Source organism: Patella vulgata, chromosome 2 (assembly GCF_932274485.2).
Source record: "Patella vulgata chromosome 2, xgPatVulg1.2, whole genome shotgun sequence".
Taxonomy (NCBI): domain Eukaryota; kingdom Metazoa; phylum Mollusca; class Gastropoda; family Patellidae; genus Patella; species Patella vulgata.
This window is the reverse complement of record NC_065880.2, coordinates 81,797,308-81,919,203: the sequence shown is the minus strand read 5'-3', so window position 1 is coordinate 81,919,203 and position 121,896 is coordinate 81,797,308. Positions and strand designations below refer to the sequence as shown.

Below are 121,896 nucleotides of genomic sequence, written 5' to 3'. Positions count from 1 at the left end.
TGAGTGGACTAGCTTCATTGAGAATGGACTTTTACAAATTATGCTAATTAAGAATAAATATTGTTTGATTTCTAACAAAACCCAGCAAATGGGATGGCTTCATGTTATCAGCTTGGGGTGGGACGGTCCTTACTTAAAATACAGCAACTTTACTAATTTGTGAAGCCATGTGACTTAATTAAACAATTCGTGGTGTAACCTCTATTGATTGGCTGAACGGCTGATTGACCCTATCAAAACTCCTCGTAACGAACACTCTGATTGGTTGAAATCGTCACGTGATTAACGGTCCCGCCAAATCTAAAAAGCGTGGCGAGGGGTATATGAAGCGTAATCCCTGAATAGTGGTCAGCTTTCAGATCGTGATCTAAACGTGACATTTCAATATTACAGTGCTTTTGGATATAATTTTGTGTATTTATTGTGTTTTCAACATGGCGTGTCTCTTGCCGAAGCCACAGCGCGGACGCCGATCAATCTTACGGAATACTTTTGATGAAGATTGTTTAGTAAAAACCTTGACCTACGAAGATTTGGATATGTTGAATGACACCGGCTTTCACGAGAGTTCTTCACCGTTTTCAGACGAAATTCACACTGATTATTTGGATTTTGACTGTTCTGTTAGATCGCCAGTGTTTTCTCCTAAACCTTGTCGTCGAATCACTAGATCTAGGAAATTATCACCGTTGGTTTTGAATACAAAGTTTGATCCCGAAACCGATGACGAACAAGTGCCCGTTCGAATGGACATCCCAGACATTCCACCAACACCGACATCAAATTCAAACTCACCGCCTCACAGACGTCTCAGAGCACTTCGTCTCTTTGACACCCCCCACACCCCGAAATCATTATTAGAAAAAGCCCAAAGACAGAAATTTAAAGACAGAAAAATCAGATCCGAGAAGAAAGCCAACCGAATTGAGAAAGTTGAAGCAAATGTCAATCCATTTACACCAGTAAACAACCGAGTAATTGGTCTTGTCGGTGGTAAAAGAAACCGAACCGATATGGTCAAGTAAGTATAGAAAAAAATATTTTTTAAAAATAGACATTGAAATATTACACCGTCTTAAATTTAGTAACGTAATAGAATTTATAATGACTCATATTTCCGTATTTGGAAAATTTCCTCCATTTTGTTTATTATTTGACGTCATATGACCTATTTTTACGTCATGTGTGTTTATAATATTTTTTGTCTTGTTGGGTTCATCGAAAATACCGACCACGCCCTATAATGTTTATAAAGTTCTATAATATACATGTACATTTATTATAAATATAATTCACATGGTCAGTTTCATTCGTGAATCGTAGTCGTGTGCAGATTTGAATTTTAAATAAATCTTTTTGGTACACTGCCAAGTATTTTGAAAATCTGAATTCGGGTCCAATTTTATAATCTTTGTCATATGTTGGTCAAATTTCGAATATCAAAAGTTAAATTTTAACAATTTTGCTAAGTTGGCAAAAACTGATTTGTTTTGAGATTTGGGTTCCGTTTAATTGAACTGGTTTGATCCAGTTTAGACCAGTGCAGTGGTCATTTGACCCAGATTCTGGATGTCAGAAAGTAAACAATAACAAAAATGGCTTCTCTCGTGTGAAACCTTTGTTGTGTTAATGAAATAAAGCTGTGAAGTCAGTGGTCATTGTTTCAGCCTTGATTGTTATTGTTGAAATGTCAAAATCCAAGCCACTGTTATTTTACAACACAATCAGCTGACACAATAGATTGAAGGGTTGATTTAATTAAATTAAAATCTGGGCAATACAGCAAAAATAACAAAGTTGACATTAAGGATTATTTCTGCTTAAGATTTTTAATTTTTGAGATTTAAAAATAATTTATTTGTTTTATTATTTTTAGGTCTGTTTTAGATGATTCTACAGATGAAGATGATGATTTACCATCATCCAAGGTAAATAATTCACACAGACCCAATAATAAATTGTCACCAATTAAAAATTGATTAATACATTTTTTTTTCTTAATTGACAAATAAAGGCAATTTATTCTATTCATTTTATATTTGTATTTTGACAAATGGATTTTTTTTAATTGGCAAATATTTAAGGATATATATAATTGCTTGATAAATGGGTGATGAATTTTAATTGTTTAAATATCTTTATAATTAAATTTTTTAATGTTTAAATAATGTTTTTATATTTTTTTTATAGAAAATCGCTCTACATGAGATTAACACATCTCGTTATAATGAAGAATTCTATGAAATGTGTAAATTGGGTGATGGTGAATATGGAAGTGTACATAAATGTGTTCATAGATTAGATGGGTGTATTTACGCCATTAAGAAATCTAAAACACCAGTTGCTGGAAGTGTTTATGAGTAAGTATTGTTTATTATAGTAATTCTCATGTAGGATAATATTCAAATATTGTATTATTAGTAATCCTTGTGTAGGACAATATTCAAATATTATGTTATTAGTAATCCTTGGTTTATATTAGTACTATTATTAGTAATCCTGGTGTGTAGGGTGGTATTCAAATATATTATTGTGTATTAGGGCAGATTTTTTTATAATAATATCATTATGTAATGAGACAATATTCAAATATGATTTGTGTATGTTAAACAGTATTCAAATAAGTTTACTGTTTCTCTGATCATGTAGAAGTTTGTAATTATTATTAATTAATTATTGTTATTTATTTTTAGACGTAATGCTATGAATGAAGTATATGCCCATGCTGTATTAGGTAAACATGCCCATGTTGTACGATATTTCTCCGCCTGGGCAGAAGATGATCATATGTACATACAGAATGAATATTGTAACGGTGAGTTGTCTTTATCACATCATGAAAGGGATGGGGGTTCGTAGTCCTGTCTTGTTATTTATCACATTGTGGAATGGGTAGTGGTTCGTAGAGAAAGGAATGAGTTTCATTAGAGACCAGAATGTGCTTCATAGTCGTATCTAACGTGAGATATGTCATTTATATGGTTTCATAAATCTTTATTTATTTTGTATTTTAATGAAATCAAATTAAACTTTGAACGTTATTTCTATAATAAATGTCGTTGTCCTGTTTCTTAATTGTGTTTTATGTATTCGATTTATAGGAGGTAGTTTAGCAGAAATTGTAGAAGATAATAAAAGAACTGGTGGTCAAATTATGGAATCGGAATTAAAACAGATTTTATATCAAGTAGCTTTAGGTGTTAAATATATTCATTCACAGAATCTAGTTCATTTAGATATTAAACCAGGTATGTACAGAGTTACTTCCCTTACCTTTTATTTATCTATCAATATGTCAAAGTTTGTTACATGTATAAAGTAAGCTTTCAAATAAAATGTTTTGAATTAATACTGAACATTTCCAAGTTTAGAGTGTTATTATTTGATATTTTTTATTCCCTTTCCTTAAAGTTATGATCGTTTCATATTAAATTATATTTAATATTTTACTTAAATGTATCACTTTGATTATACAATAATCCAGATATTTAATTTTGTCATTCAATATTTTTTCAGGAAATATATTTATTCATCGCAACCCACGTCTTCTTGCATCACCCGAATCTGGTGTTGAATCTTGTGAAGAGGAAGAAGAGTGTGAAGAAGCTGTTACATATAAAATCGGTGATTTAGGTCATGTGACATCATTAGCCAATCCTGTGGTAGAAGAAGGTGATTGTAGATATTTACCGAGAGAAATCCTAAATGAAAATTACGAACAGCTAACCAAGAGTGATATTTTCTCGCTGGCTCTCTCCATCTACGAAGCTGCTTCTTCCCAACATTTACCCAAAAATGGTGAAGACTGGCATTTAATACGTGATGGTTATCTCCCTTCTTTACCTGGTTATTCCAAGGAGTTTCATTCTTTATTAAAGGTAAGAATTAAGTTTATATCTTTTAAATTTTCAAATGTTTTATGAATATTCTAAAATTAAAAATTACGTTCATTTAATGATAAACAATAATAATGATATTTGATCGCATGGCTATTCAATTCACTGGGGAATGCTCTAGGCGCTAGAAAATATTCTCACTTTATAGTGTTAATGATAGTTACTAAATAATTTAAGTTTTCACTTTGGATTTAAAAACTGATACAGATTCACATTGATTTATATTTTATGGAAGTTTATTCCAATTACACAACTATAAAATTATAAATTACGGTCATTCAAATTTTTTAATTCAATTATTTTTTTTATCTTCAGAGTATGATTCACCCCGATCCTAAAGAACGACCATCAGCTCTAGCCGTCGTCCAGCACCCATATTTATGTCCACAGTTGAAGAAAACCAAAGCCCAACTACGTAAAGAATTAAATGAAGAAAGATTCAAAAACCAAATATTATCTAGGTAAGAATTGCATTTGATTATGAAATAAGAAAGGAAGACGTGCCAATGTTGTAAAATTTCCCTGGTAAATAAAATCTGTCTACATGTAAATATGTTCCAATACAACAATATCCAAAGATATTGAAGGCTTTATATCTCAATCTGGGGGGTTGGATGCACGCTGTATCATAAGGCCTGTCATTGAGTCAACTGGCATGGTTTCAAATCCCTGGTTATATGTGACAAGGGGTAGGGTCGTCTGTCCAACATCAGGAGTGTTCTCCCGGTCCTCCGGTTTCCTCCCACTGCTAAAGACCATATGTTAGTCCCGAAATGACCTAGTATAGTAGATTAGTAGTTGTGTCTTGCCAATTAGAAATTGGATAATTTTATGTTTCCATGGAAACATATTTGCCTGGTGTATGGATGACTATGTCTTTTCCTCGTTAAATTGTCATCATTTTGAACCTGTATTAAATATTTTCTTCTTTTCTCTTACAGACAATTGATAGAAGCTACACAGTTCCGAGTTGAAACCACACCCCTGGCACAATACCGTCCAACGGGACTAGTCCGACCATTCCAGTCAGAAACGACCACATCATCGACAGAGAACACATCCCGGTCACGACGATTAGTAGGAGGAAGGATGAAGCGTAGTCTGAGTTTATCTACGTTTTAGGTTGTGTGTGGTGTTGTTGTTGTTGGTGGTTTCGACACCCCCCTTAGGCTGTGACAGTGCAAAGACTTATTATTGTTATATATGTGACTCTTCTCGTAGTTGGTGCTTCTCGTTTTGTGATGTTATCAAGTAATAACGGATAGTTGTTAAGAGAGTTATAAATCAAAAATTGTGATCGCTATGTAACCATTTTCCAACTCCAGGATAATTACGAGCAAGAAAAGATTAATTCCCTTGCTGCAGTTATCAAAATTCGTTTGTGATATTAATTTTGTTTTTCTTTCATTATTTGTCTGAATGCCAGACGTATATTTGTGCTAAATAATGTTTTTGTATAATGTACATCAATGGATAGATTATTTCCATAATTCCTCTAATTAGATATTAATTAAATGAGTTATGGAAAAATTAATTAAATTTTGTATAATTAATCATGTACAAATTAACTTATAAAATTGCTTTTTTTTTTTGCTTTTCCAATTTTTTTTTCTTTTGTAAATAATTGTAGGATATATATCGATATATAACGTAGAATCATATATTCTTTTTTTTTTTTTGTCTACTCTCGCCAATGGTCATAATTTCTGACCAAAACACTGATGGTGCTATGGGCTTTGTAATAATTATGGTGCAAAATTTGCTAAACCGTTGTTAAAATATCATTATGTTAAAATTTTCTTTTGTCAAAATGTAAAACTCTTGTTATGTAAAAATGGATGTAAATTTTGTACATTTTGAAGAACAGACCTGAATAAAACAGAAAATAATAAAAATCACAAAATAAATTTGTTTTAGTTGGTTATATGTACTGGGTATTATATATAGGGTTTAAAGTATTTGCATGTGGGAGAAATGAAATGGGGGTTTAGCTAACATTAACCATCTACTGTTCTGCTCAAACTGACCAACCTCGTGGGTTTTCTCCGGGTCCTCCGGTTTCCTCCCACTGCTAAAGACCCCTACACACAAGCGAATTATTGAAATAAAATTAAACCATACGTTAGTCCCGAAATGACCTAGTATGTGGCAAGTGGACGTTAAACCCCATTTCTCTTCTGCTCCAACTGGACTAATGAAAACTGTCATACTCCATACTCCTGTACAGTGATGCAATGTTCTAGTCTTATATCGAATTCCAACTGCCAAGGGATCTTTTACATGCACGTCAATGCGTACACAGGACTTCAGTATTTTGTGCCATCGTAACGACTAAGGATGCCAGAGAAGTATGAAATAAAACAGGTTTTAACATCCTATTGTTCTGTTAAGGCTGTGTGAGAAAAGAGTGCAGTGTCGGCTTTCTATTTGTATTCAGGCACATTTAGTTTGATGCAGGGTTTGAATGCGGGGAGGGGAGTAGAGTGTGTCTATATTGGGGTAGAGTGTCTATATGGCCATTGGATACAACTTGCTATCATAAAGAGAGAAAAATGGAGTTTAACACAGTGGGTCATGGTGGGATTAAAATTCATTGCTCAATGGGAGAAAACCAGAAAGATTACCCTTCTCTTACACACCTCATTGGAGAACAGGCCTATTTAACCCCTCTCCTAATTGATGGGTATAAATGTGTCTTATTTGTATTCAGGGTTGGGATGGCCTAGTGGTCTAGACTGTCACACTTTGAGCTCTAACTGGTTGGCCACCTCTTTCTTGTGGTCGTGGTTTCCATCCATCCCTAGTGTGTGGGTATGTGGCTTGAAGATAGGGGTGCCTTCTCAATCTTGTGGGTTTACTCACCGGTCCTGTGCGTGTGATAAGTTTAATCAAAAAAAAGAAAGAAAAACAACATGTCTGCAATATCGGTGGTAGCGGACGTTAAACACTATAGAAGAATTCATGGTTAGATTTATATTTGGGCAATTGCCACAGGCAACAAGAACGAAGTCGATAAAATTGAGAGCTAAAATCAGAACCAAACTTAAATAAGGTTTATTCATTTTGGTTAACTTACCTGAAGTACCATGGGTCCCCCTGTCCCGAACTACACTCGATCCCCTCTGTCTGCAACTCCTTACCTAGGTTTTAATCCAGCCTTGCTTGTATATGAATACAAATTTCAGCTTCTTCTGAAGGTCATCACACCGTCACATACAACTAGATTATTTTGGGACTAACATGTACATTTATTTCAATAAATAGCTTGTATATGGGAATCTTTAACAGTAGAAGGACCCAGAGAAAACCCATGGGGTTAGGCTGGCAACTCTACTCCATGTCATACAAAAATATGTACAATCTAAATGCTAGCCTGTAGAGAGAGAAGTTGGGTTTAACATCCATACAAAATATACCATGTCATTTTGGGACAAACATATGGTTCAATTTTATTTCCATAATTTGCTTGAGCATAACAGTGGAAGGAAACCAATGAAAACCCATGATGTTAGATAGGCGACCATGACTTTGATTGGAATTAATCAATTTGTTTAATTTTAGGACCAAAAATATTTTAATATAAAAGTACCTTTATTGGAGTTTTAATAGTTTATTGTCAAAACTAGGTAAATAACATTGTTTTAAATGAATCAAATATGGTAATTAGTTACTGTAGGAAAAGAAAAACAACGAAAAAACCCACTGGACTAGTAGTCATCAAATTAACCTAGAAATTAATTAGATTTAGATATTACAGAATAAACATTAGTTTCTTTAATTAAATTATTTTAATTAATGACCCTTTAGACATAAAGAGATCAGACTATTTGAGTGAAAATTGGCAGCCATTGTAAGTAACCTATAGACAGTAGTTGTTAAAAGCTTCAAGTTTTTTAAATTGGTTTTTAAACTGATTTGATTTTTACATGGGTGTTTCAATAAATTATAAATTCTTTTGTTTCATATAAAAACTATTAATTTAGAATGAAAACCTGATAAGCTTGAAGTTATTTTTTATAAGATTAGTTTATTGAAAGAATTTTCAGTGAATAGAGATTAAGATTGTTGCTATTCCACTAAATTTAGGTTTTATTTTGTTAATTGTAAATTAGATGTTAGTTTATGGTGAATTAAGAATGTGAAACATTGAAAGGCTTCAAGTCATTGGTTTATTCTCAAATGATTTTTGTTTATTTTTAAAAGTGGTTTCTAAATCAAGATATTGTAAGTTTTTTTGAAGTTTTTTATTTGAAGTAAAGCTGTTTATTTACTCAATATTAAAGACAACCTATTAAGTGATGTGTTGTTTTTATTAAGGAAACATACAACAAAGACAGAAGAGTTTGAAGCCATTGTGTCTAGAGAAGCATATTTTAATACAGTTGAATTGTTGTCTCTCTATTAAATGAGTTTGAATTCTATGTATTTTTAGTGATACTAAACTAAGAGGTTTCAATGTTAAAATTTCATTTAATAAGCTTGACTGAGTCTTAAGTTGTGTTAGTCTTAATAATACAGTAAATAAATGTACATGTTGGAGAATATAATGCTATCATGTGTCTGTTTTTAAATGGGGGGGTTGGATGGCCGCTGTATGATAAGGTCTGTCATTGAGTCAACTGACGTGGTTTCGATTCCCCAGTTGTACGTGACAAGGAATAGGGTCGTCTGTCCAACCTCGTGGATTTTCTCCAGGTCCTCCCACTGCTAAAGACCCCTACGCGAAAGCGAATTATTGAAATAAAATTAAACCATGTGTTAGTCCCATAATGACCTAGTTTGTGTCAAGTGGATGTTAAACCCCATTTCTCTCTCTCTCTCTGTTTTTATATCTGTATCCATTGGGTGGCGAAGTGATCTAACGCGTGAAATTATCCTTTATAAGGTCTATCATTGAGTTTAGTGGCGTGGTTTCCAACCACAACTCGTAGGTGACAAGGTGTAGGGTAGCCTGTCAAACTTTGTGGGTCATCCGAGTCTCTCCCACTGCTAAAGACTCCTATACAAAAGCGAATTATTGAAATTGCGCTCTCTCTCAAATCGGTAGCAAAATTATATAAAATATGTCTGGATAGTAAAAGACTACCTTGTGTTCTAGTCTCTAGAGCCTGTGGACGGACAGGCATAAATATTCAATTAAATAAATGAGTGGAAGAAGAATTTTGCCCAGACTGTGTGGCTTTCCGCCTCTTCTTCAATTTACGACTTTTAAAGTGCTCATTTAAAGGATCTTGTTTTTTTGTCTCTTCCGAAAGACTAGGAACCACCAGACTGTGTGGCTTTCCGCCTCTTCTTCAATTTACGACTTTTAAAGTGCTCATTTAAAGGATCTTGTTTTTTTGTCTTTTCCGAAAGACTAGGAACCACCACCCCTGTCAAGTGACAACCCGCCTTGGGATTCAAATTCATGACATTTAAGTGAGGCCAGTGCTCGACTAACGTGGACCCCTAGTGTAGGAGAAGGCATCACTCTACTGCGGACCCCTAATATAGGAGAAGGCATCGCTCTATGTAAAATGGAGGAGAATTTTTCCAAGAATGGTGTGTCAATTAAAATGTCAGAGGGATACCAACATTTACTACCATCTACTAAAGTCTACCGTCCAAACCCCCAACCAACACAACTCTTGTAGCAAGTCTACCATCCAGACCCCCAACCAACACGGCTCTTGTAGCAAGTCAACCATCCAGACCCCAAACAGGTATTTATTTTAGCAAGTCTACCCCCCCCCCCCAACCAACACAAATCTTTTAGCAAGTCTACCCTACACCCCCCAACCAACACAAATCTTGTAGCAAGTCTACCCTACACCCCCCTAACCAACACAAATCTTGTAGTAAGTCTACCCTACACCCCCTAACCAACACAAATCTTGTAGCAAGTCTACCCTACACCCCCCTAACCAACACAAATCTTGTAGCAAGTCTACCCTACACCCCCCTAACCAACACAAATCTTGTAGCAAGTCTACCCTACAAACCCCCCAACACAGCTCTCATAGTATGTCTACCCTACACGGCTCATGTACCAAATCTACACGATTCCATACTGATTTTATCCTTATTTAAGAAACTTCAAGATTTGAACATAGAAAAACTGATTTATTGTCGATAACAAAAATGATGTAAAATTGAAAATGAATTAAAATATAAACAGTAAAGCATTGAATCAACTTTTCATTAAAAACAAATAAAATACAGAACTTTCACTGGTTGATAATAAACCAGAACAATCTTCATTAACAAGCCACTGACAGGCTTAAACTTATTTAATATCAACTGGTCCAACTGAATTGTGGTTTAGTATCCTACTTTTCTGCACTGACTGGGCTAATGAAGATGGGTGTGTCATGCAGTGTGCAATTTCGCCAAGACAGGGGCACTATGGTCTACTTCTTGATTAACAATCATAGCACTAATTGGTTTATGTATTTAATAACTGGTCCGAAATATAAAGAAATGTTTGTAGATTCCATCACATATAAACTTTCAATATTTCAAATATTAAACAGGCATTATGTAAGAGGTAAATTTTCCTATTGTAGGTCTTTCGTAAGGCCTCGGATGTTATATAAATTATTAATTAGTCATTTATTAAGACGATAAGACCGTAATCAACTTTTGATGCCACAGGATGGCTCCGATTTTAGGTAGATTAAAACGGTTCGGCCATTTAATGATTCAATTTAAAAATGGAGAAGTGAGACTAAGACTCAAATGACCAGTACAGTGGTTACGATCAATGCACACATCTTGTCAAAACTACAACCATTGATAACTTTGATCAAAATGAAGTAATTTGAATGAAAATTTCAATATATTCAATTTGTATTATTTATCTTTGAACTATTATAGCGGGAACGATCAGCTCTTTATCTAAATCTTACATAATGCCCCCTTAACTAGTGCAAAATTTGGAGAAATGTTTATAGCTTTTATCACATATATACACTTTCTATATTTCAAACAAATGGTCGAAATGGGATAAGACCACTGATAAGATGACTGGTCGAAATGGGATAAGACCACTTGTTGATATAGGATAATTTATAAAGTAAATATAGTGTTAAAATGTTTGAGAATGTTCTCCCCAGTAAATTTAATTGAATATCTGAAACAAATTTATGAGAATTTTTTAATCAGCATTTAAAATTAGAATGAAATGATGTAACTTATATCAAAATATTTTCATGAAGGTTTTTTTTAAAAAGAATTTAAAACTTGTTACAGAGTCAACTATTAAATTGCTATTGGTCAACCCATTAATAACAATAAACTACGATTTTTCTACGTCAAGGTCTAAATCTAACCGGATGAATGAATGTCCAGAAATTAATTGTTGAAACATGAAATTTTTAATTATTATTATATATTTTGACATAATGCTCCTATAAGTATATTTACTACATAATATGTACAGATGATCTATACTAAATTAATATGATATGTTATTATTATCGTCAGTTCCTTATAGAATACACCGAGTTACCTTCCCCTTCATCCCGTTTTGGGCGTCAGGGGTTGAATTTGAGGTGTATCTAATAAATGTTTTGGAAAATTTGTTAGTGACAAAGGTTTTTGGTACACAGTCAAATATATCAGGAAGGCAATTGATTTTGACCTCAGTAAAATATTTAAAACAACATCAGCACTATTCAAAACTAAAATGAATATAGTAGTATTCTACTTTCAATTTACAATTGTCTACTTTCCATTTCATAATATTCTACTAGTAACATGTTAAATTCAATCTAATATCATCAAAGTTTAAAATTGTAAAACAATGGTAACAATATTAAAATTTATATAACAATTAATTCGATTGGTTCAACAAAAAGTTATTGACTAATCACAGCACACTTTACAATAAGTTATTAGTATAATATATATATATATGTACAATAATTTCAACCACAATTTAAAATATTTTAAGTTTAGAATTAAATTCAACAACATTTTACAACAATATTTTATAATAATAAATGCTTTTGTACAAATTAGCGTTTTCATTCAATCTACAATAGCATATATAAATATATACTTATAACTTAAAATCAAAGTTTATTCTTATAGCAGCAAATAGCCTTTGGTTTATCTCTTCAACAAAGGCAGAGCAGATTCTCCTTTCATTATGTCAGATTTTATAATGATTATTTCCACAGCTGACTATATTATTGCTAAATCAGTATATATATCATAATCTGGCCTGTATCAGCTTTTATATTGCTTGTTAACTAAATGTGAGCTAGCGCCTAATACATATAGCCACCTGGAAATATGCATTAATATTAGCAAGCACCTCTATCATTGAGCCATCGTATATAACCCTCAGCAACTATATGCTTAAATATGAGCAAGCACTTTATTCACTGAGCCACCGTGGCTCACTGTAACTATGTATACTAGTCAATATAAGCTAGCACCTTAGTCACCATGGATCACTATAACTTTGTATACTAGTCAATATGAGCAAGCACCTCAGTCACTGAGTCACCATGGCTCTCTGTAACTTTGTATACTAGTCAATATGAGCAAGCACCTTACTCACTGAGTCACCATGGCTCACTGTAACTGGTGATTATTATTTTTTATTGTTCAATTAATGCCCCTGTTCTCCTGTCAAATCAATATTGCATAGATTAAGTTTTAAGTGAATTTGTTAACAATTGCTATAAAAATATTAATTAAACTACTAATGAGTGACCATGTAAAATGTCTGTTTACAGCAAGAGTACAGACTCTTCAAAAACCATTGATGTTGTCTATAGAAAAACTTGTATCATCTTTTTTATCTTCATTCAATTATCAAAGTTTTACTTCGATTTATTTTGGAAATAGTATATTTAATTATTTTTTTTCTGGATAAGATCGTAACAGGGTCTGATTTCCAACAAACTTTTTTATATTATAATAGTTTTGTCTTTATTTTCGTTTGAAGAAATATGTAATGTTATTTCCTGGATGAAATTATGATAAAAGGTTCTTTTCCATGTAGAGTTGCTGGAAATGGATATTTTCAAGGGTGATCTTGTCCGGACAGACTTATAAGCGTGATCTTGTCCGGACATATTCATAAGCGTGATCTTGTCCGGACAGATTCATATATGCGATCTTGTCCGGACAAATTCATGAGCGTGATCTGGCCCAGACAGATTTGTAAGTGTGATCTTGTCCAGACAGATTCATAAGTGTGATCTTTTCCGGACAGATTTATAACCATGATCTAGTCCAGATAGATTCATGAGCATGATCTTGTCCGGACAGATTTATGGGTGTGATCTTGTCTGGACAGATTTATAAGCGTGATCTTGTCCGGACAGATTTATAACGGAGGTACAGCATGATGTCGTACATCAGTGACTATTTCTACAGCAGACACATTGCTAGGCATCAGTGTAACAATGGCCGTCAGAACAGCGAAAGCAAAAATAAGTCCAGCTAGGGTATATCGTATCCTCTGTCCAAATTCTTTCTTGTTTGGGATAAACATCTTGATTTTAGTCATCAACGCTTGTCTCAGTTTATCGCTGTTTTTACTGAAAAATATAATAATAATGACACATTTCAATAGAGAGAGAAATGGAGTTTAACATCCACACAACACAAACTAAGTCGTTTTGGGACTAACATATGGTTCAATTTTACTTCAATAATTTGCTTGTGCGCAGGGGTCTTTAGCAGTGTGAGAAAACAGGACCCAGAGAAAACCCACGAGGTTGGACAGGCGACCCTACTCCTTGTCACTAACAACCGGACAGTTGACTCAATGACAGACCTTATGATACAACGGCTTTTGACCCTATGACGTGAGACATTTGATTAACCACTCAGCGTATATGTTCCTAGTGGGTTACCCACAGTTCCGTGCACAGCATGCCAAGAACTCGCCGTAACAGACTGTTTCATTGGCTAATTCCTCACATCATCCAGAACACCTGTTTAACACCCCTTCAGATCCTAGTGTAGTACAGACAATCAAACAGAATTTTGAACTGTAAAAAACGAAACAAAATAGGATCTGTGTTTTAATCAGATTGCAAATACTACTGATCAATCATAGAAAGTTAAATATGAACTTACATATCCTCTTCTTCATCTTGTTTCTCCTGTTCAACTTTATCCATGATTTTTTCAAGCGTTGATGACACACCATTTTGTTGTTCCCGTAATTTGCCCAAATCTTTACTGATTTTCATCTTAACACCATCTTCAAATCTGTAAAACAACAAACGATAACATGACCAAACATATAGCACAATAAGAAAGAGAGAGAGAGAGATAGAGAGAGAGAGAGATGGGTTTTAATCAACACAAATGTGGTCGTTTCGTGTTTCGGGACTAACATATGGTTCAATTTTATTTCAATAATTTGCATCCGCGTAGGGGTCTTTAGAAGTGGGAGGAACCCAGAGGACCCGGTGAAAACCCACAAGGTTGGACAGGCGATCCTACTCCTTGTCACATACAACCGGGGAATCAAAACCATGCCAGTTGACTTTTAGGATACAACGTATGTCAGGATAAAGGAATATTTCCTGTTTTAGTGTTACTGGGTACAGGACATAGTACGGGAAGGCATCAATTCTGCCCAGACCAATTTGTGTTACTACTTACAATGTACACAATGCACACGTTACTGACACGGTATGTTGTGACATCACACATGGACCTATACTACATGTCATCGTGTACAGAGTTAACAGAAGGCTTTTACATTACCTCCACGAAATAGATTGGTATGATAGTCATGTGATAATAAGAATAGCGTAAAGCTCTGGGGCGGTATTTATAAAAATTCTAAGAGTTGGAACCAACTCTTAACTGTCAAAAATTACTCCTAACTTTGTAGATTTTCCTAAGACCTATTTATAAAACATTTTACTTTAAGAATTACTCCTAACTATGACACATATTTAAGAGTCCTCCTGTAGCACTCCTAACTTGTTAAAAGTACTCTTATCTTGGTTAACATGGCTGTCCGTGTACGCCGCCTAAGAGAGTTTAAAACAAGAAGAGATTTCTTAGTGGAGTACAACAATGACGAGTTGATAAGGAGATATCGAATGGACATGGGTGGGATTCTTTTTGTGACAGATTTAGTTCGGCATCTACTTACGAGTCCTACTTAACGAAATTTCTCAATCAACGCTGAGATGAAGATCGCCATTACGCTTCGTTTCCTAGCTACTGGTAAAATGCAACTGTGTAGTGGTGACGATTTCGGCGTCAGTCAACCTACAGTGAGTAGAGTGATTGCATGACATCAACACTGAGCTATAAATAACTTCAGGGAATCCCCGGATTTCCCATGGTTACATGCTAAGAGTTTGGTTAGGACCCAAGTCTTACATTTAGTTAAAAGTAACTCTAAGACCCTTTATAAATATTTCTAAAGAGTAACTTTTAACTAAATGTTGTTTTAGGAAGTCTTAGAGTAAAAGGTATGAAAACTCTAAGAATTTTTATAAATACGTCCCCAGATTTAAAGCTTACCCTTTTTGATAGGCTTCTTCTTCTTGTGAACTTTTCTTAGCTGCGATTAAATTGGGTCGAAGTGATCTGGATTCTTCTTTCTCTTTTCTGTATAAAGTAAAACAAATGAAGTAAAACAAATGATGAAATACAGAGAGAGAGAGAGAGAGAGAGAGAGAGGGAGAGAGAGAGAGGTCCAGTTTTTAGCAGTGGGAGGAAACTGGGGGTCCCAGAACCCACCGAGTGAGTCACCAACATGCTAGTGACCCTGCTATATATCATGGATTGACATCCCTTTAATTTTATAATTTAACATCTCGGATTAACAACTCACTTTAACAGGAATGAAAATCATTTGGAGTTAAGAAAAAACAACCTCAAAAATGAGAAACTTACTTCATTTGAACAAAACCTGATTACATCTAGGTGGTTAAATATTTGCAGCATTAATTTACTGTATTTCTGTCAAACAGGTAAGATTTGGTGAATATATATTTACAACATATAACTTACTTTATCTCTGTCAAATTTTCTCGGGATGAGGAACGACTTGGTGATAGACTGGACTGACGTTCTAAGGAAGCTCTTCTAATAACTGTAGTTACAGCGTTCTTCATGGAAGTACTAGCTACTGCTGATTGAAAGCGTTGTTTAGGGTCCTGTAACAAATAAAACAATCAACATAGAATCTATACTACCCAGATCTCTCTTGTATAGAACCTCAAGTACAAGGCTGGCTTTAAGCGTACTCTTTTATTTCCAATTCCAATTCCAAGGTTTGATTTGCGTTCTCGCCAATGTGTACACTGAAACTTGATTTTTCGTCCCATCCCTTGCCAGGCCGTCCATCCTACACAACTGACCAGGGGGAACCACGGCGGAAAATCCTGATGAACTATCTCTGTCTACATGGAAATCGAACAGAGAACCTCCAGGCAAGTGAGCCAGCATCTTACTCATTGAGCCACAGCAACTCCTCTGTATAAAAGATACAAGGGTTCAATATAATAGTTTCTTCTCCCTTGATATTTCAATATGAACTGATGTTTTATTTCTGTAAAATATTAGGCCCATTTTTGAAAGTGTCTGGAATTAATTACACAAAAGAGAGAGAGTTGATTTTTAACTACATCTGACGTCTACTCAACACAAACCAGGTCATTTCGGGTAGAATTTTTTTTTTCCCAGTAATTTGTTTAAAGTTTGGGGTCTTTAGCAATGGAGGGAAACTGGAAGACCTGGAGTAAACCCATCAAGTTAGGCCAGTGACCCTACTCTTTGTCACGATGTACAAGTGTGGGATTGAAACCATGCTACTTGACTCAATAACAGACTTTAAGATCTATAGTGCACATGTTAGACCATGCCTAACCCCCAACTCTTTGTCACGACATACATAAGCAGAATTAAAACTGTGCTACTTTATGAACTAACAGACCTTAATATCTTAAATACACACGTTAGATCATCCCCCCCAAGGTTGGCAACCTGTCCCACCCCTTCCCAAGGTTCCCAAGGTAGGCAACCTGTCTCTCCCCCAAGGTAGACCACTACCCCCCCCCCCCTTTAAGATACACAAAATCGGTTGACAAAATGCCTCTGGTGTCATTATTGTAGTTGATGACGAACTGTAGTCGATGACGAGTGATGATACAGAATTTCTTCCATACCATCCTCGTCAGTAAATCGACATTAAGATCAATCAGATGTACTGTAAATAATATTATATATTGTGAGAGAAAACTGAAACTTGATATATAAAACAAACTAGAAAAGATTTATACATTCATTCACAACACAACTACACACAAGAAAATAAGCTGTAATATTTGTAATATGCAGTGATATAAGATGCATTCCTTTCACCATATTGTCTTTTTATTACTGTTATATATACCTACACACAACATCAAGTTTATAGGATAGGATTACATAATAAAAACTACCCAAACCGGAGGTTGAGTGGGGGTTTTGCGTACTGCTACGATAAAGGACAGAATACCATGGTACTTGCAGTCTTTTAGGTGGTACCATATCAAGCCGAGGCTTGTAGCCTAGTCTAAAACTAAGGGCAGTATATGTTTCTACGACAATCTAAAACTAAGGATAGTTTCATTCACCTGTACTGACTTTGCTGACAAGCACACTAGTAATTGTGAAATGAAATAAAATGGGCTTTAACGTCCTACTGCTCTGCCCGAACTGGGCTAATGAAGCAAGGCATGTCATACAGTTTGCTATGTGAGAAATAATGCCCGGACAGTGACGCTATTAAGGCATAGTCTTATATCAAACTCCGGGGATCACGCGGCTAAGTGGGTAAGACGCTGGCTCGCTAGCCTGGAGGTCGGGTGTTCGATCCTTGCATTGGCCGAGAAAGTTCATCCAGATTTTCCGGTGGGATTCCCCCTTGTCAGTGATGCAGGACGGAGGGCCTGACAAGGACAGCTGTCTAGTCGTTCGGATGAGACGAAAAACCGAGGTCCCGTGTATACATTGGAATGCACGTAAAAGATCCCTTGGCAGTTGGAATTCGATATAAGAGTAGGCGATAGTGCCGCTGCCCGGGCAAAATTTGCCTCATAGCACACTGTATGGCATATGCCCGTCTTCATTAGCCCAGTATAGGAGAAGAACAGTAGGATGTTAAACCCCATTTCATTTCATTTCATATATCAAACTCCAATTGCTAAGGAATCTTTTACATGTACGCCAATGTGTACACAGGACCTCAGATTTTCTTCCCATCCGAACAGGAAAATCTTGATGAACTTTATCGCACAACGCAGAGATTGAACACGGGACCTTCAGGTTAACGAACCAATGTGTTACTCACTGAGCCGCTGTGACTTCCTATACTAGTTGTTAGAAACAGATTGTGTTGAGCCCACTCAAGTTATATGTCTATTATAATAGTAACAAGAGAGAGAGAGAGAGAGAGAGAGAGAGAGAGAGAAATGGGGTTCAATGTCCACTCAACACAAACTAGGTTATTTTGGGACTAACATCACAGTACCACACATTTCCAACTCAACTTTCCATTTTTAAAAACGCGATCTCTTTTTTTGTTGAATAGAAACAAAATGCATCTTAATCAAAAATTGATTAATAAAAATAAAGATACTAAGAAGCTAGCTACTTGTAGTTTTACCGTTCCACAAAATCTATGTATAATTAGTTCCTATACAATATAAGCAGAGTTAATGCCCTTGTCAATTCTTACCTCTTCGTCATCGAAAGAGTTTGATGAAGTTAGTGAAGAACTGTCTTTAAATTGACCAATCTTCTTCTCGAAGATAGAATGATCCTATATAGGGTAACATAGCAAATTATATAACAAAAAAAAACATGCAGAGAGGCTAAATTAACATGCAATGCACATGCATTAATATGTAATTTAAATCAATCTGATCAAAATACAGATCTATATTTCGTTTCGTTTTTTTTTATACTTTCGATGGCCTACACTATATGAAGATCTTACCAGCTATACGGAAAGGTCGCATCAAGGGGTATATGAGCTGTTTCATTGGCTAATCCCTCACATCAACCAGAACGCTGCTTATATAACAATTCTTTCAGATCCTAGTGTAGTAAAGACAAGTAAAACGAAATTTTGAACTATAAAAAACGGAACGAAAAAGGATCTGTGTTTTAATCAGATTGAATTAAAAAAGTCCCAGTAGAAAATATCCGCTAAATAATAATAAAAAGTTATAAAGATAAAATTAAATAAAGCAGAAGAATCTGTGAAATTAAGATGTAAATAAAGTTTTAATTTTTATTTAAGAGGTAACAATAATAATATATTGATCTAGACGTTTGATCAATTTATTTACAATTAGAAAATATTGAAGTGAACAACTGATTATTCGTCCAACATAGACTTTCCAGCTAGGCTGTGTATTAAATAGTATTATTATAAATACAACACATTACAACACAAAAATATTACAACACAACATAGAAACACTGAACCAATTCCTTCCCTTACAACTAACCTAAACCAATTCCTTCCCACCCTTTGAACTAACAAAGGTCAATTATCTCACCATTACCATTCAACTAACCTAAACCAATTCCTTTCCACCCTTTCAACTAACACTGAGTGATTCTCCAAATAAATTGCCTCTAAAAATTGTGAATGGAGTTTTTTTTTAAAAAAAATAAAAAAATTCCAAAGCAGAAAAAATTGGAATTTTTTTTTAAAATGAAATGGGGTTTGACATCCTACTGTTCTGCTCTGACTGGGTTAATGAAGACGGGCATACAACATACAGTGTGCTACCATGGAAATCTTGTCAGGAAAGTGGCTCTACGGCTTATTCTTGTTTCAAATTTCATGTGCCAAGGAATCTTTAACAGGCATGCCAATATGTACACAGTACTTTCTTTTTCATCCCATTCAAACGACTATGCCTTGTCATTTGCCAGGCCCCCTGATCTACACAACTGAAAAGCGGGAACCACTCCAGAAATTCCTAATGAACTTTCTTGGCCAACACTGCGTGTTGGAACACTGGAACTTCAGGTTAGCGAGCCAATGTCTTACTCTCTAAGCCACCACCGTAGCATCCTCCCCCCACCCCCCCAAAAAAATACCAAAATATTTAATAAATGATCCCAAAAAAACAAAAATCAAAATTGGTTCTGCCTAAAGCTAAAATTGTAAACAATAACAAACTGTAAATAAAGCGAGTTTAATCTAAAAAATAAATCAATGAATTTCAGTTGTATTTAAAAATGCATTATGTAAAAGCTAAATCTGCCTAATACCTTTTTTATTAACAATGGTAGCAATGACAATCAAGACTACACTTTTCTTCAAACAGCCATAACTTCAATCAAAATAAAGTAATTTGACTGAAATTTTCAAGATATTTCCTTTTCATTATCTATTTTTAAACTATTATAGTGGGAACTGTCAGCTCGTTATTTAGATCTTTAACTTACATAATGCATCTTTAAGAGAGAAGGGACATTAAGACATCTACATATAGAAAACAAAACCATATAACAGAGACAAAGAGAGAGAGAGAAGTTAAAGATACAATTATCACATTTATACATCTAATTCCTTTACATTCGTTCTTACCAAAGAGGATGAATGAAGAAAAGGGGGACAACCTCGTCCCCCTAGAACACGGGGTAAAGCCACATCACTACGCCTTCTAAGCTAAAAATATAACAAATTAACCAATTCAATCATCAAAACAATCAAATATTACACTGTATTTCACAGCATATTATATCCGCACATCGTATTCCACAGTAAGATATCAGTACATCATATTCCACAGTAAAATATCAGTACATCGTATTCCACAGTAAAATATCAGCACATCATATTCTACAGTAAAATATCAGCACATCGTGTTTCACAGTAAAATATCAGCACATCGTATTCCACGGTAAAATATTAGCACATCGTATTCCACAGTAAAATATCAGCACATTGTATTTCACAGTAAAATATCAGTACATCGTATTCCACAGTAAAATATTAGCACATTGTATTCCACAGTAAAATATCAGTACACATCACAACAAGTTATTTATCTACTATCTTGTTCAATAAATTTACAGCATTCTACAAAACCCTGCAATAAAATGCTATGATTTTCAAGTAATAAAAACATCTAAGATTCAAACTTTGACTCAATCCCTTAAGAATTATAAAATTTGTATCTCTAAAACGAATAGCAGTACAACAAACGTTCAATTCTGTTCAATATTTACACGGATGTAATAAATGATATCCTGTACAGATGATACAAACAAGCCAGTGCCACCTGCTACTTGACGGGAAAAGAGGGGGAGATTAAAGGGTGTTGGATGGATAAGGGGGGAGGGAAAGAGGAAAAGGGATAAATGGAGAGATTTGAACGGATGGTGGAGGGGGGGGCAAGAGATGAACAAAAAAGAAGACAAGGTGTACAATGGACACAGAATAAAGAACATCTTCGTATTCTAAACACAGTATTGAATGTTTATTAAATATTCAAATTCACAAGAATAATATAATAATATGTTTATGATCAGCCATGGTATCTTTAAAATACAATCGACATATTCTATTAAAAGGCTGTAAAAGAAATGTTACATATATTGTCTTTAATTAAGGACATCTACAGCGGTATATATGAAAATTTGATAATATTGAAACAATTTTGATGATTTAATCCATTTTAATTTGATAATCAGTGTTCTTTAATCCTAATCTGATCTCACCTGCCTACAACTATCACTTACTGTATTAGCTAACCATTCAATTTTAATTAATTCTGTCAATGACACCACGTCAACAAGCTAAATAGTTCGCTACTAAATGTCAAAAACTTCAAGTGTAAGATGTTTTGTAAAAAGGTGTTGCTACCTGAACAACTTGTTAATTACTAAATCAAATTCTGTATCTTATTAAAGTGGACTTAATTAAACTCAGATCAAGTAATACTATAGATCTTTAAGGAGAATTAAAACTGTAACATTGTTGCTATTTGTGTGAGTATGAACAGTTTTAGTGTAGGTAAAGCTGTAAATGTCATAGTAACACCTCATTATTAATGATTTTATGATCAGCTAAACTTCATATTCTTAAACTTATTCACTTCAACTTACAAGAAGTAAATTAAACAGCAATAAATGTCATCTTTATTAACTTCTAAACTTAATCAAATCTTGGATAAAAAAAATGTCATAAAAATCAAAAGAAGATTAAAATTACTAATGACATTTTAATCAATCCATTCCCCCACTGGTTGTAAATGTATAGTAATGTAGATCTACATGTGTTGACAAATAAAGTCGACATAAACCGGCTACAAATGATTTAATCTATAAACCTAATTCTAGCTTCAGGTCAATTAACTGTCAGAAAATTAATTAATTAATTGAATTCAAAGTTTAAACTTTTAGAAATAATTTCGAATATAAAATTTGATGAATTTAAACTTTCAGAAATAACTTTGAATTCAAACTTTTAGAAATAACTTTGAATTCAAACTTTTAGAAATACATTTGAATTCAATATGTTTTAGAAATAATTTTGAATTCAATGTTTTAGAAATAATTTTAATTTCAAATTTTTTGAAGTAATTTTAAATTCAAATTTTTTGAAATAATGTTGAATCCGAATTTTTGGAAATAAATTTGGATTCAAAGTTTTGGAAATAATTTCGAATTCAAAGTCTTGGAAATAATTTTGAATTCAAAGTCTTGGAAATAATTTTGAATTCAAAGTTTTGGAAATAATTTTGAATTCAAAGTTTTGGAAATAATTAATTTTAAAACATAACTTCAACTAAAAATAAATTTCCTTGATATCTGAATTAATCCCAAACAAAATATTTAAACCTTCATTTTCTAAAATAGTAGAGACTCGTTAAGCTTAATTATATTAATTAATTCTAGTAGTAATTATATACAAACAGTGTAAATTGTAATTAGAAAACATGTATATTACTATAAAAACACCTCTTTCTCTAGAACAATGTTTGTTTCTCCTATTTCAGCAAATCTTTTTAATTTTCTATGCTAATGCCAACAGGTATTTTCCCCTTAAAGGACACCTCTTCCCAAATATTATCTTACTTTCTTCTCTCATTAAATAAATATTATCCAAACTCTTGAAAAACAATCAAAACTTTGACTTCAACAGATTCCCAAATAAATATTTTGACTCCTTTTTACATTCAAATAAACATGTTGTTGCCCTCGTCACAAATTAAAATAATATTTTTTGGTGATTTATATAGATTTGAACACTAATATTTTTATGTCTTTGTTTGATGAAGATAAACAAATTTTCTATGTAATTAAATATAAAAGACACTTTAAATTGATGTTGTTATTAGCTTTAAGGTTTAGAAACTTTTCTATTAACCTTTGTAAATCAAGAAAAAATATTGAAAGTTACTATTCATCTTATTTCTAACAAAAATTTGTTCCGATTTGATTTTCAAATTTTGTTTTAAAATTATGGATCAAATATCCATATAATTAAAATTTCCAATCATTATATCATATAATTATTTTATTTAATGAAAAAATTGTGTTTTAATAAATAATCTCTCTCAGGGCATGAATTTAAAGAAGTTCGGATTGTTTTCCAATCTCATAACCAAATGTTGCATCTTTACAAGCATTGAATAAAAAGTTTGAATTGGCTTGTATTTATTCAATACCAATATTTGATAAGATTGTAATATTGCTAATCTTACAATATTTATTGGTGTGTAAATTGTATACTTATTGTGTAATATTTATTGGTGTGTAAATTGTACGATAATCTTGTTTGGTAATTATTTAGTAATATTTAGTTTTTTAGTAATTTTAAAATATTGATAGGTTGATTTGAGGAAGTAAATTGTGTAACCATCATGTAATATTTATTGGTATGTTTGGTAATCATTTTGTAATATTTATTAATCTAAGTTTGGAACTGTTGATCAAGTTGGTAATATTTGACAGTTCAGGTGCCAGAATTTAACCATTTGTTGTTTTATCCCAGCTGAGACAATAAGTGTCATGCGATCAGAATGTGTATCATGTGACATGGATGTCCAGGTAGAACAAATCTAATTACTGGTGTCAATGACCTTTTGATAAAATACACATTTACTGTAAATCGTCTAAATTTCAAGCATTCGCTTTAAAAGAGAAAGGAGAAACTTGAAATGAAATGGGGTTTAACTTCCTACTGATCTGCACAGACTGGGCTAATGAAGACGGGCATATGCGATGCTACTAGAGAAATTTTGCCCAGACAGCCTGCATTTATTTTGAATTCGACCTGTCAATGAGAAAAAAACCCTAAATTATATGAAATAAATGACTGTAGAAATTATGAGTATCATAAACCCAAACTCTGACTAACTTAGAATAGGCCAATTTTTTGTTCTAATAGATAGAGAGAGAGAAATGGGGTTTAAAGTCCACTCGACACAAACTAGGTCATTTTGCGTAGGGGTCTTTAGCAGTGGGAGGAAACCTGAGGATCCGGAGAAAACCCACGAGGTTGGACAGGCGACCCTACTCCTTGTCACATACAACCGGGGATTCGAAACCACGCCAGTTGACTCAATGACAGGCTTTTATGATACAGCACGCACGTGCTAACCATTCGGCCATCCAATCCCCCTTTTGTTCTAATAAATTTTATTCAATAAATATTGACATAATAAATATATAATTCTGGGATTATTCACAAAAATATCAATATATTGTTATGTTTAATAGAGAGATGAGGTTTAACGTCCACACAACACAAACTAGCTCATTTTGGGACTAACATTTGGTTCAGTTTTATTTCAAAAATTTGTTGGTGTGTAGGGGCCTTTAGCAGTTGGAGGAAACCGGAGGACCTTGTCACATACAACCGGGGTGATAAACCGAAGTTAAAATGATTAACGAAACGATTATCTGTTAAAGTTGATAGAAGTGGAAAAATGTGTGAATCTAACAGGATTAAACTCGGTATCTTATCTAGGATGTATCAGGATTTACATCAATATAAATGAGTTAATATACAAAAGGCGATAGCTACTGTAATTTTTGTAACAAATGTTAATCTTTTCTATAATAGTATAATATAGCTACCTTATTTTCACTGTAATATTTGTATTATTGAAATGCTACCATAATCTTTCTTATCACATCTTTCTTATCACATGTAACAAACCCCCTGATATTTATCAATAAATTATTTTAACTGCAAAAAAACCCCCCCAAACCCCCTGATATTTTTCAATAAATTATTTTAACTGCTGCATGCAGTTATCACATGCAAAAAAAACTCTTAATATTTTTCAATAAATTATTGTAACTGCTGCATGCAGGAGTAGTTTCTAATAAATTTCAAATCTTTGTCAATTTGCTTTTTGAAGAGGCCAGTCAGCAGTCAGGTTGTTTTGAAAGGTTTACGGTAAATAAATTGAGGGGTTAAGAGTTACCTGTTATTACCTGTGTCAGGTAGTCAAGATTTTCAGGTGTCACACTCACAGGCCATATTGAAAACATCAACATTGAAATACAAACGCTAAAATTATTCGACAAGAGCTTGTCAATCTCAAGTGCCAACATCTCACTATCTGACAACTTAACAACACAGTAAATTTTGTTTTTTAATGTTGACATTTTGTAATAAAGGTTTCAATTTTACAATTTTCAAATAAATAATGATTTTGTTACATTTAAATTTTGTTAACACAAAAGATTGATTTTATTTTTTGATGTTCACATGGTTTCAATTTTACATTAAAAAAAAGCACAAGCTTCTTACATTACATTTAAATTTTGTTTGATTCTTTAGGAATGTCATTCATTTTCTACTATGAAAAGAATTTGACAACATAACAACATGTATGGATACGTTGATATTTTAACAAATAAAAGTTTCAATTTTTGATTAAAGTGTAAAATAATACCAATAAATACATTGTTAATTACAAATTTTGTTGATATTCTGTGGGGATCTATTTTTTTTTTTTTTTTTGTTAAATAAAATTATTTGGAAGATGTAATTGAACAGTAAACTGAGTGGGATTGACAAGAAGAAATTTACATTCTATGATGTACACATAAATTATATATGTAATAAATGTTTATGTTTGTTTTTTTGTAAAGCAACATCTGAACGTTTTTGTGAATGATGCATTATATAAATGTTTAATAAATAATAATTAGATAAATAAATCAAAATTGCAAATCATTCCATGATAATTAAATCAAAATTTCAAATTGTTCCATGATAAAAAAATCAAAATTTCAAATTGTTCCATGATAAAAAAAATCAAAATTTCAAATTGTTCCATGATTATTAAATCAAAACTTCAAATTGTTCCATGATAATTAAAATAAAATTATTCCATGATTCATCTTTTAAAATTTATAAAGAAGATGTAAGCATATTTATGGTGTTAATCAGGGCTTAGTGTAGGTATTATAGGTAATATTATGTCAAATATGAACGTGAAATAAACACAGGTAAAATAGACACGTTGGTCATCTTTATACAGGTAACATACATAAGATTTAAACCTTTTAAAACTCCCTTTAACAGTTGTACAATACAATACCCTTAAACTCCCTTTATACCTGAACAAACCTCTATTCAACTCCCAATCCTACTAAACAATACGAAACTCGACGGACCACCTAGACAAACAATCACACATCATCATCTTAATCTATGGGGCGGCCATCGTACACAATAGATGGAGAAAAACGCGCGAATTTAACAATAGCTGCACGGTAATTAAACTAGGCACGAGGTCGAACAAAGTTTACAGTTAAACTTTCACACGTTCAGGCTAATCCTTAATGGACATTTTACGCTGAAACAAATAAGAATTGACTCCTTGAAAAACCTGAGGACCTTTTCAACATCGTTTGGCATTTAGACTTGTGAAATGAAGGATAATGGATTAATTATTCTAAGTGAATGGTTTTTAACTGCTGATAAATATTTCATTTAAATTTTACACCTTTTAACAATTCATTTGATTCTTTTAGTAACAATTTAACGGCCTCGTGTTTGACATGTCGACGACAAGAGACTCGAACACAGTGGTTTAATGGGATTATTATGACCCTCCATCTTATAAACCCCTATACAATAAACTTTTTACACGTCTTAAGAAATTATCATTAAATTTTACACTTGATTTCAGAATCAAGCTGACGAATAGAGAACAGAGATATATATCTTTATACATTTTAAATCAATTTTGAAAAAAATGAAATAATAGGGCTTAAAAGTTACAATTTCATATTTTTAAGTAAAAGTATTAAAATAGAGCCCTTAAAAAGATGGTATCTATAAACAGTCCTACCTTGTTAAAGAATAATCCTATAATTCACTATTGCCAGTTGAGAAATTGGCAAAAATATCATTTTCAACTTCAAATTCAAACGTTTGAAGTTAGCTATTCCATGGTGGGGAATAGGAAAACAAGGGAGGTAATTGGGAGGTAATTGTGTTATTATTTCCAGTGTGAAGATTTTTAAGTGTGAGAAATATAACCTATGATTGTATAATAGTGAGTTGACAACCTATTGAGCAAAAGACATAGAAATAATTATGTTTTGACTTTCTTAGAAAATATGAAATTGTAACTTTAAGTTCTAGTTTTGTTCATCAACAGGGCTAATGAAGACGAGTATACATCATGCAGTGTACTATGAGGAAACTTTGCAGCGTCACTACGGTTTAATTTCATCTCGAATTCCAACTGTCAAGGGATCAAATAACCTTGGTTTATCATCCTATCCAAATGACTAGATACTCCATCCAACAACACTGACAAGCTGAATCCAAGCTTCAAAACCAGAGGAACTTTTTCAGCCAACACCAGGACTGAATCCAGAGTTTTGAAATCAAAACTTGAAAAGTATTATTCAGTTTAAAATGCAACTTGGATTCAGGGAGGATATTCAGAAAATATCAAAACCACAGAATGCAGAAATATATGCATTAATATAAGAACATTATATCCTTTCAACAGCAGCATTTGAATGGTAATAATTACACATAAAATTGACTTCTTTGTCAATTAAAATGTTTCAAATCTCTTCAATTTCAAAATTTTATATATGATTTATCAATCATTAATTACTGAAATTATCTTATAACAGTAAAATTGTTTTCTTTTATCTTATAAAAGTCTCAATCAGAAAATTTAATTAATTCAGATCATTGTATTTAGCAGTATTTACAGTTTTGAGCGAATTATTCATAATAATTGTTTAATGTTGTGGATTAAGATAAGAGTTATTTCCCCTGTCAGTAATGCATAGTGTGTATAAACATGTGTGTCATACAACAGTAATCTATTGACACCATTTCAACACTTATTGTTCAAACATTGATTATATCATTATAAACAAGGTGTGTGTGTGAGGTGAGGGGAAGTGGGGGGGGGGGGGACTATAAAGGCACAAATATCAACCTTCTATCATACTAAATGTTAAATATTGGAGAGAGAACAATGTCCACTCGACACAAATTAGGTCATTTCATTAGTAACATATGCCTCAATTTTATTTCAATAATTTGTAGGGGTCTTTAGTAGTGGGGGTAAACCAGAGGACCCGGAGAAAACGATGAACATACTCAAGCACTTGCAATATTTTGAAAAAACGCCTGTTGTTTATTTCTCGATAACGATGCCTAGTGTAAATAAATGTTATTTTGGTTGCCAACCAATTTAAGAATTAGAATTTTCAAAAGTTGTATTTGTAAATAAATGTTATTTTGGTTGCCAACTAATTTAAGAATTAATAGTTTTTAAAAGTTGTATTTGAGAAATAAGTGGGTTTGTTGATGGACCACAATATTATATGTTTTAACCGTCTTCATTAGCCCAGTAGAAGAAGAGGGGGTCACGGAGGCTAAGTGGAAGACGCTGGCTCATTAGCCTGGTGTTCGATCCCTGCATTAGATGAGAAAGTTCGTCCAGATTTTCCCGCGTGGTTCCCTCTTGTCAGTGATGCAGGACAGAGGGCCTGACAAGAACATTGGCGTGCACGTAAAAGATCACTTGACAGTTGGAATTTGATATAGGAGTAGGTCGTAGTGCTGCTGTCCAGGCAAAATTTCTCTCATAGCACACTGTATGGCGTATGCCCGTCTTCATTAGCCCCAATTCGGAGAAGAACAGTAGGATATTAAAGCTCATTTCAATTCCAGTAGGAGTAGAACCCCATTTCATTTGATTTCATATCCTATGTTTTAACTCGGGGGGTTGGATGGCTGAATGGTTAGCGTGCACGCTCTGTATCATATAGTCTGTCATTGAGGTGACTGGCGTGGTTTCGAATCCCCGGTTGTACGTGACAAGGAGTAGGGTCACCTGTCAAACCTCGTGGGTTTTTTCCGGGCCCTCCGGTTTCCTCCCACTGCTAAAGACCATTACGCGCAAGCGAATTATTGAAATAAAATTAAACCATGTTAGTCCCGAAATGACCTAGTTTGTGTCGAGTGGACGTTAAACCCCATTTCTCTCTATGTTTTAACTCCATTTAAAGACTTGATATGGTTTGTTTTTATAAATCAATAAATCAATACCAATACTGCATCTTTAAACAGAAGAATGTGTGAAAATTTATCTCAAGATATCATTAAATCTCTAAATAATCTTTAGTTATATCTTCTCTTAAATACCACTCTAAACTCTTTATAACAGACTCTTTATAAACTTCTTCATCAGATGTGTGAACGATGATGAAAATCTCATTTGATTCTCTTTTACAATTTATATCATTGGAACAAGCTCCTTAATCAGATGTGTGATCGATAATCAAAATCTCTATTAAATCTCTTTACGATTTATTTTCCATTTCATTTAAATCTTAACTCTAAAACTATTGGAACAGAATCTTTACAAACTTCTTCATTAGATGTGTGAACGATAATCAAAATCCCTATTAAATCTCTTTACGATTTATTTTCCCTTTTATTTAAATCTTAACTCTAAAACTATTGAAACAGAATCTTTACAAACTTCTTCATTAGATGTGTGAACATTAACACTTTATCATTTAACTTCCCATTAAATCTTCACATATTTCCTCTTTCTCAAATGATTATTTGCTGTTGTAAAAAGAATCAGGATTTTCTTCATCCTCTTCAAACTCAACAATAAAAAGATTATCTACACAAGATGGCCATTACGAGGATAATCTTAATCCAACTTGAATTAAACCTTTAAATCTCCACCTTCCATATCTTTGATCACATTCAAAATCAAGAAAAATCTGGTAAATTTCCCAGGTATTGGGCCAGGAATGAAAAATTTAATCTACTTGACAGATATACGAGATTAAGCTAATTCCCTATTCAAGATTTAACTTAGGTCCACCATCCCCTTTTACTGGTTTTAAATCCCCATTACAAAACTACAGTATTGTAGAAAGTTGAATCTCTAAAGAAAGATGAATAGAAGTCTTTAAAACATGCAACTCTATTCCCAGAGAGAGAGAGAGAGAGAGAGGGAGAGAGAGTTTAATATTCACTCAAGACAAACTATATAAAAGGATTGAAACAACCTCACTTGACACAATGACAGACCTTATGATCTAGAGTGGAGAGAGAGAGAGAGGGGGTGGTGGTGGAGAGAACAGGGCTAACCTATGGTTCAAATAGATGATGATGATCAGCAACTTATAGACAATATTTTATGTTAATTATGATATTTCCTACTCTTTGATTGATTACAGTGTTGAGCGTATATTTAATCCATGATTATAATTTTAAACAATGTTATACTTAAAAAAAACACAACGCAATTTATATGGAAAACAACTGGTTTATAAACATCATTTATACTTGTAAAGATAAGAGAATATTTGTCAAAACGTTGTGCTATATGTGTATAAACCAGTGATTGTTTTCCATATAAATTGTGTTGTGTTTTTTAATGTGCTCAATAGCTAAATGCCACTCAAGGATTATAATGTTATATTTTTTGTAAATAGTTTGATTACAACAAATAGAATCTTAATATTCTTTGAAAGTCGTTTAGTAATTGGAACATTATCAAATAAAACACTATTTATGGAATAATAATTACTATGGTTTATGACAATGCAAGTTTCATTTAAATCAGGCCTGGAAATAACGGTATTAGATGTACCTGACAAAATGTCAGGCACTAATGAAAGAGTACCTGACATTTTCAACTTAGTGCTGGACATGTATTAATAATATCAATAAAAAAGACAAATCAGTGCCGGACAAAATGACAGGCACCAGAGGGATTGTGTCTGACAAAGTCTGAATCAGTGTCTGACATTGTCTGTGACAGGTGCCTTATTTCCAGGCTTGTATTTTATTTATTTGTGTTGATACATATGCTTGATAACATCTTGTGAAATCTTGTTGAAAGTTGCAGTGTAATAAACCATAGTAATTGTTATATATAAATAGTGTTTTAACTGAGAATATAAATTCATAACATTATCAAATCAGAAGCTGTTAAACATTTCAAATATCCCTACACTTCTCAATCTCTTAGTATCCCTACTTATTCTTTTACTAAACGACTGATAGATTAAGCTTTAACTCTTCATGTTGAGATAAGCCAAGGATTAAGATTAGAAGGAGATTATCTCCCCTACCAGGTGTAAAGTGGTCAATATTAATGTTTACTAACTTGATATACCATGTTGGATGACTCAATCTACTTCAATAAAAAAAGTAACAAGAGCATCGCTAACGCAGCAATATACGTCCACATTCCTGTTTTGTTTGATATGGTCCAGTTTGCATTGAGGGTCTGTGAAATAAAACTGGGTTGTAGGACTGCTATCAGTTTAACGTTTCGTTCACATTAACAGAACACAATTTTTATTTTAAAACAATCGATGTCTTTATTCTAAAAGCATGACGTTTAGAATAGGTATCCCCATTTCAAAAGGATCGGTTAAGAATTGCGGCCTGTAGGCAAAACACAAGACACACAAACATTAGGCGTGACTCTGTCCCAAGGGGTTGAGCATGCACCAAAAATAATAATAGAGGCCAGCCTTAGGATTAAGGAATAAGTGTAAAAACGTAGCCTTAGGCTATAAGGAATAAGTCTAAAAAAAATTTCAAGATGATCGATTAAGAAATGCGGTCTGCAAGTGACACACAGACATAAAAAAAGAAAATGGGCGTAGCTCTGCCCCTGGGGGTTGGGTATTCACCACAACTAATAGGGATGTTCCTTAGGATAGAAGGAATATGTATGCTAAGTTTCAAGGTGATACGATAAGAAATGCGATCTGTAGATGACAAACAAATAAATAAATATAAGGGATGGGCGTGGCTCTACCCCTGGTGGTCGGGCATGCACCAAAAACAATAGGGATCATACTTAGGGTATAAGCAATTCATATGAAAAATTTTCAAGACGATTGATTAAGAATTGTGGCCTGTAGGTGACACACAGACATAAAAAGAAAAGAAAATGGGCGTGGCTCTGCCCCTGGGGGTAAAAAAACAATAGGGGTCATCGTTAGGGTATAAGCAATTCATATGAAAAAATTTCAAGACAATTGATTAAGAATTGTGGTCTGTAGGCGACACACACACATAGAAAAAGAAAATGGGCGTGGCTTTGCCCCTGGGGGGTGGGCATGCACCCAAAACGATAGGGATGTTCCTGAGGGTACAAAGAATAAGTATGCAAAGTTTCAAGATGATACGTTAAGAAATGCGGCCTGTAGACGACAAACAAACAAATACAAAAATGGGCGTGGCTCTGCCCCGGGGAGGCGAGCATGCACTAAAAACAATAGGGATCATCCTTAGGGTATAAGGAATAAATATGTAAAGTTGATACGTTAAGAAATGCGGTCTGTAGATGACAAACAAATAAATAAATATAAGGAATGGGCGTGGCTCTGCCCCTGGGGGTCGGGCATGCACCAAAAACAATAGGGATCTTCCTTGGGGTATAAGGAATAAGTATACCAAGTTTGAAGAAAATCCAGTAAGAATTGCGCCCTGTAGGCGACACAAAGACACACGAAAAGAAAATGGGAAATGGGCGTGGCTCTGCCCCTGGGGGTTGGGCATGTACCCCAAACGATAGGGATGTTCCTTAGGGTACAAAGAATGTGTATGCAAGATTATAAGTTAAGAAATGTGGCCTGTAGACGACAAACAAACAAATACTAGAAATGGGCGTGGCTCTGCCCCTGGGGGTCGGGCATGCACCAAAAACAATAGGGATCTTCCTTGGGGTATAAGGAATAAGTATACCAAGTTTGAAGAAAATCCAGTAAGAATTGCGCCCTGTAGGCGACACAAAGACACACGAAAAGAAAATGGGCGTGGCTCTGCCCCTGGGGGTTGGGCATGCACCCCAAACGATAGGGATGTTCCTTAGGGTACAAAGAATGTGTATGCAAAGTTTCAAGATTATTAGTTAAGAAATGTGGCCTGTAGACGACAAACAAACAAATACTAGAAATGGGCGTGGCTCTGCCCCGGGGGGTCGGGCATGCACCAAAAACAATAGGGATCTTCCTTGGGGTATAAGGAATAAGTATACCAAGTTTGAAGAAAATCCATGAAGAATTGCGCCCTGTAGGCGAACCACAGACACACACACACACACACACACATACATACATACACACACACACACACACACACACACAGGGGCGACGGCATAATACGTTCACATTATGAATGTGGACGTATAAAAAGGACCACCTACTGTGAAATACCTTAGAGATATGTGACAGCCATATTTGATGAAATATGTAAGTGTCTTTTACCCGACATTGAAAAAACTAAGTCAAGGTCCGTTTTAGATTAAATTAAAATGAAATGGGGGGGGTTAACGTCCCACTTTTCTGACACGACAAGGCTAGCAACGATGGGAATGTGCCATACAGCGTGCTATGAGGGAAATTTTGCCTGGAAAGCGTCGCTACGACCTAGTATTATATCAAATTCCAACTACCAAAGGGTTCTTTTATGTGTAAGAGACATTGTTTTTTTGTCCCATTCGAATGACTATTCATTGTCTTTTGCCAGAACCTCTATTCCACACCATTGACAAGGGGGAATCAAACTGGAAAATCCATATGTACTTTTGATCTAAGATGAAAACCTCAGATTTTCGTACCATCCAAACGACTAGACAGCTGTCCTTGTCAGGCCCTCCGTCCTGCATCACTGACAAGTGGGAACCACGCTAGAAAATCTGGATGAACTTTCTCGGCCAATGCAGGGAACCTCCAGGCTAGCGAGCCAGCGTCTTACCCACTAAGCCACTGTGACCCCCATTTTGCATAGAGGTTTTTTAGCAATTTGTGACCACCAGTGGACCCAGAGAAAACCCACAACGTCAGGCTGTTGTCACCTACAAACCAGGTATCTAAACCACACCACTCGACTCTATGACAGACCTTCTGATCTAAAGTGCAAACGCCCCTCCCCTCGCCTCTAACAACTGTCAAAGAGACAAAATTCGGTGTGTGATATATTAGTGACGTTGGGTCAAACATGTTCCAGATAATTTTTGAAAGTATAATTGAAATATGTGATCAACAACGATTTCCTGAAAAAAAAAAATAAATAAATAAATAAAAACGTCTTTCTAAGATAACTCGTTGTCCATTTAGTTTTGTGACTGTATCTGAAAACAAGGAATCACATCTGTAAAAGAATTCAAAATCTATAAATTCAGAATTCAAGACAATGAAAGCACTAGCAGGATAACCTTGAATAAAAGAACCTAAATCTAATAAAAGAAGATTACAAACCAGAGAAAATGAACTAAATTCCAAACACAACAAGCCAACAGTGAGGCTGATGTCCCCCGCTGAAATCCCGAAATAAATAGATGACATATATTAATTAATTGCATGTTTATCTTTTTCAAAAGTATCCAGCAATCAAACTGATTATTAAGTATACATTAAGTTTCATCACTCTCTATCAGATAGAATCAAAATAAACAAGGCATTGACCTAATAAACACATACACCAAGTTTGAACATTCTAGCTCAATTAAAAGTTATCGTGTCCCAAAGCATCAACCAATCAAATTGCTTATCTCTGCTTACCCTAAGCGGAAAATGCTCATCTTCGAACTCCATCAAGGCATTGACCTAATCAACACATACACCAAGTTTGAACATTCTAGCCCAATTAGGAAGAGAGTTATCGTGTCCCAAAGCATCAACCAATCAAATTGCTTATCTCTGCTTACCCTAAGCGGAAAATGCTCATCTTCGAACTCCATCAAGGCATTGACCTAATAAACACATACACCAAGTTTGAACATTCTAGCTCAATTAGGAAGAGAGTTATTGTGTCCCAAAAAGTGTGACGGACAGACAGACGGACAGACAGACAGACGGACGAACCCATTTTAATAGTCCCCTGCTTTCTTCGAAAGGCGGGGGACAAAAAATAAAAAGTATGAAATTGACACAAAATTTGTCCAAGACATTACTATTAATACATGTGTACATATCCGTGGATTTACTGTCAAGTTGAAATGTAAATTCTTTATTTTTGTTTAGATTTAAACTGATTCTGTATCTCAACTCTCTCAACAAACCATAATTTAATAAACATTACTCAATAAGGGAGTAAAACAGGGTTTAACATCCACTTGACACATACTGGGTAATTTTGGGACTAACATATGGTTCAATTTTATTTCATTAATACGCTTGAGCGCAGGAGTCTTTAGCTGTAGCTGTGGGAGGAAAGTAAAGGACCCAGAGAAAACCCATGAGGTTGGACTGGGAACCTTAATCCTTGTCAGCGGGGAATCGAAACCACTTGACTCAATGATGGACCTTGTGATCTACAGCCCACACAATAAAGGAGAGAGAGAGAGAGATAGAGAGAGAGAGATATGGGGTTTAACGTACTCTCGACACAAACTAGGTCATTTCGGGACTAACATATGGTTTAATTTTATTTCAATAATTCACTTGCGCGTAGGGGTCTTTAGCAGTGGGAGGAAAATGGAAGACCCGGAGAGAAAACTCACGAGATTGGAAGGTGACCCTACTCCTTATCACGTACAACCGGGGATTCGAAACCACACCAGTTGACTCAATGACAGGCCTTATGATACAGCACGCATGTGCTAACCATTCGGCCACCCAACCCCCCTTAACAAAGGAAGCCTAATAGTCTAAATATATAAAATAAAAAATCATTTATATGATATCACTAAAATTTATAATTTGGTTTATGACTGTTTACAACGTAAAACTTATATGAATACATGCAGGCTTATTTCATGAATACATGCTGGCTTATTTCACCTATCACAATTCTAACTATGACTACAATTTACCATGCTAGCTACCATATAAAAGGGCAGTCCTAGGTTTCAAAACACATGGTATATAAAGTTTATTTAAGTACCAAATGTGACAATAAATTGCATTTATACCTTTTCAGAAAATTTCAAATCAAAATATTGAGCTATTCAGAATTGATCGTGAGATTTGCTTAATGGCAAAAATGTGAACAACTTGGTTATTTAGAAACTTTCACAGCATGTAATTTGTGATCCTAATGCCAACCTTTCATGATAGGGGATGAAAAACAAAATATTACGTAAATAAAAATAAACATGAAAGGTTGGACCCATAAAAAAAAAAGTATCCATTTTCTCAGAATGAACTAGTAAATATGGCAACCAAAAATATATAATTGATCCTTTATCAATATCATAAAAAAACAAAGGTTTAATTTTAAAAAAATTCACAAAAAAACCCAGAAAAAAATATATAAAGCAAGTTTGGGTGGCAGGGTGTGACCAACACTTCACTACAACAATGTTATAAATAAGAGTTATCTACCTTGTCTGGTAATTTACTACTGGCTATAACGTGTAGTGTGGTTATTTTATTGTTGCGTTGCTAATACAATACAAAAATCGTGTGAGTATAATATAAACACAATCTGATTAAAACACAGATCTTATTTCGTTTCTTTTTTTTTACAGTTCAAAATTTCGTTTTCCTTGTCTTTGTGTTCTTGATAATGTGAGGGATTAGCCAATGAAACGGTCTGTTAAGGCGAGCTTTTGGAGTGAGGTGCACGGAACTGTGGGTAATCCACAAGTAACATCAATGCTGATTGGTTTATCAAATGTCTGACATCATAGGGTCAAAAGCTACTCCTAACCTGGGCTAATGAAGACGGTCATACGCCATACAGTATGCTATGAGGGAAATTTTGCCCGGGCAGCGGCGCTACGGCCTACTCTTATATCGAATTTCAACTGCCAAGGGATCTTTAACATGCACGCCAATGTGTACACGGGACCTTGGTTTTTCATCCCATCCGAACGACTAGACAGCTGACAAGGGGAACCCACGCCGGGAAATTGGGATGAACTTTTTCGGCCTTCGAAAGTATAAAAAAACGAAACGAAACGAAATATGGATCTATATTTTAATCAGGTTGATAGAAACATAAATATAAGTAATATCAAAATTTAAATGTGAGTAATTTGTATTGAAACCAGCGGCTGCCAGGCAGGGTACGCCCACATTTTGCAAGAGATGGATAGAGAACAAGCTAAAAACCTAAAACAAGTAATTTGTATTGAAAAAAAATGTGAGTATAGTATAACACAACAATTGCTGGTAATATCAAAATAATGTGAAAAATATTGAAATAAAATATGTGTAATGTCAAAACAATGTGATATATATCAAATTATGTGAGTGATCACAACAAAGTTTAAAGTTAAAGTATGAAATATTATGAAGAATATCCAAATATTATGAGTATGGATATGAAAAAATATCAAAATAATTTTTAAAAAAATCAAAATAATTAAAAAAAAAATCAAAATACTATGAGTACTTTAGAGCTGATCAATGAGCTCTAGTTGCTAATAATATTTATACAATTTTAATGCATAAAATTTTATGTTGAATACAGATTAATGGGTGGCGAGAGACCAGTTAATGTTATTCTAAGTTGGCTTGAAGAACTTCAACCCCAAAGTGAAATAAAAGCAACCCATTAGGTGAATATAGTAATTAGTGTTGGGAGTGCTCTATGCAAAAGGAAATATCTGTCAACAATGCTTTTCCTGGTCATTTATTCATTCATCCATTTCTCTTTCTTTCACAATGTATATTAAAAAATTTATAACTTACTCTCGGTCCTCCGTTGGCTACACACACGGACATTGACCTTCTCGTTTCTGTAATAAAAAATCCCCAAGAGATCATAATAATAAGCAATAACTTTCCCCATACAAAGAGAGAGAGATAGAGGGAGAGAGGGGGGGGGGGGGGCAGAAGGGGGGGGGGGCAGAAGAGAGAGTTTAATATCCATTAAAGACAAACTTTATAATAGGATTGAAACAACTTCACTTGACACAATGACAGACCTTATGATCTAGAGTTTAAGCATTAGATTACTGGGATATACTGGTATATAGTCAACCCATACATGAATCTTCTATATCTATAAATTACTACATAAATAGCTCTTCATATTCAACAAAAAGTATTTTAGCCTTGAAAATAATTTTAAAAAATAGTGTGTAATACATTTTTACTACAAAATCTATATCTGCAAATAAAAGAGTACAGTCTAAGACACAAAGAGGCTGACAAAACAGATACAACTAAACAGACACGATACATAGCGGTTGACAGACAAGATACATAGCGGCTGACAGACAAGATACATAACGGCTGACAGACAAGGATACAGCCAAGATCCATAGAGGCTGACAGACAAGATACAAAGACTATAGAGGCTGACAGATAAGATACATAGGGGCTGACAAACAAGATACATAGGGGCTGACAGACAAGATATCATTATTTAAAGACGGGTTATGTAAGATTATATCAACAGCTGACAGTTCTCACTATAATAAGTTAAAGAAAAGGGAATAGAGTGAAAATTTCAATCAAATTACTTTATTCTGAGCGAAGTTATGAATGTCAAAAGTTTAATTAAGAATTGGGTAGTCTTGATTTTCATTGCTACCATTGTTACGATAAAAAAAAAAATGTCTCGATTATCCATTTTTGAATTAAATTATCAAATGGTGATCGTATTTCAATCTCTACCATCTGATAATCTAGAGAGTTAAATTAATAGGGAGAGAGAGGGAAATGGGGTTTAACATGCACTCGACACAAACTAGGTCATTTCGGGACTAACATATGGTTCAATTTTATTTCAATAATTCGCTGGCGCATAGGGGTGTTTAGCAGTGGGAGGAAACCAGAGGACCCGGAGAAACCCACAAGGATGGACAGGCGACCCTACTCCTTGTCATGTACAACCGGGGAATCAAAACCACGCCAGCTGACTCAATGGCAGATCTTATGATACAGAGCGCACGTGCTAACCATTCGGCCATCCCCCCTCCCCCACCTATTGAAAGGATAAATATGCATAATAATACAAAACTCATTAAGTCTATAGAATGACCATATTACCACATACGTGTTACTCGTAAATACCCTGGATATATCAATAATTTCATGCTTATTAGATCTATTATTTTACACAGTAAGTTTTGAAAATGATCCTTTTACCAAATAACACAATTAAACAACCACATGTGAAATCTGGTAGAAACATTGCAGTGTATTAACACAATTAAACATACATTATGCAAGAGCTAAATCTGCCTATTGCAGGTCTTTTTCTAGGTCTGAAATGTTATCTAAACTATTAATTAAGACATTAATTAACTTATCCAGACTATAATCAACTCCCGATGCCATTGCTAGCCTCCAATATTTACTGGATTTGAATACATTTTGTGATGGATGATTTGACGTCAAAATGGATAATCAAGACTATTTTTTATTGTACCGACTTCAAAAATGATGAGCGAGACTAGGCCTAAAATTCAATTGCCAATATCTCAGTTCAGAGTAGAGCAATATGACTGAAATTTTCAGCATATTCTCTTTACGTTATCTATTTTTTAACTATTAAAGCGAGAACTGCCAGCTCTTTATCTAATCTCTCATAATGCCCCTTTAAATAACGACTTGTGAAATCTGGTCGACATGTTGCAGTTTAATAAACCATAGTAATAAGCATGCCAATTATTAAATGCCACTCAAAAAATAGATTCTTGTCAATTCAAAAATATCACCGTTATTAGGTCAACGATTAAATTCATTATCAGAATTCTCCAAATCATATATTGTCATTCATCTGTACCTTTTTAAAGGCAAAATCAAAAAAAAAAATTGAAACCTACCAGTGGGCGCATCGCCATAGAGAGAACCAAACGGACGATCTTGTAAAACTTTCCTACAAGCAAAATAAACATAAAGAGAAAAAAACTAAATACAACGACCAACTAATTCTAATAATATGATGAAATAAAATAAAATATCTGTGAAATAATTAGTGAAGTCGTGCATTATTGATTTTTAAAAAAAATATTAACGTTTCATAATTGTTTATAAACATATCTTACAATTAGAAACTTGATGCTAAAAGTCGAACTTTTGTAATGAACAGCAAATATAGCCAAACCTTTCACACTGCATGAAATAATATGGAGTTTAACATCCAACTTTTCTGCACAAGAATAGGATAAAATGCATATGGATCCAAAACAATTTAAAAACGATCATTCCTAATTAAAGTTATGGCCATCTGAAGTACAAATGAATATGATTTCATGCAGTCATGTTTAATTTCTTGTAATTGTTGTCGATGTCTCTAGTATAATGCCATTCTATCCAAGAACATCAAGACCAAGTTGGTATCAAACTTTGATTTTTTACGACAAATTACAAACCAAAGAAAATAAATTACTGTTAAGGCCTCAATTTTGTTAAAATTCAGTCATTGACCTATAATTCAATAAAATAGGACTTCAGCTAACACAAGTGCATGGCAGTGATTCCCAACCGGAGGTTTGTGAAAAGGGGACAGGGGGTGGGGGCTTGAAATAAAGATAACCCGGTAATATAAAGTATGGAATTACTAGTATTCTGATAACGAATTTCAGTATAACAGGAATGGTGAACATCTTGCGATGGATGAGTTGATACCACGTTTATCCAAGTGCACCAGGTTTTCATTAGGGTTTATCCGAACATTTAGTGGAAAGTGGTTTAAAGCGTAATACAGGAAAACTGACTGAACAGATTAGGAGTTGATGGGTGGGGGGAGGAGTTGATGGGGGTGGAGAGGAATTGAGTGTCTTTGGAGATTCATTAGATGTCCGCAAGTGGAAAGAGGTTGGGAGTCACTGCCCTGGAGAAATTATACGATATAATAAAGAGCAATCGATAGAAGAAGCATGATGAAAAATATACAGCCAATAAAATATGTAATAAAAGATTATTTTCCTGTACTCTTGTTCTAAACCAGTGATTCTCTACCAGTGTGCTGCAAGATCTTTCTAAGTGTGCAGCGAAATTTTGAACGGCACACTAAGAAAATGTGAAAAGCCATGTGATCCCATAATCCTGAAGCAATGGCCCGAGAAATCCCTCTCCGGCCATTGCTGGATTAGCTTCTGATACTTGCTCTTTTGAGGGAGTGTGTCTATTTCTCCCGTTCAATCAAATCTATCCAAAAGCACAGCAGCATGACTGCCCTTCGTTTAATCTGGGGTCTTTGGACAGTGATTTAAGGTATTAAAAACGGTGAAAGTATTGTTCGTCTCAAAACAGTATTGTTTGCATTATATCCGTGTTGATAGCCTCGTTTGTCACACAATTAGTTTTTCTGCAATATTCTGCTATGCACTGGTTAATTGGGCATAATAAAATCGTGATTCATGACGTAACGTTATGTAAACATATTTGGTCCAATTTGGAGCTCTGTTTAAAGCGTAATGATCTAGTTAAGCAGTTAACTATTGGTTGTTAATCTGACTATTGACCAGTCATAATTTGGAACAAGAATTTTCTTTCTTTACAGCAGTGAGTAGTGGGATTAGCTCTAATCAAACGAAACACTGCGGGGAGTATGCATGATTCATGTTTTTCTTTACTTAGTTTGAGTCAGTCATTCTATGTGTTTATGCATTTAACATAGTAGAAAGACACCCAATCACAGTGTTTAACATCAGAGGTCTATTTCTAGGTGTATTTCAAGTAGAAACACGTCTCCTGATATGATTTAGTTGTTTTGTGTCAATCTCAGTAGAAAGACACTTCATGACAGTATTTTGTGCCATGTGTAGTCATTTCAAGACTAACATATAGTTCAATTTCATTCCAATAATTCGCATGTACGAGGAAATCAGAGGACCCAGAGGAAAACCACAGGGATAGACAGGTGACCCTATTCCTTGTGACGGACAAGCTGGGAATTGAAACAACACCACTTGCCTCAACGACAGACTTTAAGGTGTTAAATAAAATAAGATGTAGGGAACAAAGTATTAATTAGTCAAATCATGATAAAACACCTATCGTCAGGTTAACGAGATTATCGACAATACAAACCTGGCTTCCTCCAACTCTGAATGATCTTTCTCGTAAAGACGTTTCTGATTATCTACATGGACAATCATCACCTCCATCGCACGACACATTCTACGTTCCTAAAATATAACCATATAACAATATTGTTAAAATCAGCCAATGAAAACAGTACACAGTTCTTCTATTGAACAAATCAAATTACTTATCACTCTGCTTAATCAACTCTCGATGCCATCTTATGTGTCCGATTTTCATCAGATTTGAATCTGATCTGCTGTTCAATGCCTGTTGATGATTAACCGCAAAAATGGATAATTGAGAATTTTTTAATTATTGTGACAGTGGTGACAATGACAATTGAGGCTACAGTGATTTTAAAATAACGTTTTCTCGGCTTAGAGTGATTCAATTTGACTGAAATTTTCAGCATATTCCCTTTACATTATCTTGTTTTTGACTATTATAGTGAGAACTGCCAGCTCTTTATCTAATCTTCCATAATGTATTTTTAATAGTTTGTATGCATGTTTAATAAATATCTATATAATAATTTATATAATATTTGACAAAGAAAGACCTGCAATAGCCGTATTCAACTCTTACATAATACATCTTTAGTTCATCTGTTAATTTATAACAGATAAAAAGAGTTATGTCCCCTTGATGTGATAATCTGACAAACCTGTTGTACAGCACCGAGAACTTCCGCTCTACTAGAAACTCGTGCAGCACACTGTTCTAAAACATCGATATGATTTCGGATTTTCGTTATAACTTCTCGAATCTGTGTATCGGAACATAACCGGTTTAACGTCTGAAATAAAACAAATTATCAATTAATAAGAATATTTCTGGGAAATTTATCAGTACAATATTTAGTTGAAGATTTTCACAATAGTAATACCGTTAATTGGTTTTTTTTTGCCACCCAAACTATACACACTGTCCTTGTCAGCCTTGCAGGAGACATGCTTGACAAGTGAGAATCATCTTTTTTCGGCACCATGCTTGGATTTGATCTCAGCACATTCCAATCCAAGAGGGCATTTACCTACCTCTCGACTACCATGACCCCTTAATTTGTGCTCAGGAATGATGAAAATAAATTGTATTACATCAATAATATACAAGAATTGTATACGAAAGGTCAAAGCCGAAAAGACAAAAGCTGTGTTTACAATTAGCTGTGATAAGCATACTGTTCCAGATCACAATTAATTTTCAAGAAATTTCATTGTTTACATTGCTATATTGTAACTAGGTGCAAAGCACTTCACAGAAAAGTTAATTTCAGTCACAGAGAAAATGGTCAAAAGGCCGAACTTCATGACCCAGAGAAAACCCACAAGGTTGGACAGGTCACCCACGAGGTTGGACAGGCGACCCTACTTCTAGTCACGTACAACTGGGGATTCAAAACCACACCAGCTGACTCAATGACAGACCTTATGATACAGCATGCACATGCTAACCATTCGGCCATCCAACCCCCCTTAAACTTAATGGTAACACGTGCAGAAATCTGTACACTATGGTGGTCCAGATACCACGGTTCTCCGTACTTCACAGTTATGATTGACCCAATTAGACTATACAAAATGAACAGTAACATTCACTGCACAGTTGCTGGCACCCTAAAAATTTGTAATATAAACAGGGTTAAAGGCTAATCTACTGAGGGTGGTATCGCGGATGCCCTTGGTTTATTGTAAATAATTTATACATACCTCAACAGCTTCTCTCAAACCATGTAATTCCTGATCTACATTCTGTTCACTGATATCTCGAGCTCGTTCTTGTATTTCTAACCGTTTATCTAATGTCAGTCGATCAGTACGAAACGCCAGAGATAAGGCATTGAATTTATTCTGAAAATATAATACAAAGTTTATTATTGTACGGAATTTATTGGGTTTGTTATCACAGGTGAGACAACAGCATAAATATATCATTTAAATCTTGAATAAAAAATGGAGGCGAGAGAAAAAAAAAGAGAAAGAGGGAGAGAGATAGAGTGAGGGAGACAGACAGATTGAGGGAGAAAGAGGAGAGATTGAGGAGGTAGAGATAGATTAAGAGATAGGGGGGAGAAATAGTGGGAGAGAGAGACAGAAGAGATATAGAGAGAGGGAGAGATTAAGGGAGAGATAAATTGAGAGGGAGAGATAGAGAGAGGGAGAAAGTGGGGGAGAGGAGAAATAGAGAGGGAAAGGAGAGAAATAGCGTGGGGAAATGGGGAGAGATATAGCAAAGGAGAGATAGAAAAAGAGAGAGAAATGGGGTTTAACGTCCACTCGACACAAACTAGGTCATTTCGGGACTAGAGAGAAAGCCTAATTTTAACTCAACACATATAGTCATTATTGCAAATACCCAGTACGTATTTTGTGCATTTTTTCTTATCCAATTAGATTGTTCCATTTTATTTTCTGCATGATTATAATGAGCCAGCTGAGATTTCCCCACTTTTTAACTGTGCTTCCAACATTCGAGTAAACACAGTCGTAGAGTAAAGCTGTTCTTGTGCTATCAGAAAGTTATCCAGGAAGTTTTATTGAGGATTTTCATACGGTGCTTATGACAGTTTTTATTATGACTAGTCTACAGAAAACGTACAATATCAACTACACCTTGTCACCTAACAAACCGGTTATCAAAGTCACACAATTTGACTAAATGATCGACAGTATGATCTGAAGTGTATGAATTCAACCACTCAGCCACCCAACCAATCTCCGTCAATAGATACAACTCATAATTAGAAACTAATGAACAGTTCTTGCCTTTATTCCATTCAACAGTTTTTGAACATTAAAATGACAAAAAATTATAAATTGAGTCTCCAGTACCATAAGTTAACCCCAGTTACCAAGTCTTACAGAGAGAGAGAGAGAGAGAGAGAGAGAGAAATGGGGTTTAACATCCACGCGACAAATCCAGGTCATTTTGGGACTGACATATGGTTCACTTTTTTATTTCAATAATTTCTTTGCGCGTAGGGGTCTTTAGCAGTGGGACACATACAACCGGAGAATCAAAACCACGCCAGACCAATAACAGACCTGATGATACAATGCGCACATGCTAAACATTCGGCCATCCAACCCCCATTTTATTTCATCAAATGGAATGAAGATCATTTTTGTATAATTCTGGGATAGTCAGCATTCAGTGCTGAAGGTTTAACACACTTGCTTGCTATGAATATATCAATGAAAAATAATCGATAAAGACAGCATACCATTCTGACATCATGTAAATAATAATAAGACAGGGGTTGGATAAATCACCTTAAGGCCATCTTTATCTCTGTATAAACAATTTAACCGTTAATCTCTGACCATTTGATTAATTAACTATACCTACTTGACAAATTACCCTGTCATTTAAAACAAATTACATGGACCCTGGCCACATTATTCCCACATTTGATGAAACTATATTACAGCTATTTCTGATTTATCACAGAAAGATTGATTCAAATATGAATAAATTAAGAGATAAATCTGATACCTTACGTTCTGTCGATATTTTGCTAAACCATATTGGGGAGCCACAGGGGCTAAGTGGGTAAGATGTGGGCTATCTAGCCTGGAGGTTGCATGTTCGACCACTGCATTGGGCGAGAAATTTCTTTGGGATTTTCCAACGTTGTTTATCCTTGTCAGTGGTGCAGAACGGAGGGCCTGACAAGGACAGCTGTCTAGTCATTCGGATGGGGCAAAAAAACGAAGTCCCGTGTACACATTGGTGTGCAAGTAATTGATCCCTTGGCAGTTGGAATTCGATATAAGAGTAGGCCATAGTGCCGCTGCCTGGGCAAAATTTCCCTCATAGCACAATGTATGGTGTATGCCCGTCTTCATTAGCCCAGTTTAGGAGTAGAACAGTAGGACGTTAAACCCCATTTCATTTCATTTATTAATTAACAATACTGAGTGAGACACTAATCTGGAGGTTTGATCCCTGTGTTGACAGAGAAAGTTAATCAGAGGATAAAAACCCATGTCTTATGACATGTATACCTATGGCAGTCAATTAAAGATCCCCCGCCCCTCCGACATTTGAAAATTTAAAATAGAATATGCTGGGGTAAATGAATGAAGACCCTTTTATCTCTACTATTATAACTATGTCTATTGAGGACAGAATATGCCTAGACAACAATTTTTTTATATTTCTTCTTTCAAAAATTTCAGACCTTATAACATTCAGTGAATGTCACAAAAAAAAGAGAAAAATCTTGGTGCAGTGACTGGTAATATTAGTAGTATAACATATTAAACGCCCCCGAGGGTAACTTGCAATATTACATGTCTATCAATTACAATAAAACTATTCCATTGTTTATTGAAGGCTTATTTAACAATTTCTTTCAGTTCAAAGCAATCAATTATTTTACGATCTCTCAATTTTCACAAATTTAGTTTAATTTTTCAAGGGTTTAGGTGACAATTGACAAATTGGCTGACAAACTGGAAACTGGTAATTAAACAAGCGAGTTGTCCTTTGTCAGATTTAGAATTGATGAATTCCTGAGCAGTACACATAAAAAGACAACCAGTGGTTGCCAGGCAAGATATGCCCACATTTTGCAAGAGATGGACAGAGAACAAGCTGAACAAAAACGCGATTTTTTTGAACAATCAAAAGCCATAATCAAGCTATGGTCCGATATACATAAATATTGATAGGAGCCGAGTAACGGTTCGATACATGCCGAGTTTGAAAAGAACCAAGATCTTTGGGAGATACACCAATATTTCAAGTTTCGTTAAAATCAGATAAAAATTGTGACCTGTAGAGTGTCCACAAACAAAATGTAAATGGACACACAAACGAACAGGGACGATGACAATATACATTCATGTGAAAATGTGGGCATAAAATAATGTATTAAAAGCAAAACGAAATGTGTAATTCTGTGAGACCCCAACTGTAGATTGCCTACATCAGGGCCTGTTATAATTGTTACAGTTTAAGAATTATAAGTTTTAAAGTGCAATAAAATAAATTATATCACATTGTTACACCAATATAGGGCAGTATTTACTATAAATACCCATATTGGGCATTATGTACTATAAATGCGCATATAGGGCAATATGTACTATAAATAACCATATAGGGCAATATGTAGCATATAAACACCTTACAGGGCAGTATATAGCATAAACACCCATTTTTAAATATCGAATATTATGGAAAATATTGAGTTAGAGACTTAGCTCCTTTAACATCAGGAGAACGACATAAAGAAAGAGTCTATAAAACTCAAGAGTCAAGAAATAGGGATATACGGTTTAGAAACCGGTTGACCGTCTGTGAATAAATCTCTCCACCATTATTTGATTATTGTAATGTAGCAAACATCTATTAGTTAATGGATTTCAATTGAATTTGTTTCTGCTTAAACTACTAAAAGCCTCCAACAACTTAATTATGGACAGAAAATCTGACAAAGACAAAGTACTCAGTACATGCACGTGACAGTGGATTAAAGAAACATTATAGATTATGTAATATTTCAAAACTCCATTGTTTCTCTCATGATTCAAGATCTATTTATATTCAGAATTTCTATGCATTGTGATATAAACAGGGTTTATTATTATATGGGGAAGTTGGATGGCCTGAAATCACATGGTCTGTCATAGAGCATCGTGATATAAACAGGTTTTATCATTTTATGGGGAGGTTGGATGGCCTGTCATAGAGCATCGTGATATAAACAGGGCTTATCATTATTATTATTATTTTATGGGGAGGCTGAATAGAAAGAAATTACACGGATTTGTCATTGAGTCAAGTGGCATGATTTCGTTCACCACTTGAATGTGAAAAGGGTCGCCGGTCCAGATGCGATGTGGGGCCATAATCCTTGAATATATGCCAATATCGAAATGAACCAAGACCTTCGGGATATAAACCTATATTTCAAATTTAGTCAAAATCGGATAAAAACTATGACCCGTTCATTATCCACGCATAAAATCTGAATGGCCGAACAGGGGCGACAGCAATACGCACCCACATCAAAATGTTGGCATATAAAAGTTAACATTATAAGAGCTAACTAATTCTCACTGATGTCAATCATTTCTATGATAGTAGCGGCCAATCAAATATTAACTGATCAGTTTGTAAATGAACTATAAAAGGAAAAGAACTTACCTCGACTTCTTTTTCTGGTAAATTATCGGCACTGGAAAGAAAACAAACAGTGGATTAAAACAAGACTCAATCATCCATTGTTTACATGGAAACCCAAATACGATTCGATTCGCAAAATTTCTAATTAGAGAAAACCACAAAGTTTCAGGAACATTTTATGAGATACACTCCAGAAACAAAACTGAGACGGATGGAAGGACTGAGTTTATTTCAAAATTCAATATTCTTCCCTTAATTTTGTTGGAAGACAATAATCTATGGGTTAGAAGAAAATATTTGATATTGTAGTTTTATAATCTGAAGTTCCTTGTCAGGTCCACTAAACACTGTGACAGATAGTGAAAATTTGAATCTCTTTCTTTTGGAACTTTTCAAGCCAATTTCCCAATTGTAAAGATATAATAATATGCCCTCCACTTGGCATTCAAAACATTTCCTAAATGTACGCTAATATACATATAAATCTATGCAATTCATTAAAACGTTACTCTCATATAATTATAATCAAACTTCAATATTCACCGCAAACTGTATTTATAATATCATACACACACTCCCATATCCCCCACCCACCCCTCCACCTTTAGATCAACCTCTTAAACTTACTTTTTCTTTGCCTTTAGAGCTTGTTTCACTAATAATGATAGAGCCATTATTTAATAACGTTTATATTCCACACAATTTGTCACAAAACACAATCAAAAAATCTAAAAGTTCTTCCCGTTTAGAAACCACAACAGTTCTAAACACAATAACGTGGAGTATACTGCCAACTCAGAAAACCACGAAACTAGGTCTGCCACCAATTATTGATCTGAACAACGAATAATCAGAAAGTTGGAACAAATGTAAAACAGCTGAGGTAAAATGACAGGAAACTCAATAATCTCTTTCTGTAGATTTCTTGTCGCGTCAACATGTAAATCTCATTTCATACAACTGTCCATATCCAATTAAGAGAGAGAGAGAGAGATGAGGTTTAACATCCACTTGACATAAACAAGGTCATTTTGGGACTAAGGTATGGTTCAATTTTATCTCAATAATTTGCTTGCGCATTGGGGTCTTTAGCAGTGGGAGGAAACTGGATGACCTGGTGAAAACCCACGAGATTGGACAGGCGACCCTACTCCTTGTCACGTCCAACCAGGGAATCGAAACCACTTCAGTTGACTCATTGACAGACCTTATGATACAGCGTACACCCTACTCCTAGTCACGTACAAGCAAGGAATCAAAACCACGCCACTTGACTCAATGACTGACCTTTTGGAACCAACGAGGTTTGACAGGCGATCCTACCCCTCGTCTTGTTAAACCATTAGACCACCTACTCTCCTGAGTCAACTAGTAGAGCTTATTCCATACAATTGATTGAAGGTAGGGTCTATATTCAGTACGGTCGGGAAATACCCCTATTCTATCTCAGAGGTAATTTGAAATCAAAACAATGATATTTCTGTATTTTACCCAATTGTTACAGAATGGATGAAATATACTACAGAACTAGAACAAACTCAGATTATTCCCTAAAGATAGAAACATATCACACTACATTATAGTTACAAATACATCATCTCCATAAAAACTCTCTAAAGCACCTAAGAATTTAAAGAATTACATATTCTTCTCACTCAAGATAGAAACGTATCACACTATATAGTTCCCAATATATAATCTCAATAAGCACCTCTGAATTAAAAGATTTACATATTTATTCTGATACACAATAAAGTTCTTTCTAGATTGATGGAATGAAAAGAATTCTGTATTCTTCTGATGAACAATAAAATTCCTCTCTAGATTCCCTTGAATTCCACAGACGGAAATATCCGATAAAATGCCATTAACGTGGATCAATTAATGCCTCTTGGTGCATCCTGACATTTCAACCTGATGCAACTGATCTGCTCCTAAAACTCTCAAACAATACAACCTGCTTACTACTTGTATCCCGATTTGAAATTCAACACAGTCTGTCGGTCGATGAACAACCTAAACCTACGATCAATTAATCCCTCAAGATACAATCTAACAGACAGAATGGTCCAAATATTCTACTTGATTCAACGAGACATGGTCAAATCTTCACTAGAATATTTTAATGGGGGTCTCTTCTTTCATCTGATAGAATCCGAACTGGGAGATTAACTAATCTTGATATTTTAATTTTCTTTTTTTTTTTTAAATTTAATGTTAAATTATTAATGAGTATATTTCATTGTAGACTAACAGTGGAAAATTCAATAATTTTCGGAAAAATCAAAATGTAACAAACAGACTTTAGTTTTCTCATTAACGTGTTATTTTGTTAACTTTCAATCACTGTTTATGAAAAATTCCTTTGATCCAGAAACACAAAAATTTGCACATAGTTTCTTATTGATGTATTTGATATTTTAAAACAACAGTAGTTTTATAAAGGGCTATATTTCAGTTAAAATAAGGCGAAAAATTTTGAGTAAATTCATAACTTAAGTCTGAGAATAATTTGTGAACTAGGGACATGACTTCAAAATTAAACAAAAGCTTCATTTATAAATAGCCTGGAGGTCGCGTGTTTGATCCCTGCATTGGCCGAGAAAGTTCATTGGGATTTTCAGATGTGGTTTCCCCATGTCAGTGCGGCAGGACGGAGGGCACATATGCACGTAAAAGATCACTTGGCAGTTGGAATTCGATATAAGAGTAGGTCAGTGCCAGTGTCCGGGCAAAATTTCCCTCATAGCCCACTGTATGGCGTATGCCCGTCTATTAGCTCAGTCGGAGCAGAACGGTAGGACGTTACACCCCATTTCATTTCACATTTATAAACAGGTGGTTGAAAAAGAGTTAAACCTGGTCATATTATCGTGGAGAAATTCTATACCTTGAAGTTGTGATATTATATCAAGGATGTGAAATATAATAAATGAGAACAGCTGATGATAGAAAATTAACTGTACAAATTTATCACATGAGACAGATTAATACAGACCAATATAAAACTGTTAAACAATACACCAATAAATTAAATTGTGTTCAGGGAAGTTAATCTTCCTCTTTCCAGATTTCAAATAGGGTTTAACATCCAACTTTTCTGCCTTCAAGGGTTTATTTATGTGCACACAGGACCTCAGGTTTTTTTTTCGTCCTACTTTTCTGCATCAACTGGGCTAATGACAACAGACATACATCATACAGTGTGCTATGAGGAAAATTTTGCATACTCTTCATCCAATTCCAACTGTCAATGGTTCTTTAACGTGCACGCCAAAGACTACATGGATGGACCTTGTAACATCGTCTCCTTACCAGGCTCTTCCATCCTGCACCACTGAGAAAGGGAAATCGGTGTTGAAATTTGATCCAAAAAAGAGAGAGAAATGGGGTTTAACGTCCACTCGACACAAACTAGGTCATTTCGGGACTAACATATGGTTTAATTTTATTTACATAATTCGCTTGCGCATAGGGGTCTTTAGCAGTGGGAGGAAACCGGAGGACCCAAAGAAAACCCACGAGGTTGGACAGGCGACCCTACTCCTTGCCATGTACAACTGGGGATTCGAACATTTGATCAAACTGCAGACTCTTTCTAGATGCCAGGAAGAGCTCCTTTAAGGCTATAGATATCCAATCTAATTCTTTGGATGTCTTGAATCCATCTTGATATTTATAACTGTCAATATTTCTAAAATATTAGACTTTGAGGTGCCATCGACAGGTTCTAATGTATTTTTCTCCTAAACCTGTTTTTAAAATTGACAGTAAAATCTATTTTTTTTTATCGATAACGGGCGATGGAAGGAAGAAATTGCGTATTTAATTATTGGCAGTATAATGAAAGCTAAATATTGATAGTAAAATGTGTGACTTTAACCAATGTCAGAAACCGGTATATATTTATAAGGTATATGTTTATAAGGGCAGCCTACTCAAACCTTTCAGAGAGAGAGAGAGAGAGAGAGAGAGAGAGAGAGTTTAATATCCACTTGGCACAAACTACATCATTTCGGGACTAACATGGTAAATTTTATTTCAAATAATTAGCCTGCGCATGAGGTCATTAGCAGTGGGAGGAATCAGGAGGACCCAGAGGGAGAGAGAGAAAGAGAAATGGGGTTTAACGTCCACTCGACACAAACTAGGTCTTTTCAGGACAAACATATGGTTTAATTTTTTTTATTTCAATAATTCGCTTGCGTGTAGGGGTCTTTAGCAGTGGGAGGAAATCGGAGGACCCAGAGAAAACCCACGAGGTTGGACAGGGGACCCTACTCCTTGTCACGTACAACCGGGGATTCGAAACCACGACAGTTGACTCAATGACAGGCCTTATGATACAGCGTGCACATGCTAACCATTCGGCCATCCAACCTCCTTACCACTAGAGCTGGGCGATATTTTGTTTTTTTGAAATAAAACCGTTACAAAAATACTGTCAAAAATACCATCTTCAGAAAAATATCGAAAAAAAAAAGAACATTATAATAATTATAATAAACAGCAACACACAGACCAACATTTTTAGCAAGTCTTTATGGTTATTAGATCTATGTTTGAACCAGCTCATCAAATTTTGTTTGTAAATTCGGTACTGTATGTATGCTAAGAACTTTTAATATTGATTGTATTTTCAACTTTTTATGCATGTTTATTTATATTTAAAAGGATATAAACTGAAATTATTGACATTTTATAAAATATCGCGATATAGTGATTATATTGTGATATTTTCTTAAAATATCGCGATATCTGTTTCCAGGGATATCACCCAGATATAGGCCACGCCTTTCATAAGGTGGTTGGTGTAGGAATAAAGAGAGAGAGAGAGAGAGAGAGAGAGAGAGAGAGAGAGACACACACACACAGATGGGGTTTAACGTCCACTTGACACAAACTAGGTCATTTCAGGACTTGGACAGACGACCCTACTCCTTGTCACGTACAACCATGTATACGAAACCACGCCAGTTGACTCAATGACAGGCCTTATAATACAGCGTGCATGTGCTAACCATTCGGCCATCCAACCCCCTATAAGGTAGTTGGTAGGAATGAAATAAACGTATAAAATATCACTTAATATTGATTACCCGACTGCTGTTAATTTCTAACTAAAACCTGGCTTCATCTAAAACCAACTTAAACCTGGCTTTTTCTAACAACACAATTCAATTAATAGAAAAACGTCATGTTACAACGTCTCCTCACAATTTCATTATATAAGATGAAACTTTACCAAAATTATCACGTACAGGGATATAAAATAAATCAGTGAATTCCGACTCCAATATAATCAAGTTTCCTATCAGTGATAGTTTTAAAGAGAAAGAAAAATGGGGTTTAACGTCCACTCGACAAAAACTAGGTCATTTCGGGACTGTTATATAGTTTCATTTTATTTCAGTGGTTTACTTGTATGTAGGTGTCTTTAGCAGTGGGAGGAAACTTAGGACCCAAAAAATACCATGAGGATGGACAAGTGGGGAATCGAAACCACTCCACTTGACTCAATGACAGACCTTTCAAATCCCTCCATCCCCGGCCCTCCACCTCCCAACCCCTATCAAGGTTTAAGGAGTACAATATCATATTCTACTGCCTTTCCCCAGTAGAATTGGGAGGAAACTGGAGAAAACGCAGTGTATATCCAGTTCTGTTGAAGGGACATTGATATGTTTCAGTACACTGTGTTGAAGCCTATGGGTTTATCTAGCTCTGTTGACAGGACAGTTTGTATGTTAACAAGGACAGCTGTTTAGTCATTCGGATAATACGAAAAACCGAGGTCCTGTGTACACATTGGCATGCATGTAAAAGATCCCTTGACAGTTGAAATTCGATATAAGAGTAGGCCGTAGTGCTGCTGTCAGGGCAAAATTTCCCTCATAGTACACTGTGTGGCGTATGACTATCTTCATTAGCCCAGATCGGAGCAAAACAGTAGGACGTTAAACCCCATTTCATTTCATTTCATTTCATTTTGTTCTATGTTAACACAACTAAAAGGCAAAAAATCTTTGACAATCAAATCACTTCTTCATACATCAATTCATAATATTTCTTTTAGTAGAAACAAATATTTAACCTAATAAAAGAACTCAATTTAAGCAGAAAAAATCACTTCAGAGGAATTTAAATCCCAATTAGGACTGTATGATGCCATCAATTTTCATGTTCATTTATTTACGAACGAGTAAAAAATATTTTTTAAAATAATAACTTTGTTATTATGGTAAAATGTAACTTTCATGGACGAGAATTCAAATCTTTTCAAGCAGAATGTATTCAATCATTCTGAGTAATATCAAATCAGCCGATTAAATTTATCGAATATACTGTGTATCATTGGTAATGCCTAGACTCAAGCATTAAGACTGAATAATTTTCAAGGAGGATAAAAACGGCAACAACTGTTCATAATTTGATATGTATCTGTCGAATGTTCGAGTCTGAGAATAAAGATGAATTATTCCGCTAAATGGATGGAGAAGATATTTTCTGTAAAAACAAGGTTCAGCCAATGCTTCTTTAATTGAACTATGGTTAAATTGACATAAATGCCAAGTAAAGAGAGAGAGGGAGAGGGAGAGAGAGAGAGAGAGAGAGAGAGAGAGAGAGCGAGATGCACACAACACAAACCAGGTCATTTCGAGACTAACACATGGTTCAATTTTATTTCAATAATTCGCTTACCCGTAGTGGTCTTTGGCAGTGGGAGGAAACCAGAGGACTCTGAGAAAACCCACAAGGTTGGACAGGCGACCCTACTCCTTTTCACGTACAACTGGGGAATCAAAACCATGCCAGTTGACTCAATGACAGACCTTATGATACAGCACGCACATGCAAATAATGAGAGAGTAAGGGGTGCAAAAAGATCATTTAATAATGCTGCCTTTTCATTATCTAAAAGATAAATCATTTAAGGATTCAGCCGTTCCACTGGCTAAATTAAGATAATATTGGTACTAGAATTGTAATTCTAAGGCAATGGAAATGCTGAATTATTAAAATGTCTTCGTTTCAGAATTCGTGTATAAAAGATTGTTAGGTCATCTTGATCTAGAAACAAATCCTGAATCTAATACAGGAGGAATTTACGTTTAATGAGAAAACATTACTCTAGCCATCAAGTTGTACAGACTGATGTAGGAATAAAAACAGGGATTATTATTTTGGTTTCTTCTATAATTATTTAAATTGGCAAAGTTTCAAAACCTATTTTATATGACCTCGCTGTCAACAAAGCAAATTCTCTTTCATATATTTGTTATCTAACTAGATTATTAGATAATATTAACACACGCAATTCACATTAGAGTAAAACAGAATAACAATTTATCTAGATTTAAAGGCCCAACATCAAACTTCACAGTAGAGTAAAACAAAAACAATTGATCTAGATTTAAAGGCCCAAAATCAAACTTCACAGTGGAGTAAAACAGAATAACAATTGATCTAGATTTAAAGGCCCAACATCAAACTTCACAGTAGAGTAAAATAGAATAACAATTTATCCAGATTTAAAGGCCCTACATCAAACTTCACAGTAGAGTAAAACAGGGGCCTCTTTCACAAAATTTTAACTAAGATAAAATCCAAATTTTAGTAATTTGATTGGATAATATTAGATTGATTTTAGTGCTTTGGTTTTTATCTTTAGGTAAGATTTCGAGAAACAGGGCCAAGGATAACAATTTATCTAGATTTAAAGGCCCAACATCAACCTTCACAGTAGAGTAAAATAGACTAACAATTTATCCAGATTTAAAGGCCCAACATCAACCTTCACAGTAGAGTAAAATATAATAAAAATTTATTTAGATTTAAAGCGAGAATTTCATATTTTCTAAGAAAGTCAAAACATAATTATTTCTGTCTTTTGCTCAATAGGTTGTCAACTTACTATTATACATAGGTATCATTCTCCAACTTATAAATCCTTGACCCCGGAAATAATAACACAATTACTTTCCTTGTTTTTCTATCTCCCCCCCCCCCCCCCCCCCCGCCATGGAATAGCTATCTTCAAAAGTTTGAATTTGAAGTTGAAAATGATATTTTTGCCAATTTTTCAACTGGCAACAGTGATTAATAGGATTATTCTTTAACAAGGCAGGACCGTTAGATACCATCTATTTTAAGGCTTTATTTTAATACATTTTAAAAATATAACTTAAAAATATGAAATTGCAACTTTAAGGCCCCACATTAAACTAGATTTTTAAAGCTTCATTATTTTAGAGCTAAATCAACTCTCTAGAGCATCATATAACTGAGATTTACATGGATTTGACACAATTAAATTTCAAAATTTAACAAAAATATGGATAATCAAGGCTTAGTCTCTGTTGTCAAGTACCATAAAGCATTGCTATAATAATAAACGATCTACATTATGTCTGTCTTTTTGAACTATTAGAGCAAGAATGGCCAGCAACCAAAGATAAGACTAAGAGTCAATTTTTAAATAGATGTTTACGTCAAGCAAAACATCAAAATGATTTTAGTCAAGCCGATAATATTTATAAAGACAAACAGATAATTAACGTAGAATGGTTGTATATATAAAGACAAATAGATAATTAAACATGCATTATGCAAGAGCAAAATCTGCTTATTAGAATACAAGTCTTTCTTTAGGCCTGAAATGTTATCTAAATTATCAATTAGACATTAATTAACTTATCCAGACCATAATACTCTCGATGTCAAGGCTAGTCTTCGATGTTGGCTGGATTAGATTCCTATATGCCGCTAACGGCTATTGATAATTAAATCAATAAAAGTGGATAATCAAGACTATGCTGTTTATATTAATGATTTTAGTAATGATGACCGAGACTATGCAAAAATTTCACCCGCTTCTTTCTCGGCTCATAGTGGATCAATTTGACTGAAATTTTCAGCAAATTACCTTTACACTATCTAGTTTTTAACTATTATAGCGAGAACTGCCATCTCTTTATCTTATCTCCCATAATGTATCTTTAACGCAGAATAGTTGTATATATATTGTATTGCCCAGATAAAAGGTTGTTACATGACTGTGTTTTATAACAGATCAATATGCAATCAAATTTAATCAGGTAAAACATGTTTCATCAATATATAATATCAATATAATCAGTAATATCAACAGTTACGTTATCTACAGGTGAAAACTTGGCAATGGCATATTGTTTATATCACTGAGTTTGATCGGTGACAGAGAGTCGGAAGAGAAAGGTTGCAAGTACTACGACTATTTTTCTATTAATCTTATATTTCATCACTTCTGTCATGCTATAAAATCCCTTGCAGACTACAATATTGTGAATATCAGTTCAAAAATCATTCAATACCATTTGGTATCTACAAGGATATGTTGAATTGACAATGTGTCAACATCCAGCATCCACTGGAAACCATATATAATGTATATATAGGGTATATTTAATGCAAACCAACACCCCCTATCATTTTTGCTGAAATCTTTCGATGTATACAGGTGACAATTCTAATCTAGTCATTATCAAGTCATTGCTTAATAATGACTAGAGAAGCCTAGCCGGAGTGTTGCTCAGTAATTGTATTCCATAGAATTGTCACCTCCATATTCCAGTTCAATTACTAAATGCCATTGAAACATGGGTCTCTTTTGATCTGATTGAATGTAAACTCGAAAGATTATCTATGATTGATAATTTAAATGGGGTACCATACAATTACAATACAAGTGCAGATAATAAAAAGTCTATTGTCAATTTGTGTGGAATTGAATGATCATGTATACCGAATACCCTACCTTTCATTGTGTAAAATCTTGTAATATTCTGAGTTGATATCATCAAGAATCTGTCGACTAGTCTCCATAGATCCCTAATTTTGTTGACTAATCTCCATAGATCCCTAACTTTGTCGACTAATGTCCATAGATCCCTAACTGTATAAGGTTAAACGTTTCAATTCTACAAGGTTTTATCTTTTTATGAACTTTGAACTTTTCAATTTTTTTGCATACCGTTTGATAACTTCCTCCTTAATTTAATCTGATAAAAATCTACTACATTTACTTATCAAAACATGGATGACATCAATTTGATAAGTTATAGATCTGCTATCAATATGCTATTCAAAGGATCGGAACACAATAGTTACATCCCCTTATCTCGCTACCCATTTGTAGTGCTTAATCTATATATAGCAATTCTCTTTTGTCATTTTTGTTGATTTTTTGAGTACAGAATTGAAGAGGAGGGTTTGAATTGAAGTTTTCTCTCTGGGTTTTGGTGAAAATTCATTATTTAGGAGCGGGAGGATAACACAGTAAGGAGTTTATTAAGGTGATATGTACAGTGGGTAGTTACATGTTTATAGTTCGCTTCTTCATGTTTATTGTGTATCTCAAAACTTCTTGTAGTCACCCTCATACAAACTTTGGAACAAAGACAAGGCTATTTTTTTTACTCTATTTGTAGTGAAAAGTTTTCAGACCAATCAAAATTTGGAAAAAAGTTGGAGCCAATAGTGCGATCGTTAATGTAAATCCGTCGGCTTTTCGGGTAGAAATTGTGGAATAAGCTTTATTTTGTAGGTTTTGATGTTTGATTACCAAAAAACAATGTTGACATTTTTTTTGAGTAGGTCTTCACAGTATGGGAGGCCATTATTTGAGGGTAGACATTTTGCCATAATATTCCAAATTATTTTTTATTTTCACCTTATTTATAATGTTATCGACATATTAACTGTGATTTGGCAATGTATTAATATTGGCGGCATTCATGACTATATCTCATATTGTTTTCCATCGTTTCATGATGATATTTCCAAGATGGCGCCCATTTTTAGCGGGAAAATCGGTCGATGTGCTGATTTCGATTAAGTAGTAGTGTTTGGTGTCAATATATATGTTTTCGGGGTCACAAATTCCATTCCTGACCTTTACAACCTTGTAAAATGATCACGTTCATATACTTAGCATATTACCAAGATGGCGGGCATTTTTGGCAGGAAAATGAGACGATGTGCAGATTTTGATTAAGTGGTAGTGTTTGGTGTCAATATATATGTTTACGGGGGCGCAGAATCAATTTCTGACATTTACAACCTTGTAAAATGATCACATGTTCACATATTTAATATATTTCCAATATTGCTGCCACTTGTGGCGGGAAAATCGGACGATCGGTTGATTTCGATTAAGTAGTTGTCTTTGGTGACAATATATATGTTTTCGGGGAGGCAGATTCGATTTCTGTCATATACAACTACGTAAAATGGTCGTATGTTCACCAATTTAGCATGTCGCTATGCTATTTTTGCCTTCATGCCAGGAATAGGCTTTACTTTCCCAGGAAAATCGATGATAAATAAATGCTAATAATGTGTTTAGAAAATGTCCTGCCACAAACAAAAATATGCTGAATGTGTGAACATACCACCATTTCACGCAGTTGTAAATGGCAGAAATCGAATCTGCGCCCCCGAAAAACAAATATTGACACAACAACGCGACTACGTAATCAAAATCAGCACATCGTCCCATTTTCCCGCCCAACATGAAAGCCATATTGGAAATATGCTAAATATGTGAACATGTGATAATTTTACACAGTTGTAAACGGCAAAAATGGAATCTGCTCCCCCAAAAATATATCTTGGTGCCATAGACGACTACTTATTCAATATCCGCACATCGTTCCATCTTCCCGCCAAAAATGGCCGTCATATTGTAAATGTGCAAAATAATCATTTTACACAGTTGTTACTGACCGAAATGGATTCTGTGCCCTTGAAAACATATTGTAAATGTGCAAAATAATCATTTTACACAGTTGTTACTGACCGAAATGGATTCTGTGCCCTTGAAAACATATATATTGACACCAACGACGACTACTTAATCAATATCAGCACATCGTCCTATTTTCCAGCCAAAAAATGACCGCCATCTTGGAAATATGCTAAGTATATGAACATGTGATCATTTTACAAGGTTGTAAATGTCAGGAATGGAATCTGTGGCCCCGAAAACATATATTTTGACACCAAGCACTACTACTTAATCGAAATCAGCACATCGTCTGATTTTCCCGCCAAAAATGGTCGCCATCTTGGAAATATCATACTGAAATGATGGAAAACAATCTGAAGTATAGTCATGAACCCTGCCAATATTAATACATTGCCAAATCACAGTTAATATGTCGATAACATTATAAATAAGGTGAAAATAATAAAATAAGTTGGAATATTATCGCAAAATGGCTACCCCCAAATAATGGCGTCCCATACTATGAAGATCTACTCAGAAAAAATGTCAACATTGATTTTTTGTAATCAAACATCAAAACCTACAAAATAAAGCTTATTCCATGATTTCTACCCGAAAAGCCGACGGATGGGAATTATGTAACAAACCGAATCCGACTACAAGCAGAGAGATCAGAATTAATGTGAAAGTCAATGGAGAAATTAAATGTGGTCTGCATCCGACTTATATAAATGGATTGTCTCCCTTTAGTCTTCAAACATATCCAGGTTTCTTACTTAAAATTCTTGTCACTTGGCCAATGTTTATTTTGTCGCTCTGAAGTCATGTCTACATTTAGATAATTTGAAATGAGACTGTCTGATGATTTATTTCTAGGCTTCACTACCGGTACTAGAAACTAATCCTGAAAATCGATTATATGAAATAGTATCCGCTTATACAACAAATGAAATGAAATAAAATGGCGTTTAATATCCGACTGCTATACTCCGACTGGGCTAATGAAGAAGGGCGCAAGCCATACAGTATATGCTTTAGTATGAGGGACATTTTGCCTGGGCAGCCATGCAACGGTCTACTGTTATATTGAATTCCAAATGCCAAGGGATCCCCTTATACCACAATGTATGGCATATGCTTGGATTAAATAACCCAGTCAATGCAGTAAAGTAGGAGCTTAAATCCCATTTCATTCATTCATTCTTATAGGTTGTGCTGGCTTGATTATAGCATCTGAAGGGGGATGCTGAATGTTGGAAACTTGTCAATTAATCATATCTTTGTAAATACTGAATGGAAATAAGCCATGTATGCACTGTCATTTCCCTTAGAGATTCAACTTTCACAATATTGTATTTTATAACAACAGCAATAGAGGATGACGACAACTCTCGTAAAGTGTGGTCTGAGTGGATGATGACAACTCTCGTAAAGTGTGGTCTGAGAGGACGACAACAACTCTCGTAAAGTGTGGTCTGAGATAGCCGGAGACTAGTGATCGGAAAACATCTGTACTGGGATGTCAGCGATACACAGGGGTTCATATAGAACACGATATGAGATGAGACACAAACGCAGTAAACAGTACAAGTCAGACAAACTCCAAGGGTGTGATGAAGAGGTTTCTTGATAATCAGACGTTTCTGACATAAGGAGTCCTTCTTCAGTAATGGCGAATAATCGAAAAACATGCAGTTGTTATCTCAAGTTGTTTAACTTGTTTACATTATTAGTTATATATAAGTTGTTAATATTTATATCTTTTTAAAACCGCCCAGTATTTATAACACCAAATAATCTTATTTATTCGGCCATAATTCTTTCAATTTCTTCAATAGCCATCCTGATCACTCCTAATTACTCTAAATCATTCCTCAACGTTCCTTTGATGTCACAATCATTTTAGTATAAATACTGCACGTTTTTCGATTATTTACCATAATAAGAGAGAGAAATGGGGTTTAACTTCCACATAACACAAACTAGGTCATTTCGGGCCTAACACATGGTTCAATTTCATTTGAATACTTCACTTGCGCGTAGGGGTCATTAACAGTGGAAGGAAACTGGAGGACCCGTAGAAACCCCATGAGGTTGAACAGGCAATCCTACTCCTTGTCACGTACATACTGAAGAAGGACTCTTGTCTCTTTATGTCCAAAACATCTGATTATCAATAAACCTCTTGATCCCACCAATGGAGTTTGTCTGACTTATACTGGTTACGGAGTCTTGATCGTGTAGGTCTGATTATTTAATTATACAGGACAATAAGGGACAAGAGACTTGATAATGATGTAAACTGTGTTTACTTTTAACATCGGGTTCGAGGTGAAGGCCTGAGTTTTTTCTATCAACTAACAACTCTTCTCCTGCTCCCTCTCAAGACTTAACCAAAATGTATTACACCCCCCCCCACCCCAACAATTTTTTTTATTGCAAATTCAGATGAATCACGAGAACGACCCACAGACAACTGTAATAGCGGAAATCTGCTAAAAAACGGAAAAAAATCATGCCTGATTATTAAAGCCAACTTACCTGGTTGGGTCTGTATTATCCTTGCCCACCTTTAATCCAAGTTTTTCGAGAAAGGAATCTGGGATACTGGGACTAACATCATCATCTGAAGGTGGAGGAGGAGTCAAACTTTTATCGAAATCATCAGGTAAGTTGACAGAGTAACGGCTTTGATTGGAAACCTCACCTTGTTCTGGTAATTCAGGTAACTTCATGGTTTTCATCTGTTCACGTTTTTTAGCCAGATTTGTCTATAAATAGAACAGACAAAAATAAAAATTAAGGAATGAAATGAAATGTTTTTTTTTTTCCATTTCATTCCCTAATAAGTGGGTAAGACGCTGGCTCGCTAGCCTGGAGGTCGGGTGTTCAATCCCTGCATTGGCTGAGAAAGTTCATCCCGTTTTTCAGCTTGGTTCCCCTTGTCAGTGATGCAGAACGGAGGGCCTGACAAGGTCAGCTGTCTAGTCGTTCGGATGGAAATGAAATGAAATGGAGTTTAACGTCCTACTGTTCTGCTCCTAACCTGGGCTAATGAAGACGGGCATACGCCATACAGTGTGCTATGAGGGAAATTTTGCCCGGACAGCGACACTACGGCCTACTCTTATATCGAATTCCAACTGCCAAGGGATCTTTCGTTCGGATGGGACGAAAACCGAGGTCCTGTGTACACATTGGCGTGCACGTAAAAGGTCCCTTGACAGTTGGAATTCGATATAAGAGTAGGCCATAGTGCCGCTGTCCGGGAAAAATTTCCCTCATAGCACACTGTATGGCGTATGCCCGTCTTCATTAGCCCAGTTCGGAGCAGAACAATAGGACGTTAAATGAAGATGGGCATAAGTCATGCAGTGTGCTTATGGCTAGCATCCATTAACTTGATTTGATAGTGTTCTTATTATCAATTACTTACAATGTCAGTGTGCTATGAGTGTCCATGGGTTTGGTGTGGTGTGGTTCTCCTGCATTTAATATTGTATATGCCCTACCTCAAAGCCCTAATTTCTATCAATGTAACCTCATAGAACTGACTCAGTTCGACTGTGCCACTCCACTCTACGACCAAAGTCAACTAAGGCGTATGGTGACAATGATTTTATGGAATAGGCTGCCCATGGACTTGAGGGTCATAGAAATTTTTAATTCTTTTTAGAGAAGCGTACTTTAACTGAGCTCCATTGTTATTTTCATTAGTGCCAAGCTTTTTACTTTTCTCTCATTTTTACCTTTATAACTATTGTAAAACATTTTGAACTGAAATGTAATGGGTTCAATATCCTACTGTTCTGCTCCGACTGGGCTAATAAAAATGGGCATATGCCATACACTGTGCGATCAGGGAAATTTTGCCCGGACAACGGCACTATGGCCTACTCTTATATCGAATTCCAACTGTCAAGGGATTTTTATGTGCACACCAATGTCTCATCCAAACGACTAGACAGCTGTCCTGGTCAGGCCCTCCGTCCTGTATCACTGACAAGGGGGAACCACACCGGAAAATCTGGATGAACTTTCTGGGCCTATGCAAGGATCGAATAGCTGACCTCCAGGCTAGCTAGCCAGCGTCTTACCCACCATGACCCCCAAAGCATTTTGAGATTTTATGTAAATTGCTATATTAAAATAAAAATAAGGAAAGGGTATTTTAACTGAGTACCATTGTTATTTTCCTAAGTGCCATTCCTTTTACTTTTCTGTCTCATCTTACCTTTATAATTGTAGTAAAGCATTTTACGATTTTTTGTAAATCACTATATTAAAAATAAATTATTATTTTATTTTATACCACAAGTTGTAACCATCCACAGTCTACTTACAATTATATATACACCACATAAGTTGTACCGTAATATAAACCCCCGACAAGAACCATCCACACTCTGACTATAGAGATCAGTAGACTATTATTTATACCACAAGTTGTACTGTAATATACACCACAACAAGAACCATCCACACTCTACTGACTAGAGATCATTTACAAGTTACAATTAACAAACTGATCTGTTGATCAAGGTTAAAGTGATATGACGTGAATCCATATTCTCATGCTAAATCCATATTCTGTTAAATTTTTTTTTTTTTTTACAAAAATTGACACGTAAGTGAAGGACTATTGAAGGAGTTTTGAAGGACTAATAAAGCCGTCAAGTCATCATTTTACAAAAATAAACTTGTATAAATATATAAATTATGATGATGATTATCTATGTGGATGATTTATAACGTGTTAACTTCTGTCTTCTTGAATAATTCTAATGCACAGAGGGTGATTTTTATCTTTTAAACGCAGACATGATTCTCTATGCACCCACCACCAGAAAGCAGATGATTGAATTAGAGATGTTAGTCCTAAAATAACCTAGTCTGTGCTGAGTGAACTGAAAAATGGACCATGTTACAATAAAAACTGTTATTTATTTGTCAGTGTGAACATTGCCTTAGACTATATGATATAGTATGTTGCCAGAGTGAACACAGCCTTAGACTAGATGATATAGTATGATGTCAGTGTGAACATCGCCTTAGACTTGATGATACAGCATGATGTTAGATTGAACATAGCTTTAGAATAGATGATACAGCATGATGTTAGATTGAACATAGCCTTAGACTAGACGATGGTAGAGTGTGATGCCAGTGTGAACCTAGCCTTAGACTAGATGATATAGTATGATGTCGGTTTGAAAATAGCCTTAGACTAGATGATGATATAGTATGATGCCAGTGTAAATCTAACCCTAAGACTAGATGATGCAAGTGTGAACCAGCCTTAAACTAGATATAGTATGTCAGTGTGAACCTACCCTTAGACTAGAGTAGATGATGATGCCAGAGTGAGCATAGCCTTAGACTAGGTGATGATATATATAGCATGATGCCAGTGTGAACATAGCCTTAGACTAGATATTGTATGTCAGTGTGAACCTACCCTTAGACTAGATGATGATGATATATAGCATGATGCCAGCTGAGTGATGACTATCTGCTGTAACCAAGGAATGTAAACAGAAATACAGTAGGTAATATATAAGAACTTACACCTGGTAATATATTAGAACTTACAAAATATAACCAGTACCTTGTATTATATAGACCCGGTCAAAAGGAAGTGCATATACATATAACTATATATTATTTTTATATACACACCCTATTATATTAAAGATGTATTATCTGCCTATTGTAGACATTTATTAACACGACAAGCCTCTAATCATTTTTCTAGAACATCAGATGACAGAGATTTAAATGGATTGAAAAATGATCACGTCATTTAATGAATTTATTTAAAAATGATGAATCAAGGATAAACCTCAATTAACAAGTACCACTGCTACGATAATAAACATCTTGTCAAAATTTCAATCAGCTCATAATAAAGTAATATGAATGAAATTTTCGATATATTCATTTTGCATTATCTATTATTGAACTATTATAGCAAGAACTTTCAGCTATTTAACTAATCTTACATAATGCCCCTTTAAAATACAGACTGTTATTACACATGTAACTCACGGTCTTTGAAATAAGTTTCAGTATGCAAATTAATTACTAAACTATAAAATATATTAAACTTGTCTAAAAATTGTCCAGTGCCCACTCCCTACCCCTCGACTTATTAAATTTACCCTTGATATCTGACATTCATTAAAAATGGCATCACACAGAACCACTCTCAGACTCTCTATGTCACTCCTGTATTTTTCTAGTAAGATTGAGTGTCCTTACTTTTAGTGAATGTAACTACCTGGGAATGTATCTTTAAGAAGAATCATATTAACGACCCTATAAATAATTTCTTGAGAATGTATCTTTAAGACGCGCCTCATTAACTACTGATAATCATGTCAGGAAGTGATTAAGTAAAATTCAGTGACCCAGAACGAGTAACGATATATTAATTAAATAATTATACAAATTAACTATCACATAGTGAGAAGTAATATTTTGGCACCAACTAGGCAGGCGTGACAAAAACAAGAAATAACTACCTTATATTATAAATTATAGTCACATCCTGGTATCCAAATTTCTTTCCATGTTAACACAACAGCAATTAAATCAGAAAAATTCTTAATAAGAAAAAGACACAACTGCTATAACAGGTTGATGGTTGTACGAAATTATATCTTGAATAGTTTAAGAGATAGATGTATGCTCCAGAAATAAAACTAGGACAAAGCCTAATTAACTTTACAAGGTACAGGCCTATAAAAGTTTTAATTTGGAAATCCTAATGGTATTAATAATAATTTGGCATTAAGAATTTGTTTTGCACAAAATGTCTTATTGATTTACAGTATGGGAGATTAGATAAAGAGCTGTTCGTTCTCATTATAATAGTTGAAAAATAGATACGTAAATAGAATATATGCTGAACAGTTCAGTCAAATTGCTCCACTTTGAACCACGATATTAGCTTTTGAATTTTAGGCTAGCCTCGATCATCATTACTAAAGTCGATACGATAAAAAGCAAAGTCTTGATTATCCATTTTTACGTTTAATTATTTAAAAAAAAAAAAAAATTTCAATGTGCTAAATATGGCAGGCGAGTGATGGCATCAAGAGTTGATTATGGTCTGGATAAATTAACTAATGTCTAAGTAATAATTTAAGTAACAATACAGGCTTAAAAAAAGACCTGCAATAGGCAGATTTAGATCTTGAATAATGTACGTTTAAAAATATAATTATAATTGTATGGAAACTGTTGGATTTCCTGTTAGTTTTCACATACTAAGGTTTTAGTACTCCTTGAACAAGTCACATCTGTGAAGGTAATTTTTTTTCAAACTAAATAAGTCACTATGAAATGATTACTACCCTAAGAAAAAATATAAAAACTTTTCCCAATGGCCTATAATCAAATATTCTTCCTACCTTGGAATTAGTTTTAATGTAAATAACTGTGATCCGACAATAATCCACAACGTGACTAATGTTTTAAAGTGTCTACTTGACAGAAGTTGACTAACCAATATACGCCACTATATAAATATACCTATATCACATCAATCTTATCCTGACACTTCTCGGTCTACACTTGAATTATTACATCTCTTCTCAATTTATACTTTTAAAAATGCAATTTCAGGTCAATATTTAAATAATAACACTATTAATCATTTACCTTAGATAGTCAGTGCAGGAGAACTGCATTACAGATAAAGAAATATAAACCAAGAAGACAAACCCACGGACAACACACTGACATTGTAAGGAATAAATAATAATAAGTGCACAAGACTCACACATAACTAAAAATAATCCCATGGACAAGGCACAGAACACACTGACATTGTAAGTAATAAAAATATTATCAAATTAGGGTAATATGTTACCTTTCTCTAGATCACTTATGGTCAGCGTTCTTTTAGTTATCAAGCACCTGTTTTATGGAATAATCTACCATTTAGTTTAAGATGTTGTACATCTCTATATTCTTTTAAAAAAACAACTTTAAACACATTTATTTAATCAGGCTTTTAACTGACTCTGTAAACAATCGTTAACATGTCCATAATCTTGTCGTTTATGTATGATTTACATTGTCACTTTGTAAAGTGCCCCTGAACATGTTATATGAAAAGGTGCACTATAAATATGCTGTAATAATAATAATAATAATATAACTTAGGCAAATAAGTGTTGATGTGCTTCTAGTAAATGGGAGCCACAGTGGCTCAGTGAGTAAGAGGCTGACTCACTAACCTGTAGGCCCCGTGTTTGATCCTTGCATTGGCCAAGAAAGTTCATCAGGATTTTCTGACGTTTCCCCCTTGTCAGTGGTGCAGGATTGAGGGCCTTGCAAGGAACAATGTATAGTCATATGGTTAATCAAACCTTCCGTAGGACTAGACCCTGTTTCTTGCCAGGTCTTCTGTCCTGCATCATTGGCAAATAAGAAGTGTTTTTAGGTATTCTAGGAAGAATAAGCCCTCTGCACTGATTATAGCAAACTAGATATAAACTAAAACTTTGGTATGATCTCCTTCTAAAATTAACAAGATTGTTCTAAAACTTTGCCTCTAAAATTAACACAGTTGATTTTAAAACAAAAACTTTCCCCTTAAAATTAACACAATTGTTATTTAAACTAAAACTTTCAGTATGATTTCCTTCTAAAATTACCATGATTGTTATTTAAACTAAAACTTTCAGTATGATTTCCCTCTAAAATTAACATGATTGTTATTTAAACTAAAACTTTCGGTGTGATCTCCTTCTAAAATTAAATTGGTATTTATAAAAACTAAAACTTTCTGTATGATCTCTCTCTAAAATTAAGACAACTGTTGTTTAAATTAATACTTCTGGTATAATCTCCCTCTAAATTTAACACCATTGTTATTTAAATTAAAACATTCTGTCTCTAAAAGTTTCTGTATAATCTCTCTCTAAAATTAACACAGTTTTAATTTACACTAAATCTGTCCGTGTTTCTCTAAAATCACCAGTCGTTATTTCTTGAACTGAAAACATCTCTAAATAATTTCAACTAGTAGTCAAGACAGGAAGCATACGATGATTAGAGTTTAAATTACAACATCCCTCCACTGAAATATGACTTCATCTTGAACTTGGAATTTAAACTACTTTAAAGTAACCAACTTTAAATTAACACTCATTTCATCTTATAAATACATGTATCTATGGTTACAGTCTTCAGCATCTGGTCTTTTTATGAGACTAACAAAGTAATTTTCTCATGAATGATGACAAGGGACCACAGTTTGACTTACACATACATGTATTTGAAACAGCAATGACTTGCACGTATTTGTAACAGCAAAAAGACAATCTCATAGACTATCCTCTATTGGCAAAAATAATCGCAGTATTCTACAATGTGAGCAAAGGGCAAAAACTCTATTAGAAGAACAAATTAACAGAAATTGATCAAATTCATGAGGTTTTATTAGCCTGAACAATAAATTCTAATATCAAGAAGAATAGGAGATAACTATTGTCGTTAAACTAAATACAAGGCAATAACTCTTGAAGGTATAATTAGAAATTGCTAAAAGAGAGAGAGAAATGGGGTTTAATGTCCACTAGACACAAACTAGGTCATTTCGGGAGTAACACATGGTTCAATTTTATTTCCATAATTCGCTTGCGCGTAGGGGTCTTTAGCAGTGGGAGGAAACCGGAGGACCCAGAGAAAACCCACGAGGTTGGACAGGCGAGCCTACTCCTTGTCACGTACAACCGGGGAATCTAAACCACGCCAGTTGATTCAATGACAGACTTGATGATACAGCGCACACGTGCTAACCATTCAGCCATCCAACCCTCCCAAATTGCTAAAAAGGAATAAGCTTCTTCATCTTACTAATGTACACAAGGTAAATAAATAGTTTTAAAAATCAGATTGAGAAAGTAGTCTCAAGAGTATTTATAACCAGTTGTTGATATTATTGAGTCTCAACGATTGGAACGACATAAAATGTAGTTTAACATCCTACTTTTCTGCACCGACTGGGCTAATGAAGATGGGCGTAATTCGAAATGAAATGGGGTTTAACGTCCTACTGTTCTGCTCCTATACTGGGGCTGACCTTAAAAATATCTTTGTTTCACCAAACCCGACCCACAATCGAGGTGAAGGGTCGGTAGGTCGGGTTTTTTTCAGATTTCTTTTTTTAAGAGCTAATTTGACAGCTTGATAATTTTCCGGGTGCAAACATTCGTCTTCTTTTATTGGCAAACAAATCAATGACATCGGGATTTTTCTTGATGCACGACTCGCACACAAATTGCGACAAACTCACGTTTGAAACTCCCTCAACACGTTTTTAACGATCGTGCGGGTTGTGCCTTTATTTTTCTCGAAAACGGATATTGAAAATATCGTCGTCATGTTTAAAACGACGCCCCACAGACATAGAGGCAGAATCATTTCGTGGGAATGGACGTGCTTTCGTCTGCAACCATTTTGTTGAGAAGCGACACCTATGACGCTTTCGTCTTGATCAACCAGTTTCAATAATGAATCAAACCATAGCCATAGTAAAGGGAAATAACTCCCGTGATATATTTCAGGTTGACACACAAAATAAAATAAAAAGATCGCGGAAAAGTGCAATAAAATAATTTAAGTCGGGGGTGGTTTTAGTTAGTCGGTCGCGTTAGGCGAAACAAAGATATTTTTAAGGTCAGCCTGGGCTAATGAAGACGGGCATACGCCATACAGTGTGCTATGAGGGAAATTTTGCCCGGGCAGCGGCACTATCGCCTACTCTTATATCAAATTCCAACTGCCAAGGGATCTTTTACGTGCATTCCAATGTGTACACGGGACCTCGGCTTTTCGTATCATCCGAAGGACTAGACAGCTGTCCTTGTCAGGCCCTCCGTTCTGCACCACTGACAAGGGGGAACCACGCCGGAAAATCTGGATGAACTTTCTCGGCCAATGCAGGGATCGAACACCCGAGTATAAGGGAAATTTTGCCTGGACAATGGCGCTACAGCCTACTCAGTCATATACTGAATTCCAACTGTCAAGGGGTCTTTTATATGCAACTTGCAAGCCAATATGTACACGGGTCCTCAGGTTTTTTGTCTCATCCGAATAACTATACATTGTATTTGCAAGGCCCTCCGTCCTGCACCACTGACAAGAGGGAACCATGCCTGAATCATAATATAGTACTTTGTAAAATTTCTCAAATGAATGAACACAACAATTGACTAAAAATAAAAATATTTCATTAATCAATTTTTGATTAGAGACTTAAAAAAAAAAAATTATTTAATTACTCTACGTTTACTTACAATGTTCTTCATATAAAATCTGTTAACAAATGTTTTTACTAAGTCCCAAACAAGGTATATAGGTACAATGAAGACGTATTTGATGTGTCAGATGAGAGAGAATGAGTTCTACTGGCACCATCCCTAGTATTTCTCATTATATATATATATACTGCTAATATACACCAGTCTTACTTACATATACCACACTTGTTATACAGTATAACCTATCTATACAGACCATTCTAAATCACATAATTATCTTCTTAGACCCATTATAAAAAAATGGAATTACATGGGGTTTAACGTCCTACTGTTCTGCTTCGACTGTGCTAATGAAAATGGGCATCCGCCATACAGTGCGCTATACTATAAGGGAAATTTGGAGCGGGAAGCGGCACTATGGCCTACTCTTATATTGAATTCCAACTGTCAAGGGATCTTTTATGCGCATGCCAATGTATACACGGGACCTTGATTTTTCATTCCATCCAAATGACTAGACAGCTGTCCTTATCAGGCCCTCCATCCTGCACCACTGACAAGTGGAAACCATGCTGGAAAATCCTAACAAACTTTCTCAGCCAATGCATGGAACGAACATGCAACCTCCAGCTTAGCGAGCTAGTGTTTTACCCATTTAGCCCCTGTAGCTCCCCACCCATTATACAAATGTAATAAAATTAAATGAGGTTGAACTTTCTACTTTCCTGCACCAACCTGGCAAACTTCATATACAAACTATATACTTCTATTGATATCTATGTTACAGTATAACTTGTCTAGACAGACTATTCTACTTGCACAACACTAACATAACCTACAACAGTAAAACCTGACTATACTGGCCTAACCTGTCTAAACAGACCATTCTACCTACACAACACCTATATACACATTCTCATGACAGTAAAGCCTGACTATACCGACACTCATATTGAATATTCTTAGGATTCTTACTTATTTCACTTAATATCTAGTAAATGCCTGTTTATTCAGACACTTGTAATATAGACCATTCTACCATTACACACCCAGACTTCTCATGTTACATATATCAACACCCATAAATAACACTTATAGAAACTATGTGAGTACAAACTACTAAATTAACTAACGATTACAGTTCAACCTGTCTACAAGAGAGTCTACTAAGCCTACTGTTCTGCTCCAACTGGGCTAATGAAGTCGGGCAGACGTCATACAGAGTGCTATGAGAGCAATTTTGTTCATACTCTTCACAGAATTCTGACTGTCTATGGCCCTTTACATGTAAGACAGTGTGTGCATGGGAACTCAGTTTTTTGCCCCATCAAAACGACTAGACTCTGTACCTTCTCTGGGTCCTACTATTACCATAGGGGAAATCAAGTATTTTATTGACACAAGAAGGATTGAGGTAAAGGCCAGGTCTATTTTGATGATGGTAACCTGAAGGTAATGAGCCCCCTACCAACCAACCTAGTCACTAGTAAAGGTTGATAATATGGATGATATACATACTTCTCCTATAATAACTATAGTATGATGATAGACATATTCCTCCTATAATAACTATAGTATGATGATAGACATACTTCTCCTATAATAATTATAGTATGACGATAGACATATTCATCCTATAATTAATAACTATAGTATGATGATATAAGAACTAACACATTCTATGAAAACTTACAGCTGATAATGTCTAAAAGTAGCAATGAGTGTATGGAAGTCATCTGTCAACTTTTAATCATACTAAATATTCAATATGCGTACCATAGATTTCTCCTGGGGAGAGAAAGAAAGAAATGGGGTTTAACATCCACTCGACACAAACTAGGTCATTTCGGGACTAACACATGGATCAATTTCACTTCAATAATTCACTTGCACGTAGGAGTCTTTAGCAGTGGGAGGAAACCAGAGGACCCAGAGGAAACTCACAGGGTTGGACAGGCGACCCTACTCCTCGTCACGTACAATCAGGGAATCGAAACCACACCAGTTGACTCAATAACAGACCTTATGATACAGCGCGCATGCACTCACCATTCAACCATCCAACACCTTGGTATCCTATTCAACAAAAACTCCTAAATTTTGATAGGCCCAGTGTTTTCTACAATTTCTTAAAAAAAAAGAGAAAAATCTCAAATAATTTATTATGACGATATACAGAATAAAGGGATTTGTTATATTTTATTTATACATGTACAAAAAGATAAAATAAATCCTGATAATGAAGAGATGTAGTTAAAGTGATTTTATAAAGATGAAACAGAGAATGAAGTAAGTATTGAATAAAGACAATCCTTCTCTTCATATTACAGTATTTTAAAAATGTTTTCTAAAGTTTAATATATGATGATTGATGAATTATTTTTAGAGTTATTTAATCAAATGATAATATTGCTGATGTTTATTGTATATTTCAAACATTATAAATTACTATCAAAACGTCTTTGTTTTAGACTTGGCATTTCGCCCCAATTTTCTTCAGTGTAGTAACATCGAGGTATCTTACAAACACACAATTGATAATGACGTACACTAGAACTAGACGAATGTTTGGGGAATGCTTTCTGTTTCGTGTTTGTAGACTGTCTACCTTGTTGTGATTTTCTTCTCAGGTTGAGTGATGCCTGCATCACAGCAGACCAGGCCCCGTGTTCACTAAGCATTCTCAGACTTCAGAAATTACTCAAAATTGTTTGCCTCATTTTAACTAAAATATAGCAGTTTATAAAACTTTTGTTGTTTTAATGTATCAAATACATCAACAAGAAACTATGTGCAAAGTTTTGTGTTTCTGAATGAAAGATATTTCTCATAAACAGTGATTGAAAGTTGAGTAAATTCTTAACTTAAGTCTGAGAATGCTTTGTGAACTAGGGACCTAGTACTGAACAGTTCAGTTGATGCATATGACCGAACCCCTGAATCCATTCACTTGACTTGATTTGTTAATGTATAGTGCAGTTCTCCCATAATGTATCAATTCATTAATGGGAGAAGGATAAATGGGGTTTAACGTCACAAACTAGGTTCTTTCGGGACTAACACAAGGTTCAATTTTATTTCAATAATTCGCTTGCGCAAAGGAGTCTTTACCTGTCCTGTGGGAGGAAACCGGAGGAGCTGTAGGGATTTGAAATGTCACTTAATTCAATGATCTAAATGAAATGAAATGGGGTTTAACGTCCTACTGTTTTGTTCCTATACTGGGCTAATGAAGACGGGCATACGCCATACAGTGTGCTATGAGGGAAATTTTGGTGGCACTATCGCCTACTCTTATATCGAATTCCAACTGCCAGGGGATCTTTTACGTGCATTCCAATATATACACGGGACCTCGGTTTTTCGTCTCATCCGAAGGACTAGACAGCTGTCCTTGTCAGGCTCTCCGTCCTGCATCACTGACAAGGGGAAACCAACCCGGAAAATCTGGATGAACTTTCTTGGCCAATGCAGGGATCGAACACCCGACCTCCATGTTAGCGAGCCAGCGTCTTACCCACTTAGCCACGTGATCCCCCTAACTCAATGACGGACCTTATATGATCTAAAGATCATGTGTTAAACCGTTAGGCCATTACATTTGAGGTGAACTATTTAGTTTGTTATGGAGATATATATGAAGCATGATGGCAGTTTCACCCCATTTTATTGGCTAATCTCACACATAACCAAAACGCAGCTTACCGTTGTGAAGACAAGTAAAACGAAATTTTGAACTATAAAAAAAAAAAACGAAATAGGATCTGTGTTTTAATCAGATTGTCTATTTTAACCATGATGTTTCTTTTTTTTAGTAAATCTGAAAATAGTTTCAAGTTCTTGGAATCAATAATAAAAAGGAAAATACAGGATCTGTTATTGTCTGTATTTTTGTTTTTTTGGCTTGTGTTTCCTACAATGTCTTTCTAAATTGGGTTAACCTTTACAGAGTGGATTTATCTTAAAGGGACAATAACACTCTTGCTGGCTTGACAGTTCCAGAAAATAAATAATAGCCTTATTATAAGTACTAGATATCTAAGTGTCCTACCTGTTGTGTAAATTATCCATTACATCCTATTTTACATGTCCAGAGGGTTCGAAAGTTCGAAAATATATTTAAATCGAAGTTTCATTTGAAAAGGTTTACGTTAGACATTTCAAACCATTATGTTGAATTTTTCAAATTTTTTAAATAAGGTGTGTTAAGATGAAATTTGTATCATCAATTAATTGAAATATTCTAAAATAGTACAATTTGTTGACCAGAATAAAGATTGGGACATATTATTCAGTTACAAGAAGAGTGGTATTGAGCCTTTAACTTAAAGGAGCTAAATCGCTAATATTTAGAGAGAGAGAGAGCGAGATGTGGTTTAACTCCACATGACACAAACTAGGTCATTAGGTCATATCGGGACTAGTATATGGTTTAATTCGATTGTGCGTAGGGGTCTTTAGCAGTGGGAGTAAACCAGAGGACCCAGAGAAAACCCATGAGGTTGGACAGGTGACTAAACTCCTTGTCATGTACAACCAGAGAATCGAAACCACGCCAGTTCACTCAATGAGACCTTATTATACAGCATGCACACGCTGACCATTCAACTATCCACTCCCCCAGCTACTTTAAGCAACATACCTTGTTTAAATCAGATTACAGTTTTTCTTAGTAAATTGTTTATTTACATCTGGAACAGTTTCAAACACCTTGGACCAGATAAAAAAGAGTGAAATATATTTTCAAATTATGTTAAAATTCACAGAACAGATCTCTTTACAGTTACACATAAACCTTAATCTAAGCAGCATATCTTGAACATGTGTATATAAAAATTGAATTTGGCAAGCTCTGGACATCTTTATCAGTGCACGGCGTGATGTTTATTTCATTCAACAAAACATTTTTCAAGGTGTTTCATGTCAAACTAAACATCAAGAGATATCGAGAAGAATTCTAATTACCAAGATATTTTAAAAGAAGGAAACCGCTTGTAGTCCTCTAGTGAATCTATACAAAGCATGGCGTCAAATCACTTAAAACTACAACAAAAATCCATTTGTCAGAAACAGAAATACAATGAAATGCGGGATTTAACATCTAATGTATCTGCATCAACAATTTTCACAATATCTTGGTTTGAAACAGACTTAAAACCCCTCAATTAACGACCTTTAAATCTTTTCTATTTTTAGCTGTAGGATAAATACAAAATTTGAGAATTTGTGTAAATTGAATAAAATAAATTTTATCACCCCCAACCCTGGTCTTGGTCTTCAATCTTATCACCCCCAACTCTGATCTTGGTCTTCAATCTTATAACCCTCAACCCTGATCTTGGTCTTCAATCTTATCACCCCCAACCCTGGTCGTGGTCTTCAATTTCAACACCCTAAACCCTGGTCTTCAATTTTATCACCCCCCAACCATGGTCTTGGGTCTTCAATTTAATCACCCCAACCCTGGTCTTGGCCTTCAATCTTATCACCTCCAACCTGGTCTTCATTTTCAATTTTATCACCCCCAACCCTGGTCTTGGTCTTGAATTTCATCACCCCCAACCCTAGTCTCTGTCTTGAATTTTATCACCCCCAACCCTAGTCTTCGTCTTGAATCTAAGATAAGATAAATAAAAGAGCCTGGTTTTCCTGCTAATTCAGAAAAACATAAACTCTTATTCTCATTTATCTATTTTAACATTTCCTTTCTTCACTTACACTGTTTATTTTAAAACTTTATATATGTATTCGATCAATTGAATAGAACATACAGTGTTTACTTCGTACCTTGGAAGCTGCGGTGGTTCAATGAGTAGGGACGTTGACTTGCTAACCTAGAGGTCCCGTATTCGATCCTGTATTTGAGGAGAAAGTTTGTCAGGATTTACTGATGTGGTTCCCTTTTGTCAGCGATGTAGGACGGGGGACAAAGTATAGTCGTTCGGACACATTGGTAGATGGAATTCAATATAAGAGTAAGCCATAGTGCTGCTGTCTGGGCAAAATATCCCTCATAGCACACTGTGTGCCATTAAACACCATTTCATTTCATTTCTGTTCAAAATCTACATCAAATTAAAGTCTCAGTCATTTCCGCTTTTCAGACAATACAGCCTAATCCAGACTAAAACGTAATTTGATTATTTATGATTTAATTAAGAAAATTAAACAACAATATCACAGGTAGATAATACCCTGACTTGGATTCAATAGGATTAAATCCAACTTGGAATAGTCAGATTCAAAAGGATAAAAAAAAAAGAGGCAAATTAAACAATTTCAGTGAAAGCTATAGGTGGCCCTGGCTTGTTTTGACTATATCCTCTTTATATTGTCTGCAGTTGATAAATATTTTGTTCATTATATTAATGTAAATACTGCATGTTATTAAACCATTGCTGGACCGATATTCAACTTTCACAGTATTGTAATCTCTAAAATAACTCTTACAGACTTTAATAGTACAGGGGGACTGCACCACACACAAACAATCACACAAGACAAGTAAGAATAGATCAATGGGAATAGGGTTTGGATTAGGTCTTTTTTTATTATTAGAACCACCTATATATAGAAATGCCACTGTAAGCCTGTGACCATGGTGACCAGTGTATAATAGAAACACCACTGTAAGCCTGTGACCATGGTTATCAGTGTATAATAGAAACACCACTGTAAGCCTGTGACCATGGTGACCAGTATATAATAGAAACACCACTGTAAGCCTGTGACCATGGTGACCAGTATATAATAGAAACACCACTGTAAGCCTGTGACCATGGTGACCAGTATATAATAGAAACACCACTGTAAGCCTGTGACCATGGTGACCAGTATATAATAGAAACACCACTGTAAGCCTGCGACCATGGTGACCAGTATATAATAGAAACACCACTGTAAGCCTATGACCATGGTGACCAGTATATGATAGAAACACCACAGTAAGCCTATGACCATGGTGACCAGTGTAATAATAGAAACACCACTGTAAGAATGTAACAATGGTGACCAGTGTATAATACTACACCACAGTAAGCCTGTGACCATGGAGACCAGTGTATAATAGAAACGCGAGAGTAAGTCTGTGACCATAATAACCAGTAAAGAAAGAGTTAACGCTGCGACTAGTAAAACAAAGATTCTTAGCCACACAACAAACATTCCTAATAATCAAAAAAAGATAAATAATACAAACCAATACTCATTATCTTAACCAAGTTAGTGTCTAAAATGGTCTAACATTAATAATTTTAGCTTTAATCTATTTGGAGTTATCTCCCTTCATATAATCTTGCTCATTGAAAATCTTCAGATGTTCTGCACATTTAACATTAATGTTCAGTAAATTTATCATCAGTGTTCAGTACATTCATCAGCAAACACTGACCTTACAAAAAATTTGTGTTGATGTATACACATAATCTTGAATTAATCTATTCCTTAATGACTAAAACCCCACCAAAAAATCCCATTTCTCTTAATCAACTTAATGATTACACAAACATATGCAGCAAGTCCCAACTGTGTAGAGTGATTACAAAGTTTGAATACAGTAACCTGTTTTCTGACTGACCAGTAGACATCCCCAATATCCTCAGTGGTGTAATAACACAATTTCCAAGGGTGGGTAATTTGAATATGACTATGTTGTCTCCCTCGTGAATGGACCCAGGGGTTAGTAGAGTAGAACGGAACGATACCACTAGGAATGTCGAGGATGTCCAGTATAGTGTGTTTACAAGGATTGAATGTAAATAATATATGAAATGGGGGAATACAAAACAAAAACTTGGATAGACAGCAGTCCTTCATTTAAAAATTGAGAAAAAAGTTCCCGTTAAAAAAAAAAAAAATCTTCTTAATTATATTGCAAGAGTAACTCTACATTTTCTTGAATTAAGGAGAGCCAAATTGTATTTATGCTTGAGTTTTGTCTCATGTTCTCATTATTTTGTCTTTTGTATGTTCCACGAATTTTCGTCAGTTTGATCGCTTTGTCAGCGTGCTTAGTGCACAATTTGCACTAAAGACCAAACACATTTTTGTCCCCCTCCGTGGCTATTTGCCCTCCAGTAATTTCAATTTAAAAATGTAGCATTCTTGACAGTTTTGACCATCTCCAGACATATTGATAGAGATAATCAACACAATCTCAATGAGAGAAGCGGTACATGAAAACATTTTAAACAACATAATGTTATTATTAGACGTGTCATTCTATCATTCCCGCGAATATTCTTCATCAACATCCGGCTACATATTAGGCTGTCAAGTAACATCGTATTCTATTGGCTGATTTTAGACTTCTATCCAATTAAAACGAGCCTTACATTAGCATTCAATATGTTTGGTGAATAATTATGGCAACCCTAATTTTACCAATGGAAATGCTCATTGCTTGGAGGAGGTCACTATACTCAAACATATCCAGTTTTAAAAATAAACAAAAACTAAAGTATGGTAGTTTATGATCTCAATATTTAGGAGAGCAATTTAGCTAATTTGCGGGCATATTTAATGACTCCCCAAAAGATAAGTCGATGTGCATTAGGAGGCGCAAGAGCGAAAGTGCACCTTAATCATAAAGGAAGGTAGACAGATGAGGGTTATAAACAAATTATAACTGACCTGTCTAAGTCTGGACCTGTCTATGTCTGGATAGACAAATTATGATTGACCTGTTAAGTCAGGACCTGTTTATGTCTGGATAGACAGATGAGGTATTAAAACAAATGACTGACCTGTCTAAGTCTGGATAGACAGAGAGAGAGAGAGAAATGGGGTTTAACGTCCACTCGACACAAACTAGGTCATTTCGGGACTAACATATGGTTTAATCTTATTTCAATAATTCGCTTGCGCGTAGGGGTCTTTAGCAGTGGGAGGAAACTGGAGGACCCGGAGAAAACCCACGAGGTTGGACAGGCGACCCTACTCCTTGTCACATACAACCAGGGATTCGAAACCACGCCAGTCGACTCAATGACAGACTTTATGATACAGCGCGCGCACGCTAACCATTCAGCCATCCAAACCCCCCCTGGATAGACAGACAAGGGTTATAAACAAATTATGACTGACCTGTCTAAGTTTAGAAAGTCTGGATGCTATTATTTGAGGTACTGTAGATATATTATCACATTCATCTTCCTGTTTTACGATATGAGCTCGTTCATCTTGCTCTTTATTCTCAACACCTACACCGCCATCTTTCATACTGGCCTCATCCTTTATATTCTCTTCATTATTATTTATATTCTATCAGTAAATAAAAATACATAGGTTAAAGATACGACTTGATTAAAACCCTGGGGCATAAGGATGTTGAAGAAGGGATGCCAACAGACAATAAAGACTCTGAAGAAGGGATGCCAGCAGACAAAGATGCTGAAGAAGGAATGCCAGCAGACAAAGACTTTGAAGGAGGGATGCCAGCAGACAATTTTTTTTCATAGAATTCTGTCCCACATATTTCTTGCTCTGTGGGGATACCTTCAGTTGTGGTAGAGTCAGCAGTTAGGTGTGGAAGGGGGGGGGGGGTGTATGTGGCAGTCTGTGGGGATACTTTCAGTTCTGGTAGTCAGCAAGTAGGTGGGGATACGTTCAGTTGTGGTGGTCAGCAGGTAGGTGGGGTGGGGGTATGTGGCAGTCTGTGGGGATACGTTCAGTTGGGGTGGTCGGCAGGTAGGTGGGGGGTATGTGTAGCTGTCTGCAGGTAGATGTGGGTATGTGACAGTCTGCAGGGATGGGCGGATCTATACAGACTGATACTAGTACGTCCATGTGGCGGTCAGTATAGTGGGGGTCCACACAGACTAATACCTTGACACTAGTTGGACTTTGGAGGGGAGTGGAGGGGTGGGGGGCAGATGGTGATCTAAATGTACCTTGACACTAGTTGGACTGTGTAGTAGTGGAGGTGAGGAGAGAGTGATCCAGACGTACCCTGACACTAGTTGGACTGTGTATAGTAGTGGAGGGGAGGGGAGGAGAGAGTGATCCAGACGTACCCTGACACTAGTTGGACTGTGTATAGTAGTGGAGGGGAGGGGAGGAGAGAGTGATCCAGGCGTACCCTGACACTAGTTGGACTGTGTAGTTGTAGAGGGGAGGTGTGTAGAGGGGAGGAGAGAGTGATCCAGACGTACCTTGACACTAGTTGGACTGTGTAGTTTTGGAGGGAATGAACCAGGTATTGTATGATTATTGCTTGAGTTTTTTATATGAGCTAAAAGATCATCTCTTGTTAATCCTACAGGTATTGGTTCATGTTGTTTATTATCTGAAATAGGAAAAAACAAATTTTAGGTACATTAAAATATTGGCTATAGGAGGGATTTCTTGCTATGGCTTGTTTGTGATATAGGACGGAATTTATTGTTTTGATTATAATCACAATGTTACACAATAAATTATACCCCTCCACCTATTGAGAAATGTAATTAAAGAATGTAATGATATCTTAGTTTATATTATGTCTTTGAATCTACCATATGACAGTAGACACCTTAAATTTATTAATATAATTATTTCTACAAAGATCCAATTATAGTCTCTAATTGGTGTTTTAATGACAATAAATCATATATAGTTTATTCAGTTCGAGTAAGATTTGAAATGAATAGATACAGTTGGTTTAACTTGAGTGTAGATATTAATCATCTATGTTGCATATATATCTCCTTTCAGTTGAATCATATATCATTTGTTATGTTCATATTGTCTTACGTATTTGTCAACATCAAGGTGAACTTGTTCTTATGTTCCAGTTGCCTATTCAGATTTGTTCAGATGAACGTAGTACTAAAATGGCATTTTCAAATAAGAGTGTCATGGCGATACACACTTTTTATTTAAATTACACTGATTTTAAATGTTTTATCCATTAGTCAATTTAAAGAAATTTTGATTCCCGAAATATTGATGATACAATTAAAGATACATTATGGAAGATTTAGATAAAGAGGAAGAGCTAGCCATTCTTGCTACAATAGTTCGATAATAGATAATGTAAAATGAATAATTTGAAAATTGCATTCAACTTACACTATTGTGTGCGAAGATTTTAACCTTTGAAGGTTTGACAAGACGTGTGCAATAATTCAACCACCATACTGGTTGTTCGAAGCTAAGTCTCGTTCCTCCATTTTTAGCTTAAATCAAAATATGACTGAACTGTTCTAATCTATTTAATATCGGAGAAATCCGATGCCATCGAGAGTTGGTTATGGTCTGGAGAAGTTAATTAATGTCTAATTAATAATTTAGACAACATTTCAGGCCTAAAGAAAGACCTGCTATAGGCAGATTTAGCTCTTGCATAATGTATGTTTAATGATCGATGACCGAAAACTGTCAAACAATCCGGAATGGCTCCAGACCAAAACGTCATGGAATTTCGAGCACTTTATTTTGCCGGCTACACATTGGCACTACGGCCTACTCTTATATCGAATTCAAACTGTCAAGGGAACCTTAATGTGCACGCCAATGTGTACACAGGATTTCGGCTTTTCGTCACATCCCAACGACTATACATTGTCCCTTGCCAGATCTTCTGTCCTGCACCACTGACAAGAGGTACCACGCAGTAAAATCCTGATGAACTTTCTCGGCCAAAGCAAGGATCAAACACTAAATCCCCAGGTAAGCAAGCCAATGTCTTATTCACTGAGCCACCGTGTCTCCCAGCTATAGATGAACGATGATGTACAGTTTCAGTTTGGGTGAAGATGTGTTCTTTTATAGAAATTGTACAGCGGTGGGAGGAAACTGATAACTGAGAGAGTGAAATTTTGGGACTAACACATTGTTCAATTTTTAATTCTATAATTCGCTTGTGCGTAGGGGTCTTTAGCAGTGGAAGGAAACCGCAGGACCCAGAGAAAACCCACGAGGTTGGACAGGTGACCCTATTCCATGTCACGTACAACCGTGGATTCGAAACCACGCCAGTTGACTCAATGACAGGCCTTATGATACAGCACGCACATGCTAACCATTCAGCCATCCAACCACCCTAGATAACTGAGATTTAATTGTCAAGTACCGTTGCTATGATAATAAACACGTTGCTATGATAATAAACAATCTATATCTTCAAACAGTCATAACTTTACTCAGAATAAAGTAATTGGAATGAAATTTACAAAATTTGCATTATCTATTTTAGAACTATTATTATAGCAAGAACTGTCAGCTCTTATCTAAATCTTACACAATGGATCTTTAATAATATTTGAGAAATTTGTAAAGGTTTGTTATGTATGCAAGCCATGTATTTAATGCCAGGACTGTAGGCTATGTGATAAGGACTCAAGGAGCAAGGTTATCTGCTTAACCCTTGGGGTTTATTCTAGTTCCTCCCACTTTTAATAACCCTTGGGCACACTCTAATTATTGCAATAAAATATATGTGTGACCTGTCACCTAAAATGTCCTGGTAAAGGTTGAGTGGATATTGAAATACTGAGAGAATAGAGAGAGAGAGAGAAATGGGGTTAAATGTCCACTCAACACAAACATGGTTCAATTTTATTTCAACAGTTTGCTTGCCCGTAGGGATCTTTAGCAGTGGGGGGAAACTGGGGACCCAGAGATAACCCACCACGAGGCTGGACAGGCGACCCTACTCCTTGTCATGGCAAGCAAGGAATCAAAACCACGCCACTTGACTCAATGAGACCTTGTGATCTAAAGCCCATACATTAAACCATTCGGCCATTACAGCTGTGGTGAATTATTTAATTTGTTATGGAGATATATATCAAAGCATGATGGCAGTTTCAACCTGAAGCCCTTCAATATTATATAGATGTTACATTTTCCGAACAGGAGAAAACAGAAATTTCTGGACAACTAACTCTTTATATACTCTGTGCTGCTGACAGTTTCAATGTTATATTAAATACAAGCCTGGACGTAAGGCACCCAATCTGACTAAAATACAGATCGTTTTGTTATATTTTCAATGGCCTACACTAAATGAAGATCCTGACGTCAGAGGTCGTACGAGCAGTTTTTGACCCTATGACGTCAGACATCCATTAATCAATCAACGTTGACGTTTCTAGTGATTTACCCACAGTTCCGTGCATTGCACGACAAGAACTCGCTGTAAAGGATCGTTTCATTGGCTAATCCCTCACTTCAACCCGAACGCCTGTTATATAACAACTTTTCCAGATCCTAGTGTAGTAAAAACATCTAAAATGAAATTCTGAACTATAAAAAATGAAACGAAATAAGATCTGTGTTTCAATCAAAGTGTAAGGCACCTGTCATAGAGAGAGAGAGAGAGAAATGGGGTTTAACGTCCACTCGACAAAAACTAGGTCATTTTGGGACTAACATATGGTTTAATGTTATTTCATTGATTCGCTTGCGCGTAGGGGTCTTTAGCAGTGGGAGGAAACCGGAGGACCCGGAGAAAACTTGTCACCTACAACCGGGGATTCTAAACCAAGCCAGTTGACTCAATGACAGGCCGTATGATACAGCACGCTAACCATTTGGCCCCCCCCCATACACGTCTGGACATCAGGAACCTGTCACAGACGTCAAGTACAAAAAATCGGACAACATCTATATTATAATATGCACATCAAGCTTCGAAATTAGCGTACGCAAAGACACAAAAAGCGTGGTAAAACATGAAAATTGCACGTTAGATTTGAACTATAAAGCAATTTAGTTTAAAAAGTAAATTTTAAAACTTTAGTTTTTCTATAGCTTAATTCTCTGAAAAGGTAGATATGTTTCCGATAAAATTTTAGCCTATGTAGCCTATACAGACTCACTTTCCTTTAACAAACTCTGAGTCTTAACGAAGAGACCAGATATAATCGGACACATGTAACTTAACCAATCAAATAACAATACGTCACCTTCCCGACAAATAATACATGTAAAACTGAAACCATGTGATATTATTGACCAATCATGTTATCCCTAATTGTATTGACCCTAAGAAGGCGAACAGGCCATTTCACACGGTTTACACAAGCGTAACTAAAATACTACTGACGTAGTATTTTGGTGTAAACGATGATTACCACATTTTGCAAATGCAAAAACCAATAAAGTGGTGGTTAAATGGACAAAGGTCCAAATGATCAAATTCTGTTCCAATACTTCCATTTGGCACCAGGCAGAGTGTTTGCGTGATTACCACTACTGAAAATTTTTGCTTGTTACACTTTTTTGGGGGTTCTAATTTTAGAAATAACAAGCAAAAAATTGCTTCTGGTACTGGAAATAAGATTCGAACCCTGTACATTTAGGTATAATTTGTGTCAGACAAAATCTGTGACAGGTGAATCATATATCCAGGCAGGTGTGTTGTTGTATATGTGTATGATATATGATATGATATATATATGAACTGTAAATTATGGAAAATATTCAAACAGTCGAAACCTTACCATGTTTGACATGAGGGCTTTTCCGTACAACGTTTCCATGGATTTTATCCATTGTATTATCTTCTTCATCAACAGGATTCTGTAAAATAAAATATACGTAATTTCAAATTATTCCAATATAAATGAACTCAGTCATCAACATCCTGCACCCGAGATCAGCGACAGAAAGACGGAACCAATTACAATATTCTTCTTTTGACTATTTTGGGGCATGGGATAAAAAAAACTGATTTCACTTTCAATTATCATTTTCATTCACTGTCACGGTGTATGCGACAGCTAGCATCTTTGTTCCCTCTGAACGAATATACACAGTATTTAAATCAAACCCAGAAAAAGGTATCACACAATTTACCCAGACCTCCCCCCCCCATATCTACCCAAATCCACCATTATTTCAACTCATATCAGGGATTTTGATACATTTGAATGGGTTTGGGTAAATTGCGCTACCGCTATTTTCTTCATGGAAATGAATCTGCATATAATATAATTCAGTGTAATCTTTCGTTTATCACAAAATCAATCAATTATACAAATAAAATGCAACATCATTTTCCGATGACATATGCTTATAAATACAGAGTTTCAAATATTGACCATGTCGGAAAATCCCGATGAATTTTCTCGGTCAATGCAGGGATCAAACATGTGACCTTCAGGCTATAGCGAGTAAGCGTCTTACCCACTTAGCCACCGTGTCTCCCAGAATATTTCATACGCGAGTTGGCAATTTTCCGACCGGGAATATGTTCAATTTTGAAAGAAAAATATATGAAACCAGGTACAGTATTATAAACTGGTTAATAAAATAAAAAAAACCAAACATCACACTGCTTTATAATAATATATAAATATTTAAAACAAACATCACATTATTGCTTTATATATAAATATTTTAAAAATTAAAACCGGAAAATCTGATTATCTACAATCAAAATTTTGTCCCGTTTTAAAAAGTTTACCTTTTTACCACATGGCAGAAATGAAATGAAGTTCCGTTTTGCACCGACTGTGCTAATGATAACAGGCAAATGCCATACAGTGTGTGCTATGAGGAACTTTTGCTAAGACAGCATCACTACGACCTACTCTTATATCGAATTTACATACCACATGAATGACAGAGTGATTTTTGTCTAGTATTCCCAGACCTTTTAATTAGATATTTCCCACACCTTATTACCACTAATATTAATTCCAATTAACTGCATTTTCTAGTAGCTGTCATGTATGTGGCAGAGTATTCCCACACCTTTTAATTAAATATTTCCCACACCTTATTACCACTAATATTATTTCCAATTAACTGCATTTTTTAGTAGCTGTCATGTACATGGCAGAGTATTCCCACACCTTTAAATTAGATATTTCACACAGCTTACTTCCACTAATATTAACTCCAATTAACTACATGTTCTAGTAGCTGTCATGTACTTGGCAGAGTATGCTTACATATTTAAAATATCTGATATCACTTCATCTATTGGGGAAATTCATGTCACTAACAATTTTGATGGTATTGAAGTTTTAAACTGTTTATCACAGAAATTGATCGTGAGACACACACCCCACGCACACAGTTAAATTGAATAAATAAATTACTTCCTACTAAAGTTTAAACAGGAAATAAAGCTCACCAATAATACAATATCATGTGTTTTATACTACAGTTATTAAAGTGACATTCTGTTAACTGACTGGTCGGGTGTTCGATCCCTGCATTGGCCGAGAAAGTTCATTCAGATTTGCCGGCGTGGTGTCCCCCTTGTCAGTGACGCAGGATGGAGGGCCTGACAAGGACAGCTGTCTAGTCATTCAGATGGGACGAAAAACCTTGGTCCCGTGTACACATTGGCGTGCACGTAAAAGGTCCCTTGGCAGTTGGAATTCGATATAAGAGTAGGCTGTAGTGCCGCTGCCCGGGCAAAATTTCCCTCATAGCACACTGTATGGCGTATGCCCGTCTTCATTAGCCCAGTTTAGGAGCAGAAAAGTAGGACGTTAAACCCCATTTCATTTCATTTCGTTAACTGACTGCGTGTGAAAAAAGAGGTTTTGTGCCTGATATTGTCTGTGACAGGTGCCTTATTTTCAGGCTTGCTCAAGGCGCACAGTTAAACCATTTGGCCGCTGATCGAACACCCTCCTGTCAATTGTAAGTGAAAATTAGAACTACAACAAGAACCCTGGACATCTATACTGTGTAATATTCTACTTCAAGTACTTCTTCTATTTAGTGTTTAATGTCCACTTTCACAGAGTGTGATATCGCAGACATATTGTCTTATCTGTATTATCCTAGCGCAGAGATCTTTCCTTTGATAGGAAACTCCAGTACTCAGAGTAAACCCACAAAGTTGAGAAGGCAACCCTATCACTAAGCCTCATACGCTCTCTAAACCACTACTAGGCCATCCCAACCCTCCTTCAAATAGATATAGTAACACCAATCTGATTAAAACACAGATCCTATTTCATTTTGTATTTTTATAACTCTAGTCTTTATTATTATTACACTAGTATCTGGAGGAGTTGTTATACTACCGGCGTTCTGGTTGAAGTGAGAGATTAGACAATGATTCAGTCTGTTACCGCGAGTACTTGGCGTTTGATGTCATAGGGTCAAAAGTCACTTGTACGACCCCTGACACGACCTTCCAGTACAACCGGTCAGATCTTCATGTAGTGCAGGCCATCGAAATTATAAAAAAACGAAACAAAATATAGATCTGTATTTGAATCAGATTGTAACACAAGTTTAATACTGTAGATGAATGACCTGCTGGGAATTTAGTTTAAATTGTGACATGATGTAATCCAATAACACAATGTACTACTGGAGCATGCCCAACAAGATGTTGTATTCTATTTATAGAATCAAATTTGACACGAAAATCCTCAAATGTGTTAAACACAGCGATTATCATATGAGGATATGAAATTAAACAGTTTATTTTGATTAGTCATGAAACTAATTTATACATTTAAATTATCATCTATATATAAGCTTCCTTATCCAGTCCTTGAAAACGTTGAGAAAACATTCTTCAAAACATCTCCAAAATTTCAACCACAGTGTATAAATAAATTGGTAATTATTCTTCTGTATATATAGTGCTCTATACAGTTACTAAATACCTCTAATTGTTCTTTTGTATATGTGTTATAGTGAAGTGGTTCTCTAAACATTAACTTTTAAGCACCCGTTTTAGGTGTGTGGGGATAGCAGTCTTTAAGTGGTTGGTGGACCTTTGCCTTTAAACTAGAAAGTCACAGGACCTGATCATGGCATGTGATTAGAGCCTTCAAGGCCAATTGTCAGGATGGTTCCTGGAAAGTGTGTCTATTTAGAGCTTATACTGATACAGTTATGCTCCTACTTTAATGCTGGCAAGAAAAATAAGTCTAGTCCACTTGACACAAACTAGGTCATTTTGGGAATAACATATGGTTTAATTTTATTTCAATAATTTGTTTGCCTGTAGGGATCTTTAGCTGTTGGAGGAAACCAAAGAAACTGGAGAAAACCCATGAGGTTAGACAGGCAACCCTACTCCTGGCCACGTACAAGCATTGAATCAAAACCACGCCATTTGACTCAACGACATATCTTGTGATTTCACATGCACGTGTTTAACCATTCGGCCACCAACCCCCTGTATACCATTGGAAGTTATAAATCAAAATTAGGCAAGAATTTCTGGTCTAAATAACCATCAGTTCATTAACATGAGGTATATAAATGTTGGCATCAAGAAACAGGAATATATTTAAAGTTGGCCTTCGGTTTATTTATTTTTTGGTTTATAAAATGTTCTCTCATTGTAGGTGAAACGCTCAGCAAGTGCTAGTAAAAGTCTGCTGATTCCTTGCAGACATTGCAAGACTGAGATTCCTGATAGATAGTGCTTGCTTCCAGAAATCTTAAAATTGTTGTCTTGAACCAAACAGTTCAAGTTTACATTAACAGACTGTCGCTCGAACCAAGCAGTTTTCCTCAACATGAAAAGTTTTATATTTTTAATTGGGTTATCATTGTGTTGTAGGTTTTCTGTTTTCGGTAGAAAAATTATAGATTTAAGCTATGACTTTGGACCAAAGAGTATTTCATGGCCTGGAAACCCACCATTTAATTTCAGCCATTTACTTAAGGGAAGGCAACCAGGTGGCTTTTGGTAAGTACAGACATTTTATAAAAAAACAAAACAATTTTCTGTTGGATGTGATAATAAAGAGAGAAAAATGGGGTTTAAAGTCCACACAACACAAACCAGGTCATTTTTGGACTAGCATATTGTACTATTTTATTTAATTAAAGATACGTTCCAAGAAAAGTATTTATTAGGTGGTTATTTTCAATAACAGTATGGCAATTTTGGTATATATGGAAAGTAGAAATATCCAATCTTACTGGAAAAATACTGGATTCCCTGAAAAACATTCATGGAGAGCATAAAGGACAAATATGTAAGGGTTTCCCTAATCGACAGCTCGACGATTGGGAGTGTCTGCACGCGTGATGTCAAAGGTTGCACTCGGAGATTGGGCGCTTGATGTACATATTAAAAATTTATGAAGAGTTAGATGTACAACACTTTCTGAGATAAAAATCATGGAAGAGACACGGGCAGTGGATAATCCGAGAATTTAATTAGGCTACTATATTTGTAATAAATAGTCAGCGATTAAAGACACCCGTTGCTAGGTACTGAGAGAGGTAAGTCACATGACACAAGCATGCCCTCTTTTGATCGATTTTTTATAGCCAGGGTATTCCCTGACATAATTGCAATATTTTGAGAAGGATTTGAAGCAAAATTATGATAAATCAATTAGTTTGAATATGTTTTTAGTCCAAATATATTATCAAATCACCCAATTCGTACCCGGGAATGTATCTTTAATTCACTTATAAAAAGGGGTGTTAAGCATTAGGAGGAAACTGGAGAACTTGAGGAAAACCCACAAGGTTAGACAGGTGATTCTACCATTCAGATCGAAACCACACCCCTATACTCAATGACAGACCTTATGATATAAAGAGCTGACATTAGATCATTCAGCCACACCATATGTCAAGGGTTTCAAAACTTTAAAATAAAAGTGATTGGAGTAATGCTTTGACTTTGACTTTTGATTAAATGTTAAATAAACAATTTGATGAAATACGAGAGCATAGGTCCACAGTCCAGCTTGGATTAATATGGTACTTTTTAAAATGAAGAGAATGAAATATGAAATGGCTGTAATATGAGGCAAAAATGGCTAGGCTTTGGGTTGGTTTTGCCAAATTCACAGCCAAAATATTATTAACAAAAAAGTGGGTGTGACACTGTCCCAGGAGGTTGGGGCAAGCACCAAAATAAATAGTTGCTGTCTTTACGGTATAAGAAATAAATATGCAAAGTTTCAAATTAATCCATTGAGAATTGCGGCCTGTAAACGATAAACACAAAAACTGGGCGTGGCTCTACTCCTGGGGGTTGGGACATGCAGTTGTCGTGCTTAGGCTATGAGGAATACATATCCCAAGTTCAAAGACAATCCATCAAGAATCATGGCCTGTAGGCTACACACAGAGACAAAGCAAAGAAAAATGGGTGTGGCTCTGCCCCTGGGGTTTGGGCAATCACAAAAAAACAATAGGCGGCATCCTTAGGGTATAAGGAATAGGTATGCAAAGTTTCAAAAGGATCTGTTAAGAATTGTGGCCTGTAGGTGACACAAAAAGACAAACAAACATTGGGCGTGGTTCTGTCCCAGGGGGTCGGGCATGCACCAAAAATAATAGAGGTCAGCCTTAGGGTATAAGGAATAAGTATAAAAAAGTTTTCAAGACAAGCATTGCGGGCTGTAAGTAACATACAGACACACAAAAAGAAAATGGGCGTGGGTCTGCCCTGGGGGGGTTGGGCATTCACCACAAACAATAAGGATGGTCCTTAGGATAGAAGGAATAAGTATGCAAAGTTTCAAGGTGATACGTTAAGAAATGTGGTCTGTAGATGACAAACAAATAAATACAAGAAATGGGCATGGCTCTGCCACTGGGGGTCAGGCATGCACCAAAAACAATAGGGATCATCCTTAGGGTACAAAGAATAAGTATGAATGTGGACGTATAATAATGGAGTTTAACCACCATGATCCCGAACTTAAATTGATATATAAAATCAAAGATGTCTGTGTCTGTGTCGCCTATCACGCTTTAGTATCCTTATCTTAGTTTATTCAGTGAAAAAATGATACAATTTCCAAGAAAAGAATATTTCAAATTTGTATGTGAATGTTTTTTAAAGATACATTATTCTTGCTATAATAGTTTGAAAATAGATAATGTAAAATGAATATATTGAAAGTTTCATTCAAATTACTCTATTACGAGTGAAGATATTAGCTTTTGAAGGTTTGACAAGATGTCGACATAAGCCCTCCTGGCTGGATTATCATTCTTAATTATTGCTAAACACTTTGATGTTCATATTTTCAAGGGCAGAGACAAACTGGTTTTACACCAATGAACACCGAGGTACCCATATTGATGCCTCAGCTCATTTCTACTTCGGTAGTCTACACATAAATCAGATACCTCTAGAAGATCTGATTGGACCAGGTATAGTCTGTCTAGTTGTGCGGATGGTACGAAAAATCAAGATCCGTGTATACATTGGTGTGCACGTAAAAGATGCCTTGGCAGTTGGACTTCAATATAAGAGTAGGCCATAGTGCCTCTGCCCGGACAAAATTTCCCTCATTGCACACAATATGGAGTATTCCCGTCTTCATTAGCCCAGTAGAAGCAGAACAGTAGGACGTTAAATCCCATTTCATTTCATTTTTCATGATGAAATTGATGCTTTTACAATTTAATGTTTCACTTTTTGGCATTGTGCTATGACTATGAGAGATATTTTTTCTCTGCTTGTCTTATTTCAATTTTTAACAGGCATCTTTAATGTTCTAATGAGTTTCGCTTTACTCCTGGCTGTTGGCATCAAGATACTTGTACAAGAATAAAATTGGCCTTAAAGTGACAGCAGGTTATCTTTGTTTTATTTACTGGTAAATAAATCACCATGGCAGTACTGTTTGGTTTACTGCAGGTGATAGGCGTCAGCTGATCCTTATAGCTGCTACAAGTCTGCCAATTCCTGACAGAGGATGCTAGCTTGCATTAACATTAGACTGTTGTCTTTAAGCAAGCATTCTTTCTCAACATGCATTCCTTTTTAACATAACATGAACAGTTTTATATTTTTAATTGGGTTATCATTGTGTTGTAGGCTTTCTGTTTTCGGTAGAAAAATAATAGATTTAAGCTATGAATTTGGACCAAAGAGTATTTCATGGACTGGAAATCCACCATTTAACTTCAGCCATTTACTTATTGGAAGGCAACCAGGTGGCTTTTGTTAAGTACAGAAACTTTATAAAAAAACAATTTTCTATTTGATGTACTATGTGATAATATGGGTATATATAGAGAGAAATGGGTTTAAAATCCACTCAACATAAACCAGGCCACAAGTTCTCAGACTTAAGAATTTACTCAACTTTTAATCACTGTTTATGAGTAATATCTTTGATCCAGAAACACAAAATTTTGCACATAGTTTCTTATAAATGTATTTGATACATTAAAACAACAAAAGTTTTATAAAGGGATATATTTTAGTCAAAATAAGGTGAACAATTTTGAGTAAATTCTTAACTTAAGTCTGAGAATGCTTTGTGAACTTGGGGTTAGGTCATTTATTTCATTAATTCACTTATGCATAGGGGTGTTAAGCATTGGGAGGAAACCAGAGAACTTGAGGAAAACCCACAAGGTTCGACAGGTGATTCTACCATTCAGATCGAAACCACACCCGTATACTCAATGACAGACCTTTTGATAGAAAGCGCTGACATTAGATCATTCAGCTATTCTGCCACACCATATGTCAAGGGTTTCAAAACTTTAAAAGAGAGAGAGAGAGAGAGAGACTTTAATGTTCACTCCACATTTCGGGACTAACAAATGGTTCAATTTTATTTCAATAAGTTGCTTGTGTGTACGTGTCTTTGGCAGTGGGGGGAAAACCGGATGACCCGTAGGACCCAGAGAAAACCCACAAGGTTGGACCTTACTCCTTGTCATGTACAACAGGAAAATTGAAACCACGCCAGTTGACTCAATAACAGACTTTATGATACAGCGCGCACATACTAACCCTTCAGCCATTCACAACCCCCCTCCCCACTAACTTTAAAATAAAACTGACAATAGGATCAATGCTTAGACTCCTAAAAAGGCTGAATTCGGTAAGAATGGGTTATTCAGTTACTGATGAATCGAGAATCCTCATTAAATTGTAGGGATATTTAGTTTGGAAACAACACGGGTTTGTCAAACCTTCAAAGGCTAATATCTTCGCTCAGAATAAAAGTAATTTTAATAAAATTTTCAATATATTCATTTGGCATTACCTATTTTTGAAATTTAATAAGAATGGCCAGCTCTTTATCTAAATCTTTCATAAGGCGGTGTTGAATTGGAACTATGTTTCTTGTCGCCCGCCCGCTTAGGATCTCGGGGTCTATTTTCGGCCGCATTGCTTTTCAACACAAAAGATTTTGAAGTTTTATTTGAATGTTTCCGTCATTTTTAACAATTATTTTAGAAATAATTTACCTCGTAAAGTCTCGTTTATCAATATTTACTATTACCGGCTAAAGAAAATTACCGGTGCGGTCTGTTGCCGTGTTTAATACAGAGCGATATAACAGTCGATTTCGTTGGATGATAGTTGCAATTTACGTAAATTTGATGCATTCGTGACCATTTTGCCCTATTTCCTCTAAAACTATTCATATAAATCTAAAATCAAAAGGTAATTCAAGAGCGAAATTCTCGGCTTTCGCTTGTTAAACAGCAACCATGTTTTTGCATACCTAATGAAGTTATTTTAAGAATACGTTATTTGATTGGTCGGTCGCTAAGGTCAATGGTTAAAGTACCCAATCAGAAACATGCAATCCTCCAGGTAGGGTCGACACATGCGCACTGAACTGATGTCCCAGATATCCTTTCTCGTCGGTTTATCACTAATATTATTCATCAATACGCCCTTGTTTGTCGATATTTTTTGAAGATTTTCAAATAAAATGGCTTCACAAAAGTTTACATCACTCAATTAGTTTGACAGACACCCATAATACTCAAAATAATAGTAATACCATTACTAAGTTGTGTTGTTTTGAATAACATTTATGTCAGTCAAAGTTACATGTATGTGTTGTAAATTTACACTCAAGTCAAGAAATAAAATAAGCCAAATATTGTATAATTTATAATACATTGTAGATAAGAATTTTACTAAAATAAAATAAATCAATTTAACAGATCTGCCTAACAGATCTCAAATCAGTTTGGGTTTTTTTTTCTACAGTTAACAACTTTAGTCATGTTATACATGTATGTCTGAAAGTTATGGTCAGATTTTATTGAAACTTGGAACAACTTCCTATATACTGACTTTGTGAGAATTTTATTGAAATCTGCAAAATAGTTGCTGAGATATTGCACCAAGTAAAACATTTAATGTTGAATATTATGTGCCAATTGTTTGTTGAATCAAAAGGTTAATTTAGTTCTTTTCTTAAACATGCATTATGTAAGAGCAAAATCTGCCTATTACAAGTCTTTCTTTAGGCCTGAAATGTTATCTAAATTATCAATTAGGCATTAATTAACTTATTCAGACCATAATAAACTCTCGATGTCAAGACTAGCCGTCGATGTTGGCTGGATTAGATTCCTATATGCTGCTAACGGCCGTTGATAATTAAATCAGAAAAAGTGGATAATCGAGACTATGCTGTTTATATTAATGATTTTAGTAATGATGACCGAGACTATGCAAAAATTTCACCCGCTTCTTTCTCGGCTCATAGTGGATCAATTTGACTGAAATTTTCAGCAAATTACCTTTACACTATCTAGTTTTTAACTATTATAGCGAGAACTGCCATCTCTTTATCTTATCTCCCATAATGTATCTTTAATTAATATAGTAGGGGATGTTGGTCAAACCAACTGTTATTTGGTTATAACATTAAAGTTTGTGAAAGTATTACACATTACAGACAACATTTGTATTCTACCTCATTGTTTCATTCTTTTAAATGATAAATTTGCCATGTAGGCTATTATATAACCTCATTTCGGGGTAGAATAAGAATGAAAATGGTGGTTTGTGTTGGTTTGTACACTTTGTGTTGAAAAATACGCTTTGTGTTGTGTTTGCCTCACACCCTCATTGGATTGTCTCAAAGGTAGTGACAAGAAACATAGTTTCAATTCAACACAGCCTAATGTATCTTTAAGTTTTACCAACATAATATTTCGGTCATTTTGTGATAAACATATGGTAATTTCTATGGTTACAAGAAAAGATGGCGACATTCCCCCTACTGTCTCTCCATTGATTGTCCACTGTCATGAGCACAGATGAATCTGTTTTTGCATCCCATCCGAATGACTAGGCAACCAATACTTTCTTTCTATTTAAATCTAGCTGATGATAAATGGTAATGAGTTACAGTAAAACTCAAGAATAGATCTTTAGCATGTATTATCCATTAAAGCAACTGAACATCATTTGAAGGAATTTCAATCCTTTGTAAAATACAATAATGTGAAAGTGGAATCTCTGGAATGAATATCTGATCCATAAATTTTAAATACCGTTCTGTATTTACAAAGATATGATGCACTCCTCAACATTCGGCATCCTCAGATGATCACCACATTTAAGTGTTGGGTAAAATCTAATCCTCTAGTGGCATTTAGCAATTGAGCACATTAAAAAACACAACACAATATATATAGAAAAAGATAGGTTGCCAGGCAACAAAACATACGCCCACAACAGCTATGGGGAGTCAGAAATGAAAACATTTACAACACACTAAAATCTGATTACAAGTAACAATTAACCCATTTGGCTTCTAGTTCTGACCTATTCTAACATTTAGCATACAAAACATTTAATATCAATTTCGACAGGATTCTTCATCGCATGACCTTAACCACTGTGTATAAATTTAAAGTCAATCAGTTATTAACTTTAAACTCTAGAGCTTCTACACAATTTTTCAAGAGGTCAAGGGCCATAACTCTGGCAGTAATTATCGAAAATAGTTGAAAATCAAAAGGCTTCTTCGTCTCATGACCTTAAACACTGAGTATACATTTAAAGTCAATCGAATATTAACTTTAGCATCTAGAACGTCCACAAGATATTTCAAAGTGATCAAGGGCCATAAATCTGTCAGTAATTATTGGAAATTGGTGAAAATCAATAGGCTTCTTCGTCTCATGACCTTAAACACTGTGTATAAATTAACTCGTCCATAAAAAAAAATTCAAAGTAATCAAGGGCCATAACTCTTGCAGTAATTATCGGAAATCGTTGAAAATCAACAGGATTTTTTGGCTAATGACCTTAAACAAGTCCACAAGATATTTCAAAGTGATCAAGGGCAATAACTCTAGCAGTAATTATTGGATATCGTTTAAAATCAACAAGCTTCTTCATCTGATGACCTTAAACACTGTGTATAAATTAACTCTAGAGCGTCCATAAAGTTTTTAACTTTAGCCTCTATTGTGGACACCGGACGGATGGGGGCGATGACAATATACGACCACATTTCAATGTGGGCATATAACAATCATTGGTTTATATATCCACATATATAGCATGAGATTTTGAGAAGTATTTTCTTATTGTTTTTAGTTACAAATAATAAGAGAATACTTTTGAAATGTTGCACTACATGTGTATAATCCAGTGATTGTTTTTCATATAAATTGCGTTGTGTTTGATGGATCTCTTTTAATCTGTTTGAATCCATGCCAGGAGATTATCTAGCGTTGATTAAATGCTTATTTTAGTGTGTATTCATATTATCCGATAAATCCAAAAGATGCTCCGCAACTTTTAATGTATTCTTATTTTCTAGGATAGAGAAAAACTGGTTTTCTACCAATGAACATCGAGGTACCCATATTGATGCCCCGGCTCATTTCTACCCCGGTAGTCCACACATACATCAGATACCTCTAGAAGATTTGATTGGACCAGGTATAGTCTTGCGAGCTACGAAGGAAGCCAATGAGAACAACGACTTTCTAATGAATAAAGATTTCATCCTGAATTGGGAAGCAGAACATGGACAAATACCCCACGGAGCTATTGTTCTCTTAGACTTCGATTGGGGAAGAAGATACCTCACTTTCGATCATAATGTCATTTTTGGAACGAAAACTTATAATGATGTGAGTTCGTACCATTTTCCCGGAATAGCAGCAGATGCTATGACATACTTGGTGAAGGAGAAACATATCAAAGTTATTGGTACCGACGCTACATCACTTGATGCGGGACAGACCTTGGATTATTCCAGTCATACAATCTGCGGCCGTTACAATATAACCATCATCGAAAATGTTGCAAATCTTGCGTCCATGCCAATAAAGGGTTCAACAGTTTTTCTGGCCGCTATCAAATTAAAGGGTGGTAGTGGAGTTCCTGCTAGAGTATTTGCTTTTCTGAATGACGATTCATTCAATATGGCTGCCATAAACATTATGTCTTCATCTTTAATAACCATCATGATTGTCTTTTCTATTATGAGTTGTTTTAGTTTTATTTTGTAATTTACGGGAAACACTGTACGTGATTCTATAGAATGCAATTGCACTTTATTACTGAGCAATATTTTAAGCATGGTTAATGCCAGTGATGGGATTTCGCCCGCATATTCAGAACATGTCCGAATAGTAACGTCCTTTTTTGTCCGACCAGGAATATGCCCAATCGGACATCAAGGTATGGTGAATAATGTTCAAAATTCCAAAATTAACATAGTGTACTGAGTGCATATCTACCACTCAACCCGATTATCATTGATAACAGGATGGATTGATTAGATAATTAAGTGATCACCTAAGTTATTATGTCGATTGTTTTAAAATTGATATATGTGGTTTAAGTTATCATCCGATCTTTCTGAATTTTATACGCATTATTTAAAGCCTATTATTTACAATAATTACTTTTAGAGTTATGGCCCTTTTTTCACTTTGTTCAACCTTGTTAATGCTCGATTGATAAAATTTATATGCATCATTTAAATTTGTGAAACAGAGGTCTATAGAATTTCAGCAATTTCCGTCAATAATTTCTAGAGTTATGGCGACTGTGAACCTTATTATTTAAATTAGTAAAACAAAAAAGCCTGTCAAATTTCAACAATTACTGTAGATTACTTCCTGAGTTGAGACCCTTGTTTCAGTTTATAGAACCTTGAAAACCCTCAAAACAAAAATTATAATCTGATCTGTATGGAACTGTCTTGCAAAGGCCCCCAATTACCTACAAAGGAATAAATATGCGTCAACCCTTGTCAACTGCTCGGACAATTTAGCTGCTGTGGGCGTATGTTTTGTTGCCTGTCAACCTATCTTTTAAAAAAGAAACAAGCCAACAGTTGAGGCTGATGTCCCCCGCCGAAATCCCCAAATAAATAGATGACACATATTAATTAATCACACATCTATTTTTTTCGAAAGTATCAAGCAATCACACTGATTATCAACTATACACTAAGTTTCATCACTCTCTATCAGATAGAATCAAAGTTATCTTGCCCCAAAGCAGGAAATTGCTTATCTCTGCTTCGCTTTAGCTCGATATGTTAATCATTGAACTCAGTCAAGACGAACATCTACATCAAGTTTAAACATTCTACCTCAATTAGAAGAAGAGTTGTTATGTTCCAAAGTCTTGACCAATCAAAATGCTTATTGCTCGTTAGCCTAAGCAGAAAATTCTCATCATCGAACTTAGTCAAGCTAGTCACTCTCACTTAATTGGAACTAAAGTTATCTTGTCCCAAAGCATCAACCAATCAAATTGCTTATCTCTTTTTACCCTAAGCAGAAAATGCTTATCTTCACACTCCATCAAGGTATTGACCTAATAAACACCTACACCAAGTTTGAACATTCTAGCTTAATTAGAAGGAGGGTTATTGTGTTCCAAAGTCTCGGCCAATCAAATTGCTTATCGCTCTGCTTACCCTGAGCAGAAAATGCTCATCATCAAACTTAGTCAAGGTATTGATGTAATGAAACTATACACCAAGTTTCATCTCTCTCACTTAATTAGAACTAAAGTTATTGTGTCCCAAAGCATCAACCAATCAAATTGCTTATCTCTGCTTACCCTAAGCCGAAAATGCTCATCTTCGAACTCCATCAAGGCATTGACCTAATAAACACCTACACCAAGTTTGAACATTCTAGGTCAGTTAGAAGGAGAGTTATTGTGTCCCAAAAAGTGTGACGGACAGACAGACAGACAGACGGACGAGCCCATTTTAATAGTCCCCTGCTTTCTTTGAAAGGCGGGGGACAATAAGTACGCTAGGAAATGTTGACGAATATGTCGATTGGAAATGGAATAGTGTAAGTAGTTAATTGTTTTAGACGATAGCGCATGCTAGAATCAAATGTGATTATTTAGCAGATGATGTCACTCGCTCGTTGTGGTATAGCCACGTTTACTGCCAAATAAATTTTGTGATGTCATTTTTTTAACTTCCGTATATAAGTTGAAAAGGAGTAGACGACGAATGCCGGACTTCTGCTGAAAAATGTATCGACTTTTTACCCGAAAAATATGGTAATTTTGGAGGAATTTGAAACAGGTACGGGTCAGAAGTAGTCGGCATGCTTTCATTCTATGGTATTACAACATCACATAATTTTGTAGGAATAAATTTTAATACCTTACGGGAATTAAATTTTAAAGAGAACGATGTGCACCTATTTTGATGACATATGATTTTTGTGTGTGGTTTAAACTTTCTGCTTAAATAACGATAAGAGTTATGTCCCTTTATTTTCGGTAAAAATGTCCGACAAGAAAAATTTCAAATCCCATCACTGGTTTATGTAATTATTATATGTCACCTCCCTTCCCCCCCTAAATAACGATATATATCAATGTATATGCTTCTATTATTTATAATAAAGTCTTGGCTGAATTTCTTACTTAGTTGATATATTTATTAATAATACCCCGACAGTTGGAATCAATTATAACTGATTCTAATTCGATCACCAGTTAATGGCCCCTGTCTCACAAAGCATTCTCAGGCTTAAGAACTTACTCAACTTTCAATCACTGTTTATAAGAAATATCTTTGATCCAGAAACACAAAACTTGGCTCATAGTTTCTTATTGATGTATTTGATACTTTAAAACAAACAGTTTATAAAGGGCTATATTTTATTTAAAATAAGGCGAACAATTCTGAGTAAATTCTTAATTTAAATCTAAGAATGTTTTGTGAAATGGGGGCCTGGTAAGAGATCTCTTTTTTTTATTTTTTATTTTACCCCGTGTTCATTAGCCCCGTTAGAGCAGAACAGTAGGTTTGTAAAATTACATTACATTTGTTTTTTTTGTTTGGTCGAGGCTTCGATGCTAAGATTAGCTATAACCCACCGTAACTGTTTTGACACGCACAGGTTGTAGGGTTTGGTAGGGTGGGCAACCGGGAGTGAACCTGGGATGTCAAGTCTAGCGAGCCCTGTGTCGTAGATGCTCCCCTGTTCCATCCAATATAGACATTATTCTGCTGGTCCATGAAACACGAGACCATAATCTTCTGTTTATCCAAATAAAAAATCACAATTCGACAACCAGGCTTACAATTTCGTGACCCGCACCAGGATTAAAACACAATTTGCATTGAACAGAAAGACATAAATAAACTGATCACGACTGATAAAAGATTCCGTGTAAATTGATCATCAAAGAAAGATGAAAATGAAGAGGATAGTTAGAGATTGTATCACTACTTCAAAAAAACTAGATAGGATCTTATTCTTTAACCTTAAAGAAAATACAAAAGAGGCAGAAAATCATAAACCTCTAACATCTTTATCAGATAGGTTAGTGCTTCATCGACTGAAAGCACGACTGAGTTCATACAGTAACGAAGTTTTTTTTTTTCTTTTAAAGCAGCTAAACTGCCAATAACTCAATATTTTCAATAAAATTTGAAATTAATAACACAAATGAAATGAAATGGGGTTTAACGTCCTGCTTGGACTGGGCTACTGAAGACGGTTAAAAACATAAATTAAAATTCCATATTGCTCCAACTGAATTAAGATTGATGATGTTATCTTGATGTGAAAGTACAGGATCCTGATCTATACTAATATTAATGACTTTTGTCTGTGTCTGTTGGTGGCTACACTGGGGCTGTCCTAAGGCTAAAATTTGGTGTGTATGGGGAGCAATATAGGCCTGGAGGTGTCAGCCTCCCATTTCCGGTTTCAGAGATATACAGCGCCGGGTCAAAGAATGGAGCCCACACTTAAAAGTACATTTATTTTTATTAGTTTTGAATGACTTTATCCCTCAGTAAATGTTATCTTTATACCAATTATCAATTGTAAAGTAACATCTGAAGACTGTTGTGAATGATGTGCTATGTAATAATACAGTTAGTGCCACCAAATGAGAGAGAGAGAGAGAGAGAGAGATGGGGTTTAACATCCACATATGGTTCAATTTTAATTCAATAACACACTTGCTCATACTATAGGGGTGTTTGGCAGTGGGAGGAATCAGGAAGACCTTCAGAAAACCTTGTCACATACAAGTGGGAAATCAGAACTGCACCACTTGACTCAATGACAGAGCTTATGGTTTCACAGGGACATGTTAAACCATTAAACGACCCCCAACCCCCCACACATACAATTTCAACATATTTCACCTATAGTAAAGTTACAACTCAGTACACATTTAAACCAATAGTTTACATACAGACCAATTCTACAACTTTAACGTTACAACTCACATTTAAACCAATACCTTACATACAGACCAACTCTAAACTTTAACGTTACAACTCAATGACCATTTAAACCACATAGACCAAACTCATCATCAGCTTTAACTAAAGATGAGGATTACTATTGACGTCCTTCTTCTGACATAATCTGAAATCGTCCATCCGAAAAAGTTGTTCACCTTGAATTCACATTCTTAATAAATCTAGGTCTAACTTAAAAGTTAAAGAATTTTAAAGTGCTATTTGAAATACTATAATTTCATTTCAGTCATGTTTGACTGAAGAAGCTTCAAGATGCATTATGTAAAGATTTAGATAAAGAGCTGGACATGCTTGAAACAGTAGTTCAAAAATAGATAATTCAAAATTAATATATTGAAAATGTCAATGAAATAACTTTATTCTGAGTAAGGTTATCAATGTTTGAGGGTGGTTGGATGGCTGAATGGTTGGCGTGCGCGCGCTGTATCATAAAGTCTGTCATTGAGTTGACTGGTGTGGTTTCGAATCCCCGGTTGTACGTGACAAGGAGTAGGGTCGCCTGTCCAACCTCATGGGTTTTCTCCGGGTCCTCCGGTTACCTCCCACTGCTAAAGACCCCTAAAATTAAACCATGTTAGTCCCGAAATGACCTAGTTTGTGTTGAGTGGACGTTAAACCCCATTTCTCTCTCTCAATGTTTGAATTTTTGACAAGATTTGGCATACATTGTTTATTATCACAGCAATACAATCTGATTAAAATATAGATCTTTATTTTATGATCAGTAGTGGAATACAGCGTTTTATCAGTGAAATAAAAGTGTTATTCCACTGGCTGGCAGTAGTCCATGTTGTTTTTACCTAAAATGATTCTAAAATTATAAAATAAATAGAACATTTGTCGTGAATAACATATTTTATTTCATCTCTAAGCAAGAAAACTTTATATTTTCACGAATGCATAGCATTCGTGAAAATATAAGTTTTCTTGCTTCTCGATGAAATAAAATATGTTATTCAATCTAAAACGACAAATATCCTCTATTTATTTCATCTCTAAGCAAGAAAACGTTTATATTTTCACTCATGCTACGCATTCGTGAAAATATAAGTTTTCTTGCTTCTCGATAAAATAAAATATGTTATTCACTCTAAAACGACAAATATCCTCTATATATTTCATTTCGTTTGATTTAACACTTTTGATGGCTTAAAATACATGAAGATCTGAACTTGTTTGGTTTGTTTTCTATCGCTGTGAATGTTTACCCACAGTTCCGTGAGCCAGACAATAAGAACTCAACTCAACAGAACATTTGATTAGCGAATCCTTCACATCAACCAGAACGCGTGTTATTTATTAACAACTCTTTTAAGTGTAGTGAAGACAAGGAAAAGTGTAGTGAAGACAAGTAAAAGAAAAATTTGAACTATAAAAAAGAAATGAAATAGGATCTGTGTTTTAATCAGATTGTCAAAGACTCTTGACATGTACCCAATGTGTTTACTATGTCAGCCCCCCAGGTATACTAATAACCTATGAAGTATATTGCCTATGTTATTACTGTGGTATACGAGGGCGTGTAGATATAGATAATATCCTGAAGTATATAATAATCATTGTACTTCACACCCTATACACTCTACTGTATAAACAACTAAACATCACATAGTCTTTCATCTAAATTATTTACACTGCTTTTTCCAAAAAAAAAAAAAGTGAAATAGAGTGTAACATAACTGTTGTGCATCCAATGGGCTAATGAGGATAGACACAGCTTTTTCCCAAAAAATAAAATAGGGTTTCATGTTGCACCATTTTCCTTCAATGCATAGTCTTTTATCTATCTTCATATACATATCTCATATACCCTATATACGTATACATCTCATATACACAAACTATTTACACTGCTTTATAAACAGGTGGGTTGGATGGCCGAATGGTTAGCACATGCACTCTATCGTAAGGTCTGTCATTGAGTCAACTGGCGGGGTTCAACGTCCACTCAACACAAACTAGGTCATTTCGGGACTAACCTATGGTTCAATTTTATTTCAATAATTTGCTTGTGTGAAGGGGTCTCTAGCAGTGGGAGGAAACCGGAGGACCGACGAGGTTGGACAGGCGACCCTATTGCTTGTACCGGGGAACTCTTCTTCTAAAGATCATTTGTAAGATTTTTAGTCCGTTGTTGTATACTACAATATTGTGAAAGTTCAATCTTTAAAAGGAATATCAGTCCAAAATCGTTCCTATTCCATCCATTATTTGCACATTGTCAACATTCAGCATTCTCTGCAGTCGGTTTAACCATTCAACTAATACCCAGGTCAGTAGATCATCGAGTAATGATATTCTTAATTTGTTTTCTTAAAGATATATTATGTAAGATTTAGATAAAGAGCGGCTCATTCTTACTATAATAGTTCAAAAATAGAGAATGTAAAATTAATATGGTGAAAATGCCATACTGATGCAGGCGTGGATCCAGAGGGGGGGTTCGGGGGTCCCCCCCCCCCCTGCTCAGCTACATACATTTTTTTGTAAACCAACCTTTTTTATGAGAAAAGTGTCATAATTGTGCTTTATCCTTTATCGTCAGATGGTGCGACAAGATGGGCACACTAAGCACTAGATAATGATATAGACATATGTGATATCACAATTAATGCTTTGCATCAATAAAATTGAATCGCAATGTCATCGTATTAATTCATGATAAAAATTGACGTCAAACAGGATGTTGGATTTCTCTGTTTAAAAAGATCAATGTGTATGTATACACGACAAAATGACGATAGAGACCATGTATTTCTCAAAAAATTTGAAGCCGAGGGGGTGGGGGGATACATTTTCTCAGGAACCGGGCAAACCCCCTCCTGCAAAAAATTCCTGGATCCGCCTCTGTGATGCTGATGCTGATAATAAAACACAGTGGCCATACTGATGCTGATAATAAAACACAGTAGTCATACTGATGCAAGCTCATAATAAAACACAGTAGCCATACTGATGCCCATAATAAAACACAGTGGCCATACTGATGTTGAATCCCATAATAAAACACAGTAGCCATAGTGATGCCCATAATAAAACACAGTGGCCATACTGATGCCCATAATAAAACACAGTAGCCATACTGATGCCCTTAATAAAACACAGTAGCCAAACTGATGCCCATAAAACACAGTAGCCATACTGATGCCCATAATAAAACACAGTAGCCATACTGATGAGGAGACTCATAATGAAACAGTAGCCATACTGATGCCCATAATAAAACACAATAGCCATATTGATGCGGGCTCATAATAAAACAGACACCTTCCATGACATTTGTTGTTGCAATAGACTGCAAGAGACCGTTCATTTGAACTTGTGTCACTGATGCATCTTGAGATCTCCCCATCTTCATTAACCCAGTCGGAGCAAAACATAGGATTTTAAACCCCATTTCATTTCATTTCATAACGATTTCAGGACACAAATACTACATTATAACATCAGTCTCAATTGGAAACAGGAAGTATTTATCTACTAAATCATGGATATTTTTGTAAAAATACGAGAAATTATTTACCTTGATGTTTAAACAACAAACTTCAAGCCTGCCTCTAAATGTTTATAACCAAACGAGGCTAGTGTCACCTTCAGAAAACATGATATAAAACTATTATCTCTTCGTGTTGATCATCATCATTTGTTGGATTATTCTATATTATAGTAATATCTACGTACATTATCTCCATGTTCACTGTACCCCACTCTCTTTTATACAAAATCATTGAATCGTATCATCCACACACTGTATCATAACATTTAGTTGATGTACAGGACATCTTACTAACATTTTAAAACGTTACAGACCCACGAACACACATATGAAAACTGACCATCTTCATGCAGAGAAAATTGATAGTCATTGTAGCCACCCATAGAGGTTACAGACCGATGAACACACATGGAGACTGACCATCTTCATGCAGAGGACATATTGTTAGTCACTGTAACCAGCCGTAGAGGTTACAGACCCACGAACACACATGAAAACTGATCATCTGTAAGAGGCCAGTAAGTCGCTTGTCAATTCTCTGGTCACTTCTCCATTAGATAACTTTAATTCAATTTTAGATAAATTACAAAAAGTACAGAATACTGCAGCTAGACTTGTTACTTTAACTAAGAAATGTGACTGCATAACTCCTGTGGAATAATCTACCATTTAGTTTAAGATGTTGTACATCTCTATATTCTTTTAAAACAACAACTTAAAACACATTTATTTAATCAGGCTTTTAACTGACTCTGTATACAATCGTTAACATGTCCATAATCTTGTTGTTTATTTATGATTATATTGTCACTTTGTAAAGTGCCCCTGAATATGTTATATGAAAGGGCGCACTATAAATATGAGCATAATAAATAGATAGAACTCAATGACCATTGAATACCGCTCGGGTTATTCAATGGTTCAAGAGAGTGTATCCCTGCGCATCAGCGAGTGGAATGCGGCAGGGATACACTCGAGTGAACCATTGAATAACCCGAGCGGTATTCAATGGTCATTGAGTTCTGTTTTTATTCTATAACTACATGCAAATCTTAAAATACACTGTACTATCTAGATTATCATAAAAAATCATCACCACTAACGTTAAAATTCATCATAGGTTCCGCCCTTTTTTCTTTTCTTTTTTTACAAAAATTGTGGTTGCCTAGTTGTGACGTCATTACAGTTTGACGTAGTTCTGTAAGTGACGTCATTATGGACAAAAGTATTACGTTTTCAAGCCATTGAATACAACTATAGGTTATTCAATGGCCATTGAATACAACTATAGGTTATTCAATGGCTGTATTCAATGGCCGTATTCAATGATATTTGCTTGTATTTGCATGTAGTTATAGAATAATAATAATAATCTTCATGCAGAGAACATATTGATATTCACTGTAACCACCTGTAGAGGTTTCTAACATGCAAGACATTACACTGTAACCACCTGTAGAGGTTTCTAACATGCAAGACATTACACTGTAACCCAGTCATCATTAAATCTTGTGTATCTAGCATTAATTTTTTCACATTAATTATTATATGAGAACTTTGTTTGGAAATTCATTCAAAATCAGCAAACATCATCTAATTGGTAATTGTGCCAAATTTCAAGCTGCAAACTTTTTAACACATCAAAACATCACAGATCTGTGACCACCATAACTGTCCTGACAGACCAACACCAATACCCAAAAATTCAAAATCAGCAAACATCATTTAATTGGTATAATTGTGCCAAATTTCAAGCTACATACTCTTAAAAATATTAAAACGTTACAGATCTGTGACCACCATAATAACTGTCCTCTCAGACCAAAGCCAACAGACTACAAAAAACTCTTTAACATTATAGACCCTCAAACACACACGATAACCGACCTTTATGATGTACACAGGACATTCAACCAACTACAAAATCTTTCAACATCTAACAACATTACATATCTTCAAACACACACAATAACCGACCTTTATGATGTACACAGGACATTCAACCAACTACAAAATTTTCAACATTTAAAAACATTACAGATCTTCAAACACACACGATAACTGACCAACAGACCCTATGATCTAAAGTATACCTTGTCCAGTTCTTTATCATGTCACAATATATATCCTGGAACACATGATAATTAACCATCTGCAATTCTTCATGTAGAGTAATATTGATAGTCACATACGACCAGTAAGAGGTTTCTATGATCAGCCTGGGGCACCTATATATTAAAGGGGATATGGCTCTATTCTCTGGAATCTAAAAATAGACAAAAATGGTTCTAAAAGCCCCTAAAAGCCCCCCACACACACACACACACTCATTTCAAAATAAGTGAAATGAAATGAAGTGGTGTTACAGACTATTCTTTATCATTTTAGAACTGGATTATCCAATAAATAATTTTTTTAAATTTCGAAAAATAAATATTGAAACAAATTAGAGCATATTTCTGTGTATGAGGGAAATTTGAGTAAGACAGTAGCACTACGGCCTACTTGTATTTCAATTTCACCTGCCAAAGGATCTTTAACCTCAACATTTTTTTTTTGTCAGGCATTAAGAGGAAACCAGACTTGATAATTGTGGGGAACTTTCTCAACTAACACCAGGATCGAAATGAAGACTGGCATATAACCCACTCGTTGTGTAGAAGACTGGCATAACCCACTCGTTGTGTGTAGAAAGTAATTTTGAGTTATTCCTAATGATGTAGGATATATGTGTAAGCACTGAGAATACGATTCACTCGACACAAACTAGGTCATTTTGAGACTAACATATAGTTCAATTTTATTTCAATAATTTGCTTGTGCGTATGGGTCTTTAGCAGTGGGAGGAAAACAGTCACAGAGGACCCAGAGAAAACCCCATGAGGTTGGACAGGCGACCCTACTCCTTGTAATGTACAACCGGGGAATTGACAGACCTTATGATGCAACACGCACACGTTAACCATTTGGCCACCCAACCCCCTAATGATAGACCTTATGATTCAACGTACACACGTTAACCATTTGGCCACCCAACCCCATAATGATAGACCTTATGATTCAACGTGCACATGTTAACCATTCGGCCACCCAACCCCCTAATGAAGACGGAACTTGTGAGGCGAAATCACTCTCTGTTTGTGATCCATTCGTCAAGCACAGATTCTTTATTTTAATCAGTGTTTTTAATCATACTTAAAATACAGATGTGACGTCATCCTTTGATGTTGGCGTACCTTTATTTTAAATAATGGTACGGGCAATGTGCCAAGCATACATTATTTATACTAGTTGAAATATTGGACCCGTAAATGCACGTACTGGATAGTGTCTGTATTTTAAGTCGTATAATGGTCTCATGCAAGACATTGTGTAATATTTAAATATAGCACTCGTGCAGTATCAATATATTACGCAATGTCTTGCACTCGACTATTAAACCACACTTACAATACATATCTGGCACAAATATAAAAGTATTAGGTTTTTGTTCAGTACAAATAAAAACATTCTATGATGAAATGAACACTTTTTGTTTCTCTGAATTGAGTATTTCCATAAAAATCAATGACAACAAGTAATGAGAATTCATTTACGCAAAAAACATCAAAAATACTTTGTGGTCAGTATGTTGCCTCTCATTAAAATGATATGAAATAGGGTTTAACATCCTACTGTTCTAGTCTGACCTCTCCCTAAAGATCTTCAGGACAGTAAAAGCTGTGGTAATTAAAGTATTTTTATTAGTTCTGTAAGATATAATTGGTACCATATGGTGCTGTCCATTAAACCACAATATAAACATCATTAGAAACAGGTCTAAAATTCCCCACAATTATAAATAACCCATAATAACTATTAGTAAATAATAAATACTCATTTCTTGCTAAAGTAGCAAAATTATCGGACAATGTTGGAAGATTTTCTTAACTGTGATTCTGCTGGTGGCCAATATAAACAGTACCTTGCAACATTTCATTTAGCTTCTCTCCTAAATGTCAAGCCTAATTGTATAGTATCCCAATTTACCTAAAGCTCCAATTACACAACAAAAGAGAGAGAGAGAGATGGGGTTTAACGTCCACTCGACACAAACTAGGTCATTTCGGGACTAACATATGGTGTCATTTTATTTCAATAATTTGCTTGCAGTGGGAGGAAACCGGAGGACCAGGAGAAAACCCACGAGGTTGGACAGGCGCAATTACACCACAAAACGGGAATAGTACTCATTTAGAGGTTTAACGATACTCATTGGACGCGCACTGGTCTCATTCCTAGATTGAGTAAAGATGCATTATATAAGATTTACAGTTTAAAAATAGATAATGAAAAAGGAATATATTGAAAATTTCAGTCAAATTACTTTAATGTCGGGATATTTAAGTTACATATTAACAGGGATTAAGTAGTGTAATCAATTTAAGTTACATATTAACAGGGATTAAGCAGTGTAATCAATTTAAGTTACATATTAACAGGGATTAAGCAGTGTAATCAATTTAAGTTACATATTAACAGGGATTAAGTAGTGTAATCAATTTAAGTTACATATTAACAGGGATTGAGTCGTGATTAAACTGGATGTAGTCTGAATAATGCACAATTGAACCCAATAACCTTAATTGAGTTATGGTCACTGGTGTTGTGCTCAGGGCAGGGTATTATTGAACTATGGTTACTGTTGCTGTGCTCAGGGCAGGGTATTATTGAACTATGGTTACTGCTGTGCTCAGGGCAAGGTGTAATTGAACTATGGTTACTGGTGCTGTGCTCAGGACAGAGTATAATTATTATTTCCAGAACACCCAATAACACTTTCCATTACCAATACTTGCTTACTGGTACATCAAGATAAGTTAATAATAATTCATATCCAGAAACAAAACAATTAAAATTTACTATAAATAATTTACCTGAAATTCTAGCACTTAATCCATAAATTATTTTAATTATGTCCCAAAATCCTGTTAGTTCTATCTTATCAGCAACTTTGTATAAATCAAAGCTTTAGGATTTAGAGAGCCGAGGTGGCCAAGTGGTAAGATGATGACTCACTAGGCTGGAGGTTGTGTTTTGATCCCTGCATTGGCTGAGAAAACTGAGGTCCTGTTTATACATTGGCATGCAAGTAAAGATCCCTTGGCAGTTGGAATTCGATGTAAGAGTAGGCCATAGTGCCCGTCTTCATTAGCCCAGTCGGAGCAGAACAGTTGGAAATCAAATTCCATTTCATTTCATTTATTTAGGATTTAATAAGACACACTATCATAATTTTTCTGTCAATCAAAGTTTCAGAATTAAATCAGACACCAAATTCCTGAGAGAGATATGGCGTTTAACGTCCACAACACAAACTAGGTCAAATCGGAACTAACACATGGTTCAATTTTATTTCAATAATTCGCTTCTGCATAGGGGTCTTTGTGCAATGGGAGGAAACCTGAGGACCCGGGGGGGAAACCCACAAGGTTGGGCAGGCGACTTTACTCCTTGTCACGTACAACCAGGGAATCGAAACCACACCAGTTGACTCAGTGACAGATATTATAATACAACGTGCACATGCTAATCATTTGGCCATCCAACCTTGCTAATTCCACACAGATAATGAAGATTATCAACATATCATATACTTTAAATGATGTAGGAAGTTTAAAATTCAATTATTTTTCCCTCCTATTAAAGTGAAATAAATACACCCATGGCCATAATCCATGTTATATTCACCATATCATATCCTTAAAATAATATAAAAAGATTGACGTTCATTTTTTTTTCTTCCTCCTCCAGGATACTCAAACTATAATAATGCATGTTATACCATCAACATATTATATGTCATTTATATAATTTTAAGGTTTATTCAATTATTTATCCCTCTTCTGAAATAAATACGACCATAATCCATGTTCCAATTACCATTTTATATCATTTAAATAGTGTTAAAGTCTTTACATATTCGTTCCGCTCAAATAAATCGAAATCTTGTTCTCAAACTTCTCTCTCGAAATGTGAAGACAGACTTAATAAATACAACCATAATCCATGTTCCAGTTACCATATTATATCATTTAAATAGTGTTAAAGTCTTCTCAATTCTATTATCTATTCCTTCCCCTCAGATAAATCCAACTCTTGTTCTCAAACTTCTCTCTCGAAATGTGAAGAAAGACAAAATGTTTATTCAATTACATAGAACCAGTTTACAAAAAAATAAAAATATCTTTCTCTGTAATCTTATTGTGTCTCAAAAAAAGTAGAAGCCTGTCAAAATAACATTTCCTAAATACAAATTACTATTAAGCGGACAAAAAAATGACCAGGATGTTTCAAAGAAGACAAAAACATGTATTTACCAGGAATTCTTGACTTACCGGTACTGTGTGTCAATTATCAGAAATGCTGATAAACAAAAGGTAAATAAAATCTGCGCCTATTAAAAAAGGGCTAAATCTATTTGTTAAGGCCAGCTCAATTTTTGTCAAGGTCGTTGAGATGTAAATAAGGTTAGGGCAAGTGATTGTTGTTGAGATTTAGGTTAGGGTTAGGGTAAGCATTGGGGCTAAGTACAGGGTTAGGGTTAGCGCTAGCCCTGTTTACATCTTGGGACCTATGACGAAAACTTGAGCTAGCCTTATCATTTAGCACTAACCATTAAAAAAGGTATACTAACACAAAAATGGGGATGTTTCAAGGATTAATCCATGCTCAAGATGTATACAATTTATTATAATATTTAATATATAATTGAGAAAATCAAACCAAAATATAAACAACTTTAGGCTCATATTCCTATACTGAGAGGTTCACATGTCAAAAAGAGAGAGAGAGAGAGAGAAATGGGGTTTAACATCCACTCGACACAAACTAGGTCATTTTGAGACTAACATATAGTTCAATTTTATTTCAATAATTCGCTTGCACGTAGGCGTCTTTAGCAGTGGGAGGAAATCGGAGGACCCGGGGAAAACCCACGAGGTTGGACAGGTGACCCTACTCCTTGTTACGTACAACTGGGGATTCGATCAGATGTCAAAAAGAAATTAATTGAAGTACAATCGAGATAATCACTGAATGTCAAAAATTTAAATTCTAAAAAAAATTATTAATCTATATTAATAAAATCAAAGATGTCTCTGTGTGTTTTCGCCCATCATGGTTCGTCATGGCGATCCACCCCGACATACGTGGTATCAAATTAATCAGCATGACCCCGTAAATTATTTAGGCCATTGAATTTTGGCTCCAGGCGAATCACACTTCATTGCGCGGCTTCAATCCCACATACTATGTGTGTCAAATTAACCAGTATATGACTCCGTGAATGTTTAAGGCCATCGAAATTGGGTTCTAGGCGAATTTGGGCCCCAGGCAAAGCCAGGTATCCTGCTAGTATCAGATATTACAAAATACATAACAGTGGATACATTCTTCAGTTTTTGGTTTTTTTATTAAAACTTAAAGATGTATTATGTAAGCAGATCAAACAAGATTGCTAGTTAATAATTTAATTTAAAAAATGATAATAAGACTTTGTTTATTATCGTAACAACGGTATCAATGACAATCATGGCCATAAATCAGCTCAGAATAAAGTTAATTTTCAATATATTCGCTTCTCAGTATCTATTTTTTAACTATGTAGTGAGAATTGTCAGCCCTTTATTTTAATCTAATATAATGCATCTTTATTAAACAGTAAAACAACCAATCCTTTAAATGTTAATAAGAACATCTTTTACTCAGAAATCTTATCTAGATAGTACCTATGCCAAAATAACCGGAGGTATATATATATATATTCTTAGCAACATCCCTGTTTACTCATTAGAAACTGTCAACATACCCATGGAAAACATCTGCTACACATGTACGAAATTTAACGGGGTTGAAAATAATCTGTGAAGTTTATCAAAATCCAGACTGATTTAAGAAATATTTAAATTTAACTTTACATGTATATTTTAGATAAGCTTTCTCACAGATGTATGATACAAGTGTAATTTCTTTTCCATTTATAATGAATGAATTCAAGCAGTGCTCCTCAAAGAGAAAGCAGTTGGCTTCCAGGACAGGAATTTAAAATCTAAGGTATGGAATGTGACCCCAGACTCTGAATCTGATGAGAACTACTGAGCACTGCCATAAACTTTGTTTTAAACATTAAATTGGCTATAATTATATTTTCTATTTTAGACATGTTTATTAATTACATCAAAAAGCAAGAATATTTTTAGCCATGCGATCTTCCCGAATTGAGTAGAATACAGTGCAACATGAATTTAAAAGTAATTATCATGCACATTAATTAATGCAGTGGGGTCCTCAGTTGTCAAGGAGAGAGAAATGGAGTTTAACGTTCACTTGACACAGAACTAGGTCATTTCAGGACTAACACATGGTTTAATTTTATTTCATTAATTCACTTACACGGAGGGTCTTTAAATGTGGGAGGAAAGCGAAAGACCTGGAGAAAACCCACGAGGTTGAACTGGCGATCCTAATCCTTGCCATGTACAATGACAAGACCTTATGATCCCATGTGCACACTTTAACCATTCAGCCACCCAACCACCAACCTCGGTAGTCAAGCCAGTCCTTGGTTCAATACATGGCACTGACCAAGTAGACGCTTCCTGATTTTTCATACCTTATTCCCACTCAGGAGCAAATGAAAAAATATAATTGCTGAGCGATCGACAGGAAAATGAGCCATCCATCCACACTAGAGAGAGAGAGAGAAATGGGATTTAAGTCCACCTGACACAAACTAGGTCATTTCGTGACTAACACATGGATCAATTTTATTTCAAAAATCGCTTATGCGTAGGGGTCTTTAGCAGTGGGAGGAAACCAGAGGACCCGGGGGGGAAAAACCACGAGGTTGGACAGGCGATTCTACTCGTCACGTACAACCAGGGAATTGAAACCCACCTGTTGACTCAATGACAGACCTTATGATACAGCGTGCACGTGCTAACCATTCGGCCATCCAACCCCGTATCTAAAATAAACAATGACATCTATACTGTGTCTCAAAATGATCAAAAAGTAAAGTGTTGAAGTCACATCAAATTTCATCCCATCCCAGCCAATATCACTCTCAAAATAATCCAAGCACTGTATCAAGTAGATTTAAAATTCATCACATCCACAGTCATTGTTGTTTGTATTTCAGAGGAGAACCAAAAAAAGCTCCCCTCAATCAACGAATTGAAAAAAATCGCTCCCCACAATCAACGAATTGAAAAAATCTCTCCCCTCAAAAAACTCTCCCAGTTTTGATAAGAAGAGTGATTTAGAAATTATGGAGAGTGATCAGATATTAAGGAGAGTGATTAGTTATATGCATGGCAAATGGTTCTAAGATCAATAACTGCATGTAATGGGGTCATTCCTGGTTTCATAAATGATAATAAACCCCCAATGACTATGTAAAGGAGAGCGATTTTCAGTTTTAAGGGGAGGGAAAAAAAACTCCCCTAGGTCGACATTCAGGTGAGCGGAAGGTGCTCAAGAGCAATCGCTCGCCTTAAAAAAACAATGACTGCATCCAGTCCCTGGATGGGAATACACTTAAAAAAATATATAAAAGAATTTTATACTGACCATCAACACTACAGGTGAATCTCCTCTACGACACAATGATGTCATCACACACAAACCTAACACTTCACATTTACAAGTGTTAGAAACATAATTAAAACGCGGACACGAGTTGCTGTAAAAGTGACAATTTCATCTCTTGATACGTAATTAAATTCACTGTTGGATACCTCGGACAACCCAAGTAGGTACTTCTCGATGTTTTAGCAATAAAAATATCTATATTATTCATCCAAATCACCACCTTTTTTTTGGAATGGCTTTAGGCAATAATTCAAATCAGTTCTCCATCTTCAATACTATCAATAAATACCTACATTGTTTTCTAGGTTGTCAATATATCACAATATTATCAATAAATATAGTTTTTAGTTTGTTTATAAACAAATCTCACAATTACCTTATATCGTCACAGTATATTAACAATATAAAGATTGCAACGCAAAGTAATTAATGGGAATTTTATAATTTTTGTTTTCCAAGCACAGATTTCCACAATTATATATTTTTATCAAGGAGTTATTTATGTCACATATTCCAGCGAAAAAACATTACTTATAAACTCGAGTTCCCTGTCAGGATGATTAAGGTCCAGCAACGACAATATAATAAACCTCAGTGCACTATCAGAATGTCTATATGTCTAACATCAACAACACAATAAATGTGAATCCGAAGACTTTATGTGTAATGGTCCACAAAAGGAAACAATAAACGTGAATCCAAAGACTGTTATGGTCCACAAATGGAAATATAATAAACTGGAATCTGAAGACTTTATGTGTAATGGTCCACAAACGGAAATATAACAAACTTAAATCCAAAGATTATATATGTAATGGTCCAGAAATTCAAACAATAAACATGTATCTGAAGACTTTATGTGTAATGGTCCACAAACGGAAACAATAAAAGTGTATCTGAAGACTTTATGTGTAATGCAGGTCCACAAATGGAAATATAATAAACGTGAATCCGACGACTATATATGTATTGGTCCACAAACGGAAACAATATAACATGAATCCGAAGAGTTTATGTGTAATGGTCCACAAACGGAAATATAATGAACTTGAATCCAAAGACTTTATGTGTAATGGTCCACAAATGGAAATATAATAAACTTGCAACCTCAGATTAGATACAGACACAACTAACACCGAACAGACCAACAGTCCAATCATTATAAATAAAACACTGAGAAACTTCACTACACCTACACTTATGTATTTGTGAAGTTAAAAACATTTGGTATATAAAAACAGTATGATATATGTCCAGTCCATGAGTTCAGACAGAGTTAAAGGTAATTTGAGCCAGGAATTTAAAACCTTGAAACTCAGTGAGAGAAGGAGATGATGATTTTAACCTACCCTATCATCCATCATTAAGTAGTGTCATTAATAAACGATCCTGCTATAGCTCACTAGTTCAACAACAGTTTTAACCCACTCTATTGACTCCTTATAGTGAACGAACATAGATTACAAACATACATATGAGGTTGTTTGTTTTGAGATGTCTGGAGTTAGAGATTAGAGATTTACAGCGGCACAGAAATTTGTGAAATGCTTGCACTTCTATCTATTCCACAAAAAAAGTTTAGAGCCACGGTGGATTAAGTGGGTAAGACGTTAGCTCGCTAGCCTGCAGGTCGCGTGTTCAATCCCTGCATGGTCAAGAAAGTTCATCCGGATTTTCCGATGTGGTTTCCCCTAACCTAACAAGGACAGCTGTCTAGTCGGTCATATATATGGGACGAAAAGCAGGTCCTGTGTATACCTTGGCTTGTAAATAAAGATCACTTGGCAGTTGGAAATCAATATAAGAGTAGGCCATAGTGCTGCTACCTGGGCAAAATTTCCCTCATAGCACACTGTATGGCGTATGTTCGTCTTCATTAGCCCAGTCTTATACTCTGCATCGACTTATATATGGATGAAGGTAAACGCAAAATTGACATCAAAAAATGTTTTTTCATATATTAAAAAATTAAGTAAATTCTATCTAAAATTTCACTAAACTACTGCATTCATAATAAAATTCCAATTCTAAAAAAAGTATCAATATTAGTTAAACAAAATACAGCATGTTTTCTCTGATATTAATGATTATGTTTTTTTTACGTATCTATTAATGTCTTATCACTGTTGTAATTTTATTTATTTTTAAAGTTGTTCTTATGTAAAGGCCCCCCCCTCCCCCCCCCCCGAAAGCATCTTGTCAGTACTATAAAAAAACTTTTCAAACTGAAATAGTCATAAATCACCACTGGTGATGAAATACGAAGACAAGTTCCTTCATATGGGATAAAATATGACCACAATTTCTGATAAATATACATATATCATGTTGATTGATCCAGACTATTTGAAACATGCTTCTTTACTTACCATCTTTCCTTCTTTCTATCTGTCTAACAATCTACTACATCAGCTGTTGTAGATATTTCTTGTTTAAGTCTTTAACATATTATAATCTACCACTACTTAATCAACATATTATAATCTATCACCACTTTAAAGGTGCAATATTGTTCATTATAACACAATTTTATGGATTTACTCCTACATGCAAAGTTCCAATACTCTTACAGTTATCTTTATCAAACAATGATCAATAATGAATAACATCCATACAATTATTAATTATTGATCATTGCTTTATAAAGATACCAGTATTGAAACCTTGCATGTAATAAACCAAGAAGTAGTAAATCCATAATGCTGTGTTATTATGAATATTTTACCTCTACTTATAAATGTCATTTATAAACAACAATATCCAGTCTTTGTTAAAGTAGTAATATTGTTATCAATTTAATTTTAGCAACAACATCCAGTCTTTGTTAAAGTAGTAATATTGTTATTAATTTATAAAACCAACAACATCCAGTCATTGTCAAAGTAGTAATATTGTTATTAATTTAATTAAACCAACTTAACATCCAGTCTTTGTTAAAGTAGTAATATTGTTGTTAATTTATTAAAACCACCACATCCAGTCATTGTCAAAGTAGTAATATTGCTATAAATTTATCAAAACAAACAATATCCAGTCATTCTCAAAGTAGTAATATTGTTATCAATTTATTAAAACCAACCAGTGTCCATCCAGTCTTTGTTATAAATTTATTAAAACCATGTCCAGTCTTTGTTATAGTAGTAATATTGTTATAAATTTATCAAAACCAACGACATCCAGTCATTGTCAAAGTAGAAATATTGTTATTAATTTATCAAAACCAACATTTTAAAATAGCAATAGTCTTATTAATTCATAAAAACCACCCAGTGTCCAGTCTTTATATGGAGTCAAATCATACAACCGGTATATTACCAAATGAAACAAAAAATCAAATCTCGTCAATACTATATTTCAATTCTTCTGTGGTCATAGCCCAGGTTTAACATGCATTATGCAAGAGATAAATCTATCTATGGCAGGCCTTAAATGTTATATGAACTATTATTAATAAGACCATAATCAACTCTCGATACCATCTGATCGGTCTGATTTTTAACAGATTTAAATCCAATTTGCAGTTCAACAGCAGTTGATAGACAACGGTAAAAATGGACAATCGCGACTTTCTTCTTTATTATTGTAACAGTAACAATGGCAATCGAGGCTACACTATAATGTGCATCACTGATATCTCGGCTCAGAGTGAAGTAATTTTACTGAAATTTACAGCAATTCCCTTTACATTATCTTTTTTTTAATTATTATATAAGAAATATCTGCTCTTTATCTTATCTTCCATAATGCCACTTTAAACACAACTATAGCACAACCTTAACTCAAGGTCATAGGCGTAGGAGCCGGGGGGGGGGGGGGGGGGCAATAAAAATTTATTTTCGGGCAATGAAAAATTCGACGACCTTTTTTTTCTATTAACGTTTAGAGAAAAAATTTAACTAACTTATTTCTATGAGATCCACACTGCCCGAAAAGTATTTTCTCGTCTTTTTCTTGTCCACTGCATGCCCGAAAATATGCCCGAAGCTCTCTTATGATATGTATGCCCGAAAAACCGGTATTGATTTCGGGCAATTTTTCTTATGCCCCCCCTGAATTACTTTGAGCTCCTACGCCTATGCTCAAGGCTGTACGAAGGTTAACACCGTAGCAAAGAAATTGTTATTTTTAAATATCTTAATATTATCATCATAAAATAACTGTGTAATTAACTTCTTCACAACTTCATATTATCAGTATACAATAATAACAACAGCTGATGAAGAGAGAGAGAGAGAGCGAGAGAGTCCACTGACAAACTAGGTCATTTTAGGACTAACATAGGGTTTAATTTTATTTCAATAATTCGCTTGCACGTTGACGTCCTTAGTAGTGGGAGGAACCCTGAGGACCAGGAAAAAACCCATAAGGTTGGACAGGCGACAATACTCCTTGTCAAGTACAACCGGGGAATTGAAACCACGCCAGTTGACTTAATGACAGACTTTATGATACAGCGCGCACGTGCTAACCATTCAGCCATCCAACCCCACTGATGAACTTGAAAATACAGTGCAATAATTGTACTTTCATACCCCCAAAAACCAATTAGGTGGTGGTTATAAAAATAGTTCCAAAACATACAAACAGGTGGATGCCTATTTGAGTGTAAAACAGCATGGAGACCTTGGATGTTATTCAATCAGAATGATTATCAGTGTTTATTTTAGCAAAAATTTTGTGAAAATAAAATTATCATCATTAACAACTGCAACTTTATCTTAATTATCATTAACAACTGCAACTTTATCTCTTGTACTTCAAAATTTACAGTCAAAGAAGAACTTATCAACCATCAACATCAGTAAGATAGTATCAAGAAGAATTTTCGAAAACAAACTTTTGCACACTGTAGCATCAAATACTGTTTGATTACAAAGTCATACACACACAACGCATAGCTGACTGTCAGCATCTCCTCGTCCTGTTCTAGTTTTGTGGTTACCCTAAATATTTAGGGACCCCTGAATCAGTCTATTGATCACCACCTCTACAAGTTATATAAACAAAGTAGTGCTATCTTTTAATATTGTTCCTGTGTAGTTGCTAGTTTTATAGAGCAGGATTGGGACATGTTGAAAATTAAAACTCATGTACTAAATATTTTCCTTCGAAAAAAAAGTCAACATTATTATCATATAATGCACCTTTATCTAAGAATATTCAATTTGAGCTGGGATATTTTCGATCTGATTAAAATACAGATTTATATTTCGTTTCGTTTGTTTATACTTTCGATGACCTCTACTACACAAACATCTGACCAGTAGTAGTGGGAGACTGCTTCAGGGATCATACAAGCGGCTTTTGACCCTATGACGTCAGACATTTGATTAACCAATCATCGAGGATGTTTCTAGTAGGATACCCACAGTTCCGTGCATCACACGCCCAGAACTTGCTGCAACAGATCCTCTCATTGGCTAATCCCCCACATCAACCAGAACACTGGTTATATAACAACTACTACAGATCCTAGTGTAGCAAAGACAAGTAAAACAAAATTTTGAATGATAAAAAATGAAATGAAATAGGATCTGTGTTTTAATCAGATTGGAATATTTTGGTTCCGTTTTAATTATTAAACGTTAAATAATAAATATGAATTTATTTTAGTATGGATTTAGGCATGTATGATTAGATTTTGTCAGAAAGTATAACAATCTGAAATCGCTGCAACATCAATGACAAGGGAATATCTGATCTAGCAGACATCTGTGATTATTTTGCTAATGATCTGTGGTTTTAAACAAGCTAAACCTATAACTCAATTTGGAGTTCAAGCATTTCACCAAACATAATTCATTAGAATTAACAATAATTTTTTAAAAATTGAATATAAATTAAGGTTTTAAGGTTTCAAAGAAAAGAGCCATACGCCCATTAAATT

At 35.1% G+C, this 121,896-nt stretch overlaps 2 protein-coding genes across 8 annotated transcripts; one reads left to right on the top strand and one right to left on the bottom strand.

The window, feature by feature from the left end:
* Window positions 1-306: 306 nt before the first annotated feature.
* LOC126810380 (wee1-like protein kinase 1-A) lies at window positions 307-5,789 on the top strand. Its single transcript, XM_050535411.2, has 8 exons — window positions 307-1,021; window positions 1,877-1,928; window positions 2,191-2,360; window positions 2,694-2,815; window positions 3,102-3,248; window positions 3,517-3,878; window positions 4,212-4,357; window positions 4,838-5,789. Exons 1-8 carry the CDS (start codon window positions 435-437, stop codon window positions 5,016-5,018), a joined length of 1,767 nt encoding a protein of 588 aa, XP_050391368.2. The 5' UTR covers window positions 307-434; the 3' UTR covers window positions 5,019-5,789.
* A 4,188-nt stretch (window positions 5,790-9,977) lies between these two features.
* On the bottom strand, window positions 9,978-112,500 carry LOC126810366 (inositol 1,4,5-triphosphate receptor associated 1). 7 transcript variants are annotated; one of them, XM_056098431.1, is made up of 18 exons: window positions 112,438-112,500; window positions 85,910-85,988; window positions 81,635-81,768; window positions 80,568-80,744; window positions 62,746-62,975; window positions 48,459-48,489; window positions 44,012-44,152; window positions 42,967-43,098; window positions 42,306-42,403; window positions 40,094-40,146; window positions 38,010-38,056; window positions 36,696-36,755; window positions 20,464-20,544; window positions 18,592-18,675; window positions 15,882-16,027; window positions 15,390-15,476; window positions 13,977-14,111; window positions 9,978-13,432 (listed from the first exon to the last, which is right to left on the bottom strand). In XM_056098431.1, the coding sequence occupies exons 1-18, from the start codon at window positions 112,438-112,440 to the stop codon at window positions 13,219-13,221; spliced, it is 1,932 nt and encodes a 643-aa protein (XP_055954406.1). In that variant the 5' UTR covers window positions 112,441-112,500; the 3' UTR covers window positions 9,978-13,218. The 7 variants fall into 7 exon arrangements, with proteins under 7 accessions (XP_055954406.1, XP_050391344.1, XP_050391346.1 ...); XM_050535387.2 differs by lacking the exon at window positions 112,438-112,500 and adding an exon at window positions 112,299-112,316; XM_050535389.2 differs by lacking the exon at window positions 112,438-112,500 and adding an exon at window positions 111,293-112,085.
* Window positions 112,501-121,896: the final 9,396 nt, after the last annotated feature.

Bases quoted from the DNA above. Each gene is read 5' to 3' on its own strand.
- LOC126810380 (XM_050535411.2), top strand. From the start codon at position 435: ATGGCGTGTCTCTTGCCGAAGCCACAGCGCGGACGCCGATCAATCTTA. The intron at 1,022-1,876 runs GTAAGTATAGAA...TATTATTTTTAG, and splicing joins AACCGAACCGATATGGTCAA to GTCTGTTTTAGATGATTCTA. The intron at 3,249-3,516 runs GTATGTACAGAG...ATATTTTTTCAG, and splicing joins TCATTTAGATATTAAACCAG to GAAATATATTTATTCATCGC.
- LOC126810366 (XM_056098431.1), bottom strand. The intron at 42,404-42,966 runs GTTTGTCAGATT...GTTATATTTTAG, and splicing joins TTCTCGGTGCTGTACAACAG to GAACGTAGAATGTGTCGTGC. The intron at 13,433-13,976 runs GTAAGTTCATAT...TATATTTTTCAG, and splicing joins CAAGATGAAGAAGAGGATAT to TAAAAACAGCGATAAACTGA.